Consider the following 144,179-nt stretch of genomic DNA (forward strand, 5'->3'; position numbering starts at 1 on the left):
TTCCCTATTCCTCACATTTCCATTCCCTCTTCCTCCTTAGGAATTTCCTTAGGAATTTCCTCCCTCGTTGTTTGGAATTTAAACATTATTTCTTAGCGTGCCTGCTTCTACCTGGTGCTTGTTGTGGCACTGTCCTCGCAGGGCTCCAGGTTCTGCAGAGGGGAACACCAAGGACTTTGCCATTGAAAGGAGCCTGCACAGAGCTGCAAAGTGGCAGGAGGCAGATGTGGCCAGCGTCAGGAAGCTGGGGCAAGTGTGGGCTACTCTTCCTGAGACTAGCAGAGCCAGGAGCTCTGAAGGAGGAACACAGGTTTTATTAAAAAAAAAATTACATCAGGCTTTCAAAATGCCAAAAGGCTACCCCCGTATTAGGATGGACAGACACAGGGAGGGCTGGTAGATTCCTTTCCCATCCTCAGCTCTGCCCTCAGCCCCATGGTCAGGCCAAAAAAAAGCCAGAAATCTCTTGGTGACTCTGATTCCAGTGATCTCTCTGAGCTCTTACAGAAAACATCTTTCTTTCCATCTCTTCATTCCAGGCTGCCGGCCGGCCTCTGCAGATAAATCCTCAACATTTTATCCTTTTTCAGGAAGTTACTGTTATTCAGCTTCATATTTATCCCTAACCAATCCCTCAAGGAGGGAACATTACCATTTTTCCTCCTTTGGAAAGGACAATACAATTCCCGGTGTTACAAAAGCAACAGTAATGTCCTGATTGCATTAGTTTGCCACTATTTGCCTAGAATAGAATCAGCCCCTTGAAAAAATGTTAATTTTTGAGGATGGAAGGAACAGAGTGAGTTTTAACTGTATTTGATGTTGGCCTGCATTGCCCTTAACATCATTTCAGAAAACTCTGGATTCAGTCTGGGCTAAGGCAGTGCTCCCGCAGTTGAAGTTTCTCTTGCATAATTCAGAATTTCCTGGGTATAAGATTTACAGATAAAAAGTTTCTTCCATGCATAAATAGTACAGCTATCACTGCTCCCTCAATCTCTTTTTTTCCAATTTGCTTATGAAAGGCAAGAATTATTTTACAACAACTTGTCCTTAATGCTTCACACCAAAGAGTTCTTTCCAGTTTGGGAATGTAGTGCATTTTCCATTGTCTAAATCTGAATAATAAATTCTGTTCCTATAATGTTTTACCCAAATTTCTGAGAATTCAGTTTAAGTATAAAATGAAGTATAAAATACGAAATTGTTGCTTGCACATGGTGCTGACTGCACATAATCTAGGTCTTCCTTTGCATTGTTTCAACATTTTCAAGGAATCCTCCCTGTCTCTCAGCAAGGTAAATTGATACCAGTTTTCTTGTATATAAATTATACAAGAATATAATATATTTTATATGCCTTCAAAGGAGGTTATGCAGCCTTGTACACAGTCACTTCCAGTAAACACTTCCTTCTAAGTATGGATCATTGACTGTGGCTCTTTTCCCTGAGTTCCAGCAAAGATGCCAAGAGAGGTGCACAGAACAGTGACGTTACCTACCTGTGATGGTTCTGTTTGCTCCAGCTGGGCAGTGATGAACTCTAGGGAAATCAAGGGAATTTCACCATATGAATTTACAACAGCTATCCATCGGGCAGAAATCTTGAAAGTCTGACAGTTGGAGCTTCCCCACATTTCCGCTCTTCTTCCCTCCCCTCTGAAGTGTTCAGCCCCACTTGTGAAATAATTAGGGGATAAAGGAAATCTTAACAGGGCACAGGAGTAGATTCCAGGAGATGAATATTTACTTCTGTCCTTTTAAGTCCTAAAGTCCACAGCAGTGAAATCATTCTATAGACCATGGAAGAATTAAAGCACAGGAAAACAAAGCAAAGCCCTTTATTTAAACTGCAGTATTTTTTCCAAAAGAAATCTCGGAAAATTTCTTTCTCAGGCCATGTCTTGCCTGGAAAGGTGGAAAAAAACACATTATTGTCATCTCCATCAGAGATGCAAAAATATGCTACAAAGCTAAAATACCTTGCCTCTCCTGTCTGCTGAGCTTCACAGTTGCTAATGACTGATAGAGAAGCAGGTGCTGTTGCAAAGCCATGGGAAAGCACTGAGTTTGCCATATGACAATGGCAGTAATGCAAATCTGTTTGTGAGAGGGGAAGATGGGAAATTAAACACCTGTAATTAATTTCCTTCACAGAACATTCTCTGGCGACATCTGCACAAACCTCCCTGAGTGAGAGATCCATTTGTGATGTTTTGCAGTTGGTTCAAAAGCCAGTTTTGCTCTGCAGAATGACACCGGCAACAGCGATTAAATGAAGATGGAATGCAAGATCTTGCTGAGCATCCTCTGCTGGGGATCAGCCCAGCCATTGTATTTGGGGAACTTCAGGAAGCATTTGTAATTTTTTTTCTTGTTTTCCTTGCCAATTTGTAAATTGTTCTGCTTGCCTTGCTTCCCCTTTCCTTAAGACTGCTGCTATCTATATCAAGATAAAAATGATATATCTGTTTATGCATTTCTGAATGCTTCTAGAGCCATATCCCAGAACGTCAAATAATTTTGTAACAGAGATGAGGAAAAAACAGGGAGGGCTTGACATCTAATATAGTAAGAGCTGCCAGCTTGAAATAAGTGAAGAAATGTACCATGCATGAATTTTTCAAATATCTAATGTAACTACATAACAGAGAATTAGAATTAGGTGTTTTTCTGGATCTCTTATCTATGACACATTTACAGAGGAGGAATGCAGTTTGGAACATTCTTCTCCTCTGCAACTATTATCCTGCAGAGATTTTCCAGAAGTGGAACTAAGTGACCAGATAGGACCAATTAACCAGACCCATTAATGGTAAAACACTGAAATTACACTTTCAGGCTAGACCTAATTTGGCATCCAGTTTAAAATGCAGAATAATTTAATAATTAGAAATAAAAATCAACAACATCATTGAAATCCTTATTCGTACAGCTATGGGTGGAAAACAGCATCAAGCCTAATGTTCTTTCCTGCAGCACAAGTCACTGAAAGAACAAATCCCCAGTTTGGATGACAAAACAAATTAAACTGACAGACTAACCAAAGGAGGGTTCAGCAACCTGCTCTGCCACCTTATTAAATGTATTTCACTGTCACAAGGAGGTTTGAGAATAAAAGTGTTCAGCAACATTGGTAGCTTATATTAAGTGGTCACAGTAACCTTCCTTGATCTTCTGCCTTCTCATTTTTCTAATACAACCTAATATACAATTTTCCTATTTTACTGAAACTGAGTTCAGTGAGATCATGTTTTCAACTTTTTTTTTTCCACAATAATCCCTAAGCCTTTTTCTTGATCAGTGTGCTGGATGATTGTTCCACTTAGCAGGTAGTCCCCAGATCATTTAATTTCTTCTACTTTTAATAAGCTTACATTTCTGTACATTGAACTCTATCTATCTGCGGTTGGCCTAGTCTCAAGAGAAACATTTCCTTCTAATATTGATTGCACTATGCATTATTTGTTTTGCTTCTAATCCTGGCACATGGGATCCTGGAGGTTTTATTTTCAATATTCTATTTCAAATCAGCTTGAGCAATGTCAAGAGAAATGGCTCATCCAGTTCAGAAAAGAAATAAATGCTTTTGGAAAAAAAATCATTGCTTCTATATGAATTTAAGTGTTCTTCAGGAAGCAAAAAAATGAAGTTCATGTTTCATAGAACATAAGAACTATGAAGCACATATTGCCATAAATAACCTGCATAATTATAACAACAACAGTCAGAATAACATTACCTTGAATCCAGCTCTCACTTAGGAAAGGAGGAACATGGTTTAGACAGACCTGCTTTGAGGTCCTTTCCAGTCTGTGTTCTGAGATGCTAAAGCCTTGGAAACAGATGCACTTACACATGCCAGTAGTCTTCCTAAAGAAAAATGCAAAAAAGTCCTGGACCTGACTGGTACACAAGATATTTTTATGTCTGAAATCTAGAAGATTCATTTCCCATTAACATAACTTCATAAAGACACTTTAAGCGCTTTAAAGCACTATGAATTCCAAAGGTGTGTAAAACACATATATTATTGTGGTGCTGCATCACAGGTACCTTGCACTGACTGTGTGCACACACGTGTGCATTTGCTATGGCAAACAGGGCAGAAATGCTGCTCTCTCAGATTCTTTAGGTATCTAAGTAAGTTAGGCCTGTAAGTAAGTGTAATTTAAGTTATAAGCTAAGCTAAATGCTGTTAAGTGTTGTTCCTCTATTAAGTTGTTAAGATACAAGTTAATTTAAGTACTGTTAAGTGCTGCTAAGCCTGCTGTCAGGCCATACGCCTTTTTATCCTTGCCCTTTCTCTCCTTTTGTCACATCCACCTAAACAAACACACAGAGATAGTTTTCTGTTTATTCCGGTTTGGATTGATTGACTGGATTTTATTTCTTGCTTTTTCCTTCAGTGTGCCTTAACCCTCTAGTAAGTAGCAGAGTGAACATTGCCAATGAGCTTTTCCATGCTGTCTCTTAACATTAAATCCCTTTCTCTGCTGAGACCCTTGCCAGCCATTCTTTAAGCGGTCTCAAGCACTCCTTCTCAACAATTACATTTAAGGAAAGATTGTTAATTTAAACAGAGGAGTTTGCTTTTAAAACCAAGCTTTTTAACACACAATTGTGAGTGACACTGCTCCATCTGGAAGGTTCGGTATCGAATGCATCTACATATGTGTCCTAATAGAACACTCTCTTCAAAATCACAGCCTCCTGTACCACTCACATTTCAGCAACATTTCCTGATATGATGAAGCAGTTGCTCATCTAATTTCTGAAGGGCTTTGTTTAGCTCGGTGACAGCACTGATTATGTGCAGAATTATCAGTTATCTGGTATTATTATCAAGCAGCACCATCTTCATACATATTTACAGAAAACTGTCTCTCCCCGGCTGTTCCACTTGTTTCCATGAAATGAGTATGTTTACTTGAACACTGCCTTTTGAAAAACATCAGAGAAATCAGTTATATGCAAAATCATTGTGACTGTAATAGATACCAGAAGGGTTTATGCTCCTGCAGCCACCTTAGCAGGGCTTGAATTATGAACAGGAACTCTGCCCTAGTGGCACAAAGGAGTTGGCACAGAAGCATGTCAGTCTCCCACTGCTCTCCCTTATCCCCCAGCCCCCACTGGCATGGTTTTCCAGGAAAGGAGGGCAAGTGAGGGCTATTCCAAAAGTAGCTTTAGTTCTCCATTAGCTTCCTGCCAAGAAATCTGCAGGGTCAACAGGGAATGTTGCTAGGAAGGCACAATGCTTGGTGCTTGGGGTTTAAGCTTTATTGCAGTGTGAACTTTGTTAAACATTTAGAATACCTTAAGAAATACGGTGTAAGCACAGAAAAGGGGTATCTGCACTGTACAGAATATTCCTCTCACTGCTTTAATAATGGACCAAACCTGTGTCTGTGTAACTTTATCTTCCTCCTCAAGAAATTCCCTATCTTTCTATTTCCACATTATTATCTGCTTCAAATGTGAAATTTTATTTCTTCATTGCTCTCATTCTGGTACCAGCACTCTACAAGCTGAGTCCCATTAGACAAATTAGGGGATTCTTTCCCTTTCAGTGACCTGTACTTCAGTTTATATTCATAAGTGTATAAATAAAAGAAGAAATGCCTTCATTTCATTCTGAGACTCTTAGCAGCCAATTTCTTTAACAGCTTCTTCAAGGAATGCACACTATCTCAACTACAAAATCCTGGAAATGGCTTCCTGGAAATGCCTCAGGGTATAGAGTCTTTACTAAAATGGTATGGAGCCTTTACTGGATTATCTGCAAAATTAAGTCTCAAATTAAAGCTACTCTGCAAATTCTCCTAGCATCTACATCAAGCTCTGGGAAATACTACACATTTCCAGAGATTTTCATGTTACCTTTAGAGAGAAGACTATCATTCAGTGCAAATCCTACAGCGCTGAGGTTGAGATTAATCACACTGAACCAAGGTAGCAAAAGTAGGTGTGCAGTAACCATAAGCTCCCTCCATAACCCTTAGAGAGCACTGGCAGAAAGCAATTCAGGTTTTCAAAGGAATTAATGGCTTTTGGAGTGTGCTCACCTCCTTTGAGTGACAACAGAGAGATGCTGACAAAACAAGGCTCTCATTGGGCATGTCACCAAAGTGCTGAAACTTAAGCAGCAGGAAGGTCCAAGCTCTTCCTGACTATCAAATACTGCTCCACTAGATAAAAATAACATGGGTACACACATTTCTCTCTCAGCATCAAACATATCAGGGGATCAAATATGAGGACCTTACCCAGCTAAATGACATCATTTGCATGTAAAAGAGCTACAAACTCTGCAACTGCCAACAACTGTTTATCCTAACCTTCTCTTGAGCTCCCCTTCCCTTTGCAGAGCTCATCCTAACAGTTACACAATTGTTATGTTATACAATTGTTCCTAACTTCATTGAAATACCTGCATGGTATTTAAAGACTCCACAGTAAAATAGCCCCCTAGGTTTCCCTTAAAACCTTTGCCCGTAGGACGTGCATGTAAAAGGAAGAATGACTTGCCCAAGTGTTTATTCAGGAACATGCTGAACAGGATCAAATGTAGTCAATTGTAATAAAATCATTACAGTCATTAATGCCACTTGATGTTCATAGTGAAGTGGACTCATTAAGAAGAAAAAGTGGTGGTGTATCCACACCCTTGTAAGGAAAGAGAATGATTATTACAAATCAACCAAGCTTCATTAGCAAAACAGCAGTATTAGTGACTCAGAGCAGCAGCACCAGACAGCAGGCTATCTTATTTGATCCTGTTTTAAAATCCCTTTCTTTAAAACTTCAACTACTATTTCCAACAGTACAAGATTTAAACTGCTTACTGTAACACAGAATCACCTTCCTCAATGTATAATTGAAGCATTCAATAAATGAGGCAAGTAATGGAATACTGGGCACTATATACAACAGTAAATATTTGACTGGTTCTTCAAAAGCAAATTGCAGCATTTCAATACTTACTTGCACTCAGAATTGCTGGTGGTTTCCCTGCTGTGCAATAAAAGAGAAAAATTATAAGTGCATTCATAATCACTTGACCTTCCTTCTAAAAAATTATATTTGCCAAAATATTCTCTGTATTCCTATTGTTTGTGAAATAGAAAATGTAAATTGCAAATACATTTGGAAGTGCTACTGGTTCGAAACAGCATCTCAAACTTTGATTTTCCTATCTGCCTTCTGCCCTAAAGCAAACAGCAATTTCTCACTGTGACAAGACAGATCTGGCGTACTCAAACTATACCAGCATGAACCATCATCAGCACTTGCTGAGCATCCATCTCATGTTAGACACAGTTCCTAGCACATTTATGCTACAATGGCAATTATAAGAGTGACACAGGCTGCTTGCAGGTGGTTCTTTGATTCATAACAAAAATGAGTCCTCTTGGTTTTTATTTTCTCTGGTGTAAAATCCATGGAAGACAGATAACAGGATTCTTATTGCTTTAACTATGTTGTCTCTTGATAGTAAACTGTCACCATACACAGGGATATGGGTGCTCCAAAGTATCCCTCCATTTTATCATTCAAAATATTTGGAAAAAATCTCATCTAAAATAGTAACAATAGTCTGCCCACCCAAACCTTTCTTCAGAATTAAATATCTATTTAATTCAACCAGGTAACACAAAAATTCACCTCATTTTCTGCCTCTCACCTGGCAGGCATGCAACTGGTACCAATTTAGGAATCTCAGCTTCATCTTCACCGGGGAAATAACTGAACTAGGCAAAGCACTCTTCCTAGGATTGCTAGTGTGATATAGTTTATTTTCTTTTAAAGGTCCAATCTTACTTTTATTCTGAAATACTTACTCTATAAATGAGGAGCCAAATCCTTAGTTATGCCTGAAAGCATCTCTTCAGCATTATCTGTATTTTTCCACATCAAACCTTGAGTTTTTCATGGTGAAAAGTGAAAAGAGAGGGCTGATTTTTTCTCCCTTTGACTACCAGAGGTTAGACCAAGTGGCTAAGCAAGACTTCTAGGCCATCCTTGGAGCCAATATTGAGAAACAGGCATCTTCAGGGGGCACTCTATCCCATTCTACAACAAATGTCATGATACAGAATTGCAGCCACCTATCTGTTCACCACTGAATAAATGAGATAGATGCTTTTTTACAGATAACTAAAGATGAGGAAATCATCTCAGAGAGTGTCTCTGTCCAAAGCAAACCATGTAATACATCAATAAAAGCAACCCTCAGCCTGCATTTGTGGAATGGTGGCTACAGCAAAACAGTAATTCCTGGCCTAATTCTACCTAAATGGCTAGAGTGTTTTAGAGAAAAATAAAGAATACTTTATCATTAAGTATAGCTATGCTACAATATTTACATTCTGCTAAAGATGCCATATCAGTGTAACAGAATATTTTTTTCTCTACCATCAGAACACTCTTTTAAAAGCTTTATGAAGGAAAATGCGTTCTTTTTCAAAAACTTGGCTGAAACCCTTGGCTGAAAAGCATTAGCCCAACACTTACCTGAGAGGCTGGGTTTTATGGATGACTATGAAAGGAAAAAAATTTTTTCAAGCCTAATTTTTTATTTTCTACCTTTGTCAGCTTGTGTGAGTAACTTCCATCCCCTTTTGCACAGCTTTTAATATATTAAAAATAATGAATAAAGGAGGCTCTAATGGGAGAAGTCAAATATGACAATGTAATTAAATTACTAAGCATCCAGAAATCTCTTGCTTTCCAGATCTATGAGTTAAATATATGGCAATTCAATTTCCTTAAACACTTGACAGGACCTATTTTCTATGAGATTTCTTGCTAACAGGCTTTCAGTCACATTAAGTGCTCACAAAGTGCACAGAAGCTGTATTTTACTGCACAGCCCTAATTGAGCTGTCTGGGCTAAAGTAGCTGAATGTTACAGAAATGTTTATTATACAAATCCATTTACTCTCAAACTAGAAAAGGACATTCCTGTACATTTGAGTGCAATTTATCCTAGAAAAAAGAAAGCAAAATGTCTTTTATCAGCCTCTCATACCAGTGAATTATGCTTATGGACTTATTTTACAACTCAAAATCTGATTTTGCTCCAAAAAGCAAAGTCTCAAATGCCTCTCAGTTATTTTTCAATTACATTTAATATCTCTTTCTCAACAAGAAGTATAACTTACTTAATTGTAGCATTTCATAGCTACTTCAGCAGCACTCTATGAATGGGGAAATGATGTATTTTTGTGTTCAATAAACACCTTGTTGTCCATTTTTGCTGTTTTCCTGTAACTTCATTTAGTATTTGTTTTTCCAATTATTTTGAGCATCTAACCATCCCATTTAAGTTAAGTGTTTGGACATGCAGAAGTTACACAGATAACAAGAAGTAAAAAATCCTTATACCTGCACGTGAAACACAACTGTGGCTGAAATGTCACACATCCCCAGAGTCTCCATCTATCTATTCCACAGGTTTTTCTCATGGCAGCAAAGGAGGTAGAGGATGGAAATCAACTTCTCTCAAACAGGAGATTAAAATCCAACTGTGTTACAGAATAGGGATCTGTTGTGATCCCAATTCAAGGGATAAAAGCTGTAGCAAATATATTTTAGCTGTAAGAACCTTAAATACTAAACTTGACCTGTTTTCCTCATTTCCAAATATCTCTGTAATTTCTTATTAAATTAATATGGGGCTAAAAAAAAAAAAAAAAAAAATACCAAAAAAAAACCTAAACCCCAACGCACTAAAACTATATTCTGGTTTAAACCCAGCTTTTGCCTCAATCTGGTCCTACTTAGGCATCCCGAGGTACTTCAACCTGAAAAGACAAGAGGGCAAACAATGCTAATGAAAAGCAGAGTCTGAGACTTGTGTTCATTTGTAACCATAATGCTCCAAAATAAAGTAATCTAAAAAACATTTTTTTAGCAGGCCTCCTTCCCGACACACCATCAGTGTAATTCCAGGCACAGATATTAGATCACAAGGTGGAAAGGAGCTTGCACACAGGGCCATGAAGTAGTCTCTGCTCTCCTGTCAAATATTCTTTGCCCCCTGTGTATAACCTCTGCTTTTCTAACTAAATAATTTTATTTCATTTACTTTTCTAAAGTGTCCTCTGATTACAGTTCAGTGCCTACACCAGAACCACACCTTGACTGACCAATTTTTCCCCCTATGTCCATGCTTGGCAAGCATTTAATAGTGATTAAAAATTTCTCTATTCAAAGGGTTCACAGATAATCAAGAGGCAGTGACTTTGATTGATAGGCACTGCCATGGAAACTGGAGGATGAAATTTTTGAGTGAATTTACTTTCCTTGAAGGAAAGCTGGGTAGATAATATGTTCCTAACTATGACTGAGACATATTTTTACCACATGCCATGTTGCTTAGAAAGATGGTACAAATACCAGTGATTGGCACAATGAAAGAGATTTTCTGCAGCCATCTGAATTCCTTATGCATCTCATTTGCTCTGGGACATGCCATCTTCTCAATATGCCTCCTTAGTGGCACGACATATCAACAGAATAAGCAATAAAACTACAGTGAATCAACTTTCATTGCCGAGAAATTAAGAGAGGAACTGAATCTAATGGATTTCAAAATAATGATGAGATGTAGCAGCAAGGAACAGTGTCACAGGGTCTTCGTAATATGCAGATGTATGTGTAACAGAGTAACTTCATGGGCTGCATCTCAAATTCCAGCATGGGAATTGTTAAGATAATTCTGGCAGACATTGTTGCCAGCAAAAGTTTCAAGAGGGAGAAAACACGGAAGCTGTCTTCTTCAAATATTAAGAGATGTGAGTTAACTCAGTGGATTTAAACGCATTTGAAGCCGAAATCTACCATTAAGTTCACCTTTAAACAAATGGAAAAAAAAGCCCTGAATACATGCATAGCCTCTAGTAACAAAGAGAAATCCTGCACAAAAATTTCTAGTGTGTTGAACACATTTCTCAGTTCTGTTTATTAATAATGTTAAACAGCATGACTTTACATCTGAGACAAATTTGTTAATTTTCTCCCTCCCTCTTTTCAAGGCTGTACAGGAAATACCTTTTAATCTTCAGTAAAATATTGCGTGGGATTAATTTGAATCTTACTTCCAAGTGGGTTTAGCAAAAGTGATGTGAACCACTTAATATAAAAGCTCTAGGTGATCTTAAACGTCACATAAGCTAAACTAAATGGTAATTATAAATAACTCTTTTAAGGACTTCAGGAGAGGTCTCCCTGAGATGAACAATTCAGTTGAAATACATATTTCAGGGAAAATTCATGTAGTGTTGGTTTGGTTTTTTTAAATACAGATTGGCAGTTTATTATGAAGATGGCATAATCAAGAAATATTCCATGAAACAGTATGGTGAGATGCATCAAAACTTCTACTCAGTGTTTCTTTTGCTAACTTGAATATATTATTGCTTTAAGGTTATTGCTTTAATAAAGGGCCTTTTGCCATCTTATGTTATAGTGGCTTTAGCTTTTATACTGTGTAGTAAGTAATTCTGATTAAAATCTTCTGTCTGTTCACTTGTCTTAATAAACAATTCATCTTTTATAAATATATCTGACTTCCCATCACTAACACTTGAGGGACAAAGCTGAAAACTTAAAACTTAGGCAATCTTAAACCCCTTAAGCAAGGGGGCTTTCATGATTCAGAGGCAGGGCTGCTTTAAAACCTTTGTCTCAAGTTTCCACTCCACCTGTGACATCACCTAAACAATAACATTTAAAATCTTCTAAGGAGATCTAAAATATTTTTCTAACGGCTTTACCTCAGTATTTTAAAATACAGGGATTTCTTACTGCTCACGCACAGTAGCTACAACATTTTTACATGTTATATTATGGTAGTTATTCTATCACACCATTATATGTAAAAACAGTTTTAATAATGTTTGTGGTTCCTTTATTCCACAAAAAGCCATTTTTGGATGAAACAGTGGGTGGATAAAATAGCAAATAGTGCATGAAGCTATATATGGGTAGAGTAGAAGAGATGCTGCTTCAGTCACACCTGCCACAAAAGGGACAGTCTAGAATCACACTGTCACTGCTGCTGCCACACACACTCGGCAGGAAGATGAGAGAGCAGAGACACCATTTAACTGTGCTGCACGTTCTTTAACTCAGTAGGAAGGAAACACTGCCTGGCAATAACTTCCACAACTGCTCAGCCTTTGCATTACACATTCCTACTAAACTTAGAAAGCTGCCAGGCTTCCTGCTTCCTTCCTCTTCAAACAAGTGTTAGGAATACCTTTGGATATGTTAAAATAGACATTGGAAAAGGACACTGAATCCCTACATTGCAGAGAACAGGCTCTGCTTTCAGGCTTCCTTACCGACTTTCACAGAAGCTCCAGAAAAGACGTCACAGTTGTAGGGCACATCCCCTTTCCCTGTTACACACAGATGTGCTGGCCCCACTCTCACTGCTTCCATGAAGTTACTATTCCATCATTCTCACCACTGAAATGAAAGGAGGGAAGCAAGGCCTCAAAGCTTGTTTCTTCATGTTAGGCAGATGCATGCCTCTTTCCCTCTCCCAGTAACCACTTAATACAAAATCTGAGTGTGCTTATTGTTTCATGGAGACCAAACATCAAATTGCTCCTGAACGTGACATCTTCTGATCCCCTGAAGCCTTTTGCACAAGCTGGAATTTAGACACACAGGTGAAGTGGGAGCTGGGAAGTTGCTCCATCTCTGCCTACATTGTGTCTGTGAATAAATGGCTCCATGCTGCCAGGCTTTTTTTTTAACCAAAAAAAGCCAGCTGTGCATTTGCAAGAAGTTACACTATATTCTTTACCAAAAAAAAAAAACCAAACCAAAACAAAACAAACACATTTAGACAGATCTAAAATGAACTTTCCTGCTTTGGGCTGCTAACCTGTAGAACATTCTGGCCACAGCTTTCATCAATTCCACAAAACAGTATTTTGACAAACAAGTTTAACATTGAAAGCAACAGCTGCAATTTGGCAGCCATGGGTTTTCTGTCTTTCATTCTAATAATGTTTCTGCCCAGCACTCACAGTTCTTGTTATTCCAGCTGCAGCAGCCATAACTCATGTCTCTGGGGCGTCATTGTGTGTATACTTTGGAGTAAAGAGGCCTCACGGGACGTCTAATATGATGTCCTTTGCAATCCATTATTACAGTATGAATCACCTTGCCAGTTAATCACACCATTATGAATGCTGAAGGCATAAAAAAACCAAGAGAGATTGAAATACCTATATTTCCAGATTAAGGAAAGCTCTAAAAATATGCAGGCAGACTAGTGAATATAGGTTTTGAACTGTGCCAGATTGGCACACAAAACTGAAAAATTCTAATCAAAAGGGCTTTTTGTCTTAGTTGCTTGTAATGATACTGAAAAAGAAAGGGAAAAATATGCAAACTTCTATCTTCTGCTAAAAATCGGTATGTTGAAGCAAGAATTCAATGCACTTGGAGTACACCCAATATAATTTTAAAAATAATAGATAAATACATCAAGCCTATATTTACCTGCGCTGTCATTTGAAGCTAGAAGAGGCTGATGCATTTACTCAAAGTCATCATCAGCACTGCAGAGCAACATTAATCTCTCACTTGTTTATGCATTAGTGGGCTCCTACTTCCCTTGTTGCGTGTACTTTGCTGCCACCTCCAGGATACAGTGGATTTTAGCCTAGAAGTTTAAAAACCTTTTCACCAACCAAAAGTTACTTTGCTCTGAGGTGCAATATTTCAAATTGCAAGCATGGGTTCGGTTTCATTTTAAAAGGAAACAACCAAAAATCTGTTTGCAGACACCATTCACAAGCACGTGTGTCAGGATAACTTACAGACGCCCCTTCCTTAGAAAAATAAAATGGTGCTTTAAAATAACAGCCTGTTTAACATCATGCTAAATTACAGAGGAAACCCTATAAAAAAGAAATTTATGGCATACACTCATTCCAGAGTCTTTTGTGATTATTATTGCACCTAATTCCAGGAAAATATAAAGTAAACAGACAGTTCTTAGCTGGAAGTATTTTACAAGGTTGAGTTTTTTGGTGGTTTTTGTTTGGTTGGTTTTTTGTTTTTTTTAAAGCTGTGTTAGGTCATTCAAGGCACACTCCTAGCCCCTTAGAAGCAGGCAGTAATTGCTATAAAAAAGAGGTTCAAAATCCTCCACAATGAGCAGGTAGTAGTGGTATCTTTCTCCTTTTTCATTAATGAGACGATCAGGTTCAAGTGGATGGAGTATCAGGTATCATTAAGAAATTCATTCTTCCAAAAGCCATAATGAGGTGTCACAGTGCAGAGCTGTACACAATGGGCTATGGAAAACTTGTCCTAAAATTAAGACTCATATTAGACTAGAGGAAATTTCTTTAAGATACTATACAATTAGTAATATCTGCTTAATATAAGCAATGCAAAATTATTCAAGACTTGCTAAGGCTAGCAGTATGTTCTGGCTCTAGACACACCATCTACTTCATTTTTTGGTATCTTCAAAAACATAAGTTTGAAGCAATCACTTACAGCACTGAAGCAAAGCTTACCAAGGAGATGAATTTATTTTTATTAAACAATAAGATTCAGTGAAAACTAGGTCATACCCTACTAGGGCTTTCATTTTTATTAAGAATCTTTCTATCTCAAAACTATAGGATGAATTCCATTGTCTGATATCTACATTCCAGGTTTTTCCATGCCTGATTAAAGGTAGCAAGGGGAAAATGAACATGTCACACACCTTGGCAGAAATGGGCTTTACCACTCACTGGATTAGGCATTGCCACACTCTTTCTCTGCACAGAAGATCAGCACAGGTACTATACATCATAGAAGCTACAAAACAAGTTAGGTGACATTTAAGCAGGGTCCATAATTTATTCATTTTGCAGAATCTACCTTACTGGCACAAACCCCGTTTTCCCTGGGTTTTTCCAAAGCATGTGTAGATGGCAAGCTGAAATGCAAACACAAGCATCTTTCCATGGTGTAGCTCAAGTGCTTTGCCAAGCATCCTTAAAAATTATGTATTTAGGGTAAGTTGTCTCCATTTTCACTTTATTTTTAAATTTATTAAACAAAGACTTCTATTGCTTAACATGAGGCGTGTGTTCACTGGGTTCTTCTAAAATTGCTTTGCAATAATCCTGCCAGAAAAAGTATATAATGTGACTTCCATTGATTTCTTGTACCAATCATTACAAATTTATCAGAGCCATAAAAATGCATAGAATAGGTTCTCACTGGGTTTACAATAATGCTGAACTACACTTACCTTTTGGAAGTCAAAAGGCTCAATTATTTTTCCTCTATTTTAGATAGAATTCACTTGCTTTCCAATGTGACCAGAATTTGAAGTAGCTATTAATTTTTACACAGTAGATGTAACATTCCTAGGTAGTTGAGAAGTGTGAGAGGAAGAAAAGATAAAAAATTCAGTGAAATATTTGTACATAACCTGATGAAATTTGACCCTCAATCCAGAAAATAGTCCATTATATGTCAGCATTTCGGAGTATTTCAGAACTACTACAGAAATTATAACAAAATAAAAGAACTGCACTCAGCATAAGGATTCAGCTGCCTGGAAAACCAATCCACAGTAGCCTATATTGAAATACTGCTCTGGGACCTTGGAGTAACATGATTATTTCCTGAAAATCTCTTTAAAGAGACTGACACTCTTTTCCATATCCTGAAGATACTAAAATTTAACATTTATTTATTTTACTCAAAAGGAAAACCTGTGCTAATTCACATCATATCAGTAGCTCATTAACAAGGCACATTGGGAAAGGGGTGTGTCAGCTAAAAGAAATTCAAACCATGTCATACCAAGGATTTCTGGGATCATTTTCCTCTGGATTTTTTTTTGTTTGCCTTTTAAATGCTGTAAATGCTAGAATTTACACCAAAAAACCCTGTAAATCAAGAAAAGGTAGAAATTAAAACAAAAATAGTAAATAAACCAAGACTTCCCAAGAAAAGACAATATTCTGTTATTCACAACAACTTCTTTTTCCTATATAGAACAGAAATAAAAGGCTCATATAGCCCGTTGAGTTTTAAAACAGGTTTCTGGAATACATTATTAAGTCCATTACTGTTACAATACTTTATCATTTCTTTTCACAGCAGAGAGCTGGATCACTTTTTTTCTCTCTACTGTAAACTGGCTACAGTTTCCCATGTAAACACAATCCCAATTAGATGTTCATCACAGACAGACTCCTGCTGTCAATATTGCGTGTGGTTCTTCACCAGAAGCCATCAATATGACCTGCACACTCTATTTTCTAACTGGCAGGTCATGCATCAGCCACATGCTGTTTATTTGTTAGCTTCATTGATTTCTTGGGCTTCCACTTGTGCAGCTAGGAGGGAGATAATATTGTCAGAGACCTCACAACACAGATGCAGTGAACTGCTCAAAACAGGCACACCATGAGATGAGTGTCCATGGCTGGAAGAGAAAAAGGCAATTACACTCTCAAAGACGCTTTTGCCATCCTGATTAAAGGGTAACAGGCTTTCTGGAATATATGTCCCTAACAGAGTTTATACACTCCATTACCATGTAGTATCATCAATATCCTCTTTTTCAGGTAAGCCTTGCCTCATTTTTTAAAATACAAAAATGCAGCCTTTTTTTTATGGTTTACACTGCTGTTGTGACAGGACTGTTAATTTCACTGCTAATGCAGATGAGAGAAAGGGTTCCAGCCTCCTGTGTGGAGAATTAATCCCAATTTATGACACCTTTAAACCTCTTCCTCATCACATGAGGTTGAGTGGAAGCAGTACTGCTTTGTGCTAAAAGGAGGAGTTAATCCTTCCTTAGCCTTGCTTTATAAATAATGTTCATAAGATTACAGCAAATACAAAAAACCCAAGGGGGTATAATTTATAATTTCACACCATCACAGCAAAGGTGGTCAGAGTCTCTAAATTCTCTGAACACAGGCGTAAAATTCATGACGTCAAAGAAACGGGAAAAAAATCCAGATCAAGATAAGCCACAAAGGGAAAAATTAAATTAGTGACCACTTTGGGCGTAGTGTGACTCTTATTTCAGGCTAAATCTTATTGAGCTGAGAGTCCCAAGACAGCCCTATTTAAACTAATTTAGCATAAAATACCGCTCAATACAATGGTGGCAATATCGACTCTCAACTGTCTCCTGCAATTTACTTTTAATCTGTAACGTTCCCCACCTTCTGTGCAATTTCACGGCAGAAAAATAATAGTTATAAAGGCTACTTTAAAATAGCATTTCCAGTTACAGACAATTAGTTGTAAAGACATTGAAGTACCCTAGTGCTTCTATTGAAATGTAAATATTTGTGATTTTAACAGCTTACTATTCAAAGCAAGACAAGCTATTCATTTACCACACTTCCTTTATTCAGAACACTTTGAATAATATTTGCAGTCAACATTTTTTTTTTTTAAGGAAAGTAATTTTTTTTCCATTCGTTCAAAATTCATTGTCTTTCAAATGTCCTTATCACTATTGCTACTAAATACTATGGCATCCTTTTCAGAAATTATAACAACTGCAGGAAAAGGAAAAATATTTCAATTTCAAAAGCACATTGCAAATAATAAATTGGCCACTTCATAACTGCTGTGCCTTAGGAGGTGCTGAAGGCAGGGTTCTTGAAATAATTAGAATTATTTCCTTGCTACCTTTTGTCTCGAGACCTTTATCAGTAACAAGTTCATTCTTCCCATTTGCCACCACCTCCCCATGCCCACCCTTCCCAGTATGAGTTAGAAAGGCCAGCACAGCAAAAGCTAAAATTTAAGTGTCATTACCCACTTCTCTCAACTCACCTCACTCAGCAAAAGCAATGGACACAGGAGACAGCCGGAACAGGCAGCTGAGAAAAAGAATCACACAGGAAAGTGCACTGAAGATGCCTTTCTCCCTGGCATTCTGGCCCTCAGCAACCATGGAAGTCAAGGCTGAATATTCCAGTAAGATTACACTGTTTGAGAAAGCAGTTGTGTGGAACCTGTACTTTAGCTGAGAGAAAATGATGCAGTATTCTATTATTTACAATGACAAGTGAGTTATTGGCATGCTTTTTATGCCCCAGAACTTGTTTAGGTGTTACATTTCTCCACAACTTACTGAATGTCTAATTCTGTGCAATTCAATGTCTGAACAGTAGTGCTAGATATCCTTTTTTGGTAATGTTACGTTAGAACAGTCCATTTTCTCCCCAATACATGCTTCCTTAGGAATATTTTTTCAGCTGCTCTCCACGTCGTGCGTTTCACTTTACATAGCAGATGTTTTACTTGTGTCTTGTTCCCCCTTCAAGATTAGAAACAATCAAATGAGACTGGAATACTTCTCTATCAATATTTTGCAGGTTAGCATATAAAACAGGCCAAAACATCTCAGTTGGCCTCTGGGACACTATCTAGCTGAATATAAGCTGAAACAAGTTTAGAGATTCAAGATTATTCCAACCTATTTCCCAGTCATTTTTGAAACTATCAACGTTTTTTTCAAAAGTTCTTAGCCATTATTGTCCCACGGTATTCCAGAAATTCTAATGATTTGCACAGAAATTATTAGTAATGGGGCAAATGTTTTTACATCCAAGTATTGTTAATGCACTGGGCAAGTTGCACTGTCTGGAATAATTCTGTTCTCACAGATATTGGAAAGGCATGTTTACTATCTTAACCACAATTAAATAATAATCTGGTGTGTAATTTTTAAAAAATCTAAGTTTATTACAAAATACAATTCAAGAGCTGAACTACTTTAATGGGAAGGGAGAGGAAGTAAAAATGTTCCCCAAAAGTCCTAGGTATCATAGTTACTCCTTATGCCTCTGCCTTCTAATTCTTTTGTGTTCTTTTCCTTCTTACTTCAGGGGAAAACAATGGACTTTGGACAACCCCTTCTTCAGTCCAGCCTGCTAAGTACCAGCCATTCAATCCAGGTTGCTCCCAAAAATGGGAATGCACAGTAAACAGCATTCTGGTTCCAAACTCTTTGATTAAAGATAAGAAGATGCTAGATAACATCAGAAAGTTAAATAGCCTTCAAGCACAGTTCCCCTTTCACTGCAAAAAAACAGGTAATGTCTGGAAAATGCAAATTTTGGTATTTGAGAATATTTTAGCTCTTAAGGGATGTTATTAAAAGAAACTGAAGTTTCATTTTATTTAAGTAAGCTTTCAAATTTCTGAAAAATGCATCAACCTATAAAAAAAAATGAAGCTTTCAAAACTCCAGTTCACCACAAATACCAAAACATTGCGCAATTGTGTGAAACAAGTTCTCCATGAACTAAAAATCCTATTTCTTTTTTTGTTTTGTTCAGTGATTCCATATGAACTCTGTTTTACTGCACTGCAGGAATGAGTTAGTGTCACGAGTCCTGAGCCTTAGCTGACTGTGGCTCCAGGTCTCTATTTCTCCTTATAATACCCAAATAAAACCTGTGGAACATTGCAACACCTCTCCTGAACCAGCTCTTGCCTTGGCCTGGATAATACACAAGACTGCATCACATGTGACTTTCATGAAGACTCAGTTGTAAGTCATGAGTACTGAGTTCATAACATCATATTTTCCATTCACTCAACTTGAGACTGCCAAGTCTGTCCTCTTGCTGGGTGTGGGAATATGTACATCCACAAACATATAACCTAATCAGAGAGTAAATATCTCAGAGAAGTTTTGTTTTCATTTTCTAATGTGTACTACACTTTAAAACTAAAGGCATATTCATAGAGTGACAAATTTTCAAAGAAGCAGCAAGATCAACATTTGGTGATGGTATGGTTGTAGCTATGTATGAACCAGTTTTCAGCCCAGAAATTAGTTCTGGGTGTATTTATACTTTAAAACAATTCAGCACATTAATTTTGGGTAATCATTCTCACAAGTTTCACAAAACCACATTGTTTCAAGCTTAGTGGGAAGGTAATAAGATCTCCCTTCTGTTCCAATTTAACAGAAGGGAAAGAGATGAAATTAAGAGACTGCATGATGATATCCAAACTCTCCCTAAGGAAAAGCAAGTTATTTTGTTGCTAGGGCCACAGCAGCATGCCAAACAGCATTTGTGAACTTGGATACCCTTCTTAAAATCGCAGCAGTGCACTTAATGAGCCATACTTCAGAGGTGCATAAAATTAGGACTGAGGTAGACTGCAGACCTAATAAATTTTTCATTAGAACTTGTTCAGGTATCACTTTTCCCAAAGTCATAATTAGACTAAGGGAAGGCCCACTGATTTCAAGGAAGAGTCCCACTCCATTCCATAGTGACCCTACTGCTTTAGAGATGCTACCAAAGGATTAGTTAAAGCCCTGCTTTTGACAACAGCCTGTTTAAACATTGATATAGAATCATTGGTTCACCCTCTGCAGCCAGGGATACAGTATGCTCCTCAGGAACCCACAGGAATTAGCAAGAAACATGCTGGCCAGATATATTCAAGGGTATTATGTTAGCCTTTTTCACAAGCACTAAATTCAGTGAAATGGAATGAGGTTTACTAAAAGATTTGGCAATTATTAAATTAGCAGTGAAGTGTTGATAGTACCTGAGAGTCTTGCCTTCAAGACCCTATCTAAGCAGCCATAAAGGGCTTAACTAGAATCTACTTTAGTGTGAACTTGCAAACAAAACAAGTTTACTGATAATAGAATAAGCCCCAAGGCCACTCAAGACTCCTTCCAGCTGCTGTCCTGCTGACCTATTTCACCAGTATAGGCACAACTGGTGGATGGCAGAAACCCGCCCAAGGAATGGTGGAGTAGGTCTAGGAGTTTAAGACATGCCACCATGTCTTATCTTCTCACTTGAGAATGACCAACCATGAATCAAAATTCCATAATTTTGAGTTATTCAAAAGACCTTTCATTCCATCATCATTATTTACTGTGACTTGACAAATATGGTGAAGTGCTAAGAATAATGGCATCTATTTTCTTCTAATTTTTCTGGGAAAGAAGGAAAAAATGTCCCTACTGAAGGACATGTGTCATATCAAGGTATATGCCACACATGAAAACTCAGAAGAAGACAAATAATTTCAAAGTGAGAGTCTTGGAAGACTTTAAAGGCTTTATTTTAGTATCTTCTAAGCTACTCAGGTTCAAGTCATTTAATAAATTCAACAGCTTAAAGCTGAAACGATTAAAGTAAGGACATGTAGTCAGAAAAGACATATTAAAAGTAAAAGCCAGAGTCAGATGTGACCATGTTAAAAAATAGAGAAATTGCAATAAGCCCTATGCTTAGGAGAGAGTATTGTGCAGTTAATGTAAGTAATGAACCTTTCATGTGAAATGATGTAGTGTCACAACTCATTTGCATCCCACTTAAAGTGTAATTAAGTTTCCCTGACAGCATGGCTTATGGCTGAAAGAACAGACCTGGCTGCTAAATTAATCCAGAATCCCTCTAGTTAAATAACACTCTGCAAAGAAAACTTAACACACTTTCATTTAAACTTCCTAAACTTACATTTAAAGTGGCACTATACAGAATTTCAGAGAATGTTTTCAAAGACTTCAAGATACACTCAGTCACACAGCTGACTTGAAAATAGCTGTGCTGAACCCACAACAAGGTCTGGCCCAAACCACAGTGCACAAGATAATGCAGTAACATGTCTAAATATGTTACCATTTTGGGGGCTTTTTGGAACTGACCTACACATTGCAGGAACTCCATTACCAGGACAGGGTTCTCAAATGCAGAAAAGATCAAAGGACACAGTGAAAAGGGGCAACTAACTATAGAAAAATAGATGACCATCAGCTGGGTCATCACTTGTAATGATACCAGTGTCTGATTTTTTCATAGAGTAACATCCAGCAAGAACAAGCTCGATATTAAGCAGGTTTCTTGGTTTTAATTGGAAGAAGCCCAGCTATTAGCCACTCTTTTCAGCCACCTACAAAAATCATTCCCTAAAACCAAGTTACTGAAAACATGATAGGAGTGAGGAGTGAGTGGCTTGTGGTGTGGAGACTCTCAGAGGGAGCATTAAACTGAGGAATACTATTCCTAAACCACAACAGGGAGTAATATTTTATGGTTTATGAATCAGCTTATTCTTTACTGATTTTCATCCTAAAGGTTCTATTTAGAGCAAAGAAAGTTGAAACACACCAGAATACATAATCCTGTAAAATCTACATGGATCTGAGAAAAGTTAACTCATTGCCATGAATCCTAAGTAAAGACTGTCCAGAATAAACAGCTCATAAACACTGTTGCCCTATTTTCTGTTATATTCCTACCTGCATGTTACAAACAGTGAGGAATCTATGCAGTCTCTCCATGATTCTGAAAATCTCATTAGAGAGAATTCCATTTCAGCCACTGGAAATAATCCAATTTTAGCAGCTTTGCAAGATCACTCCCAAGAGCAACGCTGAAACACATTGCATGAAAATCTGCAAAGTCAAAGTCTGTATCAAAAAGGAACAGGTACACCGTGGCTATAATTAAACTGTAGCTGCTACAAAGGTCTGAGTCCCTTCCTACAAGGGGAGAAGTTTTAGCAGCTTTTTTGACTACTGAAAAACAAAAACTGTGTTTGGCAAAATGATTTGATGTTCTGGAAAATGATTTTACTCCATAGTTGAAGAAAGGGTAAGCTGGCAGCAGTTATTTTATACATAAAGAAATGCTTGCAATAGACACAAAAAATGTGGGTTTAGAGATGGTAGTAACAGAACATGAACAACCAAGTCTCTGAATTTGAGAGATTAATATAGCTTTTTAATACTAATACCATCACTACTTACAAGACTGGGGAAAATAATTTCAAATATTTTTCCATTAAGGGAATGTTTCAGGAAAGCTCTGTGTGCCCAGAAAGGGAAGTTTAAAGCCCCGGTTATCCCTCCACAGTCAGAATTTATAACAATTAATGCAAAACACAAGAAGCACTAAAGTGTAGCCCCTCAGATACAGAACTTGTACATTTGCCTGTCATTTTCAACATAAGACAACACATTTAACAAGCTGTTCAAGTAGTTTTAGTCATTACTTGACAGTAGGAAGTGATTTATCTATATCCACAATAATAGGGTAGCTGGGTCCCAGATCTCTTCCAGGTTCCATTTTGGACTTAACGTTTTGAAATATACCAGATGGTAACTAATGATGAAAATATGGAACAGGAAAACACTGTGCAAGTAAATGCTATGAGTTCCACGAACAATTTCCACTCAAAAATTAAATTCTCTTAGATGTTATGGATCCAGAATTCAGTCTCTGGCTTTCATATGAAGCCATTTGGAAGTCTAACACAGTACTCCAGGTCTCATATATATCTTGTCAGATACAGCTGTGTATTGGACACACATTCAGGGCAGCAAAATTCAATTTTGCTTTAAATGCAATGAGGTTTTGAGTTAGTTTAGCAAGTAATTATCAAGAGTTTATCGGCCTTAACTGAACCAGTATTGTAGAATAACAATTGTTTATTAATATTGTATACCATTAAGAATGTGAATGCTATTATATTCCCACCAATCAGGTAGCTACATATCAAAATACTAAATTTTTTAAAGCAGTATAAATATGGTTTTTTGACCAGGACTGAGTAGGAAATGGTGTTCTAATAGAGTTAACCAGAGACCACCTAAGGCCCTTCAGGAAGCCAGAAAATTCTTAGGTATTACAGAACCACCAAGCCTAAAATGAAGGAAAAGCTGCCACAGTAGCTTTTTCTCTTAACAACATTCTGCTCAAGTTCTGCAATCAGGGCCACTGGGCACTACAAATCAGCCCGGGACCTTTAAAGTCTGTGTCTTCCCCCATGTAAGGAATACAGCTAAATATATATTCTCTGCCAGTTGTTTGTATATACCTGCTGTATTTCCTCTAAAACATTCCTTCCTTGTAATTGTATGCAAATAATCAACCTACACAGGATGCTCTGTATTCTCATTAGGTGAAAGGTCCTATTGCAGATGATATTTCATTGTTAATTTAATCCAAAACACATTCGAGTCAAAAGGAAAAAAAAACAACTTATGTTGGCCTTAAAGCCCAATCTTGCTTTATTGACAAAAAGAAACTGTTCCTACTCACAATCAGGCCTCTGACTCAGTTCTATCTCTTCTTTAAGTATTGGATAAAATTATTACATATTCTTCTACTCTTATTTAAATAATGTTAAATTCAGTCTTTTTAGGTGGCAAACGCTTTCAATGCACAAATGAAAATAAAATCACAGAACAATTTGGGTTGTGAGGGATCTTAAAGACCATCTCGTTCCAACACCTCTGTCACAGACAGGCACACCTTCCATTAGACCAGGTTTCTCAAAGCCCAGTGTCACATGGCCTTGAACACTTCCAGGGTTGGGGCATCCAGAACTTCTCTGGGCAACCTGTTCCAGTGCCTCACCGCCTCTCAGTAAAACATTTCTTCCTTCTATCTAATCTACATCTGCCCTGTCTATATATACACTGAAAAGTGCAGGCCTTCTATCGAAGCACTAAGTGGTCCCATCAGTTTTTCCATTTTTTAATTTCCATTTGAACTTTTCAAACTGAAGACCACTGATTTTTCAGTAAAACACTGATGCAAGGGTATAAATTATTTTCTATGTATTATAAAATAGTGTGTGTGGACATTTTGGGTCAAGACAGCCATGTCTAAACCACTATCACCCTGAAAGATAACTGCTTTTAAGTGTTTTAAGTGGTTTTTAATTCACTCTTACTGTGGACAGTGCTGGTAAAGGGAATACCTTTTTTCTTCTACAACTCTGTCAAAGACTCATTAAAAATAAAGGACAATCATGAAGTTGTCCAACCATGTTCTCTAACCACAGACAAATATAAAACATTAAGATAAATCAGGAAAATTACTCTGTTCTTTAGCCTTGATTACTGCATGATTAGGTGTTACAATACCTGCAACAACCTAAGTGCTGCCCATTAGGACAGAAAGTGGTGGATGACAAAGAATATTTATGTGCTTATGAGAGGAGTGGGCTTCACTTTTGTTCACTTCATATGCTTGCACAGACACAACACGCTGCAGATATGCATAAAAGTACCTCCACAAAAATCTAGGGTTGAAGGATACAAAAGAAACCCGTTTAGATGAGATCAAGCACTTTGTTGGGAAAGACATTCTATTACTCTAAAAACATTAACTTAAGTGTGCAGTTAACTGAAAATCCGAGCTAGTGAAAAAACGTGTTTGTATTCTGCATAATGTGCCACAGGGAGGTTGGACTTTCTGACAATGAACAGGGAAAGATCAGCTCTGTATTTCATAGAGCTTAAGTGTAAACTTGAATATAAAGAGGTACTCACAGAACAGTTTTCTGGTTTACTGGATAACCTGAGCCAGTTTACAAGGGGGTACACAGGTATCCTGTTACTACTCACAGGGCATCATTTCAATGCTTTATTTTAGCATAGTAAAACAAACTAAATGGAATTTACAGGTTTTAGTAACCAGAAGGAAATAAAGATCACAGAGGGGAAGATGGTGAAAAGAACAACAATGTTCAATTGGAAAACCTCTTGTTACATGAAAAACTGGAGAAAACACTAAAAAAGAGATATGGATAAACTGATTTTGCCATTATGGTTCTCACCTCATTTTACATCATTAAAAAATCCACAATTACTAGAATACTAGATTGGATTTCTTACTAATCACAAGCTTGCAAAGCTCAGAATTTGGCCCAAATTTGATTCAGACTAGACTTTAAATCCAATCAATATGCAAATCATATAGCAAGGTAATTCTAACAGAGTTTTCTGGGAACAACAAAGCTGATTTAACAGAATTGGAATGGACATTTAAAATTACGATCTCATCATCTACCATAGATTCCCTCCTGTGCCCCTTGCAAAATTTGGTGTGACCTCTCTGGTTTCCGTTTTCAAATTCAACTTGATTCCAAAGGGCTGTGCTGTACAGGGCTGATCGCTGCAATTTAGGGCCTGACATACCTAATCACAAGTATTAGCATTCCAGATTGGGTAACAGGTGGCATCATTTGTTTTCTCAAAATTAGACCTCTTCCAGTGTGCAGTGTCTTTTAACACCCAGCCTTTCAGATCCACACATCACTTGAGACTCTGCCAACCTTTCACCACGAGATACGAAAATAGCCTTCAATACCAGTGCTAATGGAGCTTAAGCAAATGTGAAAAGCTTCAGACTATCTTCTGCTTCAAAAAAACTGCTAAGATGTCAAATGCAAGCACGTAGAGCTTACAGAAAGGTGACAATATGAACACAAGCAAAGAAAGTTAATCTTTCTAAAAAAAAAAAAATCTCAACATAGTCCTGTTGTCTCCATTTGTGTAAAGCAAGTGATGGATACTCGGCAAAATCAGAGTCTGACAGCAATTACAAACTCTTCTAACAAGACCTGAGATTCTTCAGTGACTTCTAATGCAGTAGAAGGGTTCAGGGAACATGGAACACAAATCCAGTGGAAACCAGGCTTCACAAAACAGCTTTTAATTACGACATTCTAATTAGATGCTGAAAAGACACACAATCATCCACAATTAATTCTACTCTTGAGATGGCTTAGGGAACATCACAGCTAAGTGAGAAAAGACACACGCAGTTTAACACTTTAACTTTCAAACCTTTATCTTTGAAGAGGCAATGAAAAAACATTCCTTACTTTTTACTCATTCACTAGTGTCTCCCGCTGTTTGGCCTACTGAAAACCAAAAAACTCATCTTGCATAATACCTGCAATTTATTTTAAACAATCCAGTCCTTATGACCATAATTAGATTCATTACAGCTGCTGAAAAACTGGGCAATTAGTAGTTCTAATAAAATAGCTATTAACTTGTACTTAAAAATGACTGATTTTTAAAAGCAGTATATTTAATAAAGGAATCATCACATTTGTCAATTAACACTATCAATTTTAATTAAATAATCTTTCCATGAGTAGAGCAAAATAAAACAACCCAGATGTTTCATTAAGTTTATGTGAAGCAGAGAATTCTTCTGACTAAAATGCAATTTTTAAGGGCTGTAGTGGCTAAACCAATATTTTGAGGTATAAATGTTGATGCAAAAGCTAAAGACAGAAAGGAGAGAAGTTACGCAGGTCTTTGGACAAAGATCTTCTCTAAGGAAGTTTTTGTGGTCTTGCTAATCAGGAAAAAAATACACTTCACCAGAAAAAAAAACCTCGACATTGTTGAAAACTGTAAAGGACTTTCAGAATACGTCTATGAATCATAGAGGGAGAAGGTGCTAATAACCAAAGAGGTTATTTACTCAGCATGTCGCATTACAGGGAACACAAAGCAGTCAGTCAGTGCTTGTGATCCCTCATTTTAACAAATAAATTACACATCTTATAAGCAAGGCCTCAGGATTTTAAGCACTTCAGGCATTGTAGACTCAGGAGGATGAAAGTAAAGACTTGGCACTCTGAAGCTAACACATGCAGAATGTGATTAGTCTTTCCTGTATCATTTAATAAACCTGCTAATTAATCTGGAGGGCCTCACACAAGCATCAAATACACAGACTAACTGATATGGAAAGCAGTCCATTTACTTCTCTATTATAACTAAACAGGTGCAGAAATAAAAAGAGAAAAAAAAAAATCCACTTCTCATTAGCTCAGACATTCTTTTCCAGTCCTGAATGTTAAATCTCAGTAAGTCTTGACACTTTAGAGATGCAGCATGTGGAAATGGACTCAGGTCTGAAGGAAATTCCAGTATATAAAAAAATTCCCCTTGTCTATAATGACACACTTTGTGACTCGAAAAATTCCACTCTGAGCTCAAAAGGCGTATCGAGTCAAAAGCACTGGCAAGATAAAGATGTCTGCTTTTAAGCAGCAACCTGCACTGCCAAAACCATTTTTCATGCCAAAGACTTCATTAAGGACCATCTCATCAATAATATCTGAGCAGATAAAATATAATCCCCACTTCCTACTCAAAGAAAAATATTACTACAATAATGACAGAGCTTGACACAAGAGATCCCTTAAAGGAAGACTTGACTCTCTTCCTCTGTACACAGATTTTATATCACCTATTTAAAAATACAAACAAGACAGTCAGATCCATTTAAGAACATAAGGAAACATAACTGACATTAGTTCAAACAGTGATTTGTGATATACAGGCTGGTAGCACTTCACCTATTGTCTTCAGGACAATAAAAAGCCTGTAGAGGTGAATGAAGGGATCCATCCAAGAACATGAAGGAGCACAGAAAGGCATTGTTGCATCAACTACTCAAGTGTTCAGAAATGACCAAGTACTCTGCAGCCTTATACATCTTATATTTAGTTTCTAGACTATGATTATATGATCCTACACTCCACTGAATGACATTTATCAGGTGAACTTCACTGAAAGGGTGATCAGATAGGAACCATAACTGTCTGCCCAGGTCAAGAAACTGGAACAGGCTGTCCAGGAAAGTGGTGGAATCACCACCAGCTCTAGAAGTGTTCAAAAAATGTGTGAATGTGGCATTGGGGGACATGGGTTAGTGGTGAACACAGTAGTGTAAGTTAACAATTGGATTCAATGTTAGAGGTCTTTTCCAACCTTAACAATTCTGTTTTATGCTGTACTCTTACTTCACATGATAGAGAGCATGAAGAGAATTAATCTGTTACCAGTAAGACTTCTGCAGATTTCCCATGCCCTCTTCATTTCATGGCTCGCACTTAGCCCACAACAGCAAAGTCTGAGCTTCCCAATTTCCTGAGTTCTGGCAGCTTTCTTCTTCCACTTCCCATTACCTTTTCTCAGCAAGAGATTTTTGAGAACATCAGCAAGGAACTCTGCTTTGCCCCTAGCTATTAACACACAGTTCTAGTATTACTTGTAAGTAATGAGAAACCACTGCAGGGAATTACACAACAATTCCTTCAGTTGGGTTTCCAGCTACAAGAATAGCTGCAATGTTTCAGGCTAACAATCCACCCAGCACAGTGACCTTTTTACATAGGTAGATGCCTAAAGAAGAGTAAAACTGAGAGCATATGCTTATCCTATTACACTCCCAAGCTCCAATTATTTTATGCTGAGAGGATTTCTTTAATCTGATTTTATATACTTTAAACCCATCACTTCATCTTTCTTCCATGTACCTTTCCCAGTCTCCCCGAGTCCACAGGAACTCCTCAAGCACACAGTGGCAACATAGTGTTAAGGGAAATAAATACCTCCTTCCTCTGCTGTGAGCCAGGCTAAAGACATCCCTAGCCTTAGCAGCAGGTGCTCACAATAAAAGACCATGCCCCATCACATAACCTGTCACTGCCAGGCAGAAAGAACACGTCCCACTGAAAAAGTGAAACCCTGGCAATTCTGCCTGCTAGGGGTGGATTCCCACTCCCAGCAGAATCTGCAGAGAACCCACCTCTCAAGCTGCGCTCTTCCGAAGTTGCTGAAAAGCTGTGTCACAGAAATTACAAAAGACTCCTGACAATATGGATCTCTCACCAAGTCTCAAGGTTTCATTCCAGAACCCGTAAGAATTTAAGGAGGTACAAGACCAGAGTTTTGTCTTCTGACATCATGAACTACCTCCCTCTAAAACTGCTAAATATTTCGCTGAAATTAAAAAGATTTAAAGCAGATACTTGGCACAAGAGGTTACAGCCCACCCTGTTAACATTTAGGAAAGTAATACGCAATTTTAAAACAAGAACCAATTATTTAAAGTGCCAAACACAATTAAATATAAATGCCATGGCTTGTATAAGCTATAAAGCACGGAGAAAGTACCACTTTCCAAACTGCTTCATTTGCTGAAGGAAGCAAACTCAGCAGTAAGAAGTGAACCAATTACATTGCCTAGAATTAGAGATGAATAATTTTATGACAGCTACTACTGGCACCAATATAAACTTCACTCCCTGCAGAGACTGAGTTCAAGAGAACTAACTCATGAAATGAAAGACAAGATTGAATTGGCAACAAATGTGCTCTACAGAGGGAATTTTTGTATTTTAAAAACAAAACATCTGAAAAGTCCTTCCCCCCACCACCCCCCCCTAGGAATCTGTTCCATATTCCAAGAAAGCCACTGGGCTACGTTAGTTTTAAAACAGCAGTGAGGGCATGGTAATCTAATTTTACTTCAGTACCATTTAAACACTATTTAGTCAGTGCTGGTCTATCACATGTAAAAATACACTTGTATTTGCAAATATACTATGTAACTGGCAGAGACTATTTACACACACGCTTAGTGATAGTCCACAGAATAATTTCTGAAAATGAAACAGGAACGTATTTTGGTTTGTTCATAGCCAGTGCAGACACTAACAGTGCCTCCTGAGCCATCACTGGAAACCCTCCCACAGACCCCCTGCAGCCAAGGCTTTTACTTGTTTAAGAACAGAATAAGGAAAACAAACAGCAAACTGAATTCTCCTGATAATACTAATTTTGACAGAAAGAGAAGTAGAGGGAGAAAGGCGTAACTGCAGTACAGTTTATGGTAAGTGCTGCACTGATCTCACTGAGGCTGTTGGTATGAGCACGTGCACAGCTGTTTGTACAACCTGTGCAAATAAATCAGGCTTAAAGCACTTCCCTGTACTTTTTGCTGAAGCACTGCTCAGAGACACTGGCGCAAACTAAAGCACTCACTGAAAGCAAAAGGAAGGGATCACCAACAAAATAAATGCAGGTTAACTATCAAATTTCAGTAGCATTATTCTAAACGTACCATAATTAAATGCAATGAGTTCTGCTTTAGAAATTGCCCTGGTAGCAAGAAGGAATACTTTTAAATTTTACGTGCAGCAAATTCTGCACTGTGCCATTCACATTTCGAAAGGATTTTTTACATGGTCAGAATTTAAAACACAACAAAACATTCTGTGCTGTGCCTTTCAGAGGCACAAAAAAACCTGGAAAAAAGGAACTACAAGCAACATAGTACTTAACATCACATTCAGCAGTAACTTTTCATCATGGTGCTGGGCAATACAAGTATTAACTGACTCGTGTATCTAATAACTAGAATGGGTAATACAGTAGTTATATCAGCCACAGCAGCCAAAATGTATATATTCCTGAATGAAATTAGAGCTTTCTAGCTCCAATATCTGACCTGGCATATCAGAAAAAAATATTTTAAAGTACACAAAGACATGAGCAAAATTTTACTCCTGTTAAGAGCTTTAGCATCAAAAAAACCCCACTGTACAGGATCACTACAAGAAATACTAGATGTTACCTGACAACCTAAGTTGCTCCAGCTTTTTATTTAATATACAAATCACTTCTACCAGTAGCACACATTACCATTCAAGTTTTCTTTACATAAATTTTTTTTTTTGCATTTTTGTATTGGAGAGAAAGAACTTTCTGTCCCCCCTAAGCCACAGTTTTCACATTGTTTCACCAAGCTTCACTGCAGGTTGTTCAAACCACTGAAGCCTCACTCTTGAAGGGGTGCACCACCTCTTACAAATCAGGCTGTATTAAAAAAAGTAATTCCTTCAGAATTCAAAACAGCCTTTTTGGAAGGTTTGCAAGACTATCTAAGACATCTGCAAAAAAAATAAAATCCAGAATAACATTTAAATCATTTGAACATCACAAAACTATCTTTTATACTACAGATTGACTGACACCTCGTGGAATTTATCTTCTGTTTGATTTTGTCTCAAAAACTATTTTTGAAAATAGCCCTGCAGGAAAGCAAACATTAGAACTGTAACTACACCGCATGACAAGTGTTTCTTACAACAAAGATGTCCCAAATAAATCAAAATAAGCCACCATCAGCTTGATTGAAATATCCTTTTTCTAAAATCAAGGATACAGCAAGAAGGAATGGATCTGGTTAAGGATAACTAGGCTGGCAGCACCAAGGCACAGTTTAGACAACCTTCTTCTCCCACCTAGTGGCAAGAAGCATAAAGAACAAGGTCTTCGGGAGTGCAAACGTTAAGATTTGTTTTCAAACACCAACTCTAAAGAGATTCACTGACATCGTAAGGAAGATTGAGTCAGGTACAATTCTGGCTCTCATATTTAAGTTCACAATAAACATGCTATCACTAACATGCAGAAGAGAGCTTGTTCTTAACTCCTGTCATCCAAAACAAAGGAGACAGTGCAGAAAAGATAGTCCACAACTGGCCCCCAGCACTTACACTTCAGACACAAGCTCAGAAACATACAAGTGAACCAACTAATGGCAGCATGGAGTAGCATGGGCTTGAATAAAGTCTGTATGAGGACTTCCATTTTCAGGAGCACCCAGCATTGCATTTTGTACTGCAAGGACAATGATTTTACTTTAAAATACTTACTTAGGGAAAGCAATCTATTTCCCTCCATGTTCATCATTTACATCCAAAGTCAAATCTGAAGCAGTCAGTTTGAAGTAGGAATAAACATGAAATGAATTAAAAAATTTTATTTACTGTCCTTTATATACAAAGTATCATTCCTCATATGGAAACAACCTTTGTGAGAAAAGCAGTACACTAATTTTGAATCTTTGCACACACTTTTTTGACAAACTTTTTAAAATAAAGGCTAAAAGTTTAGTGAAATGGTGTTTTGGTTTTGACTGAAATTTTCAAAGCAGCTTTGAGACATCAATGTCTAGATGATATTTTAATCAACATTTATTGGATTATTCAGTATTTCAGACTCATATTATTCTCTAGAAAACTGTACATGAAGGTAGAAAAGAAGCCAAACAACTGAATGTACAATACTTAGAATTTTCAACAGATGGCACTTTACAGCAAGGAACCTATATTGTCTAACTGAAAGAGAGCAAGAGCAATTGGATGGCTGAGTGCACTGACATGCCAAAGTCTGCCACAGAAAAAGCCTAAAATCCTCAAATTTGAGAGTATAGTTGTATAAAACTGGAAGTTTTAAAGAGGGAATCTATAGCCAAACAAAAACTCTGAGCTAACGTTCTATCTCAGGTATTAAATCACACTGAGATGTTCTTCACAAAGGTGGGATATTCCCACCCTCTTTGCTTCTCAGGCAGAACTTACAGCTACAGCTAAACAAAGACAGCAAAGAAAATAGGACCATCAGACTGTGATTATTACTGCAAACAAGCAAGGATCTGGTTAGTGGGCAAGTTTCCCATTTCCTAAGTTAATTTATAAAGGATTAAATCAGCAGCCACAATCAAGCAGCAATTGCTATGCTAGACAAAAAACCAAGAACATCAGTTGTAAACCTTGTGAGGGTTTACAGATTACGTGTTACCATCTAAGAGTACTCACTACTGTTAAAATTATTCATGCCCATATGTAGAAAATATAGGCACATACACCTAGAGTATCTCCAGCCTTCGGTGGCATGCAAAAATATTCTCAGACATCTGAGCTGAATCCTTGAAGTGATGTGACAAGTCTTAGAACAAACCCACTTTGGCATGCTCGCAACTATACCAAAAGATTTTACTAAGCATGATTTGTCCCAGAAACTTTACCTGAAATACATAAAACCTTCAGCAGCATTAAGCAAGGGAAAACTTCAGGTACAGGAACATAACAGGATAGGGCAGTGTTATACCTCTTGCAGGGCAAGCACAGAGACTCCAAAATCCGTGACAGCTACATTCCTCTCTATTCCTCCTCCTCATTGTAAGCAAAAAATTTAGGCACATAAGGATTTCATTCAGCAGTCAAGGAACTAACAAGTAGCAGTGAAAATACAAAAGAAATGCAGCAACTACCGGAAATCAAAAGATTGCAAGCCAGGTATTGGTCTTGTCAGATTTCAGAGCTCGCATAAAAACACAGCTGTAATTTTAGCACATTTTTTCTCCTTCACTCGTAGCAGCAGATTCATCACTTGCACAGATGAAAAACCCCATACTCAGATGAATTGAAACACAAGCCATTCATACATTTAGAATCAACAGATCCCCATCCTTTACAGTTGATTTTAAGACTGATCAATGATTTGGGTGTCAAGGAAAGTCTTGCTAATCTGGTATTTACAACCTCTGCTCAGAATGAGGAAGCTGTTTCCATACAGCTTCATCCAACTTCAACATTATAAAAATTTATGCCTCAATCCATCCACTTAGTGAGAGATTTCCATATATCTGATTCAGGCTGCTCCCAGTCTTCTCCTGTTAGTTCTTTCAGGTTCAAGTCTTTGAAAAATTCCAGACGATGACTGCAAAGAGAGGAGGAATAAACAAAAAACAGTTTTAAGTCTTGTAGTATGTGTCTTAATAAAGGCAGTATCCTCAATGTGTTAAATTCATCTTTATTTTCAGATTTTCTTGGCCAGGAATGTAACCAGCAATCCATGTGTTTATTTTCCAAAACTTCAGTTTACAAATAAAAACCACTACTTTGTATCTGACCCTACATTAATCACCTTAAAAGGCGAAATTCTTTTCTTAGGAAGTAATTTGTAAGAGTAAAGACAAACTAAGAGTAACAAGAGCAGCAAGGAACAGCCTCTTCACATAATTGCATCTGCTACCAAAATCTGAAAAAGACAAGATTTTTTTAAAAGGGGTACTATAGAATTACTTCTTGAAAAGTATTACAGGCATTCTCCAGTTTAATACAGAGAAATAAAAATATCTATTTCACACAGAACATTGATAATGTGTTTTATTAGCAATAGCTCAGAATTTTTAAAAATATACAGTTGCAGAAGCTAAACTTTCCTTTAATAAAGGCAATAAAGGGTAATTTATCTAAAATTTACCCTACCTGACACCACTGTATGTTGTGTGACAAGTCTATGTAAGAACTACAGTGTGTCCTCTAGAGCTGGTTCATTTATACAAAATGCCCAGGAGTAAGAGGTTTCATCAGACTCTCAGCCTCACAGCCAAAGAAAATAAACAGGCCCAAAGTACAGTTCAAAAATCCAAATTCTCTGGTTTTCTATTGATACTAGGTATCTTTTAATTATATTTTTTTAGTTTAGTCAGCCTTTTCAATTTTTTTCATAGTATGGAAACATCTGTAGAGGTGAAAGCTTTTAGAACAGTAGAGGAGAAGCAGAAGAGATTTACTGGAAATGTATCTGGTGAAATTATCACAAAATGGCACTTCAGGAGGAGCTGAAGTCAAGGAAAAAGCAGAACAACTCTCCATTATTTAGATGAGGAAGGTGATAAAAGCAGATACCAATGGTATTGAATGCATAATTTGCTACGCACCTAACATGGAAATCAAGTACTAATTACAGCTCTCTGCCACAGTGCTTTATACAAAGTACAGCACCAGTGGACCCAGAGCTAAGCAGCATAATAAAAAGTTCTAGTGGCACTCAACCCAAAAACCAGATCAGCTGTTTTAAGTATTCCAACAATAGTGCAGCAGTATTACAGCAGAGCTCATTTTATGCTTACAAATCTGGTTTCTGTCCTTCCTGCAGTTCGTGTCGAGGCAAAGGATAAAGTGCTTCATATTTTCTCTCTCCTCCCGAGCCATGAATTGCAAATGCATTGAACTTGTCAGTCCATGGTGGAAAGTAACTCCAAGGAAGAAGAGCTTTACCCTCCCATTTGGTTTTCATTCTGGTCACCTCGAACTCCAAAGGAAGTTCTTCCTGTTAAAGGAGGGGGGAAAAAAGAGGCACTGGCCATGTTCTGATGGAAAATGGGCAAATAAAAATCATTATGAATGTACTTGACCACTTACTTTCCATACTCTTCTTCTGCCAGAAAGCAGCAGCAGTAAGTACTGCCCATGGCTGTCAAAGAATCAGAGCACAGTTTTCCTAAAATTATGTCAAGTAATCAGTGCAATATACCACCACCAATATGTACACTCCCCATACTGAAACAAATTCTGTGTCTAGTCTCCCTCATCCATATATCTCACAAGCATTAGAACTGCAAGTGTAAATTAACACTTGTGATGTTTCCAGCGCTGTACTTACGGACAAAGCTCAACTTCTAAATACTGCTCAGTTCTGTCATTCAGAAAGAATGCTTCTACAACTGAAAAAAACCAAACAAACAAACAAACAAAAAACCCCCAGGCTGTCAGTATTTTATATTAACTATTTTGTAATATCCTGAGATCGTCATATCCCATTAGTACAACTCTATTTTCATGGGGTTTGGCCTGTGCCATGCCAGAGTTTGACTTGCTACTGACGTGTACACAGTAACTATAACCCAAATATTCAAAATGTGGTGCCATAATTCTAACTTCAGGAGCTTTTTATTTTTAATTGCTATGATCACAAAGAGCTTTGTAAAGTACTGTACTAACTTTATTAGTTTTACCAATTCCAGTTTTGAAAATGCTCACTCTGATGCAGCAGGAAAGTAAGGGAAAGAGGACCATACACTCTCAGCAGAGCACACACCCCATAAACTAAAACCGCTAAATCTCAAAAAGAGTAAGAAAGCATTTAGCTCTTAAATGGTTTTTCCCTATAGATGGTATTTTGGACAGAGGATTACTGTTCCAGGTGTACTTGAAAGCCACATATTAAATTCGAATCACATTTCAGGAACACAAAGTAGAAGTACAACAGTGCTTCTCATGTAAAATTACAATGGTGCTTCTCGCAGCGATGACATTATTAGAAAGCTTTAGTGAGAATTATGATATGACTGATATCCTTATTTATTTTTACTTAAGCGTATTTATTATAATAATATCAAAGAGCTGCTACTACTGTTTTAGCTTTAATCAGAGTAGCTCAATGTTCAAGAAGTAAAGAACTTCTGGAAATACTCAATTCTTGCATTATCCAAAGCAATGGGTAAAAGGGGCAGTACAGACAGGAAACGAGGAAAGAACCCAGCACTACTATGAGAATTTTCTCCATTCCATTCGGGTGCAATTTTGAATTGCATTTCATCAGGTGTAAATTCTGTGTCTCACACCTTCCTATTCCTCAAAGGAACTTTGGAAAAACGATTAAAACACTTCTTAAAGCAAAAGTAGAATCTCTCTTTAGAATTTCACTTCTCTTCCACAAAGGCATTTTAATATACATATGCCACAAAATTATTTTGATATTCAAGTATGTCAAGCCTCTGATAGTGCCCAAGTTATATCAGTAACCCAAAAACTAATATACTATCGACAGGAAGTCAACTTCAACATTAATGAAATCAACCCAGATCACTGAACTTCAACGTTTTTTAAAAAAAACAACCACCATAGACCCTTAAAAAAGACCAGGCATATTAAATACAGAGGAACATCAGTGTCTGCAGAAATCAGATATATTTGCAGCAGAAGAGTTACACTTACCCTCATAGTCCCACAGTCCACCAAAGGGTTTCCCTGGCTCTCCGGGTGGCGCTGGAGGGTCATTAAAGAAAGGAGCGTGAACTTCCATCAGCAGTCCTGCATTATCCGGCCTCAGCCCAATCGTAACTGGCTCGTGGCTCACAGGCAAACCATCCCATGTGTGTTTGATTCTAAATTCCATCTTCAGATACTACACAAATGCAAAAGGAAAGTTCCGTCAAAGAAGATCTCAGATTCCATCTCAGCACGAACTGCCGTTTGTTTGCCCAGGAAAAAAACACCACACTTTGGTATAAAGTCCTTAATCAAATCATGTTTTTAGACATAATTGAAATAAATTAGCTTTGAAAAAAAAAACCTGAATAAACAGTTACATAAATGCTTCTTCTCGTAGGTTTTTATATCTGCAGGTTACAAATGACTCTGAAATCTTATTAAGCTTAAAGCTTTTCAACCATACATCTAAATAAATACCTTCCAAAAACACCAGAAATGTTTATCAAGAGAACAAATAAAGAAACAGTCTCCACTACATAATCTTAAAGGATTTGGTAACATCAGAAAAACAGACTGAGGGAAAAAACCTTTAATGTTTGAGACACAAGACAATGAAGCAACTAGCTAAAGCTTTCCTTTGCAGACATTGCAAACCAGCCTTTCCTTAAACACCTCCAGGGACGCTGACTCCACCACCTCGTTCGAAAGCCTAATCAGCATTTCTACAATGGAATTATTCCTGAAGTCCAACCTGGCCGTCCCCGGATGCAGCCTCAGGCTGTCCTCTCCTCCCGTCGCGGGTTCCGCGGGAGGGGCGGCCGAGCCCCGCCTGGCTACAGCCTCCGACGGGCAGCAGCTCCCACAGGGCTCCGCACCGCTCCCGCTTCCCGTCCCCGCTCTGCGACTCCGGCCACAAACTGATTTCCTGAAGGGAAGTTCAAACGCGCCAGCGCCTATCTTTAACCCATAAACCCCTCGATGAAAGTTCAGCGAGGGATTTCTTACACCTCCGCCTCAGCGCCGCGCCATCTCTGCTCCCCGCGTCACGGGGGCGGCGCTGGCGGCCCGGCCCGGCGCTGAGGGCGGGCGGGAGCGGCCGGCTCCGCCCCGGCTCCGCCCCGGCTCCGCCCCGGCTCCGCCCCGGCTCCGCCCCGGCTCCGCCCCGGCCCTCGGCGGTTGTGCGGCTCCGCCGCGGGGCCCTGGCGGTGGCCGTGGCTCCGGTGGCCCCGGTGGCACAGGGCTGTGCCCCTCCCGAGCGGCGGTGCTGGCACCGGGCTGCGGGGAGGGAACAGAGGGGCGGCTCTGCCCGCTGCCCCCGCCCCAGGGCAGCGGCGGCTGAGGGGAGCGCGTCCCGCCCCGGCGCCTGCGAGCTGCCGCCTCCGCTCCTCCAGGACGGGTCTCGCCTTTCTTCCCCGCCGGCGGCCGGAGAAGCGGCATTTCACTGGGGGTTCGCGGAGTTTGCGTGGGGAAAGCTGGGAACAAGGCACGGCCAGGTGAGTGTTGGTAGTGGGGGGTTTGTGTTCCGTAGCAGTGAGGGTTTATGTTCCGTAGCTTTTCCGGTGTTCGCTGCAGTGAGTAGCAGCGTGGATAGTACTTTTAGCTAAACACTAATAATTAAAAGCTGCTAATGGTGGTAATAGCTAAAAACAGATGCATTTTTGTGTGAATGCCTCTTTAGTTATGAAACCACGGCGTTTCCTATGCTTTATTTACACTTGAAAGCTCTCTTGCCAGTTATTCAAGAAATTTGCTGTACAGACGAAAATCGGTATTTTTAATTATGTGCTATCAGATACATTATTGATGGGTTTAATATAACTTAATATGAGTTGATCAGAGTACATCTCAGTTACATACCAACAAAATACTGGCCAAAAAAATTGCTTCTGCAGAGTTTATATTCCTGTAAGTAGGAGATGGGGTAGATGCATCATCCCAAGGACTGTCACTGTCCCTAGTTACTGCTGCAGGCAAACTTGGCAGTAAGACCTGGTCAGTGTGCATGCAGTGTTTGCAGCTGTGCATCACTCAGATCTCAGAATTTCAGTGGGTACTAAGTTTCTTGTGGTGCCTTTGGGTGGCCAAAGGTGAAGGAGCAAGTTTTGATTCCAAGGATTTCATTAGCAGAAAAGCTTCTGTCTGCAATAACAGAGTCATTCTGGTTCAAAAATCTGTATCTTTCTTGAGCTTTGCAAGAGTATTTATTGTGATGTGAACAAAATATGGTTTTTTCAAGTATTGGAATTTTGCCTTTTCATATGTATTTACTTTGGCTGTAGCTTCTTATTTTATAAATCTTTAGACTCCAAGTAAAACTCAAATTGAATTCTCTGTGAAGTGATAAGAATTGCCTCTCCTATCAAAGAGTTTAATCCTCTTTTTTAAAAAAAATTTATCCATTTTCACAAGTGCTAAAAGACAGATCTGAAGTTGTCTTGTATGCCAGCTGAGCCCTGAGTTGTTTGAGGCCTACCCTGAGTCTGATACATGGATTGATGTTTCTCTTGCTTCATGAATGTGGAATCAAAGTTCTAAAACACTGAACGTGTGTAATACAGCTGAAAAGAGATTCTCTAAGCACTATTATATTTAGTGTCATAGAATAAGTGTTTGTTGTGTTAAATATATAGCTGTAAAGAAGGTTGAGTTTTACCTGAATTCTTTTTGAAATTTTAGTAGTGAGACCTACAAATCATGATCCTCCATTCCATTACATATTTTTGTGATACGCTGCTGCACACACGCAGCTTTTTTTCAGGATGTATTTAATGCATTACTGTTGAAGGTGAGCTTCTATAAGTGATGTTTAAAATCTGTCCCTTTTTGCACCTGTGGGCTCTCAAGTTTACGTCCTTTGGCTGGTAAGGGCAGTAACTTTCCCCTTCCTCTTCCCTGGCATTCCTTTGCTGTTGTTACCTCCTTTCTGTCCTCACTGTCTTTTTCCTATATCCTCCTTTAGAAGTTTAGAACTTGTAAAAGAACTGCATGTGTCAAGAAAAGTAGGCAAAAAGTTGTTTAAATCAAAATATAGCCATTGCCTTCCCGACTTCCTTTTTCTTCTTTGTTACCCATTCCAGTTACGAAACTGTTACGCAGATTCTTACGAAACAGAACAAAAATATTTCTTCAAGAAAACAGAATTTGAAAGGAATGGAATTCATTATTATTATTCTTACAGTTCCTGTAGGTTTTTTCAAGTCCTGGGTTTTTCTGAACAGTTGTGCTAAATAGAAGAATTTTAGAAGTACTTTTTTTGCCCTCGAAGCACTCTAGTGTTAAACGTATTTCTGACTGCCAGTCACGTTTACGTAGATCAAGGGCTATGTTACAGCCGTGTTTCTCAAACGTGGTGTTTTTCAGATCAGCGACTGAAAATGGCACTTGGACACCACGAAACTGATGAGGTTCTGAGAGTTACTGCTGAGCAGGTATGTGAACTCAGGGATGGAAGTAGTAAGAATTTTTTGATGAGGATTTGTGATAAACAGCTTTGCAAATATGGAGCACAGCCCACTTCAGTGTTGTCTGGCCCTGTTTTGGATCCATCATACAATGCAGCAACAGCAAAACAAAACTGCCCTAGCCGTGAATTAGGGTATTTTGGGTGCATTTTTAAATGTTTTATCCCTGAAAGAGCACTTGATTTGTAATTTAGTAGACCTTCTCACTTTTATAGACTTCCCTTTCCTAAGAGATTGGTCACGTGTTGACGTAACCATAAGCCTGTCTGAAAGCTTGTGCAGAAGCTAGGGCTTCAGCACTTTCCTGATGATGAAATGCATGGAAATGAACCAAGCACTTACACAAACCTATGATTGTTCTTTTAAGATTGAGCTGATTTTCCCTCAGATGCAATTACGCTTTAGATCAGAACGTCTCCAGGGGGAAAAAAAAAATCATTATTTTTTCATATTGAGCCAGCACTCAAGGGTTTTTGAAAATAAAGCTGAAAGTGATTCTGTGGCATATGGTTGTAGTGGTTTGGTCCAAAATACTCATTACTGTTTATCTGCTGTGAGATAAGAATTAGGAGAAATGCAAAACAGGCACCAAACTTGAAAGAATATAAAGAAGTTTATTAACAGACCTAAAAGAAGAAAAAAAAATTATACCACCTTCAGAACTCTCCTCCTCCCCCCACCTTCCTCCCTTCTCCCACTGACAATGTAAAAAGACAACCCTTGAGATGTTCAGTCTGTTTACCACTTCCATAATAACCTTGTTCAGTCCATTTAGAAAGAGAAGTCTCTTCTTGCTCATGCTATGAAAACATTATCACAATGAGACAGCCACCCACTTCCAAATATTGTTCAGTCCATTCAGGAAGAGGAGTCTCTCTGCCTGCGTGAGTCCTTTCCCCCGACTTGCAGCTTTTCCCGCAACTGCTTTCGAGGGTCCACTCTTGAAGTTTTTTGGGGTACAATTTTAAGGTTGAGCCGTTCAGAAACAAGAGCAGAGGCCCTTCTCCTTCCCTGGGAGCAAAGGGTCTTCATCATCTTCATCGTTAGGACTATCTCTGGGAGCATCTCTAGGGACTGAGGTTTTCTCCTTTCCCGTTTGGAGCAAAAGTCCTCATCTGGTTTATCTCTCCCTGTCCAAACTTCTCATGAAATTACAGCTGCGTCAGCATCTGCCTATCTCAGCGCAGGTGCTTTTGCTTATGAGCTGAACACTCCACCCCCCATATCTTCATGAAATTACAACAGGATACTCTGATATATCATAGCTTCACAACAGAATTTCAGCTTTAAGCATCTCCTCTCTCTCTTCCCTCAGGTTTTCAGCTCTTCACAGCAATAAAAGGGTTAATCTCACCTCGGCCTTGCAGCTTTGCAGCTGGAATGTTGAATTTTTCTTATCGCAGTGGAGAGGGGGGAGAGCCGAGCCGCTCCGGCTGCCCACGGCAAGGCAGTGGGGGTGGTTCCATGGCTGGAACAGGTCCATCGGCTCCAGGATGGCCGTGGCCCGGCCCGGCCTGGCCCAAGCAGGGCCTGGCTGGGCCCGCTGGCCCCCACACGGGGCCCGCAGCCACCTGTCCCAGCGCCAGAAACGAGAGAGAGCTTGGGGGGGAGTTTGTCTATTCTTAAGTGTGTATCACAGAGGCGGTCACAACTTTAAGTGGCTTAAAGAATTGTCCATATTCAAACTGGCCAGCTGATAGGTTCTATCAGTTCCCAGAGGAAACTGTAAGCACCCCTTAGCAAGGACGTCCCTTCCGGGACTATGCTTGCTAACCTATGACAATGGTGTACAGATTACAGACAGTTTTGGGCTTCATATAAAAGTTGAAAACTCCGTACAGTTATATGCAAGTACTAATAAGTAAATTATTCCATTACAGGAACATGCCCTTGGCGGTGATGGCACATCAGGATCCAGGATGACAGACCAAAGGTAACTGATTCCAAGTGATAAGTGGGAATACTGCAGTGTATTGGAAGGAAATCGTCATATGCTCATAGGAGTGTAAATATCCAGGTGAACCAGCTCTTGTGTGTGCATGTGTCTGTAGAGGTGTTACTGTAAAAGTTGTTTTTAGGTGGTATTGTGTTTATTCAGTAACTTAAATTACTGACTTTGCTTCCACAATCTGTAAAATAAAGGATGCAAGATGAAGGAATTCTCTAGTCTAAATTTTGAGAGAATAAACAGAAGTTCTGGTAAGATTGTACTGATCTAGGTAACACAGGCAGCTGCTGTCTGTTGAGATCAGGGGGATGTTTTTAAAAAAAATTTTTGACACTCTTAAACTAACAGTTGTCTAATCAGTAAATGGTTTCATGATCACTGTAATTTCCTCTTACAAAAATAACCTAGTTTTTCTTGTTAGCTTTTAATACAGAATTTTCAGAGAATTGCTATCAATTATGAAAATATTAGGAGGGAAAAAGTATAGAAGTAGAACTACAATGTTCTGCATTATCTTATAGGCCACTCTACTATTGTATGTGAAAGCAGCAATGAAGTCTAGTCTTTTAATATTTGGGATTCTGTGTGAATATATGAAATATTAATGTTGTATTAATGGTCATTTATAATGTCCCATTATATGCTCTGTTATATAGGAGCCTTGCTGTTAATGATCATTATTTAAAAGTAGGGATTAAATTTGTTCATTTGATTCTGGGGAATGTCGAGCTTGGGACTCAAGAAAAGTGACTGTTTTGTTCTGGTCTCTCTAGACTAAGACTTCTTTAAAACTAGTTCATTATCAGAGCATTTCAGCATTTACAAAACTCATTCTAATCATGTTTTTCAACTTCTTAGCTTGTCAGCTCTAATCACAGAGTATGATAAACACATGGAGGAGATGAAAGAACAGCTGCAGCTTTATCAGGTACTGGCATTCCTAACATTTCAAACTGGATCTTCTTTAGTGGTCTTAATATGCAGGCCACTAGTTTTTGTCATGCTTCACAAAGCTGCTGGACTGCAGGCTGCCTCAAGGGGATGAATGGAGAGTTTTCTGTGAAAAGATTGGGAGATTGTCTGAATTGCAGCAGTGTATTATCGTGGGGGTTGAGGTGTAACGGAGCTGTCCTCCTTTCATCCACACGAAATGAAACTTTTTAGTGCTTCGTGGCAGGACTGAAAAGCAAAGTGATGTAAAGACCTTTGGCATACAGAAAGCAATTTTTACTTGTGATCTACATGCTAAAGTTATTCACTGGTTTTGGTTTCATGCACTTAATTTGTTTGATCTGTCCATCATAAAGATTTTGCAAATAGTCTTCTCGCTTGATCAGTTTCAGAAAGCAGCAGAAGCACTATGGCTTTCTTGCACTAGTAAACAAAACAGCCAGTGTGATTCATACAACTGGAGTTTCTCCTCAGTTAATTCCTAAACTTTTCTCAAATGCTTGCGGTATAAAGGATGAGTTATCTACTCTGCCCCTAAAAACTTGATTTAATTAAAAATCAATCTGTAAGAGCCATAAAAATTTCAAAAGGTTAAGTTTAATGCCTGTGATAACTTCCAGATGCTGAGGTATAACAGGACTTGGCAGCTGTTAAATTTAAGTGGTATCCTATGACTTGCCTTTAAAAAGCAATTGACTTTCATTTACTGTATTGTGCTGAATTTAATTGTTCATCTTTTATAGTATCAGTCAGAAATACAGGATGAAAGTGTTACCAGAGCTTGTGTAACTTAAATGAGTGCTTACTCTTGCATGTCTTTGTGTCAGGCACAAATGAGTGAGATGAAGCTAAAATTGGAAGAAATCACCAAGGAAAATGAAAGGTAAATAATTGCACTGCCATGTTACTACTACTGTTTCTCATGATTTCTAGACATTAAAAAGTTTTTTTTCTAGGACCTTGAAATCTCTGAAATCTTCAACTGCTAAGTAATGTTAGAGTCTTTCAGTGCTTAATATAGATTGCAGCACTAGATATAGGAGATTTTACCGTGTCACTAAAAGAACTAGATGTGAAACTATTCCAAACTGTCCATTGTGTTTATAGAACATAACATAACTGATTTAAATTTGACTTAGAAGGAAGTGGAATGTACAGGTGCAAGGTACAGTGTATTTCATTTGTTTAAAAAATCCCTGTTAAAGAAATACTTTGCTGAACTTAATTCTTTGAATTTCAGGCTGCATGCAGAGTTGAAAGAGTCTCTTGAGAAGCAACTGGAGGCTCTTCCTTTCATGCATCTGGAAACTGGTATTCCTGCAGATGAAGGCATAGTGAGAACCCTTCAAGAGCAACTACGGCTGGCAAAGCAAGTGTGTGAGATTAAACATTTATATTGTTTTATTTCTCTTGTTATGCCTCGGCTGATTAGGGGAGGCTATTTTATTTCTTGATTCAGAAATTATGTGTTTGGAGTTCCTTAAGGCTGTTTTGAGCCCTTCTTGAACTTAAAAGACCTGAAGAAACTTCTTTCCTAGATTCATGAAATAATTTTTTAATATTGATTTGTGTTAGTAATTTTACCTAGTTGACTTGATCCTTATGTTGAATTCTTGATCACCAACTCAATGAAATATTTTCTTCAGTTCATGCTTTTTGTAGTAGCTTGTCGTTGTAATCAAAACTATTGTGAAGTGATACGAGGAGGAAAGTGTATGTGGGATATAGCAAATAATACCTAAATCTGAAAATATAAGCAAATTTTTTCAGCTTATTACAATATATCAATCTTGTTTTGTATGATTAAGTTGAACTCGACAGCTGAATTTTGGTATTTGAATATTATCTCAAGTGTAGGTCTACCTTAAAGACCTGTAAAAAAGTTTGAGCTCTTCAAAAAAAAAATTAAAAAGCAGAAAACTTGGAATTTACTTGTAAGTAGAGTTTGAACTTCCAAGCATCTGTTTCTCTGCACCTGAGTTTGCCATTTTCTCTGTGTAATTAAAATATGTGCAGAGAAAAGCATAAGTAATGGCACTTTGTCAAAATAGAAGTTAAGGCCTGTCTTTTTAGAGAATGATAGAGGAAGATAAGTGTGCTATAATAGAATGTTATTCTGTAACTCAGGAAAAAGACCAAGCAGTTGACCGCTGGCAGACGCTGTTACAGGAGCACGATCGACTTCAGCAGCAGTACCAGGAGCGCCTGACTGAAACGCAGATTCTTGTGGCTGAAAGGAAAAAGCAGAATGTAATTTTCATTCATTTTTGTTCATTTTTAGTTTTTTCCATGTGTGTATATATATATGCACAAAATATGCATGTGCATATTAATAATCCTGTGTTTGAATTGAATGGTCAGAAATCTTCAGTGCAGTAAAACATCTGAAAAAGTTGCTTAAGATTTCTGAATTCTGAGGGGAAAGTCTTTCATCTGTTCTCTTGTTTGAATAGTTAGAAAAGTAGTCTCCATTTCCTGCTGTTCCTCAGTAAAGAAACATGTGTAAACAGTTGAAAAATCAAGTTCTCTAGTATTTGTCTAATGCTAGCTTGTGTTTAGCAGCCTGGTTCTCTTCTGCTGTGCCTGGGGAAGGCCTTTCAGGAAATTCTTAGAAAAGCTGCTCTGCTCTGGTGAGCTATGTAAAGATGCTCAGTGTGTGAAGAACTAATAGAAACTTGGTGCCTGCATGTACCTTGCTGCATGTATTTCTAGGCCTGTAAAGAGAACCTGAAAATTATTTTAATATTTCATCTCTGGTTTTGAACACATTTGACTTATGGGCACAGTTACAGCTCACCTCAAATATTTTCTTACTGATTTTTGGGCTTTTGTGGTATTAAGTTCACCTTAGTGATGTGATCTTTTCTGAGAAACAGGGTAAGTGTTTGTGCAGCTGTTGTACTCTGTCAAGTTTCATAATTATTTCAAGGAATAGTTAAGAGGACTCTTACCTTTGTGTAGTTCCAGCTTTCTGCTCCTGTTTCTTCTATTAGATTATTTCTTGTGTTGTATTGCAGTTACTAATAACATACTCAAACAGTAGAGTACAGAGAGTCACTGGTAGCTGTGGGAGGGTTTCGGGCTGCCAGATTCCATTTTTATTAGTAACTAAATCTTGGGTGGATATTAATGCCACTGTGACAAGAACAAGGTTAAACAGCCTTTTATTCTTAAATGCTACTGGTCTCCCAGAGAAAACAGCTCTTCAGTTAAATAAACTTCTATTTTAGGTTTAGCTTTCACTGAAGGAGCAGCAAAGAGCTGTCAGAGCTAAACAGAAATAGGTAAGATCAAGTAGAATTAGAATTGATGGAAGGCAAGGAGGAGAGAGGCTGTCATAAGGACTGGATGTAGTTGGTAAGAGAGGAGCAGGAATAGGTTTCTAGCATATCCTTGGCCTTGAGACTGTTAGATAGCACCATTAGAAGGTGTTTAATCTCAGGGACTTCAGTCCTCTCTCTGCTCTGAAGGCACCTGGCATGCTGCAGATGGTTTTTCTGGGTTATCCTAGTTCTCCTAGGATGATAGACATTCAGGGACTCAAGAGCTTATTTGGTATGGACACAAGACATCCTGTATGGCAAAGAGCAAATTAAAATGTCCATAACAGGCATTTTTGAATTAAGGGGTACATGTCTGCTACTTTGCTTAGCAAAAATGCTTGTAGCAGCCTCACAGTCTGTGTGGCTCTTCAAGGGCACTGCTCATCTGTACTTTCATGTTTTGATAGTAAGTGCATGTGACTTTTGGAAGGAGGCAGTTGCAAATGTTTTCAGTTGACTCTGAAGCTTTCTCATTGTGCACTCTTTATGATTATAATGATTATAAGAAACTCTGAATTCTCTTTTTAGGATCAACTGACTAGCTTTCAGCAGTTGACTCGGCAGCTGCACATGGCCAAGGAGAAGATAGAGTTGGTGAGTAAAACCTTCTGAGCAGTGAACTAGAATTTATTTTCCTCCTTGACCCCCCCAAAGTAAAAAACCAAAGCAAAAAGTCCTTCATACATACATGGTTGAAAAAGAAATTATGCCAATCAAATTTGCAAACTTCTCCAGCAGCCAGAAAGTAGTGATATCTTTATTCCTGAACTCCAAACACCAGGTCAAGGTGATTGAGAGGTCAGCTTTTAATTTTATGTGAGCTCTTTTATAATTCAGTGGTAAGCTTACACTCAGAATTATAGTGTGTGATTAGTGTACTTCACACATTCAAAAACGTCTTCACAAAGGAAACATTTTTTTTAATTATGCCCTCTTGGATATGCTACCTCTGGCACATGTTTATCCATTCCTACTTTGGTACTGCTGTCTTCAGTGTCTTTGTCCTTTTTGCACATTTTTCTGAGCTCTAATAATCTTCCAATGCTTTATTCACATCCTTAGACTGTGAAGCTTTTTAGTCACTAAGCTTTAGCCTAAGACTTCCAAAACGGACAAACAGTTTTAGGAGAAACTGTCAGGTAGTTTTTTGTAGAAAAATTGAGGTGCAGGAGGGGATGAAGTTTTTAAGTTTTTGATTGAGCAGCTTTGTTTTTGAAAGTCATGATTCCTGTATGATTTTTTTTGAGTGTTTATTTTGAATAATGGCAGTGCTAAAAGACTCATAACCTACTCCAGCAGCCTACTCTTTTGTTTTTCTCACTGAAACCTTTTTTCCTCACATCAGAGAAAAGAGTTAAGACAGTATTTAAGATAAAGATAATCCATTTGTTTGCATGATCCAAAAAACGTTTGATGCCATCTGTTACCAAAGGCATAAAGATGTCATGGGATAAAGCATCAAGCCCTTTTTTGAACTAACAAACTGAAAAATAGGAAGAGACACATTAATTAGCCACGTTTTTTATTGTGGTAAAACAGCTGTGTTTCCTAGGTGTGCTCAGGTTAGAATTGTTCAGCATATTATGCATGTTCTGGAAATGAGATTCAGTATTGAAGCAACAGTGTTCACTGCTGATATTAAAAAACTGATGTGAACTGCAGAAGTCTGCAGAAAGATCTTGTTGATTATCTGAGTTAATTTTATCTGACATTTTGTTGATATTAATAAAACCAAAATGTTAACTGTGGGCAAGATGGGGTTTTTGCTTTGGGTACTCCATGATGGTCTTGAAATGGACTGTTACCACCCAGAAAAGATATTTTAGAAGTAGGAAGTGCCTGAAAACAATTCTTAGCAACAGTCAAAAAAGCAAGAACAACATAACGATTAATAGGAGAGAGGTGGGAAAAGGAGAATATTGTGCCTTTTGAATGCTGCCTGCCATTGTGGTCATCTTTAATATCTCAGTGTAAGGTATATGTGAACTTTAGAAAAGGCTAGTTTTCATAAAAATAGGAAATTATTCTTAAATAGGAAGACAGTGGAACGAGAATTACACCTCCAGTACTGTGGCTTTCATAGAAAAGAAGGAAGGATGAGCAATTGCTCGTCGTCCCTTGTCCCTAAAACACAGGAAGTCTTCGCAGCAGTGCGTGGTCTACTGTGTCACAAGGGATTCCAGACCCCTAAACTAGATGGAAGTGCAAATGACAGGTCTCAGCTACTACAGTTACTGTCTCATGAAGTTCTTACATACCAAGGTATGGGGAAAGAAGGGGAGGAGCATCTCTTTGCTTTCACCTTTATAAAATACTCTGCATAAACCTTGGCACTTGAAGACCAGCTACAGCGTTAAATTTATGGTACAATATTCTGTGGAAATGTCCTATAATAATTCTGAATGTATAAGATTTTCAATACTGTAATGAACATGTTGCAAATATCTCTTTTTTTTTGCAGACCAATCAGCAGTTTCTGAAAACTGTGACAGAACAAAATGTGGAACTAGAGCAGCTACGAAAACAACTGAGGTATAAACCAGGAAGATTTAAAAAAAAATTAATATCTTTTCTATAGCTTTTCCTAACCTGCTGCTGTGTCATGGGCCTTGTTTGTGCTGCAAGATAATTTCATCCTCGTAGTTACAATGGTTTCAGTAACTGTCTCTGAAGCTTGTTGGACATCATTAGTGTTATGGTAACGTATGTCCAGTTAGTGTTACTCCGTTCAGCTTTTCCCTGAAATAGTCCACATTTGACCTTTGATTTAAAAGGAAAAAAAGTGTCATTATCACAGCACAATTGATTGTGAAGATAGGCTTTCATTAGAATACAGTTTGCTCAAATGCCAGTTACATGGTTGCTCATCACAGTTCTGAAATTTGAATGTTCAAACAAGCTTCCAATTTTTAATCATTTTAATAAAATTTGCTTTCACTCCATATCAATAAAGAGCTCTAAACCACAGGTGATGTGGAAGTTAAAGGCAAAAGAAGTGTTAATTACACCTGGAGTATATCAAGGAAAAGGCAAAATAATATCTGTGACACAATTTCGTGATGATTTGTGTTTACAGCTGAAGTCTATTCAATGCCAGTTTACTGTGTCTGTTCTCTCTTCTAACTAGTGATAGTTGAGGTCAAATTAAAATTTTTTTTCATTCAACAGTAGATTTATGGATTGAGGTAAAACAAGAAATTCAGTCATTATCTGTCTGTAATTACAGGCACTGATTATGCTCACTTCCTTCTCAGATCAGCCTAAAGTCCTTGCACACCTAAAAACTCTGCTGGGTTTTGCTCCCAAAGTTAATAGGAGCAGCTCTGTCTAGCCCTAAAAAGTGCTACAGTGGTTCTCCAAGAAGTCTGGAATATTTTCACCAGTTGCTTCTGGTAAACATGAAGACATAGTCTGCATGGATTATATAGCATATAGTGCAGACAGTTCTAATCCTTTTGGATGTTTTTAATAGTTTTACATGATTTATGGTAATAGAGTGCTAAGTCAGGAATGCAAAAGTAGATTGAAAAAAACCAACTCGTGTGTTGTAGAATTTAGGTTTAAATTAGGTTTGTATGGCCTGGATAAAACACGCAAATTTAAGAAACGTGGCATTGCTAGGGCATGGATCTGCATTTCAGAATCTTAAAGCTCTCAAACAGAGATAACTTGCTAAGATGAGGTTAAAGATAGATTGCATAGTGTAGAATAAAAGCTTCCTCTTTACAATCAATTTGTTGCATTTGCATGCATCTGAATTCAATCTGAATCTGAATTTGGTGTTCAAATGCATTTTTAATACTTAAGGTGCTCTTATTTTTCATGATGTCTTTATGTTTTTCTTATTTTTCCCTTCTTACGCTGCCTTTTGGGTTTTTATTGTTTTACAACACTTAAAATATTTGGCAGGAGGCAATTTAGTGTCCTCCTGAATTTACAGTACTTCTTGCAGGAGAAAGATGCAACGTTTCAGATGGAGAAGGGTCAAAGTTTTGGACCTGCACTGAAGACCCTGTGTTTAGGAATAATGGTTTTATTGTAGATTTTGCTTGTTAAAGAAATTGTAACCAAATTAACTTTTTCAATTAATTGGGCTGAAGTAAAGTATTTGCTGTAAAATTGCTTGGATTATGTATATTTTGCTTAAGATTTTCGTGTATGTACAGTATTGACTTTTATGCCCTGAATTCAAAACCATTATTTCTATAAGAAGTTTTTGTTTGAAGTTGATTGTTAGAAGTATTAAATATTTTCTAGGTTTTTTCATGACTATTGGTGCTGCAGTTTGCATGAGCTAATGTAATACATGTTTTCTCTCTTCTAACTTTATCATGGAGTCAGTCATTGGTTTTTAAATTTAGCCTAATAATTGGGTTACACCCCAGGTGAAGGCTCTCTGTGTCTTTCTGTTCCCAAGTCAGAGGAGGAGGAGGGTTGCTTTTTTCAGCAGACTTTTCTACTGAGGATGAAGAACCACTAGTCATTTACATCATTCACTAAGAATTCCTTTCTTTTTTTTTCCTCTTCTCCTTCAGCCCACAAAAATTACTCAGATTACAAAGCTCATCAGCTAAATTCTTTAGAAGTGTATAATGATTTTTTAAATTCCTAGTCCTATTGCTCTAAAAAGTGAAATCTAATTCTGCAGAAGACTTCTCTGCTACATATCTGTGACTAATTATACTTGTTATTGAATCACTTGAAGTTTTTGATTGCCTAGTCCTCCTCCTTTAATCAAATGCATACACCTTCCTCCTAACCTGTCTTTAAGAAGTCATTTCCACAGGACTTTGGAATTTGGTATTCCTCTCTCTCTCTGCCACACAGTGAGAAGGAGAAGGGGGAAACCTCTTCTGCCCTGTAAGAACAATATTGTGAGGTTTTTCTACCCTTCACAGCTGTTCCAACAAAGTTTTAATGGGCCCTTTTTGTCCTTCTATAATAATTGTTTTCTTGATATACAGGCAAGCCAAAATTGATGGACAGGCAGCAAATGCAAAGCTTGAAGAAATGACAACATTGAAAGAGAAGCTTCAGAGCCAGTTGGACAGAAAGGTATTGTAGAGAAAGAAATAATTTGTTGCAGTTGAATGGACAGTCATTTTCTGAATGCTGACGTTAAATTAACTGCAAGTTGTTATCTAGCTTGTTTTATGTAAGTATATCTTTATTTTGTTCAGGGAAGCTCAAACCATGTCTGGATAATACTTTGGTTCTTTCCAGGAAGAAGACAGGATATCTGCCCAGGAGAGAGAAACAACATCTGACAAACGCTTGCAGCAAATGCAGTCTAGTATGAAACAATTGGAAATAAGGTAAAGAGAGCTCATGGTGTGTTACTAACAAACAAGATACATGCAAAAATTATGCCTTGGCTCTACCAAAATAGAGGGGTTGTCTGTCTTCGTATGTGTTTGTGGCAAACATGTTAGGAAATAACAAAGAGATGTTTTTGACGATCCCTCTGAGGCTCTCTTGTCCTTTCTTGTGCCTGCCAATACTGACAATCATAGTTAAACAATAAGAATTCCTGAGCTGTTGTGAAATTACCAGTGGTTTTCTGTCTCTAATACTATAGCTGCAACTTCATTGCCCGCATCCAATTACTCCATTTCCTCCACAGAGGAAAACTTTATTTCTTCTGGGGCTGTTCTATTCTGGTTTAATATAGAGCATTTTTAGTGATGTATCCCAGGGTATCACTGGGATTCTTCTAAGGATCTTCTGAGATTAGATATCTGAGTTAACTCCTTTAATTCTGTTTCTTTCTAGGACTTGATTAACCATCAAACTCAAAATACTCTGTCCAAAAACAGGCTGAAAACAATGCAGTTTGGACAATTTATGAACAGATACTTCCTAATAGCTCAGTTTGAATGGATCAGTGTCTTAATTAGCCATCACATCGTTAAATTTCTACTGTCTTGTAGATTGTGTGTTACTATTCAAGATGCTGAACGGCTGAGAACAGAAAGAGTAGCCCTGGAGGAACAGATCAGAGAGCTTCAGGCCAAGTCTGCCAATCTAGAAAGTGAGAGGTATGATGCTGTTGTAAAAGTCCAAGATTGCATACAGCTCTTGGAAGAAGCTAACCTGGAAAAAAGTCAGGTAAGTCATTGGATGAAGGTATTACCTAGAAATTAGGGTGTTTAGGATACACAAACTAGTTTCTTTTATGTCTGCTGTGCTAAAATTAGTTGTGCATAGAGAGCAAACTGGGATGTGACCACACATCACTCAGACTTGTCATACAGTATAAACTTCAAAGCATATGTTGGTTGCCTGGACAAAGGTGATCTGAGGGATAGCACTGTACCTAAACATGAATCTTCCAAAGTTTTTGACAAGAGTTCAGAGTCTCTTACCAAGTACTCACAAACAAATTGGTGGCGTCAGAATAAAAAGGAAGGTTCTGTTATGAATTTATAACTGTTTCCAACAAGACATAGGAAACAAAATAAGTGCAGTCATCAACAAAGAAATCTAGACATGTGGAGAGGCCTTAAAAGAAACTTTTATGTACAATGTGTGATTAAACTATCATAGAATAATGTTGATGCCAAAAATATAGATACGAATATATGGCTCAAGGAGCCAAAACAAAGCAGATAGTTCTTAATTTACTGCTCTGGCTAACATCCTGAATTTTTCAAGCTGGGAAGAAAATTTAATGAACAAAGGGAAAAAAATGTTCTATTAATGAACAGAAGAAAAAAATGCACATTAATATACATATCTGTTAACATGTTATGTTTTAAATTGTCTTCTCCCTGCTCTGTAGAAGATGGAGGTGGAAATTACAATAACACTTCTTCTGTTCACATTATAAAGCACACGAAGCTAAGCTTATAAACAGACATCTGAAGAATTTTGAGAGTAGTTTGAGTAATAAAAAACAAAGTTGAATTGTATGGGAGCAGTAAAAGAGAGCATGGCCAATGAAATGGCGTGTTACTGCCTGGAGTGAGTAACCTTCCGTGGGTTTAGTTTATTTCATCCATTAGGGGCTTTTTTACGTCCTTCTCCCTTTATGCATATACACATTCTCTGTGTGCCACCTAGGATTCTTGGTAGGTGAGATCAAAAATCCTGTATTCTGTAATCTTTTCTCCTGTTACACTGTAAAATCAGTAGCTTTTTACATCCCCCAGAGGAAGAGTTCCTTGCTACACTTTTTTCTGTAATTCTCACGATTCACTGTTACCCAGCATGAGAGTGTCTGCATGCATGTTCCTTAGCTACTTATAAATCTTTATTCCTTTACTTTTAGTTTTCTGGGAGATGAGTAATTTAATATAAAATGCTTGGCTATATGTAGGAGTGTGTGTGTCTAAAGGTATTCCGTTTCCTAAGAGAGACCTTTCTTATTAGACATCCTGGCCCCAGATAGAACACTGGAGAGTAGTTTTGCCTTTTGCTCTGGATTCCTGTGCTTTCTTCTGTATAATTCCATGCTCAGCCAAAATCTCCCCATCCCAACAGAAACAGGCATCTACTGTCACTAACTCTTTGTGTGGTTCTGATTTACAAGAATGTGCATTTAGTACATGTTTTCACTGTTCTTGTTTTCTTGTTGAGTCTCAGTGTCAGCTACTCCAAGGTAAAAAGGAAAAAAAGGTGTCTTTTGAGCAGTATGGGTTTTTCTATTGGTGCTCCTAGTATCACACTGAAATATCAGTCGTATTTCATTTTGTTATTTTTCTTCTAGGCATTCTTTGAGGAGAAACAAAAGGAAGAAGAAATCAAAAAACTGAAGGATGAAATGTCTCAACTTGCAGAAAGCACTGCTGCAAGAATTAGAAAGGAAGTAAGTTACTATCTTTAGAAAGAATAGGAAGATTTTTTGGTTTTCCTCCGAGTGCAAAGCTACTGCTGGTGCACAGTCATCATGACCAGTTTTCTTAAAAGAGTTTGGATAATATAAATGGCAAAGCAGCCTGCTGATAGCACCATACTCTTCAGCATTTATTGTCTAGACGTGTATCCTAAACAAGAACCAAAACTGTTGATGTCTCTGCAGACACTGGTATGGAGAGGTCTGCACTGTGAAGATACAAATGACACTTGTTGTGGCGTCTTCATTTGTGCTTTTGTGTTTTCTAAACACCCTCAGTTAAAGTAGTATGGATTGATAATAATCATTCTTCTAACGTTTATATCATAAGAGTTTTCAGTTATTGCAGTCCCAGGTATTTTCATGCTTTATATACATGCACCACATATAGACTATATGTGTATATGTGTGTCAAAAAGCAAGATGGAAAAGTAGTTTGTGGGACTAATTTTGTAGTTTTGTTTTGGTCACAGGTAGACACTGCAAAGAAGCAATGTAATGTGCAGGTTTCTCGGCTGACAGAAGAAGTTTCAGCTCTTCAGATGGTATGGAGTTGACTGATAAAAGTATTTTCAGTAGCAAAACATTTGAGACTTCTGGGTTTTGCTGATCAAATACTTTCGCTAGAATTTAGTATTTTAGGTCAACTAAATGTGATGAATGAGTAATTGTGTGGGACATTCCTCTGTTACTGTATAGCGCATTACATGCTGCATGTCTCCAGAGATGGGTTCACAGGCATTTTGACAGTGAGATCTGTGCTCTAGAAAATATTTCCCATGTGATGGCTTTTCTTAAGAATCCCTGTTTTTTTCAGAGATACGCTAAACTCAGCCTTCTGTGCTTATCTGTAGTTGTGTGTAGAAATGAAATATATGAAAGCTGATAAACTATCCTAAGAGAGTCTGTGGATCACAGTCATCATATTTTGAATGAACCAGGAACTTGTAAATAAATACATAAAACATCAATAACTACATAATAAATCATGCAGGTGACCACAAGAATTCAGTGCTTATGCACCTATTTATGCATTAGTTTTTTTTAAAAAAGGTTTCATTTTACATTGTCTTAGTCTGTGTATTGAGTGATCCTATAGAGAAGATAATGAGCAGGTAAATATAATCAAATGCATCCATGGCAGGAGCAAGAACTGCATTTACACTGGGCAGGGTTTGGCTTCAGCACTTCTTGAATTTTTATTTTGATTTATTCAATCTTATTTAAAAATGACTTTTATAAAAAGGAATGTGGAGAAAAACAGAGTCAAATTGAACGAGCCATTAGAGAAAAGAGAGCAGTGGAAGAAGAACTTGAAAAGGTAAGGCAACTGTTTGTATTTTTACATCACATTTAAGATCTCATTTCAGAAGGAAAAAATACATAGATTTTTCCTGTTTTTCACGTGTTTCTCCTTTAACTTTCTTATTTTATTTTTGAGTAGATTTTCTTAATTGTAAATTTTCATGTATTTACTTCAAGGTTGTTTAGTTGTTTGGGGTTTTTTTTTCTTAATCAAGAGAATGTTTTAAAGCTGCAACACCAAACTGAAAAAGAAAGTTCTCTGAAAAGTGTAAACAGCAAAAGAGAGATGTTTAATATAATCCAGAGGAGTGCTGGTACATATTCCAGTTAAGATCAACAGACAGGAAACTAAATAAATGTCTGATTAGATCTTTGGAAACTTTTTATTTCAAGTTGCAGTGACAGTGATAGAAATGCAGTTTTAATTTAAATCATGAGAAAATAGGATGCAATGAGGAGTAAACTTACATATAAGTTTACTCTTCAGGTTTACAGGGAGCACAGAGTGCATGAATCTAACAGTAGACAGCTCGAGCAGCTGCATCAGAAGTATTTACTTGCAGAAGCTGCCAAAGATGACCTTCAGCTGAGTCTGCAGATGATACAAAATAAACTGAAACAACTGGAAATGAAGTAAGTGATGTTACAGATGTTTACAGAAGTAAGAAGAGAAAGCAGTGGAAATTATTTCAGACTTTTCCAATTGTTGAATGTGTGTTAGGGTTTTGTGAAATCTTTTTATTCTGTAGCAGACATAATATCAAGATACCATAATTTTCAAACCCAAGATTGATTTTATCAATTCCATCATGATAAAATTCTTTGCTGATTTGTGCATAGCTCCCGGTCTATATCCTTTGTCCTTTGGTTCAGGAGTTGTTCAATTCTTCAGCTACAGCCAGACTTTCCTTCTCTTTTAGCTCTGAGGAAGAGAAATCTCGTTGCCAGGAAGTTATCTCTAAATTGCAAAGCACTCTGGATTCAGAAAGAGAAAAGAGTGCCTCTGTCAGTGAACAAAGACTAAAACTTCAGCAAGAGAATGAACAATTGCAAAATGAAATGGATGGTTTGAGAAAACTGGCAGTGGAGGCTCAGCAAAGAGCTAAAATAAAGGTATGTTTTATATATTTTTTTTTTTTTTGTAATGTAAGACTAATATTTGCTTAATAAGGCAGCAATTCTAAGAAAAAAGCATTAAATGTTTAAATTAAGATTGAGAGTTTCAATGATGCTTCCTGGTTGCTGCTTAAAAGTAGTTTTATTGTTGCATTGTGTGTCCTCAGAATCCATGGGGTAACTCAATCTCTGCTAATTAAATTGTATTTTAATGTGTATTAAATTCTCTGTGATAAGAAGACCCCAGAAGTTCTTTGCTTAAAATAAGATGAATACATTAAGTAATATTGCAATTCCCGATCTTTATTTATTTTTTGTCTCTAATGTGTTAGAAATCTATGTCTGACTTTCTGCCCAGAGTGTTCCTCTACTTGTGTGTGCACCATGTTGTCAGGGCAGCGTGTAACTAATAAATAATTTAATAGTGGGGCTGTCAAACTTGGGCTCTGTATTTTCTGGACAGAAAAAATTCTTCTCTGTGCTTAATCTTGCAAACAAGATTATTGGCTGAAAGCTGGTTTGTTCTTTTTGAGCATGTTCCATTAAATGCCCCTGAGCAGACTGGCGGTGGGGTAAGGAATCAGTAGTAACATCAGTACCAGGATTCATGGTACCCTTGGCTTCTGGAGGGGGGAACAGCTTGGACCCTTGATGTGCTTTCTGAATATACAAAGCTGGTACTTTCCCCTCTGCAGTGTAAAGATACCAAAAAAGGGATCTAAGAATCTGGAGCAATGAAGACAACCTCAGTAAGCAGTTTTACAAGGTGTGAATGGGGACCATCTCCAATCTGGCTTCCACTTTGCACTACAAGATAAAGGAAGCTGTCAAATTTACCAGGAAATCTTGTCCAACTCCAGAACCCTTTGCTTAAACAAAGGATCAGAATCTTGTAACAGATAGGTAGTGGACATGGAGCACAGAAGGCATATACTAAATCTTTGTCTGTCTCATATTTAATCAGACAGGCTTCCATTATAGTCACAGATAAGATTCACTGCTTGATTTCATTTCCCTCTGATGTACCAAGGATTTCAGATGCAGTTAAGAAACTCCTAACACATTTAGCTAGATGAAAAAGAAAGAACGTGTTTCTGTGGAGAAAACACCAGGGAGAAGAATAAAGATTACTTACAAAAATAAGCATACACAGCTCATTATCCTTTATTGTCAGTTGTACTATTTGCTTAAATTGGCTTTGGGAACATGTATCTCTGAGTATATAATTAGAAGTTTAATTATTGTATGTTACATGCTTTCAACAAATGTTTATAAATTTTACTCAGGCATTGTAAAACAACTGAAAAAAAAAAAGGTGAAGAGTGAGAGATTGAGAGATTTGATTGTACCGGATTTGTGGGGCTTTTTTAGATAAGCACAATGGAGCATGAGCATGCAGTGAAAGAACATGGGTATGAAGCTCGACTCAAGGAGATGGAGGACACCAGTCACAAGTCCACTGCTGAGCTCAGACGTCTCTTAGTAGCTCAGCAAAAAGCAACAAACCGGTGGAAAGAGGAAACAAAAAACCTCACTGAAACTACAGAAGCCAGGATTCGTAATCTGAAGTAAGTGCAGTTTTGTTCCCCTTCTGCAAAGTGTGTTTCAGATATTATTTTGTGTATGGCAGTAGACCTGTGGTGAAAAACCATGAGGAGCAAACCATCCAGAGTCAAAGATGTGCTTGCAGCAAAACCAAGAAGAATGATGTAAACAGAACTCTTGATGCTCTCTGTGAAGTTAGCACTGAAGTAAAAGTTACACTGTTTCATTATCTTGTTGATAATGTGTGAGTTTTTGTAATGACAAAAGGTAAATGGAATATATTACTTTTGACTTTCAAGGTACAGCACACTCAATTTAGAGAATTTTAGCTGTGGATTATGAGAACTTTACCTCTTCAGAAAAGCATCAGTTGTGGAGTGAGTCTCCAGACTTCTAAAATAAACTGGACAAAAACCTCGTAGAATGTACATCTCAATGTTCTCTTCTGAGCACTTGTTGTCATAAATGAAGATAAAAGTGGGTTGTGTGATTGTCCTAAGAAAAAATACGGTATACATTTTACTTTTCTCTTAATTCATCCATATTTCTAGGCTGATACTTGTGCTTACAGTACAGAATATAAGAATATTTTCATTTTCACAAGTTTGCCCTTTGCTTCATTTCATTTCTAGGCTCAGGAAACTTTCAGTTAGCTCAAGCAGACTATTAATTTGACATTAAATTAGCCTGGTGGTTTTACAGAACTGCATAGAAATGTATGTCCTCAAGATCTCTTCCTCTTCAAAATTGGTTGAAAATTGGAGGAGGTTGACGCACTGGTCCACAGTAACTGCTAAACTGCTTGATTTCATAAGTCTCATTTCTTTAAAATTAAAGTGGTTAGAAAGGAATATAACATTGCATTATCTTTCAGTGGGTTTGAGAACAAAAGTTCAGGGTATGCAGCTGTGTTAAACTGATACATTTGAAGCAACCCTTTAATCACTTAAAGTGATGCACTCATGTGGTTCTTTGCTCAGACTGATTTTAGAAGTTGCTTTACTATCATGTTAACATTGAAGCAAAACCTTTCCCTGTTAAAACTGGGAACCTGTGAATTCTAGCTGTCATTTCCTTTGGGGTTGTCTTGGGGTTTTTTCATGTTTTATTATTAATGTAAGGCTTTACATATTCTCAGCTTCAATCATATTTCCAGTATCCCATGCAATTTTGGAATTACAGTTTCTGAAGCATAGCTTGGCATTTCTTGGCTGTCAGAATTCCAGTGGTGTGAGTGGAATTAGAACCCAAACCTCTAAACACAAGCCAGGAAAATCTACCCTGCCACTACTCTTAACCTGGATATCCATCTTTGCAGTGAAGTATGTGCTCATCTTTACTTCCCCTGAGAAACAGTTATAGGGGTTTTTTACCTTATCTGTTCAGATACAGGCTGGCTTTATTTTCCCTTAAAATATATTGTATTTTGCAAAGATTATTATTAAACAGTTCTTTAAAAAAGGAAAAAGTCTCTCTCAGAAGACATCACTATTGAGCATTTTTGTGAGACACTGGGAGCTGTGTTGATTCACTGACAGTTTTAGAGGTGTTAGCTTCACTGTATGTAATTAGCTGGCTCTTACTGATACTTTTTCAGCATCTTTTGTAAATGCAATAACTGGAGAAGAAAATTATTTTGCAATGTTCCATGCTAAGGTAAATTTTAGCTCTTAAACTTGTAGCTTATTTTCTGTAAATCAAAATACAAAACTCACAGCTGAGCATCTAGGTTCATCACTAGATCCTGGATGTGGTTCAGCAAGTTCCGATTAAAAGGGAAAAATTGCAGACTTCCAAAATAATTAAAATTGTCTGTGAAACAGCTGTTTTCCTTTAAAACCTTTACTGTTCAGTGTTAAAATGTTGTTACAGCAGACCAAAAGATTCAGACCTTATTTATCTGCAGCAAAATGCTGACATAGAAAATACAAGGAAGTCTGCTTTGTGAACCTGGATAAAAAATGGGTAGTAAATTTTGAAAATGTCCCTATTTATGTGACTTCAGTAGATATTTTGGTGCAAGTCTAAAAGCTAAGTCAGTTGCTTTATGATATGATTTGGTGTGTTATGCTTTTTCATACTGTATAAGCTAGAAATAGAAGTCTTTATCAGGCATTTGCTCTACCTGGCAAGGAAGCTGGCAATAGAAACAGGAAGGTTGTCATTTAGACTGACATCAGGAATTTCATGTTAAATCTGTGCAGTGATGCTTTGATACCATGGTGGCAAGTAGTATAACTGAACCTTATCAGTAGTATCTGGAAATTTTAAAACCAGCTTATTTTTCACCTTACATGCATTACCAGACACCCAGTGATGTAGTGCAGAATGCAGTTGGTATGAAAATTAGAATTACGCTGTAGTAGTTACTCAACACAAAAGTCCTTGCTTATATTATAAATGAGTAATTATCATATTTATTTTCATCTATCACAATAACATTTTGAGTGCAAGTACAGAGCAACAAATCGCTTCTTACTGTGTTGTGAACTAAAATCAAGTTGCTGATTATTTAAAAAGCAGAATAATTTTGCAGCAAATGCACTTATCAGGGAAATGTCAGTTAGAACACAAAATGACAGACTGATACTGGTAATAGATTCATTTATCTATTATTAATTAAAGGCTCTGTTTGAAAGGTCTCTTGAGGCTAATGAAGGAAATGTTCTCACCAAGCCTCATGCTGGGGTCCAAGGGAAAGGAGGATTCATGTAAATATGTGAGCAAATGCAGAGGTTGTGTTGGTGACATGTAGCAGAATTTCATTTTTTCACAAAAATACAGTTTTTAACTAGAATCATTACTCCTGCAGCATACTAAAGTGTTTTATAGCTGAGTGGCTTTTTAGGAAGTTAGAAACTTCCTGACCAAGTCCTATCCATGTAGATGGGGGAGGCATTTTAGATTGCATTTCACCAGGAGGTTGCTGTTAGTGCAGCTCTCATAAACACTGACTCAGTGTCCCATTTGTTAGTGTAGGTGTTTCCCATTCCTTTGCCTTAAAGTCATGATGGTTTTCCTGTTCTGTCCTCATTGGTTTCCTTTTCCATGTGAGGGTGTCTGAAACACTTCGGCTTCTTTATTAAACTTACCAGCAGCAGCTGCTAACTTCCATTTTCTGTGCTGCTCATTTGTCATGGTCTTAAGTCTGCAGTGGTTTTTTCATGAGGTGTAATCCATATGCACGAAGGAAGCATTAAATAATTGTAAGGAATGAAGCAACATCAGTGAGTGTTAGGGGATTTTTGATCTGAAAAATTAAGAAGTAAAAGTAAGTTTTTCAACCTGTAATTTTAGATCATGTAATGTAAATAACATAAGAATCCAGTAGATCCGTGAAAAACCTGTAGATAGAAGTGTTGATAAGTAAATTGATACTTCCAGGCTTCATTGAAAATTATTCTGTGCTTTTCTAGACCTTTGGCTCTCATTCAAGTTAAACATGTTGCTGATAAAACTGAACTTGGAATTCAGAACCAGTGCTGAAACGGGAGGCAGTGCATTGAATGCTTGTAGACTAAATTGCACCATTTTCTTCATACAAATGTATTACAGTCTTCATTTATGAGAAAAGCCTTCTTCCCTCTAAGCATCTTAGGATGCTGTGTGCATCTTAAGGAGAATTTATTGGTAATAGACCTCATCTTCACCTTGCAGAAGGGCAAGGAGCCAGTTTTGCTTCACTATCCTTGTGCCAGTGAACCCTGAAGGTAACTAAGAAGGTCAGTGCCCCTTGTGACATGGGTCATCATTCTAAATAAAACCTTTGCTCTTGGCAGCATGGCTAACAACTCACTGCTAAGTTTATTCCCTTTATTCCCACAGTGTCTGCTCTGGCAGAGTCAGAAACCAAACTGCTCTGACCTCTGATTGCATCCATTTTAAATGTGCCTTGCATTCTAGTGATAGGTACTGACGTGAACTTAGACAGCAAATGTTTACAATTATAAAATAGCAGTAAAATAGTATAAAATGAGTGATCACTGTTAAAAGTTGTAAAAAAAGTCATCTTTCATATTCTTTATAGGGGTTTAATTGGAAAACAAGTATAGAAATTTTATAAAACTATCAAACTTATTTCAAAATGTAATTTCTTTAATAACACAAAAAGAGCTTTTAAGTCTTAGTGAAAAATTTAAGTATTTTATGTTTATCAGTTTAACTGATACTTGAGTTACTATTTGATTTTTCCCCCTCCTGCTGTATATCTGGAATGTTGTCCAAGTAATCTAAATCACTGAATCAGAATTAGACTTAATGTTGAAAAAGCTATTTGGATCTGCAGTGTCATTCTCCACGAGTGGGTGTAGAATTTGGTAAGAACTAGAATCCATGTTACTATTGTTGCTATCTACAAGGTGTAGAGCTTCCAGTTGTAAAGTTGTAGGCTCTAAGATCACTGTCAGTTTGAATGTCCTGAAAATTTAAGGTCATCTGCCTTTGACAGCCGTGGTAAAAAAATCAGTATCAAGTGCTTCCAGCTTTTTACTTTTCTTGTCTTCATTTGAAAGAATTTACTTTTGAAAGAAATGAGGAAAGCATGCACAAGTTTTTAAAAGCTCTTGCTTTCACTGAAGCGCTGTAATCCAGAAGAATGGTTCCTCTGGCCACATTTGGGGGAAGAGGCTGGCTGAGACTGCTCTTGTTACAGCATCAGTGTAAAGCTCTGTAGTTCTTCAGACTTCAGCTGAGAAGAATAAATGACAGCAGATAGAAAGTGGAATCAGCAACACCAAAGGAACATTCAGGAAATTTGCAAATTGGAAGGAAACAAACTTCAGTAACAACAGAACAGAGGGTAGAATGAGAAGGGGTGAGAGAGACAGTTCTGACAGCAGAATTCAGGCAAAACCAGATTAACTCAATCTGCCAGCATTTGCTGAAAGAAAATGAAGTGACAGACTGTATGCAAGTTTTAAAAGTAGAGGCAGATGATTCATTTGTTCTGTAAAGCCCACTTTTACAGGTTTGTAGATGAATGCATGAATACAAAAGATGGTTGATCCCATCTCATTGGCATATCAGTATTTTTTGTAGATTTTTATATCCTTATCCTGAGAAGGAAGAGTTGGGGTAGAGAATTTTGCAGGTGAGCAGATAAACCCTTTCCAGACTCTGCACCAGTGGCCAACACCAAGAGCTTATTTTTGTTGAACACGATTCTGGCTGGAGCAGGGAACAGAAGAAGATTCACATCGATAAGCAAAGTTTTATATTGAATCAAATGATTGAATCATCACAGAATGCCCTTCAGTGGACTAGGTCTGAACAACAGCAGACAGGGAAAAAGGTAGATACTCTTAACTTGAAAACCTGATAGGAGATTGACAGTTCTCTCAACTTTGCCATGGATATTGCTTTGGCCTGTCAGACACGTAGGTGATTGCTCAGTTTAGGTACAGTTTAGCTTGAATAGGGGTAGAAATAGGTATAGACAGGTCTGTTCTACAAAACAGTGCATGAAACAATGTATAAACATTGGCTTAAATGATAGAGTAAGTTTGCTTCTATGTAACATTGCATTTGAGGAGTTTTAAAAATCTGAAGTCTTTAATTACAGAAGTAATAGAATGCAGTAACAATACACAGTATGAACAAACTAATAAATTAATAATCCTGTTCATCTGCCATTATGGTCTAGTAGCACGATACAGCTTTTTGGGGAAAAAATAAAAAATACTTGTTGTAGCATAAACCCATTTATTTGAAGAACTATACTGGATGGCTTCATTTCCTTAATAGTCACTTGCATTATAATTGTCAGTACTTAACAAAAGGGAATCCTTGCTGTATTGTTTTTATATTTAAAGACTTTGCTTAGCTTAAGCCATCTGATTGCAGCTATTTTGGGTGTCTTTGTTCCAATTTCTGCCTCTGACACATTTCTTTGTCATAGTTAAGAGTCCCTGACTCATCAGTAGGCATGTGTGGGGTTTGGAGTGTTCTCAGTTTTTATCTTTTCTGTGATTGAAAAGAATCTGCCTCTGAGGAGTGACCTTTTCTGGTGGCAGTATATGAAGTGTTGGCCACGACTGCTTTCTCGTTTTCCCTGCATCCTGTACAGTACATGGAATGAATTGTGTGGCATCTTGAGATGGAGAAGTTGCCTCTTTTTCTAAAACATTATTCTTGGCTGCACTTGTGTAATGTTTGGCAGCCATAGCTGCTTATTTTAAGATGTTCATTAAAGAAAAAAATTAACAGGATGAGAGACAGCTGCAGGTACTGGCAGTATACAAAATTCATAATTACTAAGAGTAACTGAAGCATATTATAGTATAATTCAACCAAAAAAACAGCTGGCACATGCTATATTTGTCATGAGAGCTTTGCAGAAAAGTACTTGCTGCAGCTGGTGGATTTATCACCTGTCTGCTGAAATGCTAGAAGCTCACCTTTTGTTTCCTACTCACTTAGCAAAGACAATGTGCAGTGGGGGCTGATTTAATTATCCAGCAGTTGGGGTTATTGCTCTGTTCTAATATTGAGATCTCATGAGGTGTGTTTGGGGGAGGGTTAACACGCAGAATGAATCAACTGTCTGGCTCAACAGCCATCACATTTCCTTATGCTTACAAGGTTAAACTGTTTCCTTTTAAATATGTGTTCAGTGTGATCTCATTATAAAAATAATTTCTTGATTACAGCTGTATATGAGCCCGTAAACTCTGTTTATGGTCTGTGCTGCTAAGCATGCTAATTCCACACCTCAGGACAAGCACAGGAGACAGGCTCTTTTCAGTAACTAAGAATTTTTAGGGCACCTAAAAATTGGTCTCCTGTATTGAAATTGCCTCATTTGACGCTTAATACTAATTACAGAGGACAAATTACAAAAATAGTGCTACATACTAACATATTGTCTTGATCCTGCAATCTTAATCCATCTTTAATTCTTACTTTATATAAAAGTGTTCATATGTGGTAACAGGTGTAATCTGTATGTAATTTTAACTGTTAACATCACTGAAATGCTGCCTATGTACTTTCATTTTTATGAACGTTTAAAGTTGTTGAACTGTTTTTGTGACACCTACCTGGGACCAGTGAAAGGCAGGTTGAGAACAGGTGAGTGGAAACTCCTCACCAGCTATAGGGGTGACCTGATGTTACAGATGCATTGCAACCTTGTATTTCAAGTGCCATAGATCAGTTTTCAAACTTTTATTAAATACTAAGCTTCAAAGTTTATAAAAGTAAATTATTGTTGAGAACTAAGTGTCATCATTAAAAGAGCATTACATTAAGATGTAATGAGGCTGGAGTATCTCCTACATTACCTCCATTCTCTGAAAAAAAATAAAAGCTTTGGCTTCCCTTGCAGCACATGCAGTTTCAGCAGTAGGTAGAGCATTTAAGGTGAGGTGGTGGAGTAGAGACTGCTCAGAGGTTAGAGCAGCTCACTTAGATTTGCATCCTTCCCTGGCTAAAATTACTGGAGTTGTGTCTTTAGTCATCCCTCTTCTTGAGATGACAGGAGACAAGAACAGCTTCCTTTAAGCGCCAGCTCAGAGATGTCTGTCATAACCCAACTGTTTTTTGTCTTCAATACTGTGTAAATTGAAGATCACTAAAACTCATTCAGTATCAAAGTAAAAAGACCACTTTGAAGTAGGGGGTATTTTCCTTTTCCTCGTGAAGTGTCACATTGTTGTCTGTCTCACAGTACAGAATGATTTATTTTTAGGTACTTCAAAGCACCTTTAAAAACGCCCACGTTGAGGTCTGGTTATGGAACACTAATTAGGATGTTAATCTCAATATTGAACTTACTGTGCAAAATGCAGCTTATATTTATTGCATACTAGATAGCATGCTTCCAAAATAAGATTCAATAAACAGGAAGAAAAGCCTGCAAAATGTCAAGTGTTCTTGACAAAGTCTTGCTGATTCCAACAAATACATCTTGTTCCTTTGCCATTACAGTTCTGAATGCACAGCATGAAGAAGTGCTGTGTAGTGCTTTTTGAAATCGGTGTTTTAAGAATAACCCTGTAATTAAAACCCACCATAAGCCTCCACAATTCACTGAACTATCTATGAAATTACGTTCCAATAACTGAAGTACTACTGTTTGCTAATCAGCATCTTTTCTTCTGATTCCCAGAAGTGAGCTGCGTCAACAAAAACTCCGTAGCCAGGAGCTCATTTCCCAGCTGGAACTAGCAAATGAGAAGGTAACTGAGGTAAGATAATGACTGATGTGACAGCTACTTTCAGTTACAACCTGATGTGCGTACACTAAGATGTTATCAGAAACCTGTATAGGTGAGTTATATTGCTGGTTTAGAGAAAATTAAGGATTTTTGATGGGAATAGTCAGTAATAATTGGGAAGCCTCACTGTTTCTTGCTGACTGACATGTTCCAATGGTAGGAACACAAATGAACTTTACCATCAAATTACAAAAGTGAAAGGAGAAATCATCTTTCTAGGTGACTAATCTAGCAATTCTGGACAAATTCAGGAGATGTTTCTGAACTTACTTCTGCCTGTGAATCCATGCAAGCCTCTAAATAGGAACAGGCACTGGGATAATGTGGCGTATACAGAGGCACCAAGTGTGTACTGTGGTACACAGTAGTACATGCTGTGTGTATGCACAATTTACATTCTGTGTCCATCTCTGCATATGGCTAAAAGCATCATCCATTAAAGATTAAGGGCAGAGTTGTTTTGGAATGTGCATTGTTCCATAATTAATGGCCACTTTAGAAAAGGGCTTTCCTGTCAGCCTTATAAATGTGGGATAACATCCAGTTCTAGCCAGGATAAGTCCTTCTGTCTTGTTTTTCTGTAGTGCTGCATTATTTAGTGGAGAAGAATGGGGCTGATGTGAGAACAGATTTCTGTTGATGCCTTAGGTTTTAACTTTCATATTTTTCAAATCCTGTACTGCCTAGATTGTAACTCAAAAGTTTCTTGTAGCCTGTTAACTTCTGCTCTCTCATGCCAGGCAGCCATAACAAAGCCTCTCCAGGCCTGCTCTCCAAGGACATTCACACCGTCCTAGGCCCAAAAATATAAACCAAAAGCCTCTAAAGGGAGGGGCAAGCTTGGGGGAAACTACATCATTAACTGAAGCTTTAACTGGAGAATTAACCCTGATATGCAAATGAACCAAACTTATAAAAGTGTGGAGAACTCATGACCTGTTGTCCATCTTGGGGTCCATCTTGGCAATAGCCTTTGGCTCCCCAGGGTGGACTTCGAAGGCCTTTCAAGTAAATACCTACCTTTATTCCCTTAATCCTGCCTAGTCTCTGTTTCTATGGGGCCTCTTAAAGCATCACTGTGAGTAAAGGCTGGTTAAGAAAGGCTTTTTACAGACCCTTTGAAGGGAACAGAGGAGATCTGTAGCAGTTTTATCATCCCATTTGTACTATCTAATATATTCCTCTTTCTTCTGAGTGTAGCTAAAACATTTACATTGTAAGGTTGTGTGGATTAAATAACCTGAATTAAAATGTCAGCTTTTATGCATCTTGCTTCAAGATGGTGAAATGAGTAAAACTTCCCCTGCAGATTGATTGATTGGAAAAGTCATATGATGTCACATTTGAGCTGGAAATTCTCTATGATGTGTCAGGAGTTTGTCCTCAGGCTTTTACTGTAAGGGGAAAACAGTTCCACTTCTGACGTTCCTCTTGTGTTAAGCTTTTTTTTTGCTAAAGAATGTGCGAATTCAGTAAAAAGAATTTGGCATTGGTGATGAGCGATTCTGTTTCCACAGGATGAGACATTGATCATGGAATATCGGGAATACATTGACAGGCTTCAGAGGCGACTGAGCCAGGCAGAACAGAGAGCAGCCACAGCATCCCAACAGGTACCCAGCTCACAAAAAACATGTTATCCAAGCACGTGGAATATGTAAAAGTACTCACTCTCCATCATTCCTGAGGCAGAGGTGATCATTTATGAGCATTTTTACCAACACAATTTTAGCAAGCTTGGATTTTGGACATGTCACCTTCTGACAGGATGCTTATGTGACAGTGTAGGTTTGTTTGTGAAAACCAGTTTGATACTAATTAAACCTGCACAGTTCAAAATGTGTGAATGAAGGTGCAGAGGCATTTCCAGCTTTAGAAATGGCAAGTTAGCAAAGACAAAAAACCCCTGAAATAACTGCAGCTGCTGTTTGCATGGAGCAGGTCTGTTGGAGAGCACCCACTGCAGTTCCCGTCGGCTGTGTGTAACAGCTGCAGCAACTCCTGCAACAATAAAAATTGTGCAGACAGAGTAGGAAATGCTTGTTTCCTTCCATACCATTGGAGAGGTAAAGGAGAGATAGTGTATCCCTCTCAGTATTTAATTTTCCATACTGTTTAAGCTGTACAACTTGAAGCAAATCCCATGGGAGTTTATACACTGAGTTCATTTTTTTGCCAAGGAAGTTCATTACTCAAGTTGGCCTCCTATTAAGTAAAGATGGTCTTTCTGCCTCCTGCTTTTTTTTTACATTGATTTAGGAAAACCATTTGCAAATTACAGCTTGTTAATGTGGGTGACCCCATGTGAGCTGCAGAGAGGAAATGTTTGGCTGACCTAAAGTGCTCAGTTAGGACAAATAGCATTTTTTTCCCAACAGCAGTGAATAAATGGGCATAGCTGCCAAGCTGTCCTAACATAAGCTGTGGTTCCTGGCTCTAAATGCTCTCTGTCATGACAAAGTCTATTCAGCTGGTGAAGATTTGCTCTGAAAGAGGAATTTTATTTTTTTTAACCTCCTGTTTGTTATATGGATCTGTTTAGCTCTAATGCTTCTGAGATGCTGTCTCCCCTTAAAAACCCAAACATACTCATGTCACGTTTCAAGGGAATAAACTCATGGCCTCAGTGCCCATAGAGGAAGAGGTCTTGCTATTCCTGAAAACACAGGTAATTAGCTGTACCTCACCAGGCTCTCTCTTAAAGATAACAAAGAGATTTGATGTTGTGCAGCCCAAATGCTGCCCAGATCTTATTGCTGGACTTCAGAACTGCCTTGCCCTCGTGGCAGAGGTTACTGCATAGGCCTGGCTGCTCTGTAGTGACTTCAGAGCTGCTGTGCCAAGCCCCTTTTTTTTTTTCTCCACCCCAAAAAAAAGACATACTGGTACTGTCCCTGCTAAAAGTTGGAGAAAAAGATCTTCAAAAGCAGTGCAAGAATGTCCACTCTTACGAATCTGGGTATTTATTCTCTTCTAGGCCTCAGAAGGCTGAACATTCACGTGTGTATTTGATCAGATGCAGAATGATGATTCTCTCTATTCTTAATCTGTAGGCACAGGGCTGCTTTCTGACTTGCGTATTCTCACTACATTATCCACCTTCATTGTAGAATTATATCAAATATAGGCTAGAGCTGGACTAGTAGGGAGCCTGGAAAATTACACTTTTATTTTGGTCACTTCAATGACTGTAAATCTTAGCTTATTCTGAAATAATAGCAATTCAGTACGAAACACAAAAAATGCAGGATAATGTTTGCTCAAGTTTAAAACATCTATTCTGTAGGTGTCTTTTAAAGTGTGTTCCTGGTACCTATCATCTTGTATTCTCTGGGATCTGAAATAAGACAAGAGCAGTAGTCATGTACAGAGTACATTGTAAATTCACACTGCCTGTGCATGTTCCCTCTCCTTCATGACACATTCAGTATGGAAGTTCTGCTGTTACTTTGATCCTACAAAGAATTATTAAGAAGCTATCATCTGCTTGTGTTTCATTACAGCTCAGCCTGATAACTACACAGAATAAAAAAGCTGTTTCCCTGAAGGATCTGGAAAATATTTAAACACGTGTTTTTATCATTCACCATGTTGGGATTCAAGAGGATTGCTGGAGAAACTTCATATTGGAGCACTACAGTCAAATGCACAGCAAGGCTTGTAAAACTTAAATTCTGGTTTATTCCAGTAAGAAAGAGAGTGGATGAAGATCCTGTCTCTGTATGCACAATAAAGAGTGGAAGAAGACTGCAAAATGTTGTCCTTAAAGTCCTTTAATGTAGCAGATGAAAAAATCTGACTCAGTGCTGTGGCACATGCAGGGGTTTTTTGGTCTAAAATCCACCAGCTCCAACTGTGACAGGATTGTGTACAGGGAGTAGGTAACACTTCAGTAGGTACTGAAATTCATCTCGGCTTTGCTCACATGCACCTTAATTCTTCTTCATAGTGCAGGTAACTTGGGAACCACTTGAAGATCCTTTATGAATTATAATTAGACTCATTACATCATGAATGTCAAAGAGTTGCTGTTTTGATGGGCGATGTTTGAGCTGCAAGAAACCTCCATTGCCTTCCAGTTTAAAGAATTCAGTTCAGTTTGGTCTGGTGCCCCTAAGAGTAACAGGTAATAATGAAAATGCTGCTATGGCTACTCAGCTCATTTCTAAACGCTGTAATCTTCCTGCAGCTGTGCTTTTTCTTCCTAATTACTATTTATTTTACTGTGATTTTACAATTCCTTGCTTTTCTGTTGATCTGCACCCTTGGTTTGTACATGTCTGGGAACTTCTATTCTCTTACTTTAATTTGCACAAAGGTGAAGTCATCCAGCTCTTATGCCTTTTGAAATAGTGGGATTGAATTCTACAGATGCCAGGATGTGGGAATCGTCATGTACTTTTTTTTTCTTTGATATTTGAGACATGTCACACCTATCATTCTAAAATTAGAGCCAAACTGCATTTTCTCTTTTAGCATATATTCCAAGCATTTGATAGGTGTTTTAACTGATTTTGAAGTGCTCACATCTTGGCCTGAAGTGACAAAATTGCTTGTCCTTCCTCTTAAATGTGAAGAGTGTAATTCTGGTTTCTAACCTGTCATTCAGCTGATGGGTAGTGCTTGCCCAATGCTTGATGGAAATGTCTTATTTGGATTAATAAACCTGCGTGTCCATGGCAGTGGAGCTTCACCGTATTTGCAGTTTAGAGGACAGAGCTGGGCTGATCCCCTCATGGAAGCAAGACTTTGCCTCCTGAAATCTTGGTTGTTCAGGTAGAGCCTGCAAGATGGATGCACCCTCAGGAACAATTTCTGCTTGCTGTAGGGAAAGCCACTAGTTCCTACAGTGGTTGCTTTTTCTTTTTGATAGATGCCTGTATCTATCTGTGCAATCTCTAAATCTCAATTTTGGTAAAAGATGTTGAAGATTCTCCAAAACAACATGGATATATTTTTCAGAAGCTTCAAGCAGTCTGTTTGGGTGAGATTTTCATCAATCAGCAGTGTGTGTGACACAGAGGCAGGCAAGTACCAGACACCTTGTTTTGATTTGCATAATACGCAGCTGCGATGATGACAGGCCACCTGGAAGATTTTGTGTGAGCTATTAATCCCCTTCACTCCTCAAAGGCAGGCTCTGGCTGTGAAGTGAAACCTGGCTGGAAGGGGCAGGCAGTTCCAAGTATTTGTGTATTTGTTCCTGAAGGGACAGAAGGGCTCCTGCATGCTTCCCTGTTAATTATGGGTATATTCATTTCACCTTGGGGTGCAGCTCCTGTGTGGTGGCTGTTTGCCAGAACAGGAACTGCAGGGATGACACAAGCACCTCATGGTGAAGGAAAGGGGCAGGAGAGCAATTCCAGCAGATGACCAAGGAAAGGAAAAGGTTTCCTTCCTGTCTGTCAATGCAACCATGAACAGGAATGTGGTCACATGGAACTCATCATACACCTATCACCTCCTTTCATTTCCCTGAGGTGGCTAGAGGAGGCTGCTCTGCTCCCATGTCGCTCCCAGATGGGGAGATCTGTTTTTTTCAAGATGGAGTGCTCAGCATGTGCTTTCACAGCCTTGCCTTTTCCTGCTCTGCACCAACTCCATTCTGTATTTCTACATCTGGAGTTCAGAGGAATCCTCATCTCCCAGAAATCCTGCCATAGAAGCAAATCTTCTCCCAGTAATGCTTGACCCCAGCCAGTTCAGAGAGTGAATGAACTTTCAGCCTAATTATCCCGAAGAGCCACGGGTTCAAACCTCATGTTCCTTTTCCAGCAGAACACGTATGGAGATTATGGACTTCGCAAGGACATCCTCTATCTACAGATGCAAATGTTTTGAGGTAAGCAACATCTCTTTGAGGGTCCCAAGGGACAAACCACACAGTGTTCTGCTGATGGGATGGGCACAGCTGTCAGTAACAAGCAGTCCTAAAAAAACCTTACAAATTTACAAAATCTTGCAGCTGCAGTGTGCATTGTGATACCTGTACTAAGCCAAATCAAGTGCTTGTTTTAACCATGAAAGCTGCTCAGATCATTGCAGTGAAGTGTAAGAACCCAAACACAAAGACGGGGAGGTCTAAACCACTGCTGGCAAGGATACTGCAAAAATGTACAGCATTTATTCACATACAGACAAAAGGCACAATTCTACGGAATATTTTAACAAAAAAATACAGCTGTTTCAACTAGGTCTTTAGAAATACTTCAAAAAAGGGAGAAAATAAATACAGGTTGGGCCATGTAATATAAAATAGTCATCTCTACATATACTTTTTATTTCTGTTTCTCTTCATGCACCTTTTTTTTTTAATTAATTTCAGCTGAATGGACACCAAAGCTAGGCACATAGTGAAAAATCTGTACAAGTTTTACAAATGTCATCACAATTGTCTCAAATGTCTGAAATTAAGATTTGCACACAACATGAACCCTTCATTTAGATCTGTGTGAGCTTATAACCTAACAAATGGCATTCCGGGCAACTCTACAGACGTTCAACTAGCCTACAGTCGACAGAACACACCGATCATATCAAAGATCTCTTGGTCAGTCAGCACAAGGAAAGGTAACGCTTAGAAACAGAAATCCAGCAAATCCCAGTAAAACACAGGGGTGGGGTTGTCACTGCAGTACCTACAACACCTCCTGCTGAGCGCTAAGCACGGGGACAAAACTAACCTACAGAGCCGGTCGTACCGCAGCCTTTTTGGTTTGGGTTCAGCTCGACTGGAAACCTCACAAAGCTTTTTACCCTCAGTGCCAGGGGACAAAGCAGCTAAGGCATTCACTCTGCACAACATTAGTGTTCATAATAGTGCAAATTAACAAGGTACCTCTCTCCAAGGGGTGTGAGGTTAAAGGTTTACTCAGAATCCAGATTTAGGGTATTCCATCTATGGCTTGGCAATTCCTGTGTGGTCATGAGCTTCTTTCTTTCTGCAAATATCAGTGCCTGCTTGAGGAAGGCTGCTGGATGTTGAGTAGAACTTACCGGCTTTCACCTTTTGTCTGTCTGCTGTTTATACTTTGAACACATCCCAAGAGTGACTCTGTAACCTCAGTCACCAGTGCCCTGCCTGACTTTTACCTCTATAAGTCATGTAATTACTCTGACTTCTTGGGACCAGCAGAGGGATTTTGAAAGTGTACTATCTTACATAAAATTCCCCTTCCTCAAAAGGTTAAGACTTTTGAGTTTTAAAACAATAGGGATGCATTCTGGTGAAATACATAATTGATAATGTTAACTTGCATAGCAAGATAGGGTGTTAAGCCTTTTTTATTTTCTGATTGAATCCTCTGGAAGACTCAGTCCTATGGCAGAGGAATTCTGTGTTGTCAGTGTTCCCTCCTCAGGAGGCAAGGGTCAGACATTCCAAAGTGAGTGGATGCCATAACAGCAGGCTGGGAGTAGCAAAAGGGAGGAGAAGGAGGTTCTTTATGCCTGTCTCTCTGTTAACACATTGCTGCTAAAGCTTTTTCACCAGTACATACCCGACCTACCTCTATGAAGAATTCCAAAATTTATAGGCTCCTAAGGCTCCACTGCGCTGTGTGCACTCTACTTGGTACAAAACAGTATCCTCACAACCTGTTAATAATTATTGCTCACTGCTTACTAATTATTGCCACTTGCAATTATTAAAAAAGTACACAATCAGAATACGAGTTCCCTCTTCCATCAAATCTAGTCCATAATAGAATGAAATAGTTTTTCTTTGTTTGACTGTAAAGAGCTAATCACAATGTATTGCCTTTGCTTTTTATCCTATTTAAAAATATATATTCATGTCCATTTAAAGCAACCTTTTAGTGTCCTAAGCCTGACTCTCCCAGTACATATCATTAGTGCATCTGTGGTGGCCTTTGGGAAATCCTACTGCCTAGTGCCTTAGAAAACTTCTGTCTGGAATTGTCATCACACTCCCGAAGGCAAGTGCCCGACTAAGGGTGACAGGTTATTCCATGGGGTGCTGGAAGCCCCAGACCTGCCCCTTGCTCAGAACTGAGCCATATGGGAGCATCCTTTGTGTCAGTCCCAATCATTCAAGCCCTGCCCTGTCCTTTCCTCCTTCTCCAGTACAACGTCATGGCTATGCCTGGTCGTCATTTACATGTAAACTCTGGAGCATCCGGAGGGGTTTGAGCTGCCACCTGTGCTCAAACTGAACACAACAGAACACATTTCGCAAAGAGAGGAGAAAGAGCTGCCCCTGCCCAGGGACAGGGAGCATCTGTAATGGGATTTACCAGTGCAGTGCAGTATGGTCTCACAACCATCTTCCATTCAATACACACGAGTTAAATTAAAAGCTTGTGCTTTTCCAGAAGTCAGGGGAAGGGAGTAAAATTTTCAGTGCCTTTTAGCTAGAAGGGATGGATGCAGCCTAATTCCTCCTACCCACCCTAGCCCCTTTTAAAAAGATTTTTGTGAGTTGTGTGCATCCCAACTCCTGTTTTAGTACTGATGTCACTTCTCTGCTTACTCAGGAAAGCTGCAAATATGGGAGATTCAAACTTCTCACAGAAAGGGGGAGGGTGAGGGCATTTGGATGGGGCAGAAAAAAAAAAAACCAAAACAAAACCAAAGAGCTTAAAACTGCTTTAAGTGCATGTAAACATATTTATACAACTCAGAAAAAATGGGTTTTCAATTTGTCAGTCTGTAGCTCTAAGAATGCTCCTCTCTCACACCGATGGGTAAGGTGGAGTTGGCTTGTAGGCAGTGACTCTGCTGACCCTGTCCCTGTGTCCAGTCAGGTCGCCAGGATGCTTCTCCGAATAATGTCCGTCCTCCTGCCGATGGTGCTGTTCGGACTGAGCCTCTGCTGCCTGCACTTCTTTTCAGCCACTTCAGGCTCCGAGTCACTCATTTCGGCATCGGGGACGTACCCATCGTTCTCGCTGTCAGGCTTTAACTTGCTTTTCGTCCGCTCCTTCGCTGGAGCCCTGCCCACGCCCAGGTAGGGGTAGCCGGAGTTCTGGCGGCAGGCCTCCTCCAGGCTCTCTCCCTGCTGCTGCCTCTCCCCCTTCTTTGGAATTCGGAATCCGCCCCAGTTTTTCCCTGGGCTCGTGGGTGTGGTAGGCACTTTAACTACTGTCTGATTAGAGTTTACTTTGACGAGACCCCCGTTGCATTTAGGCACTATATCCCTCCGAGTGCCAGGCGCTGACCTACCACTGGAGTGGTTCATAGCCCTTTTGTTTTCCGATTGCCTCTGAGAGAGTTCTGTGGGTCTCAGCGGTTTGTGGTTGTGTTTAGAAGTCTTTTCCTTCAGTTCTGCCTTCGCCACCTCACACTGAGGGCGATTGTCTCTCCTTTTCCTGTGGTCTGGTATAACGATGCCATTTTTCTGCTGTGCCGATACAATCCGTGTCTCAGCAAAGGTCTTGTCAAAATTTAAAAAGCTGCCTGGAGCTGCACCTCCTTCCCTCGGGCTGGGCTGCCTCAGCAGGGATTTGCTGTCATTCCCAGGCCTGTCTCTTACCCTGTCTCTCTTGTGAGGCTTTTTCAAGGAGCGGGCCAGGGATGTGCCCATCTGCTTCCGGAAGAATGCAGAATGCCACTTCAGATCCTCGATCTTGGGGGCGTTGGGGCCCAGCGAAGGGCTGTTGAACAACACCGTGTTTTCCATGGAGGAGAATGAGGAAGGCACACCTGAAGAGAAGCAAACTAAATTCAAGTCAAGCAATTCCATAGCTGTGTAAATACCAGTTTGCAATGTACCTATTTTAACTCTGCTCCTCATGCCTGATGTGTCCATATCAGAAATGGGTATTTGGCTGCCTGTCCTGCACTTTTAGGTCACATCTCTGGGGATATGTCATGGTTTCACAACATCATGCTGGTGTGATTTTATTTTCCTGTACCTGCACCTAATTACAGGTGTAGCAAATACAAGTCCTAGCACTGCTCTGTCCACTAAGACAGAGACACTCCTCAGAGAGGGAGGCAAAAAGCAACCAGCAAGTGGATCTCACTGATGCCATCTAATATATGGTTTATTAGTTACTCAATAGTTAAAGGGTAATCTGGTCAATTTTGAAGGTATTCATCTTTCTGAGGAATGAAATGAGAACAAATGAGGTCCTGTTTGTCCTTCCCAGCCTGTAACCAAACCTTGTGCCTGTGGTCTAACATGAGAAAAGGAACACTGAGGCATACCTGAAACTCTTTCTTGTTCCAACTGCTTTGTGTAGCTGTTAAATATCTGTTCTTGAACTTTGCAAATGGATCTCTTGATTTTTTCTCTCCGCGTCACCATGTAAGTGAGGTTACGCACCTGGAAGACAGCGAGGGGATGGGTTTTACAGGGATTGCATTCCTAGGATGTTGCCCTATCTGTGCTTTGAATTCATTTAGCTGGAGTACTATACACCATTTAAACAAGTTAGTAGAGCATTAAGTTTAACCACCTTGAACACAATTCGTAGAGAACAGTCTGTTTAATTGCCAGATTATCTGTTTAATTGACAGGCTATTTAACTGACAGATTATTCATCAGATTTGGAGAGCCACAGCACAGAAGTAACTTCTACAAACACCTGAGTCACAGACACACAGAATCTAGACAAATGCTGGAAATCCTTGAATGTACTCAGTATTAAATACTCCCCAGATGAGGGAATCACTGAGAAGCACTGGTGGACGATTCCAAGGCTCCTCTCTCAGTACAGCATGGTGCCCTATGAATTACAACCTTGTGGGCTGATCTGGAGAAATGTAGCAAGTGTGTCTGTTTTTGCAAAGGTCCCTTTTCTTAAATCCAAATTATCTTGAATGTACAATCAGTGGGAACAGAGTAGTAAAATGTTAAAAATACTACTAAAATCACGTATCCTGTTTTGACATCACATTTAGGAATGGAAGGATACACACAGAATAATTTAAGATCCAGAGAACATAGTCACAAAGTCTAATTATTTAGCCGATCAAAGAGAAGATGACAAGAAAGCTTGAGCACTTGGAGCAGGAACAAAAGATCCCAAGTAACAGCTAGGATCTGGGCCACCTGAACAGCTAGAGAAGGGCCACAGGCTGGAGCTGAAACTAGGAAAGAAACAAAAACCAAAAATTGCAGCAATTCATTATAAGAGTGATTAGGCATCAGGATCCTTTATGAAGGATGCAGTATATCCATGAGCACCTGCTGTCCAGATTTAAAGATTAGACAGTTGTTATGGAAGAAAGGCCCTGGTTCACCTACAGGTTACTGAGGTAGGACCTCCTGGGCCAGCTTTCGTCCATGACCTACATGAGCCACATGCTGTAGGGACATAAAAGACTCATTTCAGTGCTCTTTCTGGCTCTTAAGAGCTCTTAAATTCTACTAGTTAACCCAAAAAGAAAGGAATTTAGGATTAGATGTACTCATTAAAACACCAAACTGATCCTACTGCACTGTTATTGGAACACTCAAAACCTAAATGAATCAAACATCATTTACCTCCCAAACCTACACAGATAGTCCAGGGAAACATCATCCTACTCTGGTATACCAATGAAACACAGATCTGCTGCAAAACAAAGTAAGTTTCATAATCTTTGTCACCAGAAGGAAGGAGCGTGGAAAGCCCTTAAAGGCTGAAAAGGCTTCAGCTGGGGGCTGCAGTACAGTCCACAGCCATCAGAGTTAATCAGTAAAAAAGCACAAGTGAAAACACGACAGTCCAGTTGCAGGCAATTGAATGCTACACGCCAAGACCTGCTGGCCCTGTGACTGACCTCTGTGTGCAAAGGGTAATTGCTGTGCTCTGGAGAAATCTAGTGTTAGTGGTCTTGCCTGACAGCACAGCTCTGAGCTGAGATGCAGCTCGGGGTGAGCATAGTTTGGGAACTCGGCCAACTGTGGCCAGCACCGGCAGTGCCAGGGCTTACCCGCTCCAGGTCCTGCCGGAGGTGTGTGAAGAGCTGCAGCCTCCTGAACAGAACATCCTGCTCCCGTTTAGCCAGATTGTCCTCTTCGTCCTTCTTTGGGGTAATCAAAGGCTTATTGAAGTTGGATTTCCTCTTCAGCTTCCAGTACTGGTAGAGGAATTCCACCGGCTCCTCGGGCAGGCGCAGCACTTTGGCCACTTCCAAAGACTCAACAAACGTGTAGAACTCGTCCTCCAGCTGCTGGAGCTTTTGCTTGCGGAGGCTGACCCTGTGGGCCTCCTCCTGGTTTTGATCCATGCTGTGGAAAGGGTCGATGTGGGCAGGAAGAGAGCTGTCCTGAATCCCATTCCTGTTCTCTTGACCTGGGCTTTCACTCAAAGTCTCAGCATCTGCTTTCTTGGTGGAGCTGTGCTTGGGACAGTACGACTTGAACTTCACCTCGTCGTTCTCTGCCAAGATGGTCTTCATCTCCAAGCCGCGGTCAAACGCACAGGTGACATGAAAGGCTGTTCTGCAGTTTTTCACTGAACACTGGAGAAAATAAATTGAAATTAATCAAATAAATGTAAAGTTAAGGAGCCACACTGCCTAAACCTATTCGAGCAGTCAGGGCTGCTTTGGAAGAAGAACCCTGTCACTGCACTCTGCTTCTAAGCTGCACGTACGTCCTTGCTCTCTCTCATTAGGGTTTTGACTTAGTGCTTTCAGACCAGGCGAGGATCAAGTGGCCCAGAGGGACAGGAGTGTTTAACCCTGCCTCCAGTCCCACCACGCTATTCCAGACCCAAAAAGCCACAAAAGGAACATTCCTACTGACACCAGAGCCACTTGTGTATAGCACCGTTATCCGAAGTAAAGTGTTCCCCTTTGGACTGTGCCAGCATGAGGGGGGGAAAAAAAACATCATGGTGGCTCCAGGCCAGTCTGAGACTTTTAATTAAAGTCTTTCCCAGCACCTGGACCCATGCTATCCAAAAGGCCTCAACCCAGGGGAGTTTTTTTCCCGTTACCCCAATTTTATAACGTCAAATATTAAATCACTCTCAACCATTACTTCACTGAGTACAGCCTTCACTTTGCCTGGGAGAGGAGGAGAACAGGAAATTCAAATGTTGTCATTTTTCTTCCCTCTCAGTGAACCCAGCCGTCATGGCCACTAGTAGTTCAGCTGATTTAGCACTTCATTTCCATTATACCTAATTTCCTTTTGCAAAATTCTGTCACAGATACCACCAGCCACCAAGTGAGAGGTTTAAATATATATATGTATATATACACAAACAGACATACATTTGTGTTTTTATCCACTCACACCTTTGGTGAACAGCATTTAAAATGGAAATGAGCATTAGTGCTCCTAACTAGGAAACAAAACTATGCTTAACCCAAGCCACAGGCCTTGAAAGAGCAACACACTGCACTGGGATGTTTATACAGTGCTTTGTAAAGAAGCCAAATCTCTCTCTCCTCTGGGTTTTCCTGCTCAGGTTGACTCAGCAGCCAGATGGCTTATGAAGGTACAGTGGGGTTTAAACTGCACATGTTTTAAATGAGCAGTCTTTAATAAAATCAACATATAAAAGGAATTAAAAAATACCAAAGCATCTTTTGCCCTTTCCTCTCCTACTAAAAAACAGGCCAGGAGCATCCCAACTGGAACACTGAGCAGCACAGAGAAGTACTTTAGCCATAATTAGCTCTTACTGCAGCTCATGTTTTATTGGGAGAAGAGGGGAAAGCCTGTCTCACTGGGAGGAAATCTGCTGAACCTGGGAGAATACACAGTCTTGTTTTTCCCAGCTTATTGCAGCTGCTCCCTGACCAGCCTGACACTCACTTCCAGCTGCCACTTTTCCTAATTGTTGTGCACATATCAGAAGGTGGTCTGGAGAATGGACAAAACAGTTTCAGCAACGTAACAGCAGCCAAGAGGGAGGGGATGGCTCTGCAAGGAGGGATTATGGTTGCAAATTTATATGCTGTGGACAGATTTATTTTCTCTAGTTAACACTTACTATTTCATACATTCCTCACATGGAAGTGGACTGTGATAGGTTTCACTGAACTACTGCTGCATTGCTGGCTTACAGCTTTTCCTGGCAGCCTCGTCAAATGACTTGGAGCACAGGAGAAAAGGGAAATGGATATAAACTAATTTCAAAGTAGTGTAGGACTTGAGCAATTTTTGTGTCTTAATGCTAGTCTGGCCACCATGGATCCTGTAACATCAGGCTAGCCCCAAAAGAAAGAGCTCTACTTGAACCTCCTTATGAGACTGTAGTATCATCCTCTCTGTCTCAATCCTCAGGATTGTTTTGCTGCTGGAAGTGCTCTAAGGATGAGGAGCATCACCACAATGCTCAGTTACGTCTTATTGTCTTCTTCTACACAATAACAACACTGCCCCAAATGGGTCACTTGTCCTTACACTCCCTCATCATTTGTTCTCAAGTAAAGGAGATCAAGTGTTGTCTGCTGTCTCAAGGAACAAAGTATCTCCTCTTTCAAAAATCTGAGGCTTGGTAATGTTTTCTCAATCTTTCTAGATTTTAAAATTTTTCTTAAAAGGATTATTTAACATTTCTGGGTGATTTTCCACTGTACAGGATCTACAGGTGCCTTACAGCTAATAACCCAATATAAATATGCATGTGCAACAGCACTGCCCAGTCTGAAATGCTCTGGTGCAGATCGGGTCAGTTAAGTCCATTGTAACAACCAGTAAACACATTTCGCAGTCTACTAAAAACTGGCAAAAGAAAACATGTGGATATTTTTATTGTTAAATTACCTGTATAGAAGCTCCAACTTTTTCATTACAAAGGCTGCACACCAGTGCCCACCTACTGCTGGGAATGTGGGAAACTTTTGTGATGGGCTCCATTTTTTCGGGGCTTCCGATGCTCACCTAAGAGAAAAATGGTCAAAAAATGGAGTGACTGTGACACTGTTAACTGAAAAGAGAAACAATTTTATCAAAGAAGTCAAATTCTTTGCGTGTTTATGCAACTTCGTGTGTCCCAAATTCCTCAGTTTATAAGGATCTAAAATTCTTTTTTAGAAAAAAAAAATCAGCTTCTCACTTTGTGAACAAACAAACCAGTTTCAAGGTGAAGCCCACCAATTTAAGATTACCATACAGAATGAACACTCTGACTACAAGAGCACACAGGAATTCAAACCTTCACATTCAAATTTTCCTGATTCACCTTTAATGTTCTGTTTACAAAGTGAAACAGTATCTGGTGTCCTTGTGAAATGAGCTTTGCCAGCAGCAAAGGCCTCATTTCCCAAGATCCAATTTTGATTGAAAAAGGGAATGGAATCAGTTTCTTTACAGGTGAGGCATCATCCCCAGCCAGGCTTTTTATCTAACCAAGAATCTTTTATCCTTCATTTCTAAGTTGAACAATGCTTTAAAGAGGGTTTTTTTCTCTCTCCCAGAATCACATTCCAGCACCCACCTCTGGAATCCAGAGAGCACAGCTGACGTGCACCCACTTGGTGCCACTCCGGGTGGGCTTCATGGCGCCGCCCTTCTTGGGGCACAGGAGGCACTTGGGCTGGACGCCCAGCGCGCAGGTCCGGCACAGCCAGCTGCCCTCGGGCACCTTCAGGATCCCGTAACACGCCTGCACCCCCGCGGGCAGCAGAGGCAAAGAGAACAAAGCAAACACCAGGTTGTTTCTCAGCTCTTTACACACAGCCTCTCAACTCTCACAGTTATCTTTACTCGGAGGGAAGAGTGCAGGACAGCAACTAATTAAGAGCCCATTTGTCAGAAGACTGCGTCTTTATGGAGCCCTCTGTCCAAATTCCTATCAGCTTTAACATGCGTAAGTTTCAGGTTTGATGTGATCGGAGACACACTACAGGTCCGAAAATATCAACTTTACTCTGCATATCTTGTAGGATAGTCACTTGTACTTACAGCTGCATATCACTGTACTAATGATAAAGCACCCAATTCTTTATCTTTAGTACAAAAGCAGTTAAGTAACACATGCCAGAAAATGTGTTTCCTGCTCACCAGACAAGTTTTTCCAAACACCGAATGACAAGAGAAACTTGTTAAAGCTGGGAAGGAAGGACAGGCTGATAGGAAGGCACCTGCCACAGTAAGAAGCACCCATGGAAACAGATAGGCTAAAATTGTATCTCTTCTTTTACCTTACGAAAACTTCTGAACTACCACAGAAAGGTGACACATAGTAGTGCTTCCTTAGCAAGGCTCAGTAGGTTCTCTGTTAAGTTACCTGTAATAAACCCTACCTGAGTCCCTTTTGGAGCAGTTTCTGTTACCACCCTACACCCTGCTGCTGTGCCCGGGCCACCGTACCTGGTGCACACAAATATTGCATTTGTCACAGAACACCATTTCATTGCCATCCTCTCCATCTGGAGACTGACAGACGTCGCAGACAACGTCCTCATCATACTCAATCCCAAGCCCTTCTTCCGTCTCGATGGCGTGGTTCATGTTATCGTAGCAGCGCTGTTCAAACTCCTCCATCACCCTTTCCATGGTGTACTCATCCAGCTCCAGCATCCCTGAAAAACAGGAGCTGTTCACTTAGTTAAAGAAAAGAGTGATAACCATCACCACAAACATCTCCACCTTTTTTTTTAAACAGCTGAGCAGAAACAGCCAATCCCCCCATGGATGCATTTCATTCCTAGACAATCATGTCTATTCCAGCATAAACCACCAGGGAAACTGTAAAAAGAACGTCAAAGTTGTCTTATAACTGTATTAAACTAACAGAAGTGGAGTCTCGAAATCTTTCAAATTCTGAGAGAAACTTTCAAAGACTGATTCTGGCTTCCTGGTCTTGTTCTCACTTTTCCTTCTGGGACAGGCACCATGTATGGCTTTTGCTCCAATTTTGCCATCCAGATGCTGACTCTTTGATGAAAGATTTGAAAGTATTTTGAACCAAAAGTGATGGAGCAAGGGGAGAAAAATCAATGACAAAATCTCTTATGATACTAGAAGCAAATCTGCAGTTTCTAACAACAGTTATTGGTTTATCACAAGTTCCAACCCAACAGGGTGCAACCCCAGCTGAGGTGTCCATCAGACCCTGCTACACCAATAAATTAATTTGTTTTAAAAAGTGAGAAACGTATCTGAAATAAATGCAACATCAAGTCTAGGACAATAAATAAATGCAATATCTAATCTGGAATTTGCTCTTTTCCAAAAGCATCCATCAGAAAATTATTCATGACACACAGCTACAGGCTGATTATGTTGTGGTATTGTGTAATTCGGATTTGTTTTGAAACAGAAAGGCCTCCCCTTCCAGGTAACTCCCCCAGTTTATATCCTGGGCATGACCTTCTATTGTGTAGAATATCCCTTTGGTCAGTTTGGGTCACCTGCCCTGCCTATGCTCCCTCCCAGTTTCTTTTGGTCACCTCCTCACTGGCGAAGCTTGAGACAAGGAAAAAAAAGCCCCTAACTTAGGATAAACACGAACCCCAAAATATCAGTGTGTTATCAACACCATTCTCATTACGAATCCAAAATACTGCACTTGTAACGGCTACTGAGAAGAAATTAACTCTATCCTTGCTGAAACCAGGACAGACAGAGAGGAGATGGCCACCTCAGGATGGGTGTTTTAACACGAAAACTCTCCTTTTGGCCCTTCCTGTGAAAAACTGAGCCAAAAATTCTACAAACGAAGAATAAAAAGCCTCTCTAGCTCCTCCAGATCCGAAGACAAGCACTCCACAAAAGTAAGCTTCCCTTACTGACGGGTAAATCCTTGCAGCAGAGATCAATGCATCCCATACTACCCAAACTGAGCAGCTGAAAGGCAGCAAGAGGGAACATCCAACATCCTGCTGATGAAAGAATTTTGCCCTGCAACCCAGACCTGCTGCACCAGCAAAGCAGATGATGGCAGGTTTTGCACCAGCTTGCAACTGAGTTCTGACCTCACAACTGCTCTCGCTTTGTAAGTGACCCTTGGGGACATGTGATTGACTGACTGTGCATTTGCAAGGGTCACAGCACGGGAAGCAGGCGCTGCAGCTCCCGTTCAGAGGTTTGCAGTCATTCTTCTACGGACACACTGTACCTTCTCAGTACCTGAAGCAGTCCAACAGGTATCAAAGAAAACACAGGGAATTCATGGCTGCAGGGACACCATAAGGAAGTGCTCCAGGTGCAGATCAGGAAGTAGCTCACTTTTCAAATGCCCACTTGTAGTATCTGTAGTGTGCAGTGTCTGACCAAGCACCCATGTACATGTTTCAAGAGCCCCAACGTGCTGCCTGGCACTGACAGGAGCATCTCCTTCCCTTTACATGCAGCAAAACTGACTGGGTCATGATTTAGAGCAAACAAACTACAATAACTACACCAAAACATAAGATCCAACAAATCCTAGCTGTTCAGTGTGCCATGTGCAGCATGTACTTTTAAAGGTTATGCTGGTGTAGCAGAATGGCTACCACAGGGCTTCCTGCAGAGGTACAAATCTTCCCCTCTTGTGCTGCTCACATGCCACTGTTAGAGCCCTCTTTTGGTTTTGGCACAAGACGGACAGACTGGATAGGAGGATACCAAATAAACAATAAAAAATGCGTTTTTCCCTTGAGGAAAGCTAAGGGAACTTGCTGCTGCTGTTTTCCTGAAGATAACTGGAAAGGTAACCTAAACTCTGGAATCGTAAACTGAAATCTTCTAAGCCCAACACAAAACCTGAGCAGGACTGATTGTGAAATCTGGAAAAAACACCTGGGTAAGAGACCAGGTCAAGACATCATCTGTTTCTTTCATGTGTTGGTTTAGAAAGGAGAAATAGAGTTACAAATGGTCATTTTGTGGTTTACCACTTCTTCAGCCATGCCACCTATGGGCTACAGCCAGGTAAAACATGTTTGACTAAACTGCAACCCAAAGCAGGGAACTGCCACAATGCCAAAACAAAACCCAGAAGTGTTCACCAGCATGTCCAAACCTCTTCTATCTGGCACAGCACGATTTCCCTCACCCAAACAATGTGGTAGAAGTTCTGTGCTGACTTACATCCTATTCAGGAAATCCTCTCCTGAAGCACTCACCGAAGAAACACTCCAGTTCACCTTTCTCCCCTGTCCTTTCCCACACACAGCCCATTCTGCAGAAAAGGGAACAGCTATTCCCCTTGTGCCAGCTCCTCCTGCTTTGGAACTAGAGCACACAGTCACAGAGAGATTTGGGAGCTCCCTCCAATAAATCATTGCAGGAATTCCTTACTGTCCCATTCCCTGTGCCACTCAGCTGGCACAAACCTGCCGAACAACTTATCTTGTCTATCCACACTGCACACCACTACCTAAAATGATGACACAGATTTGTGATGAAGAGAAGAATGAATAAACTCGAAAAACTACCTCAGTGGTCTATCTGATGTTCTCTTTGAGAACCAAAATGGCAAACTGGGAACTTCGTGAGATGAAAAGCAGCAGAGAAAAGACCAATACATGTGGTCAGATTCTGACCAGGTCTAAGCAGATACAATGCAGGAGTTATGAAGGCATCTATCTTAGGGCTTAATCACATTCAGGTCTGCTTTCCCGTGGCTACCCCAACTCATAATTACTATCTCCTCATACCTCTACTGTTTCCTCCCACTGCTGCCCTCCCCGAAATTATTCTTAAGATTGCCAGCTTTAAAGGGAAAAAAGGCAACAAATCACTCATTGCTCACCCATTTCTTTGAATTCTTCATTGGCAAGTTGCAGCCATGCTACGTCCACATCATTGAGGTCATAGCGACACATGCTGTCTGCCAGGGTTCGAATGTCAACGTAGCCCAGCTCGGGAGGCTCTGCGCCTGAGGAAACAATGTATTTCCTGGGACGCGTGAAGGTGACAGCTTTTGTCTCGGACACAACTCTGAAACAGACACACAGGCAGACATGAGGTGTGCCGGGCTGCTGAGAGGCTCATCTCTAGAGAATTCAAAATGCTTTACTCTAAGCGACTAACAACCAGCAGCAGCAGCCACCTAACCATCCCAGCAATCACCTGGCACCACGGAGATGGGAAAACAGTTCTGTGCTCTTCCATAACAGATTGGTGGTAGAAGAACTTCACTGGAGTCATCTAGAAATTCAGTTCATTACCAGAATTCTAAACAAAATTACATATTAGAGGACAGAGCTGTGCTTCCTCTTACCTGAAATTCCCATTCGTTTAAAGCTAGAGCAGGAACACTGTATTTACATAGTGGCTGCCATATACACAGATGTTAAACTCTGGTTTAAGACATTTTTTAAATCAAATCTGTTTAACTAAAATACTGACAACAAGAACACTCAAGGAGAAAAGAAGTATTTCCAGCTGTGGGAGCAGAGGACATTGTCCCTTCTCTTAGTTAACAGCACATACTGAAATTGAGCTTGGATGACACCCACTTCACAGCACAACCCTGGTCCCTCCAGGAGTAACAGGCCACACCCAAATGTGCGCCTCCTGCAGTACCATTGGAGATGATTTTTCGGGGTGCTGCAAAGGAGGAGATTGCACCACTCTGTGTTGCCACAACTCTCTGCTGGGAACAGCCTAAGCTCCACAATGAGCAGGACAGCCTCCATCCTCCAGTCTATTCTGCCCCCATCTGAGGTCCCGTGTGTTAACTCCTCCTAGCAGAAACCCTGATCTGCCATTGCTGTATTTGCACAAACAGATCTCAGTAAATCCTCTACCTCTTTCAGTCTTCTGCACATCCCTAAAGCTTTCCCTCTTCTAGCTTATTTCAGACAACAATGAGAAACGATAAGCAAGAGCCAAATGCTGAATTTGGGGCTTCTGAGGTGCTGTGAAAAAATACAAATGTGAATGACCTTGCCAGCCTAACTGCACTGCCCTGTTTCTGGTAATACTGCACAGTATGAAAATGTTAGACACTACTGCATCTTCACAGAGAATGTACTTTAGATTGGGCACTGCTCTTCAAATCTTCCTTATCATAAATTCCTCCCAGAGTACCTCTCAATGGAAATCATAACCTCTGGGCAGCACCCTGCCACAGTAGTGGCACAGAATAAACAAGCATAGTGACTCTGACCTCAAAACAATTCCCTTTCCTGGCTTCATTTCTGTGATAGAAAGAAGTGGGGGAAAAAAAAAAAAAAAAAAAAAAAAAAAAAAAAAAAAAAAAAAAGGCAAGTCTTACTACACACTGAAAACCATTCAGCTGAATTGTCCCTCTGACCACGTGTTTACAGTGAATCACCACACAGCCTCACTCCTTTCTCTCTCCTGCTCCTCTGCCCTCACCAGTCACTACCAGGCCACACCTTTCATTTGCTGCTATGTTCCTTGCATCAGCTCCCTGTACAGCCTTGGCTTCTATCCTACACCAGCTATGATCTGTCTATTGCTTATTCCACATACAGAACACCCTCCCTTCCCTCCCAAAGTCAGGAACAGAGCAGTTCCGCACTCCAGCAGCACCCTGGCAGGGCTCTCCAAGTGTTCTGTGAGGGAGCAAAGAAATAATCAGGCATCAGTGGGCCCCTCTGACCAGCAGGTGCTCAGCAGCAGGACTACACAAGATAGCTCAGCAGCTAACAAGGAGTGGTGCCTGCTGTGCCAAAACCTACAACTGTAGATGCCTTCTTTCCCTATCTTTTCACATCTTAAATTTAGAGCAACATCTCTACTGGCCCTTGGCAGAGAAAAGCTCTCTCCTAGGTGAGTACCTGGACCTGCTATAACCACCAAACCACCTCCCTGACAGACACAGGGCAGTGATCCTCTGGGAGGTTTTTCCTCTGCTCCAGTCCACAGGTGTCCTGGGCCCTCCCACAGCCTTGGGATATGCTGAACAGAGAAATCAGTGAGGAGCAGGCAATGTGAGTGCACATGTACTCTGTGTGTGTGTGTTTGTCTCTGCAGGGACTGGGAGAGGTCAGTGTGGAGCAGGGAAAGGCTATGTTCCCATGTTCTAAACTGCAGAGCAGAGAGCAAAATGCCAGGTTGTCCTTCGAGCTCTGGGTCCAGCCCTTCAGAAGAAGGAAGGACAGGGTTTACCTCATGTGCAGGTTAGCTCCTCATCGTACAGACCTAGGGGGGCACTCTGCAGGTTGCTGCACAGAACAAAAACAACACTAACAAATATTCCTGAAGCCCCCCCCCAATCCAAGGTTAGACCTGACAGATGCAGACCTAACAAGAAGAAGTCAGTGTACCATCATCATGAATTTTTTGCTATGTATTAAGGACTGAGCTGTTGTGGTCCCACTAGCACTGGTGGGTCGTTTGGTAATGACTTATGGGCCAGCCTGGACTGACTCAAAGAGATCTAGAATGATTAAATGGCAAAAATCCTTGTTCTTATTTTCTCCAATCCCTAGTAAGCATAAAATGGGCTGCAGCACACTCCTGCCCTTAGAACTGCAGTGTTTAATTTGAAACAGGAAATAGTATCTACGTGTAACAAACATGGCAAGGAAAATAAGGGGGTTTTGGATACGAGGTAGAAAATCTCACATTATTTAGTTACATGCACATCTGGACAGTTCTTAAAACAGACGAAATGTTGTACAATCAATTTCTTGGGTTAGTAAATGAAATCACACAAGAAAATAATACGAAAACAAAATAAATGCTGTGTTTTCTCTAGCCCTTAAGCCTGGTTTGTCCAGCTGTTCCTTGAAAGGAACCTAAGGCTTGGAAATAAGCAGAGGGAACACCAGACAAGGGCTCTTCCGGCAGTGATAAGTGAGCTCAAGTCTGGCTTAAAAATAGAAGCTATTTTTAAGGTTCTGTCATCACACTCCATGCTAGTGTATTGCCAAAATCAGTCCTCTGACATTTATATTTCATACAGAACAGGCCTGATTCTTGACCTCTCTGACCATTCAAAAAGGTGAGGCAGGTTGCTCTTCATCTCTGAGAATCAAGACCTTCCTAGCTGGGCACTGTGCAATAAAGCTCAGGAAGCCAAGGCAATGTAGACATAAGCTGCTAGCACAAACGTGTGTGTATTTGTTCACATTCCTCCAAATTATACCTGGCTACTGGTTCTGGGATGGTCCCTGGGCTAACTGGCACCTGAACTCCCTTTTCCCACTCCTGCCTCCAGGGATCTGCCAGCACATAGTATTCATCAGGGTTCAGCTGGAAGGAGTCATGTAACTTCATGGCAGTGATCAGGTCCGTTCTGAACACCTGCAAAGAGAGTGACCAAGAGAGAAAAATAGAGACACTGACATTTGATATTGACACTCTATGATTCACAGCTTCAGGGTAACCATGGAGCACAGTGTGTAACAGGGTCACTGTACCACCAGTGCACTAGCCCAGCCCACTGCAGAATAAAGTTTAGCTTCATGGCAGGGAAAGGGGTGGCTGAAGGCACAAATACTGACAGGATGACTTTCTCTAACTCCACTGGTTCTCCTCCTGCACTGGAGACATAGTTCTAAAAGGTGTTACCCACTTTTACCTCCACACTGGCTGCAATAAAAGCTGCAGGAGCTCTGAGTTGTAAAACAACAGCACAAGGAAGATTCATTTTTGCATCAAGACTTTTTGGATTTTTTTTTTTTTTTAATTATTGGAGCTCTGACTCATACGAAGACATTCTAGAAATTCCCTGTAGTACAAATAAAGGCATGACTCCACCATGACCAGCTGCAAGAGGAAATTCTAAGGAGATGACTCTTTGTGCAAGTACTTAAAAAATAACCCAAAAGATCAAAAAAATAAGACCCAAACTAGAATTCTGGTGGCAGTGCCCTGTTCAGCACAGATATTATTCAATCAGCTACAGAAACCTCTGTGTCACAGCTGTTATTTTACCTTGCCTTTGCAAAGGCATCCAGCTCTAAAGCCAGCAGGATGCTTGGCAACCTTTGGGCTAGCAGCCATGAACAAGCAGCCGTGCTGTCTTCAACAAGCCACAGAATGAAATAAAAAGGGATTCACTCCTGTGGCAGGCCTGCTGTGGCACTGCTGTGACAGCTCCAGCCTGCTGGTGTTGCAGAAAGCCAAGAGTGCTGCTATCACAGGCATCCCAACTACAGGCCTGCACTTGCTGACGTGAGTTCCAGCCCTTCCCACCCCACTCCCTGCAAAAGGCAAGGCCCTCCTCACCTCCACAACACTAATTTGTAACTACTCCATGCCTCATTCAAAGGAAAGGGTTAAAAAGCAACCAGGTGACAGAAAATAAGCACCACTAGGACAAGAAAACTACAGGTAGAGCTCCCTGCAGACTTCTCAGTCTGTGGTTGTCAGAATCAACATCCAGCAAGCCCCATGCTGCAGCTACAGAGGAAAAGACTCTGGGTTTTCAGAGCAGTGCTCCTAGACTCCCTGACGAGGCTGCTAAGGGGGCAAAGTGACCCATCCTCCCAGCCCCAAACCAATGGCCACGCTGTGTCCTCAGCCCCAGCCTGCTGCTGCATGTGGCTGAGGCAGAACCAGATGTACACAGAGAGCTAACCAGGCAGGCCTCCCCAGGGCAGCCACTTCTGTCATCCACTACTCACACACCTGAAAACCCCGGGATTTTTGGGAAGGATTTTAGTGTATCTGATAGCTAATTACACTTCTGAGAATCTTTTCAAGTGTGATTTGCCTTGCCACACTGCACACCTTGAAGCCTTTCCTCCCTCCCAACATACACACACTATCCCACTTCTGTCTGTGTATGTTTCTGTTTCCACTCTGGTTTTGTCATTAAAATAGCATAAAATCATGACATTTTTCTTAACGCTTGTCTTGACTTGTTCAGAAAAACTGCCAACATTAAAAAGTAAAGAAAAATATTACCATATGAAGAAGAAGGTGAACGCTGGTAATGAAATATAATGAAATGTTTTAAACAATTCAATTACAAGTCCTGTGAGGCTTTAATCAAGAAATGAAAAGTAAGCCACAAAGTAAACGGGCTCACAAAACAAACAAGCACAGCTGGCCTGGGGATTCTGCACTTTTAAGTGATTTGACTTAAAGCAATCAAAAGTCAAATTAAAAGACTAAAAATATAAAATGGGACACAAACCTTGCTCAATCTCAGAGCCAAAATAACTCAGGCTCTTGGATAAATTTGTCACAAAACTCCCTCAGAAGCAAAGCTAACACAGCACCTGACAGCCAAGAAACTCCTTCCCAGGCCAGTGGCCCCGTGACACCATTCTTTCTGCTCTAGCTGCTGATGCAATCAGAGTGCCTGGAGGAAAGCAGAGCTTACAGAAGTGCTGGCTCTCAGAAGCACTGAACACTTCAAAGCTAAAGGGTGAAACCCTGGCCACACTGAAGTCAATGGGAATTTTGCCACCAACTTCAATGAGCACAGGATTTCACCCGGGGAATTTACCAAGTGTCACTCTCCTGCCAGTGCGCTTCTCCTGCTGTGGCGAGCAGGGACAACACGGAGGGGGAAAGGTTGTGGAGCAGAGCTAAAGGGAAGTACAAGAGAAGTTCATCCAGCCTGAGAAAACATGAGAGAACAGCACAAAACTGCTAAGATTCTGACAACAAAAGCAAGGTAAGAGAGAGAAGAAAACAGAAGCACGCAAAAAAACAGCAAGGCTCCTAATTATCTCAGATAATTTCTTGATAGCCTTTCATGAGGTAGCTCTCAAAAGCAGGCATAAGGGGCTACTTCTAAGGGATGCACAACTCAAAAGATAACTAAGGAAAACAAGCCTATTGCTAACAAGAATAAATTCACCAGGGATCTCCACATTCACAAAAAAAAGGTCTTTAAGAGCCAACAATCAAAGGAGTTTGGAAACTGCCAGTACCAGGCATAGTTCACTCTGAACAAAGAATGGGATTCTCCTTGTGAGAACTCTTCTCTGAGACTTAAGTACACTGTCATTAGGGAGGTTAATAAAGCAGTTTTTCCTCAACACCACTCACTAATGTGTCAGGAACACATGTACTGGGCAAGCACAATAAATGAGAAATTCCATCTCCCAGAGCTAATTGTTTCTTTGCAGCTTCTACAAAGTCTACAGTGTAGTATTTTGCCTGAAGACAGGAAGATTCAGCAAGAACATTTCCAAAGAAATGGATCACATTTTGTGTGTTACTAACAGCTGATCCAACCTGGAAAGTTCAAAGATTTTTATCTCCCCTGATAGTATTTCTTCAAAGCACTAGACGAGAGAGAACTGTCAGGAAGCAGATTTCTATTTTGACAAGCACTTTAGCAAAGATCACACACACCAAGCCCCAATACAAACTATGAAATAAATGCGCCTAATGTAAATTTCCACTGTTCACAAATCAAGCTGCAAATAAACCCTGATGCCTAAAATAGCACAAGAAAGGCTCTGCAGCTATGCTGAATGGGTGTCAGACTACAACAAAATTCACAGATAGAAACTGGTGGTGGCAGTAGCTGTGCCAACAGCTGAACTCTCTGATCTTCGGGGGAGAGAGGGGTGGGGAAGAAGGGGTGAGGGAGGGGAGGTATGTGCCAGCCAAAATGTAGCATTAAAAAAAAAAAAAAAAGTAAATCAGAAAAAATTGATCCATTACCAGAAAACATGTATGTATATATTTTGTACAGGTACTTCGACAGATGTAACAAAATGCAAATCAAATTCCAGAAATACCTCAGAAGGTTTCCGGTCTTCATCTCTGGAACACGAAGTCCTACAACGCCGAGATCTGGAATGCTGGGACCAGGTAGACAGACCTAGGATACAGAAATGATAATTTGCAGGCTTCTGTGACAAACCTCCAGGAAACTCTTTCAAAATGAACCAGAAAATAAAAGCCACTCAATCCTAAGCTTCTGTGATCACTCTCCTGGGTCTGTTTTGTTCCTCATTTCCTAACTGAGGTATGCCTGTACTGGTTGCACTGCAATTACCTGCCTTCCACCCAGCATTCCAAAAAAGCCACTTCATAACATCCTTCCCCCTGAGCATCAATAAATGACTTACTGCAGATTAATAACTGACCAGGAGCTCTGCCAATAGCCTGGGATGTACTCTTTGAAGTTAATGTCCTAGATACCTACACCGGTTACCTGATTTCTGCTGGCGTAAGCCCCTGCAGAATGAAGCACACTGCCACACACACACACACAGCAGAGCCCAACGAAGAAGCTGTTGTCTCTTCTCCCAAGCAAATCTCCCAGTGTGGTTGTACGATTTTTGTCTGCATAATTATTCACGACATTCCAAACAAATTATACCTTTTTTGCCTTGAAACCGTTTGACAGAGTCTCTGTCAGCTTTCAGAAATATTGTAACAGGAGGAAAGGAAAAAGAGAAAGAATCTGCACTCCTTTGACAAGATCGTGCTTTGACACCAGAATATATTATACCTGTGAAAATCAACTAATTTCAACACAGGAAGATTTACAGGTACAGCAGGTATTTTCCACTGCCAACTACACAGCAGTAAAGGAAAAAAAAAAAACCCAATAAATCCTTCTGGGTTGCAGAGATGAAGGACTTGTACTAGGTCCACCTGATAGGGAAGCTAAGACCTATGTTGTGAACTCTGAAGGATGTAATCAGAATTTGAAAATCTGGGCATTAATTGTAGACAAATTGAAGCAAACTGATGCAAACACCTTCCCACACCACTCATTCCTTCACTGCCTGTGCACAAACACGGGAGGAGTTAAAAGGGTAAGGCTACAGTCTGTAAGAGCAGCACCGCCCCACAGCAGCCAGCAGAAACCTCTTGAGGATCAGAGAGCACTGCTCAAAAGCACAGGATGGGATAAGTTCTCTATGAAAAAATAAAAAAAATCATTTTAGAAGTGAAGTAACTGTTCAAGGCTTTCATTGGAAAGATATGACTGAATAAGAAGTCATCAGAAGAATTCATTACGTTTTAGTTATCTGTTTGTCTTCTCTTTTCAGTTAGTGATACTTTAAGGAATCTGCCCCAATAAAAACTCTCTGGAACACAGCAATGAATAACAAATATTACACAGAATATGCATAATGGTCAAAACTGAAGCAATGTTCACAGCAAATAGCTAAAAATCTTATCTCCTGAGGTAAGAATACAGAGAGGATCATTTTAAGCAAATGTTAGTGTTTTAATATAAAAGACGGTGAAGTTATACGTACTCTTCCTTCTTTATATGAAGGGGAAAAAAGAAGAAAAAGAAAGAAAAATAGTGACTGACTGCCATTTATTAATCTGTGAGAAAAGCCAGACTCCCAAAATCATTTAACTACCATTCCATTTAAATGTTCCCTAGAAAACTGAAGAAGAAACACAAGCAGGAGTATGAACTTCTTGTGAGGATCCTATCAGCCCATCCCCAAACTCAACTTAAGGTCAGAAGGGAATAAGTAAAATGCCTCACAAAAACTGGGAGATATACAGCTAAAACGCATGACAAAAAAACCCAGAATTTTTCCCTGCAATGTAGCAATGTAAATATTAACATTTTAACACTCAGACAGATGTGATTTCTTTAATCAACAGCCTCCCTAGAAGACACAGACCACATACATACCCACACAGATTAGCATTCAGTTCTCATGGGTTCTGATATTTTCCATTGCCAAGACATTAATATCTGACCAACTAGCTGCCACTGAGGTGTTCAGCGAGTCAAACCACTGTGCCAGCAAGTCAGCACCTGGAAATTTCTAATTCCTTTGTGGATCTGAGTGTTTTTGTACAGTGTTGGACCTGGGAGAGAGATCCTGCACACAAGATAAAGAATTAAGAACAACAAGCCATACTGGCAAGGAGAGTTTGATTCAAGTTTCTGTGAGAGATGAGCTGGTGAGTCTGGCAGCTTTAAGGCAGTTGTTCCCAAGGCAAGCATCTGGCAAAATTAGTGTAGTGGCAGTGTGATGTACTTCTGGGTCTTTACCAGTGTCTTTTAATTCAGCTCTGATGACAATTTATCATAAATTGAATTTAAAAAGAGTATGGGCTGCCTTTTTTTTTTTTTTCCCCCTCAATAGGGGGTATTATCAGATGGATTTCCAGGTCTCTCTCATGCCACAAAGAAGCTACAAAGGTGAGGAGTAAACCAATCCCTGCCATATCATCCATCTCCATTTCTTCACTGTGTCATCTTACACATCAGAACAAGTGTCTTAAATACACACTTCTATGTCCATGTACACAAGGGTTTGGTCACTAGATTAATTAACTATTCCATGTTACACAAAAGGGTAACTCTCATCATCAAAACTACAAGAGCCTCACTTTAAATGATTTTTTAAGTGCTATATGAAAGCACACTGTGTAAAATTTCCATGCATAAGAGACAAACACAGCCAGCCTTCCTCAGGATCCTCAGTTATAATGAGTGATTTTTCCATGCCAACTACCTCGCTACACCGAATAAAAAAAGAAAGTTTCTCAGATAGTTCTGTAACAGACACATCCTTGCACATAAAATTGGTAAATGCACAGTGGAAACACTGTTACTGAAGAGGCTGTTGGATTTTTCTGAGTAGTGTAAACTCCATAATACTAGCAGAAAACGGTGGAAGAATTCCTCATGGGACTGAGGTTTTACTAGACACTGCAGCTAACAGATGACCTTTGGCAAGGGCTTCACGTCAATAGGGAAAACATTTACTCACTGAATAAACAAAGCCAGACTATAAGCCTTGAATTCATAGAGTCAAACAGCACCACTGCTTAGACACGAAAGTAAGAAATTGGAGGAGCCAGCCAAATGACAGCAAAATATTCAGCCCATAACAGTATTGCATCTAACTGCTTTTGAAATCCCAAACAAGAGTTTCAATTCTGCTTCCATCACAGCTAATAGCAAAATACCCCTGTCTTTACCAGTGCCAAGCCCAGGACACTGAATTTCCCAAAGCTGCTCTCATTAACAAGCCATCCACCCACTTTGCCTACACCAATAAAAGTGCAGGAGGGAAATGAAGGATGTTATTTGTCTATTAAGCATCTTTCCCATATTTTCATTCCTAATCCAGAAAAGGGACCTCACTGAAAGCAAAAATTCACAGGCCGTTACACCTACTTCAGTGGTTAATGATCTGATTTGTACATCGTGAGTGCATGAAGTAAGAACCATTCCTGGATTCTACAAAAGGAAGAATCTGCTGTGGTCAAAACAAAACACAGGATTCAAAACAGCTCTTCTGTACTATAAAAAGCACATGAAGCTATTTCAGCTATTTTAGAAAGATTCCAGACACTTTTCGCCACAATTATCCTCTTTTATCAAGTATCCAAAATCACCGTATTCACCAAATTTCCTGAGAACTAGCCTTAGTCTCAAACTGGATTAGGATCACCAAGACTAGAAAAACAACTAAAGATCAAGACAAGAGTTAAACTCAGTTTTGGTAAAATAAAATTAAAATTTAAAAAAAATCATAAGGCAAGTCTGAATCACTGGGATTTGGAAGATATAAAAGTTCTGTAAGATACCATTATAAACCTCATAGGAAGAATGAGTTTCACAGCAGACGGAAAAATAGTGAGATGTTAAGAGAGCCCATGCTACCATAAGCCATGTGAGAAACAGTGAACATGAAAAACACAACTCCAAGGCATGAAGCCAAATAAACACATTCAAAACATGCATTTCTGTCATTGTTAGACATCAAAGATAAAAGGTATCTTATTAAGTGTTACATAATCACACAAGTTTAGGATGAACACAGTAGCCTAGTCAGCATCACCACTCTCAGAGACCAAGATCATTTAGATTCTTTTACAGTTCAGATTCTTTCAGATGACCGAGGTGTTTGTGTGTTTTAAAAAGATTTCATCACTGAGAACAACGGGAGAGGGATCACACTCTTACTACACGTTCTCGGTTTTCCTTTTGCCTTTATCTACTTAAGGACAAAAAGCAAAAAGAAATCCCAAACCACTAAAAAGATGTAATCCTCAGCAAGGGAGGCAGAGCTCTAACACACCACGGGTGCTGCAAAGGACTTCTCAGACTCAAACGGGAATTTTTTCTGTTCCCCAAGGCTGCTATGAACACTTCGCACTGTAAATACAGTGTTTTTATAATACCGCCACAGGGTGTATGTAACACACATGCCTCCTGATAATAAAAGAAAGCAATCAAGGAGTGTGCATTCTTTTTCCCTATTTGTGAAGAACACAAGCTTCCCAAAAGGAAAAACTTAATCAATTTTAACTGCATCATTTTATTAAATGATCTGTCAAGAACACGTTTTCATTCCAAAAAAAAAAAAAAAAAATCCAATCAAAACAGAAAATTGCTTGGAACCAATAAAACAATTCAAGCCCTGGGGGAATTCTACCCCACAACTAATACACTGCTCAGCATGAGCAGAGAAGTCTCAGCTATTAGGTATCATGCACAAGGCTGTTGTAAAGCCACCTGTAAGGCACCCAGCTGTGTCCCTGGAGAACCACCTGCTGCTACAGCCTCTGAACACTTGGAAGCCTCAGATGACTGCAAGCACTTCTCCCACCATAAATACACTCCTGCTACCTCGCTACACCACACAGCACAACAGAGCAGAGCAGCCCTGACACGGATCTATGTCTGGCTGTCACTTCTGCTTAACACTGGCATTTCCAGATGCCTATGCTGCTCTGCAGCTCACTCTGAGACCAACTAGGTGCCGCTGCCAACGCTGTCAGAAAGATCTGCAGCCTGAGGAGAAAACAGAGGTGCTCAGTCTCCCCATTTAGTGCCTGGCCCACTACTCCTTACAGCAGGGGCACCATGTCACTTAGAAGTATCTCCGTGCCTGGATTCAAATTCCAGCACAAAGCAAAGAGAAGCAAACTATTCTGTAAGCAGTTTGCATTATATCAGGTACCGAAGAGTTGGCTGGGCAGAAGTCTTCAGGCCTTACCACAGAGAAAGCAGCATGCAAGCAAACACAGCCTAAGACACCATCGCACGTAGCCAAACTTCCTGTCTTTCTGCTGCTGGAGGGTTTGCCCCTCTATCTTCCTTATCTTTATAGCATATTATCATATAATAATCTCACTCAAGATCAAAACAGAAGAAGTAATAGCCTTATATCTCTTGTCAACAGCAATGCTACTTGAAATTTAGTGTCAGTTGATGACTCCCCAATTGCAGCTGCTGAACAATGCGTCGATCCATACGATCTCTGCAGTGCTTTACAACACCACAGCATAACTGCTCAGTCTCTGACACACGTAATGAACCATCCTTGCAGCTCCCCACCACAGCACTTTTACACAAGTTCCCTGCTGTCATCCCTTTCCTCAGCAGCTCATATTGAGTTTTATCATCTCAAAGAATACACACATAACCACTCACAGGTACACGTCACTCTTCTAACAGTCAGGAATTCCTAGATCTCATCTTATCTTTCAGCACAAGACCCAAGTGCCACTCAAGCTCCCCAGCCCAATTCCCATGGTAGCCATGCTTTACCATAACAGTAAACAGTTTTAACTCAAGTTTACTATAGGTTATCAAAGCCAATTTGAGCACCTCCCATGCTAGCATTCATAGGCTGATAACATGATGTCCAGCCTTGAAAGTCCAGTGGATTTAGGTGTACTCAATCTAGAAGTCTTGTAAAGAAAATTGTACCTCTCCAAAAACGAATCATGGTATCACAGAATATGCTGAGTTGGAAGGGACTCATCAGGATCATGGGAGTCCAACTCCAAGCCCTGCATAGGACCAGCCCCAAGAGTCACAATATGTGCCCAAGAACATTGTCCCAAAGCTTTGTGAGCTCTGTCGGGCTTGGTGCTGTGACCACTTCCCTGGGGAGTCTGTTCCAGTTCCCAACCACCCTCTATGTAAAAACCTTTTCCTGATATTCAACCTGAATATCAGGAACCTCCCTGGTTCAGCTTCATGCCATTTCCTTGAGTCCTGTCCCTGGTCATGAGAGTGAAGAGATCAGTGCCTGCCCCTCCACTTCCCCTTGTGAGGATGTTGAAGTCTGCAGTGACACTCCTCACTGTGACACTCTCCCTCAGTCTCCTCTTCTCCAGGCTGGACAGACCAAGTGACCCCAGCCACTCCTCACACACCTTTCCCTCAAGCCCCTTCACCATCCTCGAGGCCCTCCTTTGGACCCTCTCCAATGGCTCAATGTCTTTTTTATACTGTGGCACCCAAAACTGCTCCCAGCACTGGAGGTGAGGCCGCCCCAGTGCAGAGCAGAGCGGGACAATCCCTTCCCTTGCCCAGCTGGCGATGCTGTGCCTGATGCCCCCCAGGACAGGGTTGTTCCTCCTGGCTGCCAGGGCACCGCTGACTCATGTTCAACCTACAATCAACCAGGTCCCTTTTCACAGCCTCTCATTCCTCAGTCTGTCCGTACACCCAGGGTTGTCCCATCCCAGGTGCAGAATCTTGTCCTTGTTGAGCTTCATATGGTTGGTGATTGCCCAGCCCTCGAATTTGCTGGGGTCTCTGCAGGGCCTCTTTGCCCTCAAGGGAGTCGACAGCACCGCCCAATTAAGTGTCCTCAGCAAACTTACTTATCTTACTTACTTACTATCCCTTCCAGTTCTGTGTCCAAGTCATTTATGAAGGGGTTGAAGAGCACAGGGCAAGGACAGAGCCCTGCAGAATCCCACTAGTGACTGGACACCAGCCTGATGTCATCCCATTCCCTATAACCCTTTGTGCCCAACCCATGAGCCAGTTGCTCACCCATCACAAAACATGATTGTCCAGCTGTGTACTGGATACCTTGTCCAGAAGGATCTTAGGAGACAGTAGCCAAAGCTTTGCTGAAGTCCAAAAAGATTACATCTACTGCTTTTCTTAGATCAGCTAGGTGGTCACCCTGTTGTAGAAGGACTAGACAAGCAGGACTTTCCCCTCACGAAGCTGTGCTGGCTGTGACCAGTGCTGGTTGCATTATCCTACAGCTGTTTTTCAATAATCTTTTCCATGATTTTACCAGGCGTTGGTAAAAGTGACACTGACAAATCTGTAGTTTCTGGGGTACTCTTTCTTGCCCTTCTTGAAAATTGTCAATGTTTTCCAGCTTCCAGTCAGATGGGATGTCTCAGGATTCCTGAAACTGCTCAAAAATCATCAAGAGAGGTTTTGCGATGTCATCAGCAGCTCCTTGAGGAACCTCTGATGAATCCCATCAAGCCCTATAGATCTGTAGGGATCTGCAGCAGCAGATCCTGCACAAGTTCAGGGTCAGCTGAGAGTTGATCAATCTCACCATCATGATCAAGTTCAGGGTCAGCTGAGAGTTGATCAATCTCACCATCATGATCCTCCAGCTCAGGGCACTGAGACCCTCTTGGTCCATCGTCCACGTTGAAAGCAGAGGCAAAGAATGCATTAAACACCTCTGCCTTGTCCATGTCCCTGTTTGTGAGGTGACCACTCTCATCCTGTAACAGGCTATTTCAATGCTACCTTTTGCCATTAACGTATTTGATAAAACTCTTTTTATTGTCCCCCACATTTCTGGCCACCTTCAACTCCCAGCTGAGCTTTGGCCACATGAATTTCTCCCTACAGTGGCAAGCAGCATCTCTGTGTTCTTCCCTTATCACCTGACCTTGCTTGTTCATACACCTTCCTTTTTCGCCTCACATCCAAGAGCACATCCCTGTTCAGCCCAGCCAGCCTTCTGCCTCGCCTGCTTGACTTGCAACATTTAGGAATTGCCTGCTCTTATGCCCTTAGGAGCTGGTGTTTAAAGCGCTGATGGACCCCAGCACCTGCAAAAAATTTTTCCCAAGGGACTTTACTTACTAGTTCTCTGAGCAGTCTGATCTCTGCTCTCCTCAGTCCAGAGCTGCGGTTTTCCCGGCACTTTTACTCCTGTCAAATGACGGTGATGATTATGGAAAGTCCCTTCCTCAGACGTGATACCCTATCAGCCAAGATAGGCCTTTCAAATCACTATTCCAGATTGCTCCAGCAACTTCACCACAAGCCACTCTGCCCCACTCTGAGATTAACCTCCAGGTAAGATGCTCGTTCTTACCATCTGTCATCACTCTCCAACCCTTTTTCAAAGTCACAGTAGTGACCACTACACTTGCTGCTTTGCCCAAATTCTGAGCACTGTAACTACATTATAAGTTCTGTTGTTTAATCACCATCCCTCACCTCCCAGCCAGTTCAAATGGAAAACAAAGAAATGTTCCTCACTTCCTTTTCACAAAGCTCTGCACATGCAATCACCTCATTTCAGGCCAGCAGCAGCTACAATTCTACAGTAAATGACACACACCCCCAAGGTTATGTACTCGGTAACCTTTGTGAAGGCACTCTGGGATCCATCTCAAACACTGCAGGAATCCACTGGGATTCAAAGCCCTTTCTAAATCCAAGATCCCCGTCATTCAGTCAGTGCAATGGATATTGGCAAAATTCGTTTAACTTTAAAATAACATTTGTTTAGCAATGATAGAATAAGGGTCTGCTTAAATTACAGAACTCTATTCCATAATCCATAGGTATTAAATCTTTCATTTCTCAGAACTCACGTGAAACTCTGTAAATCTTGAAAGTATTTTTCATCTGCAAGTGTCTTCAGCTCTTGTCTCGGACACTCTGCATGTAGGAGTATGATAAATTGATAAGCCCTCCAAGAATAAATGAAAAAGCCTCATGGGAGCAAGTAAAGTCTGAATAAAATCATGCTTTGAATTCCTTGCTCACGGAAAACAGCACGAAAACTCTGACACCCAGAAGTGCCTGGATTTCACACAATTTCCCTTACACAAATGTCCATGAGCTTCAGACCTTTCTCAAAAACAAGCTGTCCACATGTCCAACCAATTTATGCTAAAAGGAATGCCTTGAAGCAATAAATGGGAACTCCTCCACTGCACAACTTGATCTCACCAGGAAACAGCATATGGAATATTCGGCACAAGCCACCTTTGCAGATTTACAGACCAACAAGGCTAAAAAGACAGGTGTCAAACACTGAGCAGGAAAACTAAAACTGCTTCAGTATCAAGCACTTAATTAGCGTGAGACCCAGAACCATAAAGAGAAGGTTTAGCAACAGAGGGGCAAGCTGAAATGGAATGTAACAAAATTTGCTTAAAAACTATCAAGACTCTAGCCAGCCACCAGAAAACAGGAGCGTAATTGATTTCAGGTAAACATTAGTGATTTCCTTCCTACAGGCTTTGTAGCATGCAGCACGTACATCACAAGGCTTTTACCATGGGCCTGGCTAATATGAATGCCCATTACAGCTGCTGTACTACGCTATCTGGAAGGCCACAGAAACAAACAAGCTCTGCCAGGTGACCAAAGAAGAAAAGCTGTCAGGAGCAAACACTCTTAAGCACTTCCCCAAGCCTCTCTCAATACCATTCCTCTGTATTTAGACAAAAGTTCAAAATCCAGAGCGATGCCTGCAGCCATTTTTCATTCAATTATATTTCATGGATAAGATGTTCAAAAGTGACCTCTAATTTCAGGAAACGAAATCCCTGAGAACACGCTCGGATACCCAGGGACTAACTGCAGAACTGCCAGGCACAACTGGCACTGACACCTCTTGCCTAGTGCTTCAAATATGCTATTTTGGCTTTGTGCTGAAATGAGGATTTAGAATTTTGATTCTAAGGGGACACAGCTTAACAATTTCCAGTAGTTAGGTTGAAGTACATGAAATAAATACTCTTGGAAGCTTAGCTTTAGGGAAAGAATCAAGTCTTGAGGGCAAAGAAGTGATGAGGAAAGCAAGGGTGCTGACTTTAAGCTGAGAGGCTTTAAAATACTGCAAATAACACATAACCACCTACACTAAAGTACCTTACATGAGTCAGTAAATACACGTATATACTCTAGGACTGCAGCCATGCTGTTAAGCTTACTTCTCTTCGGTATTTCGCTCCTAAATGAAAGCCATTCTCCCTTCTTTCATCTAACAAAATGAGAGCACCTTTTTCTCCTGAAGAACTGCTATATCTCCAGCACAATGTATTTTTAGCACTTGGGTACAAGCTTTGTTTGCTTGTGACTACCAAGGAAACTGATTCAGTTCAGTGATCCAATGGAAAACAACAATTTTTTTTAAAATAAATTCCATTATTAGTGACATCATTATTACTACATTCCAAATATTCAGGTTCCTGAGCTCAACAGAATAAAATGCAGATTTTTTTAATGCCAAAATATTTTCCAAGTTGCACTAGCCTACGTGCTAGAGCCTACCCCAAAAAGCACCATCATTCAGGTTAATCCAAACACATTTACTCAGCTACCCTCATGATGAACCTGAGATGCCAGATCGCAGCCTAGTAAAGCACAGTATGAAAACTCAGCTGCAGAACTGCTGCAGCTGGAGGCTGAATCCTCACCTTGTAGGATGAGGGAGAGCAGTGCTGAGCCCTAAGCTCAGAGGCCATAGAGCTCATAATGATGCAACAAGTCCACTGGAGGGTCAAGAGACACCACTGACTGAAAGGGAAGCAGGTGTTTGCCAACAGGATTCCAACCAGGCGTTGATTTAAATTTCAACTTTTCAATTAGAAGATGTCTGCTTGAAATGCCCAGAATAGTCAAATGTAATTGTTGTCAGCCTCTGGAAACTCTGAGAAGGAAAAATAGCTAGTGAAAGACTTGAAGCCTTCAATACAAACCATAAATACTTAATAGAAATTTTTATCTTTTTTCGGGGGGGCGGGGGGGAGGGGGAAAAAAACTTGCTTACCCTTCAAGACTACTGATCAGTCTGGTAAAGTAAGAATACAGAATACTACTGGTAAAGTAAGAATACAGAAACAAACATCGTGAGGACTAATCAGTAATTCTACTAAAGGCAAGAGAGATCCTGTGAAGGTGAAACCTGTAAGGGGACACCCTTGACATTCAAACATAGTTGCAAGGAGCCACTGGTATCTCCTGTAACAGGGAAACTGGAAAGGACCTAAGCTAAGTCAGTCATTCTTTTCAGGGAAGTCTGAATGACAAAAAGCCTTGGAAGTGCTGACCCCACACTAAATGTTATCTGGGCTTCTGATTGATAACCCTTAATCTTTCTGAACATGTATGCAGAAATAGAATGGATACACAGGAACCTGTATCTGAATTTGCCCAGTAACTTCACAAGAGGAAAAAAAAAAACAAAACAACAACAACAAAAAAAAACCATAATCAAGAAAAAAACAAGTGTAATGCAAAGGAAGTGGTATATATTTCAAATAATACTTGAAAGTACTTTTAAAAGTTCACTACCTTTGCCATGCAATTTATTCAGTAAAGTCATTTGCAATAACCAGGCTTTAAAATAGACAGATCATAAAGGGGCAAGAGGTTTCCTTTTATTTTCCAAACTCATCTTCTTATATCTTGATCTGTGGAACAGATTCTGTGGAAAATATAATCCACTAAGTTGATAACTCCATTCCAAATAGTCATACATCAAATGACATTACAAACATGTGCTGTAATCAGCAACAGGTCAGTCAATTGTGTCTGTTTCACAACTTCAATTCCAAGATTAACTGCTTCATATTTTATTTGGTAAAAGCTGCTACACAAGGCACATGAAGAGATCAAGGGCTTAAAAAAAAAGACAGCAAAGAGAGTGAAAATAAAGACTATTATTTATATGAAACACTATTTTATAAAGCTGCTAGGGAACGAAAAAAGGATTACGCTAAATTCTAATGGAAGACATCCTGTTTGCTGCCACTTGTCTATCTTACAAGTAAAAACACACCTTTTTTTCTGGGAAGTACACATCACCTTTGAGGAAGTACACTGCAATTTTAATAACCTCAAGTAAACTTCAAACCAAGAAAAACATGTCTGATTTGTTTGGGGTTTTTTCTTCTGAAATCCCCCAGCTGCAGTTAGGTCCCCAAAACCAAGCCAAATTCCTCACCTCTAGCAGATTTTGCTCAATCCTTATTTGGATTAACTGCTAATTAGCCTGCTTGTTCTTACCTTCCCTAATCCTTTCACCTTTACTACTTCATTTCAGCAACAGTTTGCCTAGGGTTGTTTTAAGAGGCAGATTTGGCCATACCTGAGTGGATTCCCAGGCAGCACAGACACACCTAAGAAATGCATGCAGGTGAAGCAGTCACCTACGTGGAGCCACAGTGCATCACAGGGATAAGTTCTCAGAGTGAAGCTTCCAAAAGCACCTGGGAAACCACCCCGATCATTTTCAGACTGAAGTTTTACAAAAGACCTCAGGTGTGAAGGCGTGCACCCAGATAGATCAAATTAAAACCACAAAAACCTCTCTGACAACTGGCTAAGCTGCAGTATTGTCAAGTACAATCTACTTGCTTCTTTGGGCAAATAAGACACTTTGGCACATTCCCCAAACTGACATTTTGTCTCTCTCCCCCGCCCCTCTTCTTTTTTCTGCTTAAATGAAAGATTATCAGCCACTGGAATCCAAACACAAGACAGAGAGATACCACAGTGTGTGCTAGTTCCATCAGTATAGAAGCAGTTAAAAACCATAAATACATTCTGTATCCAAATTAGTGATTTTCTGAATTCAAATTCTTGTGAGTAATTCCTCAAAGAAAATCTTCAAATGCAGCGAGGAACAACTTTTATGCTCCCTTAATCTTTTCTGCTTAAGCTTCAAGCGCTACACTTTTCCACTGCGTAAGAGGGTACGGGAACACTGAGGCAAATTTAAAATCCTTATGCAAACTTCTATGGGCAATGTCAGCAGACGTCTCCATGCTCATTCTGTCCTTAGAATGATAAATTATGCTGTTTGAAAAGATTTCAAAGATGACCACTGACTTTTTCCTCTTGTTTTATATTATTAACTAAAACCACGTGCCAGTTCAATGGGGGCATCCTGGATCTACTGTCTACCTGTGCTCAGAATGACTTGAGTTCAAAACTAGATCCTTACAACACACATTTCTACCAGTTCAACCAACATGCAAAATGCCTCTGGCACATGAAACACTGCATTAGCACACGTTTTCCAACTCATAACCTCCTGCACTCTACAACAAAGGAGCACTTACTGCCATTGTCGTCAGAGTCCTCACTGCTGCTAGGAAGCCGATGTCGTTTCATGATCTCCCCGGGAAACAGCAGGCAGCCTGGGAAGCAATGAGACAGCACTTAACCCCAGGTAATAACACACAGTCATCAACTTGTGCTTCTGATGGCATGCGAGCATTTACAGCACACAAAGGAAAACAAACAACTTCAGCAGCAGCTGAAATATGAACAGTGAACCTCTCAAGGCTGCTTAATTAGGCTGTTATCATATGAACAGGTGGACAACACTGGAGAGTGGCAATGACAATCCCACCAATGCTTTCACCCCACCAAAAAACTGTGTTTTGTCCTGAGAGGTGTTAAAAATCACTAAATATCTGCAGCCAATGTGCTTAACTTCCCCTGCCTATTCTGGCACTAGATTTGCAATACAACAATATTTTTACTGCTTGTGTAAATATTTACTTTGGCTAATATATTTTTGGAGCAATTTTATTCCTGTTTAAAGTGCCAGATTTACGAAATCAGAGATTAAAGTCATCCACTTACACATAAAAAATGAAGCATCAGCAGTAGCAAGCCCAGTTTCCCCAGATTAACTAAACATGCATCATCTATGCCCTGGAAAGCACCACCCTCTAAGATGAGAGAGTTACTTCCTCCTGCAGCCACATTTCTAGTGCCATGCCTAACACTAACTGTTCTTTGAGAGTAAGATTATTCAGATGATTATTCAGAGGTTACTCCAAACCGCCAGATGTCTACCAAAACCAAGTTCATGGGCACATGAGCCTGTGATAAAAAGGCCAAAAATTCCAAATCTTTTTAACTGCTATTCTCAGGGCACTGCTATTTTCATGTGTATTCCTTGTGGAACGAAACAAAATTCAGAAAAAACGAGGAAGCTGTAAATAGCTAGTCAGTATTTGCATGTAAAAAGCTATTAAAAAGTGCAAGTTGAAGAGCAGAAAAAAACATGACAAGACAAGTCCAGAAAGGCATATCCACCATAAGTTAAACTGACAAGGACTCTAGATGCACATCAAAACCCCTGAGTCTTCGCTTACCACGTATCAATCGTGGTATCAACAAGGTCTGGGCACTCTGCTAGCAGCAAATCCCTCACACCTCTGCACACAGATTTGGAGATCAGATGCCAAAAATATTTTCTTGCTTCTAGTTAAGTGCAGAAAATCTACCTTTATTTCCATGAGAGTTCAGACTTCCTCAAAACCTCTCAACAAAACTCCTTCCATTGGCCCTTCAGTGTAAGAATTAACTGCTTCAACTTTGTTCACTGAGAACACGGCTCATTGTAGGAAATTCAGTAATGCCTTCAACCTTTGTAAGACTGACTCCCAAAATGCCTAACCAAAGCCTGACACTACTTCCAAAAGAGTACAAAAATATCTGCTCTTCCAGAAGTGCTTCATGTAAAAAGAAATTAGCATTTTTGAGGGAATTCATTTTGTCCCTACTAGCAAGTCACAAGCAACTGAACCTGAGACTCTATTTTACACTTCCAGTGAATACAGTTCTAAGAGCCTGAGCATTGCAGGATTGCCTCCTTTTTCGTATTATATGGGCAAACAGAGTTGGGGGGAAGCCTCTCTCCCACAGACTGACTTTTCAGAGTGGTATTTAATACATCTGTCATTGAAACATGTAACAGTTTTGAACTGCAAACTTTATTCACTAAAGAGAAGCTGAATGGTTCACCTTACCAAGACCTTTTGGCATCGTTTCACAGAGTAAAAGTACACATACAATGTCTGATGCCAGAGAATAAAGAATCATAAATGGCAGCCTCTTACAGAGCTAGAAGAATTCTCTCCAAAAATTGCTCTGAGGCAGGCCAGAACTTTGTGTGTATGGGAGACGGAAATGCTGTCAGTGGATAAATACACAGACCAGCCAGGACCACCAAAACCCACTGAATACAGATCTGGTGTAAATGCAGGAGATCCAGAGCCAAGTTCCTATACAGTCACTTATGAAGACAGAGAGCCAACATTCAGATCCAAAACAGGCTAAGACAGAACTGAAAAATCAGTTAGTTCTTACAAGGCCAAAACTAGGGCAATGAATATCTATTCTGTAAGGTACTTTTTCTATTAGTTCACATATTAATAACAGCAATGTAAAAGAAGATATTCACTCAGCAAGAACCTCCCATAAACAAAGTAAAGAAAAACTGGAAGAAAATAAAGGAAAATTGTCCTATCTCACAAGTGTAATTCGTATATTCCTGGTCAAAATCCTCACTTCCTGGTTTGTTTCCCACATGGTCTGAAAGGCATGATACACTGTAAAGCAAAGTAACAGAGCGTATGTACACTGAGACACACCTGTGAACTTGCAACAAACAAGAAAATCTGGAATTCTGCTCCTTCACAGCTTTCTGGACAAGTGCATTTTGAATGGATCTTCTCCTAGCACACTTTCCGCAAATTCAAAAAAATAAGGAAAGAGATGGAACCTTCTTCCTCCTATCATGTGTCTTTAAAAAACAAACTGAACATCGCCTTTTTGGTTGCTGTTTAAAGGAAAGAATGGTATTCACACCTCCCAGTTCAAGCACTCTCCAGAGTTTTTCAGGAAATAAGCCAGAACAGAAGCCACTTTTCCTGAGTACAGAGTATGAAATAAGGCAGCTAATTTTCTTGTCCACTCTAGTCAGGTGTCTGAAGTTGGCCACACTGAAAAGCCTGTGTTCTCAATAGTAACATTAAAAGAAATATCCCATTTGATGAAGCTCATGTGAAATTGTTTTATAGATGCATGGGGAGGGGGGGGAAGAGTTAAAACTCAGAGTTCTCATTTTGCCATCTTTGAACCTAACCTGAGTTTACAGGGAGCTAAATCACAGATCAAAAAGCAGCATTTGGCTTCTCAGAGTAAGACTCAAATCCAGTAAGATTAAACCCCTGGAACTTGTGTCATTAGGAGAACAGCTTTTTTCAACTTCTAAAATCATTTTAAACTGCTCCCACCAGATGTTCATATCCACAGCTCAGAACACATGTTCCAGAGGTAACACTGGAACAGCTAATAAGACTTATAACCAGGCAGATTGAAATGGTTTTCAGCGTATTGTGGTGCCTCTGCCTCAAAGGCTACCAGTTTCTGTCAGGCAGTGGGTGACTCAAAGTCACACAAGAAACTCATTAAAAAGTGCACATTAGAAATAAGCATGGATTATGGATAGTGATGGTTAGATGCAGATTGATGCTGCAAGTTTTCTCCCTGTTCCAGCAGACATACACTATGATCACCATGCCTCTAAGCAAAGAGAATTCACATGTAAGCATAAAAAGGGTAAAACATTTGATGCTGGCTTTAATACCAGAGTAAAAGCTATGCACCCCAGCCTGCAACTCTTGCAGGGCAGGAAGAGACACCCAGATGACTGAGCTCAATTCCCAAGTGCGTGCAATCACGTAATTGCTGTCCAGCCCAGAAGTTTCCACAAAACATTCACAGCAACCCACACATGGCACAGAGTGACCTCCCAACTCCCTTCGCAGGACCAACAGTGCTCTGAAGCAAGGAAGCAGTCAGCCAAACAGTGCCTGTGAACCCTGGATCTTCTATCAAACATTTTTATGGCTGTTTTTCTCAAATTATTACACCAGCCCCAAAAGGGCATTTGCACAACACACTGTTCACCTGAAGAGAAAGCCCAGCACTTCAGAAGCTGCCACAGAGTCCAACAACCTTAAGTTGACGAAGGCTGCACCACCAAGGCACACTCTCTATCAGTTTTCAGTGACACCTGTGAATTCTTAATAACTCAGCAACTTTTGTATGCAAACTTTCAGTTTCGTTTCCTTGAAAGAAGATTGTTTCTTTGTGTTAAAACCATCCTTTCAGGAATCAGTCAGACCAATACACAGCATGCTGATCGTGTTTTCTCCTGAACACTCCAGCATAACATTTACCAGGGAGAAACCCAAGTGGACTCAGTCTAATGCCAGCCTTCAACCAAACACAGCTTTTGAGAAACAGCCACAGCTCTGCAGGCAGTGTTACTCCAATATCACAGGCAGCAAAGCATCCAAGAGCACTTCATGCAATCACACCACCGTGATTAACGGCATAGATGGGACAGAGACCACGTCTTTTTAGCCCCCATCGTCCTCAGATGAGCTGGCCACACCAGGGCAGCACTGGTGAGGCCAGCACAGCCTGCAACACACTCTCCTGCGCTGCTCCAGAGGCTGAAGGTGCTGCTCTGTTTTACAGAAACACATCACCAGTTGCTTTTCCATCATGCTTGCTCTGGAAGTTAAGCTCTGGGTTTTGCTCATTGATTAGGTACAAACTCTAAACATATAAATGCAATTCTGAACTTTGATGGTGCATTTGCTCAAAGTGTTTTTAAAGGCAAGATTACACCACCTGAAACTGGCTTCTGCATTTTGGAGAAGGTGGGAAGCCTTTTTCAAAATACTTGCAAATGCTATACAAATGAAATGACTAGACAATAATCCAATACAATCAATGTCAGGCCACAAAACAGCATTTGAATTTACATATCCTTGTGGAGCTGAGCAACAAACATCTAAGTCTATACAAATAACTGTATGCAGGTAGGCACACAGACTTTGCTGTCCACTTCTCAGTATTTGATGGCAGGTGCAGTGCAACGGGTTAGACTCAGCAACATGACACAGTACAGCAAATTCACTATTTTTAGCAGCGTGCATTACCATGCTACTCCATTCTTACCTCTCCAAGAGGTAAAATAAGCAGCAAAAACCCAAAGACCCCACTAGACAGCAACGTCAAGACCTTTCCTTTTTTTCTCCCACACTGGAGTCCCAGGAGTTGCACTGGTAAGAGCGTAAAAAATGCAAAGAGCAGAAATCCAGACACTACCCCATAAAACTGGGACAACAGCATGCACACACATACACCCATGTGCCACATACCACGTGCACAGTTAAGAACCCCACATTGTTCTTCACTCAGTTTGACCTCAAGTGGAGAGGCAATCAAAGAGAAAGATGTAAAGCGTGTCAGTCCTTGTTATGCAAATAGCTAAACAGAACCAGATTGTAAAAAATAATTATACATGGAAAAATCTACATCCTCAGGTCAAGGGTTTTCCACAGCACAATTCTTACTGAAGTATTTTCAAGGGCCGTATAAACCCCTGGGTAAAAGAGTGTATAATTCAAACTCTGACAGACAATTAACTGTAACCATGTTAACGGGTGTCACTATAACAAACTGCACTGAACAGCTGCAGAGACAGAATGGGAAGAAAGCAGAGTTATGACAGATGTACACCCTGAAGACAAACTGAAAAACTGGCTTTTCCTGAAAGTAACCCACTAAATGCAATGAAACGAAGACCTAATTATCTCTAGTACACAAGAAATTGCTTCAAAACACCTATTGTACAAATGGAAGTGAAGTGTGACACAGCTTAATAAAACGCATAGAAGATAGAGACATTTGGCTTCTATTACTGGACTCTTTTTAAATAGCTTGTTTGTAACACCACACCTTCTTCACTGACACCTGACATCACAAGAAGCTTTTCTGCTTCTATCCTAGACCTAAAACAGAAAAAAAGGAAGCACATCAGAAAAAAATTGTATTACTAAAATCCACCTAAAATTTTAAAATTCCATGAAAGTTTTCATAGCAACATTTTATAGTCACAGAGGTACAAGCAGAGCTCTTAAATGAAATATTACAGTATTATGGAGCACAGTCCACAGTGCAAAGAGCCACAGACCTTAAATCTGGAGGAAAAAAAAATCCTCCAAGTCTTACAAAACAAAGAAGTACTTGGCCAAACAAGGCCAAGAGTGTTCTCCACAAGGGATATTTCTACTGAATTCAGCACACCTATTCAAAATTTCACAAGGCAAGAGAGAAGCACAATTTGGCCGTTATCAACCCAACACTTCTCAGGAATCCACATTCTCATTTATGCACCTGTGGAAGCCAACTCATAATGTTACCTTACTACTTGAGCAGGGGCAACAAATTATTCCCAGACTGTGGTGGTGAAACTGACCGCCCAAAATCTGGAGCAATGCACAAACTGGGCTCCATGACTTAATGCAACCATTGCAGTTCATGTCTTCCACCTAGGAAATGGTGCCAGCTTGGTCATCTCCAGCTGAAAACAGGAGCACGAAGCAGCAATACTAACCACATGGAGAAAACATTTGAGGAAAGACTGAAAGTTTTTTTTTTTCTAGGTTCTGTGAATGGGGAATGAAACCAGAGAAGCTGGAAGGGAAATCTGCAGCTGTGAGAGGAAAGGGGAGTTTATTATTATTACTTTATTTTAAACATATGTATTAAACATAGCTCAAAAGCAGGGAGCAAGTGGTATATGAAGCCAGAGGGAAAATCTTGCCACTAAAACACACAATCCTTGCTGTTTCAACAATATCCCACTGAGTGTGAGAAACCTCTAGAAATAGAATCATAACAAGCATATTTTGGTGTAACTTTTATGAAGGTTTTTGGTTTGCAAGTGTGGGCAGCTTCTGACTTAGCTAAAAGACAACATCTGCTTAAAAAGGAAGTTATTCCAAATAACAGCTAAATCTTCCTCTAAATAAATGGGGCTGGCATAAAAGCACCTTCAGCCTTTTACATTAAAACGTCAACTAAAATGTGTTGCTAAATCCTACTGGAATTTCTAGTACCCCCTCACAGCTACAGGCACCTACTCAGACCAGGTCACCACGGTCTGTGTTACTGGGGGGCTGACAGACCTCAGGACACCCCGGATCTCACCTGCGGGTGAACCTAATAAACTTTCTCAGAACAAGGCGGTCAGCTGAGGAGCCGGGGAGAGCCGGGAGGAGAAGTCGGCCGGCGGCAGGCGCTGCTCGCAGGTGCGCTGAGCCTCGGCCGCCCCGCCGCGCCCACGGCTGCGGGCTCGGGGCCACCTTCCCGCAGGGTGAGAGCCGAGGCTTCGGGAGTCGCTTCCAAAGCGGCACTCGCGCTCACCCCGACCGCCGAGCCCAGCCCGGCCGGGTGCCGCTCAGGGCAGCTCTCATCCGCCTCCTCCCGCAGCGATCCCATCTCCGCTCCGGCTCCGCACCGTGCCCGCCCAGGGCTCGCGGCAGCGGCGCCGGAGCCGCCAGGGCACGGCCGGCGGCCGGCTGAGGTCACGGAGCAGCCTCCTGGCCCGGGCGCCACCGGGCTACACCTCCCCCGCGGGGGTGGCACCTTCCCGGCCAGCTGCACGGCCGCCGGCTTCCATGAGAAACAGCCCGGCTCGCCCCCTCCTTCTCCTCCCTCCCGGCTCCCGCTCCTCCCCGCCGCCGGCCGCACCAATCCGCTCGGCCACGGCTGCAAATCAAACTTGGTGCCCCCGGCTCCGCCGCCTCTCCCTCAAAGCCCTGTCACTGCCGAAAACGGCCAAGGCACCTTCCCCGCCCGCCCCCGCGGCCGCACTGCCATGGAGGGGGTGGACGGGACGGCGGATCGAGCGGCAGCTCGGAGACGAGCTCATTTTCTGTGTCTTGTGTCTGTCTCTCCTCCCACTCCCAGACAGTTCTGGAAACTGTGTTATCACCTCTTGTCACAGGAAACCAACCAGCAGGCGGTGCAAACAAACAAACACCCTTTGCCTCCACCCTTCCCAAAATCATCCTATCGGGGACGAACGGGCGGGCGCGAACGGGAAGGGAAAAGCAAATAAAAAAAAAAAATAAAAAAAAAAAACCCCACAAATAAAACCAAAACAACAAAACATTCCGCCCCCCTTCCCCCTCCCCCCCCCCCCCCAGAAGAAAAAAAAAAAAAAAAACAAACACCACCAAAATTCTCCTCGAAGCAGGCGGACTACGCGAGCCCAGGGCCGGGCAGGGTGGCTTTGTCTAACTGGAACAAGTGGAATGATGGCTGGAGCCGCACTCACCTCCCCGGGAAGAGCGGCCCGTTACACAGAAATGCCGCAGCCCCGCTCCGTCCCGCTCGCCAGGCACCGGGGCAAGAGCCAGATCACGGAGCTACCCCGACCGCCGCCCGAGCAAGTTGGGGCGGGCGTTCGCCGCCGCTCCCCGCTGTCCCCCTGTGATGTTACGTTCGCGCCCCAACACCGCCGGCCGCCTCTCCGCTCCCTCGCCCACAAACTCCGGCCCGGCCACGCGGATTCGCCCCTCGGCCTGCGCCGGGCACGGGCCGAGCGGCGGGAGGGGGCCGGGCCCCCCCGCGTCCTGCCCAAGTTCGCTCCGCGCCCCCCGCCCCGCTCCCGCTTCGCCTCCCGCAGCCGGGGCGGGGGTCGGGCGCGGCGGGGTCGCCGTGCACCTGCCGGCCGCAGCCCCGATGCCGCCCCGCGCCCCGGCGGGGCCGGGCAGCGCCGCACACATTTCCCCGCCTTTTCCCACTCTCAGACACGTGCACTTCGGGGCTCGGGCAAGTTGTTCTCCAGCGGGAGACACCGCGCTCCCGCCTGAGGCGACAGGGCCACCTCTGACAGCCCGGCGCTCCCCGCCTCCAGCGGAGCACCCACCGGCGCCCATCAAGCAGGCGGCTGACCGGCTGCGGCTCTCCCGCTCCGAAAGGCAACTTCTGTTTAATTTCACCGATGAGCAGGTTTTATGCTTTCCAAGCATTTTTTTTTTTTCCCCACGAGCCAAATCCAAGTGCGACTGGGGGTTATGGGGGGGAAACAAAGCTGCTCCTGCACACGAAACACCTCCTCTCCCACGCACACCGCTCCTCGCCCGCGGCGAGAGGCGACGGGTCTCGTGGGCATCTGGGTAACACTGTGACACACAGTGGCCATGACTCTCCCCCACCCCCTTCCTACACATCAGTAGCCGAGCAAGACTTGCGCTCTGCCATTGCCATCTGGCTACCAAGTTGCTCCAACGCTTCCTACTTTCCGCGGCGGGCGATACCCGGCGCTGCCCCCGCGGCGCAGCCTGCAGCGACGCCTGGGGCGCAGGGCCGGCGGCACGGCAATGCGCGGCACGGAACGGCACGGCACGGAACACCGGCAGCTCACTTGGCCGCTGCACCTGGGGAGCTGCGCGGTGCCCACTCGCCCGCAGCGGAACAAAAAGGGAGCCGCCGCCGCTGCCGACACCGGCCGGTCGCGCCGGGCGGCAGCGCAGCCTCCCCTGCCGCCTCCGCCCGCCCCAGCCCCGCACAAGTTGCTGGTGGGATAGCGGAGCCGCAACTCGGCCGCCTCCCCTCGCCCCGTACCGAGCGGCGCGGCTCTTGGCGCCATGTTAATGACGTACTATCTTATTTCCACTAGGCAGCGACCTTCGGCACGAAACTGCTCTCCCGCCGCCTCCGGAGCGACAAAAAAACCCCATCAAATATGGCTGTGCTGGCGGCTCCGCGGCTGGCGCTGCGGCGGGCACGGTTACCTGCTGGCGGCGGCGCGGCGGCGGCGAGGGCGGGCGGCGCGGCCGGGCTCCCCCTGCGCGGAGGGCTCGGGGCCGCCGCATGAGTTCGACGCGGCGCCGGGCAGCGGGCACGGAGAGCGGCTCGCTGCGCCACACACACTCTCTCTCACACACACAGATTCCCTCTGACTGACGTTTGTACTTGTTATGGAGGAAGGACTCCGTGAATCAAACTCGTTTCTGGGTCACTGCTGCCACAGGGGGGAGCTGCTTTAATCCCCTGCCAAAACTGGAAGGCGAGGGAAGGGGGGAGAAATAATAATAATAATGCAGCGCCGGGGTGGGGAGGCGGCGGCGCGGCCCCGGGGGAGCCGCCGTTAACTCTTGGCGGGCCTGGCCGCACCGCGCGGGGCTCCCGCCGCCCCCCGCCGCCGGAGCCCGGGGGAGCGCGGCCGCCCGGCTCCCGCCGCCTCCCGCTTGTGTTCGAGCGGGCTGGAAAATGCAGATGGGAGGCAACGCTGTGCGGCTGGCAGCTGGGAAATGATACGTGTCTGCACCCGCATCCCGCCCGCGGCACTGCTGGCCTTACCCTGCAACCATTAACGCTTCTCTCCAAAAGATTTAAGCCGATTTCGCAAGCAGGAATTCTAGCGCTGCACTGGCTCCCTGTGCAGAACGCATGAGTCACTATTTGTCAGGCTGAGAAACTGAGGTACCAAGAGTTAAACGCTGTGGCCACATGCGTAGCGCATAATTGCCGGGGCAAGAATAAAACTGCACGCTCCCTATTCTCAGCCCCCAGCGTTATCCCTCTGGCTCGTTAACTTTGATACTTCTCAAAGACTAGAAAGAGCCAACACAATCTGCGGCTCAGTTCACATCTTTCTAGCAGGAGTGGAAATTATCTTAAATTGGCACCAAATGACATACTAAACTTCCCATTACCTAAAAAGCGTGTTTGAATGCAGATTTCCTTATTTTTCCACATAAATCGCTTTACCTCACGCCATACACCTGTGCTCCCTGAGTGAAAAACTCCCCCTTCTGAGCAGAATTCCTGAGCAGATATAGTCTGAGGTAATAAACACCACAGAGAAAATTCAACATAAGCTCAGAGACAGAATTAAGGCGATCTGTGCAAAGTAATCCCCATAGTATGCAAATACAAATTAATGCAGCCTCCACAGCAATATTAGTCTGCCAAAGAATCACACCTTAGTTCAGCACAGGAATTGGGTCGTTACTCATCCGTGCAAACCGAGTAATTTATTCTGCCGTCTCACCCATCCACCTACCCAATAATGAAACAGTACTTACATTGAATCTGCACATCCTAAAAAGTTGTACTTTACTACAAAACATCCTCTCCCCCCCCCCCCCCCCCCCCCCCGAGATATTTTTTCACTGTGAAAATCAGACAGTTGTGGTTTTATTCACGGAACACCCTGAAGCACCTTCATATTTTAGAGCCTAAGACTTTGATTCCCTTGTTTTCTACTTCATGAAAATACAAAAATGCATGTATTCCCTACATTCTCCTGCACTTGCCTTGCCATCCAGACCTGTAAAGATACCTGTTGGCATAGCTTTCTGTACGTCAGCCTAATTAGGAACATCCATGGTCATCCATGCAACACACCCCACCGTAGTACCTGATAATTATAATAAACTTACTGCCACACCCTCATCGCCTTACCCCTGAACTTCCAGGGGTGTTAATTTTCAATACTGGCTAGAGACTTAGTTGTTCTGTATTTTCTAAACAGCATATGCCTGCTGCTGGGCTATGGTATAAACCTCAGAACAGAGTAGGTCAGAGTTTTTCCCCTCAGTGGTTTGCAGGCCCCTCAGGAGCTCAGGGACTACTTCTCATGAGTTCATAAAAAGTAATCAAGATGAGAAAAGCTACTGTCAATTGGCATTTATTATAGAAGTATACAGTTCTACTGGATTAATATGATGGCTTTTCTTCTAAATAATTTTAAATAATATTGTCCATTGTAAAAGACTGAAGAATTACAAGAAATGCTATTTGTTCCACTTTCCTGAATTCTTTCCAAGAAGTTCAGAACAAGCTTCTGAGAAGAGCTTAAATGTGAATGGGCTCTAATTTCTCAAGAGGAATGACAGAAACTTTCCTGTCTCAAGCTCCTTGGATTTGAGGCAGTATTTTTGTTTTTTGGTACTTAGTTTTCCTTTGCATATGCAGCCAAGCTTATATTACACCTTGTATTTTAGGAAGTGTTTCTCTTGGAAGCCATGTGAGGCCATACATTTAAGATAACATGAATGTTTTCATGGTAACATGAATGATGGGCTGTGTTTCAAAAAAATAGCGACTATCTGGATTACTGTAGAAAACTCCCCAAATGTGAGTCCTGTGTGCTCTACAAGCAGCTAGCCTAGTCTTTACAGGAAGGTAACACAACTGGAACAAAGATGCTATTTTGTCTCTGAGTACAGTGTATCCACAGAGACTCCTCTGGAATAATACACTTCTATGTTTGAAAAGGAAATATTAAAAAATCAAAGGGCTAGTAGTTAGAAAAATAACTTTGGGAATGATTGGGAAACAAAAGGGAAAGGTTACTTCCTGTACTGCTTCAGCACTACAGGTATGAAGTTGAATACCAGTATAGCTGTGGTCAAACAAGAGAGAGTAGTCTTCTGCTATCTGCACTGGCTAAACGTCAGGGTGATGAGGAAAATTCTGCTGTAAGTGGAGTCAGTAGAAGTTTTGACATCAGCCCTTGTCTGTAATAAGTATTTACCCTCTCAGCAAAGGAGGTACTTTGTTATAATAAATAATGTCTTAAGGCTTTGTGCCTCTCTCACTTATCTTTCTATCAGTGTTATCACTCATTCCAGGAACACTCAGAGGATATGCATCAGGCTTAAGAGTTAGGCTTTGTGCTAACACACAGAACTTCTGGTCCCTTCTCCAAGTTGTTTCATCAGATATAATCACTCATACATTAAATTTTATTTCAATTTTTGTAATTGATTCATTTTTTAATGTCTCCCTCTTGGCTTGATTATTTTTTTAGCAGAGGCACAAATTCAAGGATAGAATATGTGGCTTTTCAGCACTCTTTTCCACCCTTTTGTGGAAATCTGTTGCTGCAGCAGTGGCTATTAAAATCCATCCATCCATCCATCCATCCTTCCATCCTTCCTTCCCTTCCTTCCTTCCCTTCCTCCCATTCCTTTTTTTCCTAATTTGGTAATACTCCTTTTACAGTTGGAATCTTCCACTAATTCTTGCAGTCCCCACACATGAAGGTGGAGTTAACAAAGTTGAGTTTCTCCTCACTGTTAAATTTGGCCCAAGAGTATCACTTAAAACTCTAAACTGTTCTTTTGCTCTTTGGGCTCCAGCTTTCAGGAACTTCCATTTTCTCATTTTTTTTATTTTGAAGATTACACTTGAGGAGAAGAGTAGCACAGATCCAAATCAGCACTGTCAGCAGTAGATTGTACTTAAAGAGTAGGTTTTTCCAAAGATCTTTCATATCTCCTGTGAGAGGCATTTTGTAGAGCAGAGCCATAAGACAGACACACATTTGGGCCAATTCCTGTTGAGGTCCATTTTGTCTCTGTCTGGTCTACTCACAAGAGCAAGGGAAAAAAAAAGATTTCGACTCATGCATATGTAAATCTGTACCACTTACAAGCTGCACAAGTGCAATATTTTTAACTCCTGCAGAAATAAAACATACTCAACATGGCTCATCTATGGGCCATGGAGGAACATAGCTGTCAGTTTTGTCCAACCCAAATACATCATTTATGGCAACATGGCACCTGGCTGCCTCACAGAATTATGCACAAAGCCCCCCACTAATTGGTGCTCTGGCTTTTTCAACCTTCTCATTATCTACAACTACCAAAATTTGGTTGTCTGGATTAGGCAGGTCAAAAAGGCTAAGGTCAGGTAGTGAATTATTTCCTTTGACTCTGAAGCTGAGGTTTACAGCTACCAGGATTGTTTTTGAGAGTGATTCGTTTATTCATAGGCCATACACCAAAGATGTGATTTCTCCCGTGCTCACAACCCTCATTCTTCTGGTTTATAGTTCCTTTGGCTTATTGAAATGTAGTTGTGAGAGATCACTAACTGGGTGTATGGGCCAGTACCCCAGTAAGGAGAAGCTGTGCCAGTGAAGGATGAGGATGGGAAGGGATGAAAATGAATCCTCAGAGCTGAACTTTATATTTAGCAGGCTTTCAGACGGGGCTTGCAGCAGACAGACCAGTGTACTCTTTTTAATGACAAAACTTGAGAAGTAGAGATTATAATACTAATTTTATCTGTGGGTCGGCAGGGGCATACAAAGGTTATATCACTCACCCAAGTCACATGTTAAGTCAGCATTAAAACCAAGAATAGAAACCTAAAGTAACGCCTCTCAGTCCAAGGTTTCTAATGATTAAACCATGTCCTCTCCTTTGGCCTGCTCCACAGTGCATAACACAGTACAAAGTATACCTCCATGGCATTTTGCACATAGATACCTTAAAATGTTTTTGCAAGTCAGACACAATCATTGCATGGATATGCAACTGCTGACACTGTGCATTCATCTGAAAAGGAAGCAGGGACAGGTATGCCCAGTAGGTAAAATTAACTACATTCAAAAATCTAGAAGCATAGCTACTGAAATCAGTGTTTCCAAATTACTGTAATTGAAAAGTGGAAGCTGACAGGAAACCAGTAGAACAAGAAACTCAATGGAACAACTGGAAGCAGACGGTTACCTTGCAGGTCTGCAAGTTAAGCTGGATGAAGATGATGCATCACCTTTAAGGGAAATAACACAACTTTGTACATGATGAGAGAAGTAATTAGCAGCCGAGGTAATGCCCTAAGGATTATGAAAACCTCAGGCAAGTGAGAGTTTAGCAGCAACAGATCAAATCTCAGCTGAAGTATCTACACGTGCCTATCTGGCAGCTCATCAAGCAACATTACAACAGCTAATCTAAATGAACTTCAATATTAAATTGTGTTTGTGCAGGCAGAAATCACGTAGTGAAAGAAAGGTGCTGTGACAAGACTTGTGGAAGAGTTCAAAAGAATCTGATTACAGATTTGCTGATTGCAGAGTGCAACCTGATTACTGGTTGCTAGAAGTGGAGTAGTGGTACCAATTTTTCAGGGGAGTACAAAAAAAATCAATTTTTTTTTTTCCAGTAACAACTTAGTGCCAAAATGACTTTAAAAAATTTGCAACTCTGGATCTTTAGGAGTCAGAAAAAGATTGACTCAAAAAAGAAAGATCAGCTGTTCAAATTGCTCTGAGCAGTTTCTGGTAACATGTCTACAAAGAGCAGAAATCTTGGAAGTAACCTCCCATGTGGTCCTTTTGGGTTCCGTTTGGTACTTGATGGAATCGCCACAGAGTTGTTTCTATTTGTGGGACAACTTCTTCCAAATGGAATAACTCACAGTTCATTGAATTTAAAGCTGTCTGCAGGCCATGAAACTGACGCCTGCCACAAGGGCCAAGAAATCCTACACCTCCACGGCAAAAAGCAAACCTAGGACAATTAGCCATAAGTTACAATGCATAGGAGATATTCTGATTGTCCTCAAGAGGTATAAATAAGCCCCTCTCCTCAGTTTCCATGCTTGAAATCCCTCTTAGGGGATGTGGCAGTCATGATTTCAACAAAGAGGAAATTTTCTCCTTATATAGTCAGAGGTCCACTGATTTCAGATGCAGTTGTCCTGAAACCTACTTCAAATATTAGTAATTTAGCTCAGTAGTACACAAAGGTAAAGGGTATAAAGAAGCCATCACTACTAAATAAAGCAAATCCTAGTCAAATAGACAGCTGTTGTTTATTTTAGCTATTTTACTTTACCAATTATATGTTCCAGAAATTAAGTTATTCAGTGTTTGACGAGTAGGAAAAATTATTGAGAAAACTAAACTAAATATCTTTGTCTTGCGGCAATATTGATTGCTGGGCTTTTCTACAAGTTCCACTGTATAAATAAGCACAAAAACTGGTTTGGGATGTTTTGATCAGCATAGATGTTACAAAAGCTACCTCATGGACTTACATTTCACTACTGTTTATGTTCGGACATTCAACAGTATCAAACAGGACTCGGAAGAAGAGGCTTGGAATATTCAGCACAAAAGATTGTTTACAGAGTAGGGGAAAGCTGAGCCCTTATCTAACCTCCTCCATCTCTCACTCCCCCAGAAAGGTGGGGAGCTATTGGGATAAAGAGAGCAGCTTATGCCATATATCCATGGGCCACATAACCTTGCAGAAACTGGCCCGAGCTGTGTCATTAACACATACCCAAACCAACACCATTCTCACTGTTACACTTCCACTTTCCTAGGAGCTTGTCAGAAGTACACACTGAGTAAAAAATCCCCCAACATAAGAAAAGCCTCAGTAACCTTATCAGGGAGAGAATTATTATCTCTTTTTCAAATGAAATATTGAGACATAATTGTAAAGAGATACAAATAAAAACTGCCCCTGGCAAAGCGAAGAGACTCGAATTCATGATTCAGCCCTAACACATTACAGCAGACTAATCCTTCAGTGCTGTTTGAAACATACACAATAGGAGAGGTCAGCTACCCCTAAAACTGCATTTGCACACTGAATGTGTCAAACCCCAAATTGCTTCAGACTCTACAAGAGCAGTGAGGGTTACAAGGAGGTGTCACAGGTTTTGAGCATGAGGATGTCCATAGGCAGAACCCCAAACAGCTGCACAGTAAATTTTCAGGGCTCAGGATGTAAACAGCCCTCGAGTCATTTCATACCATTTATATCAGTAATTCTGAGGCTACTTTTTTTTTTTTTTAATGGACAAAGGAGTTAAAATTTTTAATTGCTTATTTAGAAGTTACAGCATCTTTGCTCAAAGGCAGGACTGCCACAGTTATATTTAACTAACCACACAGGGAAGAATGAAGAAAAATTGGAAATCAGATCATTACTCTGGCTTCTGTGAACTTTGCTTTACTAAGCAAAAAAAAACAACAACAAAAAAAATAGTCTCTGACCTTCCAGAACAACATTAAAAAAAAAAAGTCTGATCTGCTTATGTGGGCAGATTTTGGCACACGGTAAACACCCATGTTTGCTCCTCAAATTGCACAAGTCAGAAAAGATTCTCTCTGTCTTTCATCCAGGACATGCTTTTTGACCATTGCACATTTATGTCTCTGGCAGTCTGAGGCAGGTTACTTTCTTCACGTGGAAGAGTAAGAACTGGGGCAAAGTAAATGTGCCAATTGCCTGTAATCTGGTGTTCCTAAAGGAGCAACAAGCACATCCTATAGTGGGCACACAAATCCTTCCATGACTGCCAAAACCCAGTCCCAGCCTACTCAGCTTCTCAAGTGTTCAGCCAGCCATAGCAGCACCTCTGCCCTCAGCCAAAGCTGAAGGTGAGCCCACAGTGTCTCAGAGCTCTTCTGGGAAAGGGCCCGACTACTTAAGATAGAGTCTCAGGTCACAGCACACAGTTTACAGAAGATAAGTTCAGGAAAGCCTGAAAGAGCACCAGCCTCAGAGCAGCCAGTCCCATGCCAGAGTACAAAGTGTACTGGCACTCTGGTGTGGTGCTTTGGATCAATAACGTGTGTAGTAAAGCACATATTGACTGACAGGCTGGACAGGCCCACAGAGAGAACAAAGGGATTTTTCCTCTCCCAGCATGTTGACACTGGAGCCTAGATCCTCGATTTGTCTCTACCTTTACATGTTTATCTTCTGCAAAAGCTCTTCCTGTGGGTTCTTTGGGGTGTCTCTGTTTTTAAAGAAATTAAGCATCCTTCATGACTTCTGTAATAAAATGTTGTAAGTATGGTGCACTCAGTAATACCCGACACAAGGTTCAGAGATCCTAGTTCACTTGTTGGCAGGAGTTTGAAGGCAGTGAAGGAAATCAGGGATAGCAAAAAGGTCCCCCACCTCAAACAAAGTGAAGAGAGCCCAAGATCACTGGTTGGGTGAGCCCTGGCAGTTCAGGTGAAGGGAATGAGTAAGTATTGAAAATACTGGCCCAATGAGGGAGCCTCATTGACCAGCTAAGGTGGTTGTCCTTCAGAATGCAATTAACCTCACCTGGTTAAATGTTTTAAATCCTTTTAAAGTTGCCAAAGATCCACTAATATCCCCAATTCTATGGTTTTTTCCATGAAAAAATATCAGTCCAGAAAATCAAGCTACAACCTACACACAAAATCCTTTGCTGCTCCAGACACACATGCTTGCTTTGTTTCCACATGTATCTCAAAGCCTGGAAGTCCCCACGCCCAGCTAAGGAAAGAAGACACCGATATTTGTCTTGCTTAATAATTCCTTCCACGTACTTACAATTTGTAAGCAACGAGTGAAAGCAAAAGCACAAGTTGAAAGTCTCTTTTCCTTGTGAATGGGTGTTTATGCCACGACTTTTGTGGAGCTAGGCTTTTCCCCAAGCCTATGTTTTATAATTACAGAGAATTCTGTATAGCCATTGCCATTCAGACTGTATGATATTTCTTAATAAACTGATGTATCACACACAACACATCATGCCCTGACTGAAAACCACCATCTCAACCTGAACACCACCATCTCAACCTGAACATCCAGGGAGGAATTAGTTGAAAAAGGGTTTAAAAGCTGCATGCCATTTCCAACATAAGCACCAAATGAAGTCCTACTTAACAAGGTGTTTGCTTATCCTAACCTTGTTCACACTTCACAGCAAAAAAATAGACACTTTCAACCCTGTGAAAAATACCACTTTTGCTACACATACTACATACATAAGGCACCAGCTAAAGTATCTTAACTTTTTTGTAGTTTAAACTCTATTAATAATTTCAGTGTGTTCATCTTAACAGTTCCCTAGTGAGAAATCATTTTCTTTCACATACATGAAAATCTCTTGTATATTTAGGCCACAGCTTGCAAAAATAAACAAATAATCCATTTTCTAAGAGATTCGGCAGGTGGAACAAGTTAAAACAAGGGAGAGAGACAGTCAAGACTCCAGGCTCCTAATGGTTCATCCAGCAGAGTCCCATCTCATTGCCATCCTGATTGGACTCGATGATCTTAAAGGTCTTTTCCAACCCTACTGATTCTATGATTAAGTTCCTAAGTTTGTTACGCTGCTTGACAGCACCAAAAAACCACATGAATTTCCTCAAGGAAAAAAACCACCTTTGCAACCAAGTGAAGTCGCAAATTGTTTTTTTCTTTGCACTAAGGTTACGTCACTTATCTCTTGGGTACAGATGACATTCATCACCATGTGCCTGGACTCCAGCTGAATTATCACTTTCTCTTAAATAGTCTGAGGGAAGAAAAACAACAGGAATGCTGTACAGGAAATTAGGAAGGCTTGGTCTTGAGCTTGATTTTGAAAATTCTTTCAGTTGAGCCTCCAAATTTTTTTCCTGCAGCTTTTCATGTACAAAAGATTTATCATTTGTGCAGGCAGACTCAGGAGCTGCATGTGTAGCTGCCCAGCTGCACACAATGTGGGCACAGCACCTGCCGCACTAAAGCTCTCTGCGGACAAGTAGACACGTTCCAGCTATTCAGTCCAAGCATTTTGTGTGGTTGCCATCCTTTAGGAGACTTCTTTCTGCCTTTATGGAAAATACTTCTTTTAGTGGACAAGGTCCTGCCCACCTGGATTCAGGTCCTATTCATGATCAGAAATTCACAGCCAAATTCACAGCAGGTAGTACCAAAAGCATTCTAAGATTTCTACAGCAAAATGTAATGACTTCATTTTAATAGGTAAACATGACGAGCTCCACAAATGACTGCTGAGGCATTAGACATCATTAGTCCCACAGAGAAAGCACTATCGTCCTGCAGTATCAAACTGTTTATCGCTAATTTACAGAGGCTGAATCCACAAATACATTCCTATCATTTTGCAGCTGCCTAATTAATTACATATATTAAGCAAATTAAACTGAAGGATGCAGCAAGTACTCCCAGGGCAACCAATGGCTGTGTCACCAGCAATTTGCTGCTTTTGCATTCAGAAGCACTCACAATTTTCTTTTAGTGGCAAAGAGGATCATGAAAGGATGAAAGCAGGGATCTCACTAGTACAGCAGAAATCAAAAGAGACTTCTATTGCATTGAAACTAGTGAAATAGCTCCTAGAGAAGTACTTTATAAACATGTGCAGGAATGAACACATGTTCAGTCCTTGAACCATGTTGTTCCTGTTGTGTGCACATGCATATTTTGTGTCATACAGACAACAGAAGCAATGAGTGAAATATCACCACAGTCATTTATTTAAAATGCACACCCATTTTTGTTAATTTTAAAAAATACTGATTTTTCATGGTAAGGAAAATCATCTTCCAAAAATAATTTCTGATACTTGTGGAGCTCTATTTATATTTTTGAAAAAAATATTACTGGCATTCTTTTTACCTGTACTACAAGAGCACAGGACATTTGAGGAGCACAGGACATGTCTTCTATCTTCATATACAGGAAAAAAAACAAACATACCAACCCAAAATGTATCGAAATCAGAAGGGAACATACACGGGCAATTCCACAGCTATTTGGTGGTAAATGATAAACCACAGTGTGTCCCTTAGTGGGTGTGCAGAATGTGTGATCCAGAGTTTGGAATGTCCTCATTTCCTAATATTTTTTTTCCCTTTTTTTTAATCTATGGCAGAACTGCTGACTGCCTCATTTCATAGGGAGAAGCAAACTTACTCTTTGATGTTTTAAGTGCCAGACTTAGGAATGACTAATTCTTCTGTTCTAGTATTACAGTAGCAGTTCTGAAAGACAAAAAGACATAAAATGCCTCTTCCCATCTTTTTTTTTTTAACCCCAATTTTGGGGCATAATTTTTAGAATCTTCTTGGAGTACTCTGTGAAATCTTAAATGTGCCCCGTGATAGAAGATCAAAGCCCTTCTATGCTTCTTGATACCAGCATTTGTACTTTGAATTAAAGGTCAAATAAATCAAACAACTTAAATCCTACACAACTAAAAGAACTCTTTCACTCCATAACCTCCAGACCCTTATAGCTGTTTTATTTCAAGGTCCAAATCTATGCCATAATTATAGTAAACCCTTCTTGAACGAACAGAAAGTCCTCTGATAAACAGCAAAGGCAGTTAACTAAAGAATTCCATTGATACAAACCACAGCAATAACATTTTCAGGAGAAAACTCCTTGTAAGGTATACCAAGCTCCAGCCGTCTAAGAAAACAATCTGCAATTTGATTTCTTGCTTCAAAGCAGAAGCTGGCTATAAAGTTTTTCTGGAAAGTGCACGAGCTTCTGACGAGCCATCCCTTCCTGTGAGCAGATAATTAAAGCATAACAGTATTTCAACAATATATTCATAATCTACATGGTCAAAATAGATGTAGCACTTCTCAAAATACCTTTTCACCAGAAATCACAGGCTGGATCTGTCTGCCAGAACACAGCCTGTATGTTATGTTGCCTCAAAGGTTACTCTGCTTCAATCAATACAAAGTTTCCCCTACAAAATTCTTCTATTAATTGAGGAGAACCTGTCTTGAGCCTTTTTCTTCCATTTTAATATTTATTTCCTCTTCTCCTGATCCTCAAGGATATCCTTTATTTTGTTTCCATTCCTGGCGGCTGTTCCTCCCAGCAACTGCCCTGGCACCTGGACTCTTTTGGCCACTCGAAAACATCACAGTCTAGGCAGTCTAGCCTTGCTTGTATGGAACAGGCTCAAGTATTCTCTCTCTCTCTCTCTTTGGCATCTTTGGTACATGTCCAGAGCACTCACTAGCTCTCTATCAGTCACTTCTTCATGCAACTTACCATAGCCCAATTGCTGTTCCAAATCAACCAACACTAACTTTCCCCAAAATAGGCCATTTTCTACATCAGTGCCTCAGGACACTTCAAATTCCAGCTCATTTTTTTCTGGGAATACATGGTTACTGAAGCAAACTCATCCTTAACTCTGTGTGCAACATATCACTTGTAAATCTCCATTTTAGCAGTCCACAAGCATTTTGCAGATTTAGCTTTTAAAAGTCTCTTAAATTCTAAATATGTGCATACCAACCTGATCTCTAAAGAGTCTAAAAGACTAAGATTAAAGTCCTCTGAGGACACAATTATCCCTATTCTACACAGAGCTGCTTTCTGAAACAGAAGGCACACCAAGCATTAGCTCTGCCTCCCTTCTCAGTGCACTTGTTTTCACCATCCCAAATGCAGCTGGCAAAAGACCTGTAAATCCAGATTTCTTTTCATGGTATTACTCATCAAAGCCTTTAAGTTCCTCCATCTGCCAGCTGAGCCATTTCCTGTTTACCTGGCAGAATGGTTAGGGGTTTGGTTTGACCACTGCTTCTGCCATAAATCACATTAGACTTGTGGAACTCTTCATAGAAGTAATGCTGAAGCAACCTTGTTCTTTGCATCATAAAGCTGACATTTCTCTGAGTGCATTTTTTCAATTATTGTACTCTTGGTGAGAATTAAGGAGAATTCAGAAAGTAAATGGAGTTTGCTAATTTATCAGTAAATACTGATGTTTATACTCTAGGACTACCTCCATTGTAAAAGCCATCTGCAGAGTCAGACAGAAAGCAGCAGAAATCAATTTTGTTTATTTTGGTTAGTAACAAACATTTGGCAAAAAAGCACAATGGCACATTTTTTGGAAAGCATCCATGCCATGGTTTGAGCTGTAGCAGAGTCATGCTATCCATATTCTTGCTGTTTAGAAGAAAAAAAACACCATGTATTAAAAAAAAAGCCCAAATAAACAGGAAGGATTTTCTCTGGAAAAACTCTCTGGAGTTTTATGATGCCAGTGAATGAAATTCAGGTCTGCAAGTACAGTTCCATTAAAGTCATCAGCATTAAGAAATAGTCCTCCTGCACTTCAGAAATGTGTTCCTTCAATACAGATAAGAGTCCCTTGAGCTTCTTTTAGTGGTGAAAATAAGATCTACTGCTCTTTTAATTCACTAAAGAGTATCTGTGAAAGAACTGAATTCTATTTCACTCTGGTAACCATCAACAGAATTCCCTACTAAAATTCTGTCATATACATCTGAAAACACCAGGATTAAAAGATGCTTTAAAGACTAAGACACCAAACTACTGTACTGAGGACCTGCATTTTTCTGTAGAAAATGCTATTCTGTTGAAAACAGCACCAAAATGCAAATATTTAAGCCTATTTTTAGGACTCACACCACACTTTTAATATTTTTCTTTTAGATGGATGAGAATACAGCATAATTGAGGCTATACTTTTATTAGCAAGCTGTGCAGCACACTCAGAGCAAGTCTGAATAGCAAAACAGGTGTAGCTGTAAATTCAAACCTCATGCTTACAGGTGTTACTGGAGGGAAGAAGAAATGCTTTATACTGGCTCCACCTTGCACTGAATGACCAATAGCAGTTAAAGCTAATGGTCATCCAGCCTGTAAATAAACACAGGCTACATAAAGCCTATAGCCTGCCTTTTGTTTTAGTTTAATCTAAGAGGAACTCAGTTTGTGCTCTCCAAGAGAATTTGACAACACAAACCAACAAAAGGCAGGGAAGGAGGATGAAGAGATTCCAGTCACAGGACATCCCCTCTCAGAACTAGCACATTAACTTGTATGCACCCTGTGATGATCAGCAGAAATACTTGAGGGAGAAACCATTTAAGAAAACCATGGAAGAAAACCATGGAAGAAAAGGATAGAGCATGTTTTCCATGAGGGTTCTATCCTTAAAAGCACTCCTTGATTTAATAACCTTGTAGCTTTTCAGGAACATTACAAAGCCTACTAACTGTGGATTAACCATTTAGGAAGAGCAAAAAAGCCACAATGTCCATTTAGTATTGAAGCACTTTAAGGAAACTTAAACAGGACAGTGGTAGAAAGAGTAGTTGGAATAAAAAGTTACATTTCTCAGACATTTTTTCTTTGAAAGAGAAGAAGTTGTCTGTAGCAGTATGGACACAGATATTTTCAAATACCTGAGGACTAGGTGAACTTCATATCTATGTATGGGTCTAGATTGTCTCAAGGAGAATGAGAAACAGATTCTGCTCTTCATTTCATGAGTGCACCATCACTAAAGCAGCAAGGAGATCTCCAAGTTGTAATTTCATTCATCATTACATCTAACTACATTACATCTCCCAGTAAGTCAACATTTATCTTTACCAAACTTAAAGGGTGTAACAAATCAGTGTAATTAAACAGGAATTCTGACATACTAAGCACCTGCCATCTCGTCTCTCTAAACTGAACCAGAGCCCATGGATCTAGGCATAGTAAAGATATTAATACTATAAATTTTGATACCTATTTTGATACCAATAGGCATTGCTACTTATTGATATCAATATCCATTGGCATCACTACCCATTGATGCCTATTAATTTCAAAATTTTGATATTGACAGGCATTAATATTTATACAGATCATCACCTTTTGGTATCAATATCACCAATACCTTTATTTTTTAATACCAATCTCAATATCTATCTTAATGCATTGATAAGTAAAGTTATCAGTACCTCCTAGTTTTGAAACCAAATTTCAATATTAGAATGCATCAAAACCTATTTCAATTTTGATGAATTTTGATACCAATAGGCATGCAAAGATTAAGGTGCCTACTTAAAGGAATCAATACCTTTAATATCAATGTCTGTCAAAACTAATCTCAATATTGGTAGGCATCCATAGCTATCAATTTCAGTGTTGATTTTTATATCATTAGGCATTGATACTTACTGATATCAATAGGTATCTAAAGATAGGAATTTATACCTATCAATTTCTGTAGTGATTTTGAAATCAATAGGCATTGATAGGCATGAAAATCTATCAGTTTCAAGAGCTACTGATTTCAATAGTCATCTCTACCTGTTGACTTTGATGCTGATTTTGCTATCAGTAGGCATCTATACCTATTGATATTGGTACCTTTCAAAAGCAAGAGTAGTTAATACTTATAATTTTTAATACCTACTGATAGGTAAGTATTGATAGACTGATTTAGATAAGAATGGGTACCTATAATACCTATCAATATTGATACCTTTTGATAGAGATACTTATTGTTATGGCAGTCATCAGTAGACATAATACTAACTGATAAGTACCAATACCTATGAATTTTGATATCAATTTACTTTGATACCCCTCAACATCAATCAATTTAAATAACTGGCTATACTAAGAGGCATCAATTCCTATGGATATTACATATTGGCCAGAGAGCCATGTGAAGTTTTGGTATGTAGGTTACAGGTTGTATTATTTGATATGGAGCTTGTCCACTTCTGCTGTGCCTCCTGGGGCAAAACGTTGAAGAAAGAGCAAATTAGGTGTGCAAAATCCTGCATTGCGAGGGTCAATGAGTGTGTGCAAAAATCAAAGTCACAGATGCAGGGGTCATATGTTAATAATGATCCTTGATATTTAGATAGAGGAGAAATATGCAACAGTCTTGCTATTTAATTATTTCCAGGAATTCTGAATACTTGCATATGGCTCAAATTAATTTTGTTTTCTTGGAAGTCAGTTCTCTTTAAAACGGGTTAAGTTTCTCTTCAGCATGTCTCCAGATAGCTCAACTTCAGTCCTTGGAGATGTACTTCCTTCTTTCAGGTTTTGGAGAGTTACTAGTTCTACCTAGATTTCTCTGCACAGTACTGGATCCTCAGCCATACCCCTTTTTTCCTTTCAGCTGCAAACATCCTCTTTCTGTCCCACACTCCTCCAAACCCAGCAGGGCGAGACAGACGCAATCCCACAGAGCTGTCTAAGAAGCTACAGTGCCACACGGAAAGACAGTTGGATTTACTGGCATTGTTTCTAACTTTAAATATTTTGTCAACTCTGGATTTGTGGTTTAAATTTGCTTATGTGACTACAGAACAAACGATAGCTATAAAAGCTACTGCGTGCTCGTGTTATCCTAGAACAGATCAGTGCTGCAACAGGAGTGTCAGCATGTGTGTTGTCACTGGCACCTCCTGAACAGGCAAGTTTTCAAAGTTCACCTCTTGCCTGTTGGAGTAGGCCAGGATGCCCAGACTAACGCTCCTTGCTGGTGGTAAATGTCACCGTGGTATCGCATTACCACATCTAGTTTAAAAAAGTCTGACATTTAAAAGATACGAGCTTAGAAACCTCCTCTCAACTACACCAGTGATGCAGTACTGAGTAGCAAGGAAAAACCACTGTCTAGCAATTCAGACCACCTTCCTTCAGCACTTTTGGTTTTTCTGAGGGCATTTCCCATGCATATAGTGACTTTGCCCAAATCCCCTTACCTTAAAAACATTGACATGATGTTTTTGCTGCTGTCTCAGCCTTGACAAGCACAGCTGATGGCCAGTACCGAATCAGGGAGCTCAGGATGGATATACTACACTACAGCAACACTTGCCACACCAAGCCTGAGAACGGAAGCTGAGTGGCCCCCACCCTTCAGTACAGTCTGTCAATATAAATGGGATCCCAACAGCTGTGCAGCTGCTTCATCAAGAGAACAGTCAGGATGTGGGATGGAGCTTTTCAATTAAAACTGGCATCGTTTTCACAAGTCATAACAGATCCCTTTGTGAGTATTTAGCTACAGAAACAGGGTGATGTTCTTTGTAAGCAAAACAAGTTAGAGGAAGAAGATTAAATGGCTCCAAAGACTGAGGCCAGCACCTTGGGTTTTAAGTTATTTCTCATCATTTCTCAGTCTAAAATGAGCTGTTCAGCAGCTCTATGAGGCTGGTGCTGAAACACCTCATATTTCCTTCATATTTGGTTTAGGGGTGTCACATTGGATGATAGCCTGGCCTAAGGCCAAAGCACCTTCACAAAATTATTCCAAACTTTCTGAAGGGCAGTTATCCTTCAGGCTTTCACAGCCTAAACTAAGGGTGTCTCCAAGCACCCGTTGTCTTCTCACTTCTTACAAATCTTTCAGCACCACATTAATGTCATTTATGAATGCAGGGAGACACGAGGAAGAGAGAGGATCATTTGCAGCATTTGGGTGCCCATGGGCACCACAGGATGTGCTATAGACCCCCTGTGACACTGGACTCTTGTACTGGGTCTGCCTGGGATGGAGTTAACTTATGAGACTGTCTTTATCTTGTTCCATGATTTTTTTTTTTTTTTTTTTTGCTTTTGGTCTTCCTAATCTCTCCCTTATCCCACCGAGGGAGGAACCAACTGAGCTGCTATGTGGGTGCTCAGCTGCTGGCTGAAGTCAACCCACAACAGTCATAAAGCTTTTATCATCAAGCCACAAGAAAGGAGAGGTGAAGGAAAGCTTGATAAGAGCTGTTAAAGCAGCAGCATATCGCAGCAGAGGGAAAATCAGTAACAGGGAATCATGCAGCAGCCAGTTTGGGTGGGAAGGATAATATCCTCCCAGCAAAAAACCCTTCTCTTTACTCCTTTTATTAAGACATGAATTTCTGTCCCATTTGACACCACCCCCCTCCACACACACACTCACAGACTTTGTGTAGCCTGGGCCATAGAGGAAGGAGGCAGAAAATCTCCAATTTCCCAAGAATAACAGAGAAGTGATCTCAACACATCAGCAGCCTCTTATGAGCTTTTGCTGGAAATCTGCTCAACCCCTGCAGATAGGGAGCTCTGAAGAACACTGTGGGCTGCCCACTCTGGCATTCCTGCTGGTGCACAAGCCTGCCTGCATCTGCATCCCAAACTGGTAATGCTGTGGTACTACATGAACCCAACATCTTGTTTGGAGTAATGGCCTGACAACACACAAAGCCAACAGCCCTTTCTCTCTTTCTCACCCCAAGAGAATTATAACTTATCCTGTCTGTGAGCTCTTTGCTGAAACTAGGAACCAACACAGCTCCCAGCCTCCTAAAACAAGGGGGATGACTCTGTCCTGCACAGCATTTCTGCAGAAGGACTGTCACAATTACAGATGGTCACATCCTTGTGGCTCCCCTTCAGGGGCTGACAGAGGATGGGTGACGCAGCAACTCCTGACTTTTGAGAAATGCAGAGAAGGGTTACTTCCCCAGTAATCCACCAGCACCTCAGCCAATAACCGCTTTGTATGTCAGAAAAATGGTACTTGATCTTGTGTTTGTGGGTCAGGGACAAGCTCCACAAAGTTACTGCCCTGTGAGCAGGCTAATCCCTGGCAGTGAGAGTGAGAAAGGGGCTGCGTTGTAGGCTGTCAGCACAGGAACCTTGGAGAGCTGTGCTTTTGCAGCTTGCATGAAACACAGCTCCCTGACACTGGGGCTGAGCTAGGTACTCACTCAGAGTTAGGACTAGAGAAGAAATTTCTGAGATAGCTGCTCCATACAGGAATTTTTTCCACAGATGATGGCTCTGAAGGAGGTGTTTTAAAAGTATCAGACCAGCAGCACACAGCTTCTTCGTGGCTCTGAGCCTGAAGCTGGAAGCCTACCAGAAAGGCTTCCCCCTGTTCCTAGAGCAACATAAAGCAGCTCACTTTGTGGGGATCCAGGGCACTGGCACAAATGGTCACTGACTCCAGGACTAGATGGAAACATGAAAGGAGATATTTCTTGGTCTGTCCTTGCAGAAGCCTTCTATGTGGAACTGGGATCTGGAGCAAACTCCAGAACAGGCACTCTCCTTTGAATTCTTCTACATGGTGCCTCTGTCAGATGTTGTTCTTGAGCCATTCAAGGCCTCTACCTTCACTTTTTTAGCTGGCTGAATTCCTCATTGCTTGCCAGTCTCCTCTTTCAACAGCCATCACTATATTAATGACTTCCAGATCAACAGCAGATGTATTTGATGGCACTAAAATCCCAGATCTTGCACAGTTCAAAGATTGTCAGATCTTTGGGGCCCCAAAGCTGCAGCTTTCTGAATTTCATGAGGTAAACCAGGCAACTATAGACTTGGCAGAAGTTGGTGAACAAAACAGAGAAGGCATTCATTATACAAAGTGGAAACAAAGAGATATTGGAATTCAGCAAGGGAAGACAAAAGAGAAAGATGGGCAGTTACAGGAGGAAAAGGATTTCAATTCCAAATAGGTATAGATGAATCAGGAAGGTTTCTTCAGGATGCTGTGAGAGCCATCAGCATTTGAGCTCTTCATCTTGACCCTTCTGTATTTAGTCTTCCAAGATAACCTCACGGTGGCGAATCCCAAACTGAAGGATAGAGCCTAACAAACACCAACACAGGAGCATATTTGGACCTGAACTTCCAGGTCAGATCCCCCCTAGAGGAATCTAGTTGTTTCTAGATCCCTTTAAGAACTCAATACTTATGCAGTAAATTGGGACAATCAAGAGCTTCACTTTAAAACCATACTCTTATTTAAAACCCAGCTGCTAATATAGACACAGTTTTAGTCTTCCCATTACTGTTCTAAACCTTGGCCATGTATGTTCTCTCTTCTGTTTCTATTTACAAACAGGTAATTATTTTCTTGTACTTATATCTGGACAACCCAGTATATGTCATTTAGAAATGTTTTTACTGAGCACTAAATGAACTACACCTGTTGCCTAGCCAGGAAACATCCCTCCTCCCCATCACCACAGGTGTCTAAATGCTTGTTTAACCTCATAGTCTAAGGATTAAATAGGCACAGAATCTGAAGTCAAAATCATGGTTTCTGTTGAAAATAGCTAAAGCCTAAAATTAAGGATTACTCTCCCTTTGTACCAGTCATTGGATAAATATGCTATCCATTTCTTAGGGTTCCCATGCTTTCAGAATAAAAAAATGCCTGCAATTGTTTGGGAGAGGGGGGTGGAGCAAATTAGTTTTTCACTTTGTTCTTAGAAACAGGGTTGAAGAGAATGTATTAGGCAGTGTAAGTAAACTTCTAAAATCATTGCATGTGCTGTACATATTTTAGACACAAATTAAGATAATTTCACCTTTTGTGGGGGAAAAAAAAGCATCTTGTACTTTCATTATATAAAAACCAAAATCAATCACGATAAATCCTAAGGACTGTGAAGTCTAAGGTACATCATCAGTTTTGTGGTGTTGAACTAGGAAGAGTCACATGCAATGTTTGACCTCCCTAGTCACAGCCTGTATGCATACATAAATGTTCCAAAGCTTTCCAAGGCCACAGGGTTCTGGAAAAAGAGCAAAGAAGGACCATCCCCATAGAATTTACCTGCCAACGTACAAATCTTCCCCAAACTACATTATTGGCTATAGCTCTTGTGCACACCACACCTGAGAAAACCTTTAATTGCAAAGCACTACTGATCTTCCTGTGGATTTAGGAGCCTCTGGAAAATGAAAACAGCGAGTTGCAATTCAGCAGCTAATAAGAACACACACACACACAAAATTATTCTCTTAATAAAGCTGAAAAGCTCACATAAATTTCAGTGTCCTTGAGATACTGTAACTGCACCCGAGGTCAGTTCCAACTGATGTTGGTCCCACAGGGAGTTTTTTAACTGCTGTTCACTAAGCTGTAGTCATTCCTACTTTTCTCATCAATAAATCATGGTATTCATGCAATCAAATAGAAGTAGCTGTGGCCTGTTATCCCCATCTCATCATCATATGGGGGTCTAATTTAATTTACATAACCAGCACAGTACAGGCCAAAATATGCTAAGTGAGTCTTGCCTAATTATTTTGTCCAGAATTTAGATTCATGTTCACTCAAGTTCAGTAAGTTAATTTTTGACAAAATCTATTTCTAGCTACAATTAGATTCAAGCCGGTATTTTCCAAGTTCTATTGAAAGCCAAGGAGAGATTGATGGTAGTTCTAATACCTTTTCCCAACAGCTCACCTTAAATAATACACCTTCTTCATTGACCTAAGCAAGTCCCAGGAATGTGAAGAAAAATTAAAGAATCAATCAAATGAACCTTTTGGCCCTCCTGCACTCTCCCATTTGCTTACCCTCTCCTAATTTGGGATCTATACATTTCTTTGCAAATGCATTGCTTCCAGCACTGCTTGGGACTTTACTACTATTGTTGTAACTTGCCCAGTCATCTGCATCATCTGTGTTCCTAATCTGTTTGTCTTTCTTGCTGAATAACTGTTAAAGGGAAAATTCAGATTTACGCTTGATACTTAGGAAGACAGTATCTGGCAAAATGCAGACTTTTTATCTTAAGATGCTGCATTTCTACTAAGCTCCTTCTGAAAAAATGCTCAGAACAGCACACAGGAAAAGGTATGGGACTGTAAGAGAAGCACACAGACACAAAGACAAGCCTGTATCATTTACAAACACCAGAATTGAGCCGTTTCTTCCAGTGATGAGACTACCACAAAGTCTGGTTTATTCTGCAGCCTCCTAAACTTTGGGTGTCAATGCCACATTTTTTACCCCAGCAATGGTCTTTGTCAAATAATCCTGAAATTAAAAATAAAAAAATTAAAAAAAAAAAAAAAGAAGAAGAGACAAGGGAACAAAAAACCCTACAAGGCACTTGTAGTTTTTGAAACACCGTAACTATTTAATATTAGAGTTATTTCAAATACTGTGAGCCATCTGGAGCATTATGGCTCTGTCTTGACTGCCAGAAATGGTTTTCTTTTGTTTACTCACTAGTAGAGACAGTTTCTAGTCTACAGAGAGTCTTAGTCTTATCACTAAACAAACCAGATAGTCGGTCATGAACAAATGAGTACAGTGAACCCTGTCCTTAAATGCCCGACAGCAACAGCCTGCCTCCCTCGGGATTTCACAGTAGGTGGTTCATCTATCACAGGTAGGCAAAACCCAAAACCACATTATTTCTGCTGATAGAAATGGGTTTTCCTCTCTTCTTTCTGCAAATTCAAGCCCCAGTGTAATGACTGTACTTGAGAACTTGTAATTTCTAATGAATTTTCTGGAGAAAATGTAGAAGGAAAAGGATATCTCAGTGCAGATGTACTTCAACATAAAAACTGGTGATGCAGCCAAGGCCTTTGTCTTAGCTCTCAAGAGACATCTAAAACTTTATATTAATATAATATGATGCAAACACCTTTTGTGTATGTGATATGGGTGTAACATCTCTGTTACTCACACTTAGAGGAAATGAAAGAGCTCTTAAGCCTCAGAGCTCGTAAACTTATCACTTTTGACATTATTAGGAAGCAAGCATAGAAGGAATTTCTCTTTCAAAAGGAAAACAAAAACCAAACACACCTCACCTCAAAACTATTCACCCCAGAAGTGAGGCAGAATCCTCATGGTACCATTGGCCAGACACAAAATGGAGCAGCCTTGTTTTACAAAGTCAGTTGACATCTGTTTGCCTAAGACAAGCCTGTCCTGCCCTGACGTGCTCTTGTGCTCTCAGCAGCATCCTCAAGGCCTGATCTGATAACTCCCAGAGCTCAGAGGAAATCCATCTCACTCCAGAACTGTAATCATGCCATTCTGAAGCAGATGTATGTTCTTATCATTGTTTGCTTGTAAAGCAACAAAGTAATTTACTCTTGCCTAATCAATCTCAGCTGTTAAGAGTAAACACATTTGCTTTACACATGGTCTTTATTGTTAAGCTACTTTACTGCCTTTCTCTCCCTTCCACCTCCTTTAAGGATATAAGAATATTGCTTTATTTTCACACTCAGAAATCAGAACAATTCCTTTTTCCCTTTTCCTCCAGTAACACCCAAAACCAATAAATTTTTGCACATTTATTTCCTTTTCTCTTTAATCCTCACAACTTTGTACATAGAAACAATAAATTACAAAATGGAAAAAAATTGTGATATTGTATTCAATTTTAAACTTGCATCTACAAGATAGAAAAGAAGGAGCCAATGGATTTCTGCCCAAACCCAGAAATATGTTAACAGCTAGAACCTAATCAGCGTTTTTCTCTGCCATTAGACTGGCAGAGTTTACCTTGCAGCTCTCAGCTACAGTTTCTCCCTTGCAGATGAACTTCTATATGCCCAATTCAAAAACCTCCTACAAAGAGAGGTAGCATCAGCATCCCATTTCTTTTCAAATATATTTTTGATGCCTTTATTTTATCTTCTTCTGCCCATGGCATTTAAGGCACTTATTTTTGCCAATTAAGTTATTCAAGTATTTGGGAAATTTGCCTTAAAGTATTTGGGAAAAGCATGCATCTATGAAAACCAAGCCAAACAACAACTTCTTTGTACCAAACTGTGAGCAGCTGAGCACTAGGGCAGGAATACCACTAAGAGGTGGATGTGCCCTCTGTGCGGTCAACCCCCCTAGTTTGGAGACTTGTCCCCCCACCCCCTACAAACTAGTTCTAGTTTATTGACTTTTAGGGCAGACTAAAAGGCCCATTTGTTCTCCCTAACTGGGGGAAGACTAAGGGGACCCTGGTGAGAAATCATAAAATTGGCTGCATTCTCACTTCCAAGAGCAGTGATTTGGATATTAATAATAGGAAAACTGAGAGAGAAGACTCTCCAGAGAAGCCTGTGTGTGAAACTGATCCCAAAGTGTATCAGAAACAGAGAAGGAAAGGAAAGGAAAGGAAAGGAAAGGAAAGGAAAGGAAAGGAAAGGAAAGGAAAGGAAAGGAAAGGAAAGGAAAGGAAAGGAAAGGAAAGGAAAGGAAAGGAAAGGAAAGGAAAGGAAAGGAAAGGAAAGGAAAGGAAAGGAAAGGAAAGGAAAGGAAAGGAAAGGAAAGGAAAGGAAAGGAAAGGAAAGGAAAGGAAAGGAAAGGAAAGGAAAGGAAAGGAAAGGAAAGGAAAGGAAAGGAAAGGAAAGGAAAGGAAAGGAAAGGAAAGGAAAGGAAAGGAAAGGAAAGGAAAGGAAAGGAAAGGAAAGGAAAGGAAAGGAAAGGAAAGGAAAGGAAAGGAAAGGAAAGGAAAGGAAAGGAAAGGAAAGGAAAGGAAAGGAAAGGAAAGGAAAGGAAAGGAAAGGAAAGGAAAGGAAAGGAAAGGAAAGGAAAGGAAAGGAATCCATTCTGGTGCATAGCACATACAAATTGCACTTGCCCAGCAGTCACTTGTACAGAACATCCCATTTGCTCAACTTTTTGGATTTGACCAGGAAGGAAGATAAAACAGACAGTCTATCACACCACTTGGAACCATGGGCAAATTAACACATAGGATCATGGCACCTTCATGAATTTAAAAAAAAAGCATAAAATAAGTTTTTTAAAGCAACCTCTGTGAAGAGAAAGTGCAGTGAAAGAAAGGAATATGATTAAAGGAATGTGAAATAAATTTCGAGTTTGAAAACAAAGATTTTTGGAAGCTGAATTGTATACATTAAATTTTTTTCCAGTCCTTGGGACTCATCATTTTAAATATGCTTGTTAGCTGGTATGTACTTGACAAAATCCTGCACATAATATGCTCTACAGAAAGAAGAGAATGAAAGGTAATTGCTGCAAACTTTCATCCCAGATGAAGGTATGATAAAGACCTTCCCTCAAGGTGGCACATCAATGAGAGCCTGGTATAAAAGGTGTGGTGCTACAACAGCAAGGATGCACGCTTGTTCTGCCTGAACAAAAGTCTACAACAATTTGCAAAGCTAGCTGTGCAGCCTTATTTTCCAATTTGAATTAAAAATTGCAGTGGAAAGTCTTTTTTCAGTTAAATCTGAATATAAAAGTATCTGATTTAGCAATAATTCTAGTGGTTTTCTGTTTAGATATAAATGCAGATTCTCTCTCCTGGGTCATCACCAAACAGAAAGGAATTGTGTCACTGGAGAAGAACACGATGTACTGAATAATTTGAAATGCTCAGCTGACAGCACTAAACTACAAGTATAGGTGGTTTATAATGATTAAAGTAGACGAGCAAAATATATTTCCTTTATGAACTAAACCTTTCCAAAGAGTCAAAACCATGGTGATAAAGAGGACTAATGTGGAATTAGTCAGAGCTACAACGGCAATACCAACATTTATCTTCAAGAGATGATGGCTGAACTTGTCAAATAACAGCCAGCAGAGAGTTCCTTACTGAGGGTAGATACGTTCCACCTCTACAAACTGCATATTTTATAATCTGCTTATACAGCAGCTCATCTGTACAGCTGTCCCTTCTTTTTAAATCCACCGGCTGTTTTAGCTGTGCAATAAAGTGCTGAATTCCATCTTCGGGATCAAGAAGCGTGCAAAACACACAAGCCCTTGCTCTTCTGAAACTAAAGGTAAAGCAAACTGTTTGCTTTTCTTTTAACTAAATGCTCTTCCTTTGTACCCTACTTCAGCAACTTTGTGGCAGAAAAAGAGGCAAATTACTTGTAGTAGACACATGATGCAATGCACTGCATGATGTAACTGTATTATAGATATGATGCTGAAACCTTTCCCTCAAGCTGGCAAACATCTCCATGCTAACAAACCCCACTGGCATCCAGCTGGGCAGAAAGGTCAAGGTAAGAACATCCTATTGTAGGATCTATTGTTCTCCTATGAACTGTGCCTTGTCTATCAAATTAGTCACTTAAAGAAATGAAACAGTTACTTGGTTAAATGGCTGTTTCCCCTGGCTATTAGACAAAATGTATTACATCTCCAGGCATACGGTCAAACGATTGAGAGTTTGACCTAAATTTACTTACTGTGCTAAACAGCCATAGGAAAAAAAAAAAGAATTATGCCTCCCTGCCTACTGTCAGCCACAAAGAACATCTATCAGTCTGTAACTGCAGATGAAATGCAGTTTTGTAGTTTTCTGTGCCAGCTTTTTGAGCAATTGCAGGTCAGGTGACAAAAGACATTTCAGAGAGTTTAGGGCTTTTTCTTGTTGTTTGGTGTTTTTCTTCCTGGAAGCTTTATGCTAACTCTTTTTGCACTTTGGGAACCTAAAATGGTATGATTTAGAGGTGCTTTGGCTAAGCTTTTGTGGAATTTCCACTTGAGACAGATGCAAGATGAATCCTTACAAAAATACCGATCTCAAAACAGCAGAAGTACAAACAGATCATAGTCTCACACATTCGCTACACCAGACTAAAGACATGTGCACTTTTTAGAAATAAGCTTTCAATAGGGGGAGGGGGCATTCTGAAACTTCATAGACTCCCTTGATTTACAGAGCACCTGCTCAAAGCTATTAATATGCAGCCATTTGAAAACTGGTGGAGTTCTTTTATCATTATGTCATTTAAAAGAAAGCTGGCAAAATATTACATTCAGTTAACAAGACTGAATATTTCCAATTGAAATTCAAATGTTTTGGGCATCCAACTGTCTTTAACTCTTTTATAAATAGATATTCATATTCTGGTAACAATAGTTTTTCAGTCCATAACACCCCTGAACGTGTGGCTCATGGCCATTTTGAGAAGCTGCAGGGGATGAGAAATAGGGCTCAGGGAGTGATCTACACCAACAAAGTAGGGCTTGTGTGCAAAGCAGAATGTGTAGGTGAGTGCCTGTGCAGTCTCCCTCAACTCAAAAGTAACCTGCAGTTTTACTGGGAAAAAGGAGAACTAGGGAATAAACACAAGTGTGTGGCAAACCTAGATGCCACAGCTGAGAGGAGCCCAAGGACTAATATGAGTAGGGACTGCCTCTACCAAAAGTAGCAGGACCTGGGGCTGGTCTATGAGATCAAAGGGTCTGGCTCAGTTTAGTGGAAGCATCTGTACCACGCCACGGGCAAAGCCTGTCAGGAGAAGAGGCCACTTCAGCACTAGAGGCTTCATCAGGTGACACTACCAGCAGAACAGGGAAAAAAGAACATGAAAAGCAACTTCCTGGCTGCTCATGAGCAAGCAGGCCCTAGTGACACACTTGGATAGCTGTGTGCATGTGTGTAAAACTTGTGAGCTTAAGGGACTGTCCTTGCAAATGCCATTTAGAATATTGTCTCTCCCAAATGTAGCTTTGCTGTTTGGTCTGTTACAACATTCAAACTGACGAGTTCCATTCAGTGGCATAGGTGGTTTAACTTGACAGAAATGTAACATAAAATAAGTTTTTTTCATATTTCTGCCTTCATCTCCGGCTTCCTTTTGGCACCTCTCACCAGGCTCAACAAAAAGAGTTTATTCTTGGTTATTCCTTTAACCACTTTCCACTCACAAAAGCTGCTATCACAGGATTTTTTTTTTTTTTATTGTTTTCTTCTTTGTTCTTATGTGAATGCACCTTTTTACAAAAACAAATGTCTTTTATCCCCAAGATGTAAAAGGAAAAGGTTGAGGAGAACCAAGTTTATTCCCAGTCCTAGGCACAGCCCAGCTTTATTTCACAAGATCAAGCAACAGGACATTCAACAACAGGCAGGGTGAGGGGAAGAAACACACATCCTGACACACTGAGAGCATGTTGACAAACTTCTTTAAACATAAAAAGGCTTCCTTCTTTTTGCAAGTCATTTAAAGCTTTTGGTCCAAGGTTTTTGAACAAATCCTGCACTGGCAGTCCCTCATGGATTAATTTTTGAAAAGTATAGCTCACCAAAAGAAAAGCACTGCTTACAGATAAACCTTTGCTTGTGTGAGTCAAACCAGCACCCCCAGCCAACCCCCATACACAGCCACACTTTAAAGTCTGGGGAAAATGAGCATTGGAGTCAACATTTTAAAGGCACTTTGAATATACATCTGGTGGCTCAAAAATGTTGCAGCCAACCCTTTTTTCCTTTCTCTAGAACATGATGCAGTGACCATTTCTCTAATGTTTCAGATTATTAAACCTGGATAATAATTCCTTGTTGCTGGCACAGTGCTCTCCACCTGCCCCAGGCCCCACATCCCTCCCTTCCCCCCCACCCCCGTAATTCAAATCTCTGCTCTTCATATACCAAATAAAGAACTGCAGTCAGAGACAAGGGAGTTGCAGCTGAGCTGACAGAGACAAACTTCAGGTTATACAAAAGATCTCCTTACAAGCTATGCCAAGCAGTATTACAAGCAAAGCCAGCAATCTGAACCAGCAGCCCTCTAATTCTCACTGCCTGCACTGTATTCCTACCTTCAGCAAAAAATCCTTCAGGGCAGCAAGAACAGCAGTAAACCTGTCATTAACAGCCCCAGTACTGTCACATCAGTGACTCTCCCATGTCAGCTACAGTCTTTAGCTCAGCTGTTTGCCTCTTTGGGGAGAACCTGCCCTACCTGTCAGGAAATAGAATGTGTACATTGGTTCCTTCATAAGCATATACAGAGCAGAAGTAAACAAAACAGCCCTGTTCTTTGGGGAATTGTGTTTATTCTTAAAAAAGAAGCCAAAAGATGCCTCTGTGAACAGTCCTAGAT

At 40.5% G+C, this 144,179-nt stretch overlaps 3 protein-coding genes across 11 annotated transcripts; 1 reads left to right on the plus strand and 2 right to left on the minus strand.

The window, feature by feature from the left end:
* Window positions 1–32,410: 32,410 nt before the first annotated feature.
* C5H4orf33 (chromosome 5 C4orf33 homolog) lies at window positions 32,411–38,308 on the minus strand. Of its 2 annotated transcripts, none has more exons than XM_048304914.1 (6): window positions 38,235–38,308; window positions 37,233–37,422; window positions 35,899–35,959; window positions 35,658–35,709; window positions 35,366–35,565; window positions 32,411–34,167 (listed from the first exon to the last, which is right to left on the minus strand). In XM_048304914.1, exons 2-6 carry the CDS (start codon window positions 37,411–37,413, stop codon window positions 34,059–34,061), a joined length of 603 nt encoding a protein of 200 aa, XP_048160871.1. In that variant the 5' UTR covers window positions 37,414–37,422; window positions 38,235–38,308; the 3' UTR covers window positions 32,411–34,058. The 2 variants fall into 2 exon arrangements, with proteins under 2 accessions (XP_048160871.1, XP_048160872.1); XM_048304915.1 differs by lacking the exon at window positions 38,235–38,308 and adding an exon at window positions 37,981–38,165.
* Window positions 38,309–38,391: 83 nt separating this feature from the next.
* SCLT1 (sodium channel and clathrin linker 1) lies at window positions 38,392–70,683 on the plus strand. 3 transcript variants are annotated; one of them, XM_048303258.1, is made up of 21 exons: window positions 38,393–38,722; window positions 40,590–40,657; window positions 42,571–42,623; window positions 43,497–43,566; window positions 44,417–44,472; window positions 44,830–44,962; window positions 45,717–45,839; window positions 47,441–47,506; window positions 49,374–49,444; window positions 51,877–51,967; window positions 52,136–52,227; window positions 52,843–53,020; window positions 54,621–54,719; window positions 55,220–55,291; window positions 55,993–56,067; window positions 56,539–56,684; window positions 56,972–57,164; window positions 58,539–58,735; window positions 66,820–66,898; window positions 68,446–68,541; window positions 70,432–70,683. In XM_048303258.1, exons 2-21 carry the CDS (start codon window positions 40,604–40,606, stop codon window positions 70,492–70,494), a joined length of 2,007 nt encoding a protein of 668 aa, XP_048159215.1. In that variant the 5' UTR covers window positions 38,393–38,722; window positions 40,590–40,603; the 3' UTR covers window positions 70,495–70,683. The 3 variants fall into 3 exon arrangements, 1 of the variants encoding a protein (XP_048159215.1); XR_007203547.1 differs by lacking the exons at window positions 68,446–68,541; window positions 70,432–70,683 and adding an exon at window positions 59,012–59,222 and having other exon boundaries at window positions 38,392–38,722; window positions 66,820–66,899; XR_007203548.1 differs by lacking the exons at window positions 66,820–66,898; window positions 68,446–68,541; window positions 70,432–70,683 and adding exons at window positions 59,012–59,222; window positions 62,370–64,274 and having other exon boundaries at window positions 38,392–38,722.
* A 2,347-nt stretch (window positions 70,684–73,030) lies between these two features.
* On the minus strand, window positions 73,031–116,224 carry JADE1 (jade family PHD finger 1). Of its 6 annotated transcripts, none has more exons than XM_048303254.1 (11): window positions 116,201–116,224; window positions 106,686–106,763; window positions 93,392–93,474; window positions 89,830–89,987; window positions 86,518–86,705; window positions 83,151–83,362; window positions 82,276–82,443; window positions 81,603–81,719; window positions 78,812–79,342; window positions 77,099–77,216; window positions 73,031–76,591 (listed from the first exon to the last, which is right to left on the minus strand). In XM_048303254.1, the coding sequence occupies exons 2-11, from the start codon at window positions 106,735–106,737 to the stop codon at window positions 75,690–75,692; spliced, it is 2,529 nt and encodes an 842-aa protein (XP_048159211.1). In that variant the 5' UTR covers window positions 106,738–106,763; window positions 116,201–116,224; the 3' UTR covers window positions 73,031–75,689. The 6 variants fall into 6 exon arrangements, with proteins under 6 accessions (XP_048159211.1, XP_048159210.1, XP_048159208.1 ...); XM_048303253.1 differs by lacking the exon at window positions 116,201–116,224 and adding an exon at window positions 115,896–115,940; XM_048303251.1 differs by lacking the exon at window positions 116,201–116,224 and adding an exon at window positions 114,566–114,807.
* Window positions 116,225–144,179: the final 27,955 nt, after the last annotated feature.

Source organism: Corvus hawaiiensis, chromosome 5, assembly GCF_020740725.1.
Source record: "Corvus hawaiiensis isolate bCorHaw1 chromosome 5, bCorHaw1.pri.cur, whole genome shotgun sequence".
Taxonomy (NCBI): Eukaryota; Metazoa; Chordata; class Aves; order Passeriformes; family Corvidae; genus Corvus; species Corvus hawaiiensis.

Coding starts and splice junctions, on each gene's coding strand:
- C5H4orf33 (XM_048304914.1), bottom strand. CDS start 37,413: ATGGAATTTAGAATCAAACACACATGGGATGGTTTGCCTGTGAGCCAC. Junction 35,960..37,232: donor TGGACTGTGGGACTATGAGG/GTAAGTGTAACT, acceptor GGTTTTTTTCAG/TTGTAGAAGCATTCTTTCTG. Junction 35,710..35,898: donor TTAGAAGTTGAGCTTTGTCC/GTAAGTACAGCG, acceptor ATTCTTTGACAG/CCATGGGCAGTACTTACTGC.
- SCLT1 (XM_048303258.1), top strand. CDS start 40,604: ATGGCACTTGGACACCACGAAACTGATGAGGTTCTGAGAGTTACTGCT. Junction 54,720..55,219: donor CTGCAAGAATTAGAAAGGAA/GTAAGTTACTAT, acceptor TTTTGGTCACAG/GTAGACACTGCAAAGAAGCA. Junction 55,292..55,992: donor AAGTTTCAGCTCTTCAGATG/GTATGGAGTTGA, acceptor TTTTATAAAAAG/GAATGTGGAGAAAAACAGAG.
- JADE1 (XM_048303254.1), bottom strand. CDS start 106,737: ATGAAACGACATCGGCTTCCTAGCAGCAGTGAGGACTCTGACGACAAT. Junction 86,706..89,829: donor ATCCCAGAACCAGTAGCCAG/GTATAATTTGGA, acceptor TGTCTGTTTCAG/AGTTGTGTCCGAGACAAAAG. Junction 82,444..83,150: donor GCAATATTTGTGTGCACCAG/GTACGGTGGCCC, acceptor GCGGGGGTGCAG/GCGTGTTACGGGATCCTGAA.